Here is a 144179-nt window from a genome sequence, read left to right as displayed (position 1 = left end):
TACAAGTTGAGTTATGAATTTTTAAATGATAAAATGAGTTCTAGTGCTAGCAATGATCGCTAATCAAGGTCTTCTGGTCTCCCTTGACCAGGACAAAGTCAAAGGTTCCAGCTGCATGAAATGGAGCACAGGCCACTTACAGGACCCACACAGGCCCAGTGAACAAAGTACTTTAATCCGTGGTCACAACAGTGAGTTGCAGGGTCAGGAACGAGCGATGCATCGATGTCAAGCCCACAGACGAGTGATGTGTTGATTCCCTACATAAATGGGTGGCGATGCGTCGGTACCATAGACGAATTGCAGAGCGGAGAGGTGTTGGTTCCGATGTGTGATGTGCCAGGTTTCTCCACTCAGTCGAGGGGATGCTTTGTTCTCTCTAAGTTGCTGCAGCAGTGATGCATGGGTCTGATGCCTTGAGCTCTCATGGTGATACATTGGTTCAGAGAGCAATGCACCAATTCTACCAAACTAGAGATGTGTTGATTTCTCTGGTGCAAGCATCTGAGTCCACTTCCAGTGAACCAGGCACAGGAACAGGGGCAGAGACTTTGATATCCCTGAGTCTCAAGCAATAGGAGTCAAACCAACAAGCCCTTAGAGAACACTTGGGGTTGCAACATAGAGTCCAACTCTCCCTCAGCAGGGTCAGAGAGCAACATGCAGTAGGGCAGCACTGCAGAAAATCAAGCCTTACAGGTCAGAAATTCAGCAGAGTGTCAGTCCTTAATTCAGCATAGCAGTTCTTCTGACAAAGTCCAGTTGTAGATCCAGAAGGAAGTATCTGGTTTGTTGGGGTCAGAGACCCAGTATTTATAGCCAGTTGTGCCTTTGAAGTGTGGATGACTTCAAAGAAAGGTCTTTGAAGTGCACAGAATCAACTTCTACCCAGTCCTGGCCTCAGACCATGTGTACGGGGTAATCAGCCCTTTATGTGGAAAAGACCCTTCTTATTCAGGTGTAAGTGTCAGCCTCTCCCACCCGCCCTGCTCAGGAAGAACCATTAGATTTTAGATGATTGCTCAGACACACCTACCCTTCCTGTGTTTGTGGCTGTCTACAGGAATGCACAAAGTAAAGCTATCACCCACCACAAAAAAGTATTGGAGACAGGCTGCAGGCTGCAGGCACACAGAGCAGTAAGGGCAGAGAAATGTCCACTTTATAAAAGTGGCATTTCTAAAATAGTAATATTAAACGTAACATAACCAGTGAAGAGGATTGATCACTACCATTTCAAATATATAAAATGTGAGACAGCTACTCCTTTTTAATCAGGAATTACAGCTTAAAAGTGTATTAAGGAATTCGCAATGTTAACGTATGAGAGGCATAGGCCTCACAGTAGTAAAAAATTAATTGGGGGTGTTGTCACTACCAGGATATGCAAAACTTAAAAGTACACGTTCTACCTCTTACTTACACAGTACCCAGCCCTATGGGATACTTAGGGCCTGCCTTAGGAGTGATGTGTATTAAAAGGGGAGGTTAATGCTTGACAAATTGTTTTAAATGCAAAGTAAAGTGTCAGTCAAACGGTGCACAGAGGCTCTGTAGTGGCAGGCCTGAGACAGGTTTGAAAGGCAACTTGTGTGTGAGGCACAATCAGCTCTGCTGGCACACTAGTTGCATTTAATTTACAGGTGTTGAGTATTTGATATACCACTCTACAAGGGACTTACAAGTAAACTGAGTTGAGAAAAGGAGAGAGCTTTCCCAAACAAACCCAGAAAGGACTGGGAAATATAACAACAAAAAAGGGGTTTGTTCCTTTCTGTGGGTCCTAAATTAAAGTACGTAGTACTTAACAAGATTTGACACCCAACACTTCTATACCTCAATGACATGTACCTTAGTTTGTCCACGAAATTATTGCATAAACATATTATTCTTAAAATTCATATTTATTAAAACCTTGAAATAGCAGCATGATATGAGTAACAATTTTACATATAGACAATTAAAAACATAATCACATTGCATTTAAGTTTAACACACAAAAACAATAATTTAAAAATAGCAAGAATGTCGACGCGTTTCGGTGTTTACAGCAGATGGCACACCTTCCTCAGGACTACAGTAAATTCTTGAGTCTAAAAAGTATATGGGACAATCAATTAGTGTACATTCATAGAGGATTTTTTTAAATTTTACAAAGAAGTTCTCAAAAGTTTGCGGTGTCAAAAATCGGAACTTACAAGTAAACTACATATCCCAATTATGTATATACCAATGTTACCATGTTTAGGAGAGAAGCACATGCCCTTCAGCACTGGTCGGCAGTAGAAAAGTGCTCAGATTCCAAAGGCCAACATAAAGATTCAACAAAAAAGAGACGGTAAGTAAGCAAAACATTTGGGGGAAGACCACCCTAAGGCTAACAGGTCTAACAGGAAAGCAAAAAATAAGAATTTTTTTTATAATTCTGAAGTGTGCATGAAACAGGGGGCCTCATTTATGACAAATGACACATCGCTGCGTGAAAGCAGCGATGCGTCACTTCTCAGTGTGCACTCCTTGCGACATATTGGATGCATCATATTTAATGTATGACGCATCATGTCGCACGGAGTTACAGATACGTCAGTATTTCTGATGTATCTGTAAGCGCAAAAGTGACGCATTGCTGGAGTGTGTCACAAAAGTGACGCAACTCCAGCAATGTGTCCTTTCACATGGGGCAAGCCCCATGTGAAAGGGCCTGCGTCAGTCTTACGCCTGCTGTGAGGCAGGCGCAAGATATTGACGCAATGGCATCCTAGAAGTGACACTGTGAAACCTCACAGATTTCACTACGTCACTTCTACGAGGCTTTTTGCGGGGGAACGCCCCCCTTGCATACATTATACTTGACGCAGGTATAATGTAGCGCAGGGGTTTACAAAGCGCTGTATCTGCTTAGATGCGTCACTTTGTAAATAGTGCACAAGAGGAGGCATGTTTTACGCCGCCGATGCGTCACAAAAAGTGATGCATCGGAAGCGGAAAACTGACGCAAGGCCTTAAATGAGGCCCAGGGATTTCAGTAGGATCAAAACAACTAAAGACACTAGGAAATTTGCCTTTTCTGCGGGGTCACCCTAAATGTTTGCTTTTTTCTGGACCGTATTATTCCTGGCTTTACTTGATGCTGCACCCATGATAAAGATTCACAGAAACCCTATTTCTGCAGATTTGTATTTCTGTGCTATGTAGTTTTATCAGTATAACTGTGTCTGTGCAAATTTAGTAGCCACTTCAATGACAGATGTGATGTCTGTAAATGACAATGCGCTACCAAATGATTCTAAAGTTACATTCAAAAATCACCCGCCTCATGTCCACTAAAGGTAGGTGATTCATGAAAGTTTGTCATTCTAAAAGAGGATTGTGGTGTTGAAAGGTTTGGCAAACCCTACTGTAAAATATTTTCTAAAGATCACACCTATTTCTGAATCCAATTTTGTAAAAGTGCTTCCTGCAGGGTTTCTTATAGACTTGATAACATTCTTAATGAGACCATAACTCATTTTAACCGCAAGCTAATAAAGCTTCATTTCTCACACCATAATGTAGATTGTACCATGAGCACTACCCAAAACAAAGACAATTAGGCTTATCTTAATATCCTTTCTCACTGTTGGACTTGGCTGGAATACTAACTGTATTTTTAGATTTGCTGCTAAACTAGGGGATCGCAGATCGCAGAATTCATGAAATGCTAACCCTTTTTAACACCAGATGCATTTCATCAGCTATATATGGGGCCGGAGTTTGGGGGTACGATGCACAGAGTGCCAAAACCGTCCAGGAGAAGGAAAATGTGTTTTTAAAAAGATTAATCAGCGCCCCAGCTACGGCTTCAACGGAGCTAATACACAAGGAACTAGATTTGTATTATGTTAATGATCTAATTGCTCTCCGTCCCTTGTCCTTATGGCGTTCAATTTGGGCAAAGGAGGAGACAAAGTTTACACAGGACGTAATAACTGATTGCATTAAACTTGATCATCGATCGAATATTCCCTGGCTGAACCATATACATTATTGGTATAAAACATTGTATGGTCTGGACATTTTAAATGATTTTAAAATGGATCCTATATTATCAAAGCGGGAGTTGAAGGTCTCGTTTTTGAAATATACTGCAGAGACTAGAGTGAAAAAATATAATAAAAAAAGTACATTCAATCTCTATCAACAATATAACATCAATGTAGGTTTCCAATTTTACCTTGTAATAGTTCGTATTCCCTCCCATCGATTTGTGTTAACCCGTCTCCGCTTAGGAATTGTGCATCACCTTGTGGCTTTCCTTGTGTCTAAAAAACCTGGAACTTGTCTGTGCCCATGTGATGGCAAATCAAAACAGAGCACGTGCCACTTTATGTTATTTTGCACTTTTTATACCTCTTTTAGGAAATATTACTTGAAACCCATCTTTTTAAAATATAATACGCATCATTTACAAACAGCAATGAAATTAGTGTTTAATCTAGAGTTCCCAGATGTATGTTTTTATGTGGCACTTATATTTTAAAATGTATTTCTGCAGGAAAATCAATTATTATATGAATTTTCCCAGCTGCTAAATGTATTATGCACTTTAAAACAAGATGCTGATGACATCATGTATTAGTATGCTAATTTGCACATATATGTATGTTGGAGTAATTGCTGCTATTGTATAATATCCATGGTTGGAATGGCCTAGCACTTGCACTTTGTCATAGTTATTCCTTGTGAATAGCCAGACTAGGCGCTGCTATCTGCATATTGCACTTTAGGAAGGATGTTGCAGAATTCTTCTTTAGAATTGCCAATTTGCACATATATTAATATAGAGATGATACTTAGCACTTTAACTGCATATTTGCACACTATCAAATGTCGTATAAATGTTAATATTACAGCTAAAAGCATTTTTTCTTTAAATAGTCTAATGATTTTGTACTATTAATGCTGCCAAATGTCTATATTTTTAAGTGCCATCCTGTTACATGTTTTTCCTTTTTGCTTTGTAGCCTACTCCAGTATTGTGTAAATGTTTATGTCTGTTGCTATATGGTTGTATTTTCTTTACAAACCGAATAAAGCATCTTTGATATTGACTTGGCTCTCTCTGTCACCCCCAAATCTTTTGCCATCCCCCTCCTGTTTTTTAAAAATTGTTTTATTGGCGTTTAGAACTTGGTGCAATTTACCACTGTTGGCTAGTGTTAAAGTGCCGGGTCTCTCTCCCTAAAATATGGAAAAATAGGCTTGCACCAAATTGGCATATTTAATTTCATTGTAATTCCCCTGTACATGATAAAAAATGTAACCTGCGCCTGTCAATTAAATGCTAAAACTGGGCCTGTAGCATCATTCCACCAACCACTAAAGTAGCCTTTTCAAACATGTCTCAGGCGTGCCATTGCAGCCTGTAGTAAAGTTTTAAACTGCCATTGCGGTCCGGTAAAATATACCTTTTGCCATGCCTAAACCCTGCTTTTTAATACAAATAAGTTACCACTATGGTAGGCCCTAAACAGCCCATAGGACAAGGTGCAAAGTATTTAAGCAGTAGGACATGTGTTTTTATGTTTTACATTTCCGGGTAGTGAAAAACTCCAAAATTAGTATTTCACTACCATAAGGCCACCCTCTCCCAAAAAAATAATATCTGGTTACCTTACTATATTTAATAAGTGCTAACTTTTTACAGGGAATTAGTAGAAATCAATCTCATGTTTGGTCTTAAAAGAACTGTAATTTAAAATCCTTTTAATGGTAATGTTGATTTTTAAGACACAGTTCTGAAAATGTCTCTTTTAGAAGCTGCCATGTTCTTGTCTTAACTATTTGTTGCCTGCTGCCAGTGTACTGAGTTACACAACCCTGTTATTAGACTTTGTGTTTTCTTCCCAGACAATGGGACAAAAGGGCTTAGGTGTGGGGAGGATGGGTCATCCTGACAGGATGGGTGGAGGCGGAGCTGATCCCTGCCCATTTGAACTTTAAAGGGGCTTACATCCACTACACACACAGAAACTTAACACTAGTGTTTTTTCACCCCAGGCTACTTGAAGCCTTGTCATTGGAAAAAGGAACTTTCCTGAACTAGATGTGAGGGTAGGATAGAAGTCCCCCCCACACTTCAAAGTCTGGCACCAGGTATAAAAGTATAACTCCTGAGCTACTATTTGGTACACTCCTGGACTGGTGGACATTTCAGAAGAAGGATTGCTTTGTTCACCAGAGAACTGCCCTGCTGCTTGACGCATGCCTTGTTCCTCTGAGGACTGCCCTGCTACTACCAGAGGACTGTCCTGTGGTTTGCTCCCCCAGAGTACTGCACTGCTGCTCGAGGCGTGCCTTGCTCTGTGAGAAGCAAGACTGGGTCTGCTCCCTTCATCCTAAGCTAACCTGAGTGACCCTAAGGGTCCTTTGGCTGGCCTCCTATTCTGAGCTACTGGTACAGTGCAAGCTACAGAAGGCTCCGGTGAGCTGTCCAGTGGACCTGCTGCAACTGGCCCTGCCCGGATCGGCAACTGAGCCTGCAACTGGAACTGCCAGAGCCCTGCTGGCCCCCACTGTAGAGAGTTCCTGATCCCCAAGAGGTGTCTCAAAAAGGCCCTTGACCCTTGCCTGGCATCATTTGATCTCCTCCTATGAAATCCTGAAGTTTTGAACTTTTTGCCCCGGACTTTGTGAAAGTAACTTTTTGAGCGAGTCTAATAACCTGGTCCCTGCATCTGGCCCATGAAGTGAGGAGGTTCACCTGCCTCAAATCACTGGCTGTGGGGGAGGGGCAGTCTCACCCTTACGCCTTTCTCACTTGTCTAACCATGTAGGCCACAGGCTGACTTGTATGCAAAAGCTTTATGCAGAGAGGTGGACACAGATGTCCTCTGTACTCCAAATACAAATCTCTGCCACAGAGGTCTGTGAGGGGAGGTTCAGAGGGAATATCATCCCGGCAAGTGGCCTTGTAGGCCGAGTAGGGGAAGACAGCTAACAGCTGGGTTTACAGCTGTCACACTGGCTCCCCAACTTCCACTGTACTCGTGTATCTAAAAGCAGCCCACGTGCATGTCCTTTTACGATGGAAAGCGTGGTTAACCGGAGTGGGCAGGCAGTCCGCCTCCATGGTCGAATTTTGAAGGTCTGTACCTCACGGCTATTGATCAATTCCAACCATCCGTCAGTTGCGCCATAACCTTGGCACCTGGATGACATTCTAAAATGTTGAAAGGGGTTCCTTTTTCACTAGATCCCTATTCCAGGAGAGTTGAAAGCTCTGCACTTGCAACAGGCCTCGTGAGATGAGACTTCTAAGGGGTCAATTAAGATGTCATTCGGAATGGCTCCGAATCGGATTAGGGTTTGCCAAATCCGATTCAGAACCCTTGTTTCCAACCAAATCGTACACAGTTCCCAACGATCGATTGCAATGCCCGAAACAATTCAGCCGTCCAAATCGGTTCTGAGTCGAGTCTTTTGGAGCTGAGTCGTACAGCTCCATGGCCACGGTTTTAGAGCGAGTTATTATGTTGACCAATTCAGACAGCCGTTCTGATTTGGTTTGCCTGACACAAGTCGGCTGTCGGATTCTGTCTTTGGGGGCCCGTAGCAGGCCCCCTTCACCCAAGGCCTTCCGAATCGGGCCCGTCGGTTACCCAAAGGACCATCCTTTCCAACCATTAACAATGTGGCGGGCATCAAGGGGTGCCCCCCATAGGGTGCACGATTTTCCTCAACCATCGCTTTTTTCAATGGGAGCCTGTGTATTAGTTTGGAACACAGCCTCCCATTGAAGTCAATGGGAGTCCGACCTAATTGTATCTGGAAGCTTCCACATCGCTCGGTTGGACTCCCCAGATCCGAGTCGTTTGGAAAGCATTCCGGAACCAAATCGATCAAAATGCTTTCCGGATGAGATCGGAATCGCCCCTAAGAAGGAAAACCTACTGAGTCAGGAGCTGTGAAAGAAATCAGGAGCAGAGTCTATGTATTTCTGTGACAGAAGCTTTTAAACCTGCAATCTCCCCACCTTCTCACCCTGCCTTTTGGCTGTCTTTGTATGTGGTGATCATGACGTCATGCACTCTTGGTTGTAGTCACGGAAGAAAATATTCGTAATCCGTACTCATCCTTAAATAACTTACAAGCAGAGGGTGAGACAGGAAGTGCACCAGAAAGTGGTTAATTAAGAGACAATAAAACAGGACCTGAGAAGTTGAGAAATTATAGGAATGTCCCAATGAGCCGCTTGAAGACGAGGACAGCAGCGGGGGAGACTGGAAGGCGAAAGGATCCGGCATTTATTATCAAAAGTACCTAGAAGCATCTTAGGCGACTGATGAGCGCTAGCCATTGAGATACAGGTTCATTCCGTCCGACTCTTAAGGAAACGGCTTTGTGATGCTTTCTTTATTTTGCTCTGCAGGGGGCACTCTTGCATTGCAAACAGTTTTAAAATGTAAAATCATTAAACAGCTGCTTCTTGTCTGAATTCTGGATACTCCCGACATACGGACGGGGCGACGCATTTGAATCAAGGACTGCTAAAAAGTATCGGGGTACCTAGAGCATGAGTGACCCCGATACAGCAGAAAATACGAGATTCACTTCTGCCAAAAAGAGTTTGGCGTTGCTTCCTAGTTACGTCCCCTAATCAGTTTCTTACTATCGCTGCCGAGTTTCCAGACTGCTCGTGTGTGACACTTCCAAGGCTTCAGTGTGGGTATCACTGACATTCCGTTGCCATATGTGGGAAACGTCAGGGGGCGCCATAGCACAAGCAAACCAAACTGTAAAGTCTTTTAAAACAGGCAAACATCTAAATGACCCCCTTTGAGCAATCTGGAGCTCTGGAAGAGCCCTGGTTAGTGGTAAATGGAACAATGTGAAATCCTGAATTCCCAACTTTGCAAACTGTGTGATTCTAGGCAAATATTTTACTTCACTGTTCCTCTGCACTGTAGAAAAACATTCTAGTGTTTTATTTATTAACATATTATTTTGCTCCATCTGAATAAAAATCGAGGCCACTTACAGATTGTGCACGATAAGTCTCCTCTGCAAGCATTTGACTTCTGTGGCTGCTGGAGAAAGAGTTTGACAGAGGATCCTAGGATTGTAGCAGCAGCCAAGGGGCAGAGCACAGGGTCCTCGTGTGCACGAGGCCAAAGGAGAGGAAATATTTGTGACTTCCTACAGCCAGGAGGGAGGAGCTGTGCTAAGATCCCAGCCACCACCAAATGTGTCATAACAACGGGCCTCATTTATGAAAAGTGACGCATCGCTGCGTGAAAGCAGCGATGCGTCACTTTTCACTGCGCCCTCCTTGCGACACCAATGATGAGTCATATTTACAGTATGACGCATCATGGCGCAAGGAGTTGCAGATACGTCAGTATTTCTGACGTATCTGTAGGCGCAAAAGTGACGAATTGCTGGAGTGTGTCACAAAAATGACGCAACTCCTGCAATGTGTCCTTTCACATGGGACAGGCCCCATGTGAAAGGGCCTGCATCAATCATACGCCTGCTGTGAGGCAGGCATAAGAAATTTACACATTTGGGTCCTAGAAGTCTTATAGATTTCACTGCGTCACTTCTATGACCCTTTCTTGCGTCAATACGCCCTTCCTGCATATATTAGACTTGGCATGGAATAATGTAGAGCAGGGGTTTACAAAGTGATGCATCTATATAGATGCGTCACTTTGTAAATATGGTGCAACAAGGCATATTTTTTACGCTACTGGCCCGACGCACCGGCGGCGTAAACGTGAGGCACGCGCTCATAAATGAGGCCCAAAGTGTCTCCTTTTCTTGACCTGGGAGGCTCTGGCCGTGCCCAGCATCTGCAGACTCGTAGCTGACCCTGGGAACTCCACCGTAGCCTAAGAAACCCTCAAGCAATTCCGAGGGGCAGAGAGGAGCTGTACATGGTGACAATTCCTTTCAATGCAGTGATGCGGGATCCAGCATTGGAATGTGTTAGTATCACCTGTGATGCGTGGCACTCGCCCGGGATGCTTAATGAGGCCGCCGTGCCTCACAGACACACCCAGTTCCCTTTCTAAAAAGTTGAAAAGCCTCTTTCCCTCTCACGACCTCCTGTTTTAGTTGAGTTTTGCACACACAGAAGAGGTCGCGACATAGGGCCATATGTATCAAGGTAAGAATTTGCGATTCTGAATTAGCGATTTTTACCGAATCGCAGATTCAGATTTGCAAATCGGTATGTATGAAACAAATCGCAAATACATAACGATTCGTTAAAAATCGCTATTTATCTGCGAGAACCCAAAAAGCGATTCCCTAAACCCAGGAATTCGCAAATTTGCGATTCCTTAACGGAAAAAATTGCAAAATTGCAAATTTCGCAAATCAGCCAATCGGAAACTCTGGTGTAGCTTGAAGACATCACTACCAGGAAGTGTCTGCCTACCCATGCTGCACCAGAGTTGCTGAGTGAGAGTCACAGTGAGGGAGAGAGGGAGAGTGAACAGTGCTACTGCATCACCATGGCTGAAAGTGGAAACATGTCCATGCCTGAAACACAGCAGCAGCAGCAGGAGGGAGAATGTGCTAGAAAAAGAAAACAAAAATTCTCAGAGGCTGAACTAGAGACTTGATCCAGGAGATGGTGCCAAATCATGATTTACTGTTTGGCAAGAATTCCCTGAAGGTGCCAGAGACCCGGAAAAGGCGCATTTGGGCTGACATACAGGGAAAAGGGAACGCGCTGGGAGTGACACACCAGAGTGTGGATGTACTACGAAAGCGCTGGTACGACCTGCACCAGCGCTCCAAAGAGAAGCTAGCTGCCAGGCTGGAGCAGTCACGGCAAACCGGTGGAGGGACCTCAACTGTGCCGGACTCCACACCCCTGGAGGAACTTGTGGAGGGTACCCTGCTACCAGAAAGCGTGACGTGATGTGAAAAAGCACTTATATAGCGCGCTACCACTCCAAGGAGTATCTTGGCGCTTCAAAACCTTGTAACAGAATGCAGGGGAGAGTTCATGGTAAAGCTAACAGTCTGCAATGAGGAAATGAGATAAGTGCTTAGCATCCAGAGTCTGATTAGGAATATATCCATGTTTTTAATAGTTTTCTGAAGTTTTTCTCTGAAATAGATTGACGCAGGGGAAGAGGCTCTTTGTTCCATGCCTTGGCGCCAATAACTGCTATGGATTTTCCTCCTCTGGTCGCCATCCTAAACCTGGGAACATGAAGCAGATTTGCCGTGGATGACCTGAGTGCCCTTACAGGATGGTATGGTTTAAAGTACTTACGCAAATACAGTGGGCCTTGATGATGAAAGGCTCGGCATGTAATGGTGAGAACCTTAAACAAAATACGTTTATGAACTTGGAGCCAGTGTAAGGCATCTAAGGCTGCTGAGGCTGAGGACTTTCTGGGCAATCGAAGGACTAGCCTGGCAGCTGCATGCTGGACCACTTGTAGTCTGTGCAGGGCTGATTTATTCAGCCCTGCATAAAGACTGTTTCAGTAATCCAGCCTAGATGTTACTAATGCTACAGCAACCGTACGTCTGGCACTTAAAGGAAGAAGGTCAAAATACCTTCTGAGACTTCTAATGATATTGAAGCAGACACCTGCTACTTCTTTAGCTTGTTGGTTAAAGGACAGGGTGCTGTCAAATTTGATACCCAGGTTTCGCGCAGCCTTCATAGTATTAGGGGGGGCTTCTACTTTTTCAGGCCACCAGTCTTGTGGAGAAAAACAATTGTTGGGTCCAAAAGGTACAATCTCTGTTTTGGCAGAGTTACATTTTAAGTGGTTGTGTGACATCCACTTAAAGGTTGCTGCCAGGCATTCTCTTAATGTCATTTCTGCATTGGATTGAATTTTATCCAGTGTCAGGACCAACTGAGTGTCATCTGCATAGGCAATAGTGTCGATGTTAAATGAAGAAATTCATTTTAACAGGGGGACCATATATATGTTAAACAGAGTGGGGCTCAAACTTGAGTCCTGTGGGACCCCTGTTATCATAGTTTTTTCTTTTGAACAAAAATTGCCCAGCATGACAAACTGACGCCCGTGTGCCAGGTAATCCTTAAACTATTCGTACACGGTTCCTGCTATGCCTGCCGTAGCCAGGCGATGTAAAAGGATAGCATGGGAGACCATGTTGAATGCTGCGGAAAGATCTAATAGGATCAGGACAGCCATTTTTCCCTGATCCAGTGCAGCACGAATGGTTTCGGTGGATGACAAAAGTGCAGATTCGGTGGAATGGTTGGTTCTGAAACCGCTTGACATGGGTGCAGGGTGTCATTTTCATCCAAGAAAGTTGTCAGTTGTTTATTGACCAGTGTTTCGGTGATTTTACAGATGGCAGGAAGAAGAGAAATGGGCCGGAGGTTGGACAAGGTTGTAGGGTCTTGTAAAGCCTTTTTTTGCAGTGGTCTCACTGCTGCCACCTTCCATTGTGGAGGAATCTCCCCTGTTTAAAGAGACGAGTTAATGATGGAGTTTATACATGGATTAACCTCGTGCTTTATAGATTTGAGTAGTACAGGGGGGCGGGGGTCAAAAGGCTATCCCGATTTAAGGGCAGATATTCCCCGAAGGGATTCTTCTAAGCTGATATGGCAGAAACTTTCCCATCTGGGTTGGTGCAGATTCGGGAACATTTCTTCCTCAAGCTTTTCTTTTTCAAATTGGGGAAAACCTTTAGTGAGAGTGTCTATTTTTTGGGTAAAATAATTGGCTATATCATTACACAGGGTCTGGGAGGGCGGGATCTCTTTGGTTAGAATTTTGGGCTTAGTGAAGCTGTTAACAACCTTAAAAATGTCCTTTTGATTGTTGTTTGATGCCTCAATACGGGTGGTAAAGTATTTGATTTTAGCGGTTTTAACAGAGACATGATATAATCTCCTAGCGCTCCTATATATCTCTTTTTCATTATTCGCTCTAAGAGTCTAACTTCCCTCAGTTGTTCTTTGAGTATGCCTGAGTACCAGGGGGCAGATAATTTCCTTTTCCCTCTGGTGCCAGTTCTTTCTGGGTTTCTAATCTTATTCCCAATCTGTGTCATCGAACTCTCAAATCTTTGATAGTCCGTTGTGGTGTTCCTCGAGAGAGTTGGTTTACTTTCCTTAGCCCAATTCCCTAAATCGGGGTGCTCTACAATTTTCCCCCAACTAGGTAGGGTTCTTCCCTTATTACCTGCTTCTTTAGGGGTCGTCTCGTTCCCCTGTAGTGCTATGTTGAATTCAATATAGAAATGATCCTTCCAGATTTGTGGAACAGGGCTTTTAACCGTCATTTCATCTAGGTTGGAACCAATGCAGTCCAGGGTATGTCCAGCCTCATGAGTTGCTTCTACAGTTCTAAGCATCGGACCCAACACCTGTAATGTTTCATTGAAACTGGAGGCATATAGGTCATTCGACTCTTCTAAATGGAGATTCAGATCTCCTAGGAGAGTGAAATTTGCATACCTCAAAGTCAGATCACCTAGTACCTCCCCTATACTGTTAAGAAACTGCGTGGGATGGCCAGGAGGGCGGTATAACAATGCTCCCGAGAAAGTAAAGGAGTTGTGCACTTGTATGCAGAAATGCAGGCTCTCAGCTCCTCTAATGTCTGGAATCTCCCTAACTGAGCAATTCATAGTATCCCTATGTATGATGGCCAATCCACCCCCCCCCCGCTGTTCAATACGGTCTTGTCTACAGATAGCGAACCCTGGAGGAAGGGCGCATACTATATCTGGGGTAGACCACTCACGGAGCCAAGTTTCTGTAATGAATAGGCAGTCTAACTTATTTTCAGTGATCAGGTCAAAGATATGGAAGGAATTTTTACACATAGATAGTGCATTAATCAGACCACACTTCATAATTTTAGGTGTCTTAGTTTTAGTGATCAAGTAATGGGGTTCCAGAGTGTGCCTGCAGGCAGAACAACTGACAGGACCAATCCATGTATCTACATTAAGTGCCTGATCACAACCCCTGTGAGCACTCCTATTTAGTGCTAAAATATCCCCTCCTGATAGAGTCGTCACCTGAGCATGATGGTTGGCCCTAGGCCCGTCCTCGGCGTGGACGAGCGCAGACGGGCTAGACTCAGGCTCGACTCCGGCTCGACAATGGCACGCCCGCTGCTCACGTTCGCTGCACGAAGCAGTAGCCATCTGTATTTGTAGTCCCTTCTACAGCAAGGGCGCTGGGACTTGTAGTTCCCCACCGGAGTTGTCAGGGGTCTGGTCCCGCGATTACCGGCCACAGTACCTAATCGTCTGTGAGCTCGGAGGGACACGTGTAGGTAGTGCAATCTATGCTTTTAAGGCAGTGGGGTGATTTTTTAAAAATGACAAATGTCAAAATGCGCCGCAAATGATAAACAAAAACACAAAGTTTTAAAAATACAGACAGACTACCACCCGGCTTCCGCCTCAGGTGAAAGGGTTATTTACGTGCTAATGGCCAGAGCAGCCTAGTAGTGTTCACCAGGCTCCCGCCTCGAGTGTAACATGGAATCTCCCGTGCGTGGCTGACCTAGACAGCTCAGATCAACCAGCATCTAGACCAGGTAAGAAGCATTCCATCACACCCCTAACACCCCAGACACCCCTCAGCAGTGACCTATGGTCAGGGAAAACAGATTTCAGGCCAGAGCAGGTACACAGACAGACACAGCAATGCATCTTGGGAGATGTAGTCACATGAAATTCTAAGTTGTGTTTATCAGCCACGCTAGTCAAATATAGCATGTGCAGGTTTGGAAAGGGAAATAATAAAGTAATGTAATCCCAAACTGTGAAATATTTTATTTTCACATTGCAAATTAGTACAGTTAATAAATGTGTGCTGTTCTGTCCACAGCACCAACTACGACACAGCATACAGGCAGTGGTACAGTGACCGAATGTCCAGACCCTGGAGACGCAGGGCAGGAGCAAGAAACAGATGGGGAGGACAGCCCTGTCAATCCTCCCAAAAAACAGGGGAGAAACATAGTTAGACCACTACCACCAATGGAGGATGAGGCAGAGGACAGCAATGGAAATTTGCACTCTGAAGACACACAGCAACAGCAAGAGTCCCGTCCACAAGACAGCCAAGTCCCACAAGGCACAGCCAGGCGCAGACATCGCACGACCAGCAGTTTTGGAGATCAGGGTGATGGATCGGTGTTTGCCGGCCTGGAATTGAATGTGTTGCAGGTGCAGCCCCTGCAAGCGAAAAACATTAAGGCGTTACAACGAGAGGTGAGGGCAGGGCTCAGGGGAATACAAGGTGAACTGAGGGGTGCCATGCATACGCTTTGTGGTGAGCTGCGCGCAGAACGTTCTGCTAGTCGCCGAGAGCTGGAGCGCATGAACCGATATACACGGGCCATCAACCGCTTGGCCTCTGCCACTAACATCTAGACCAGGCGCAGCATTGTAATGCAGCGGGGGTTTGCCCATGGCATCCAGGACATCGCTACAGCAGTTGTGCAGGCAACATCTGCTCTTGATGAGCTGCGGGTAGTCCGTACTACAGGCCCTGGAGTACTAACTCCCAGTGAAGGGGACGCACAGTCAGTGCGGAGCAGCAACACCCCACCACCCATCATGGAGCGACGCCGTAGTGGCAGGAACAATAGGCCTGCTACGTACAATTAGGATTACGCGGTGCAACAACCAGCAGGGGCCTTAGCTAGGCTGCACAGCATATGGGGGTTCATTGTGATAGCATTGGGAGAGGTCAACTACAGACTTGACTTTGCAATCACTCCTGTTTAATTGTAGCACTGTGAGAAAAACATGTGCATGCTAATAGGCGTGTGACTACTTGGCATGAAGGACTTGTGGCATTGTTTCTCCTGCAATTAAGGAATTAAAACAGTCACACACATAAGATTGGTCATTGTGTCATTATTTCTTACCTAGAAGTAGTTGCGCGTAATCTCATCATGCCTCTGGCGCCCAGCTGCAGCACCAGCTACACCAGCCGCCATGCGTCCAGGTCCAGGCCCCTCCAAGTCAGAGGATTCAGATTCACTCAGCTCCACTGGTGTGCCTTTCCTGGTGGCGATGTTGTGCAGCATGGCACATGCTACCACTATCTTGCAACATGTTTCTGGGCTGTATTGGAGTGCACCTCCACTTTTATGTATGCATTGGAATCTGCTCTTCAGTATCCCAAATATGCGTTTAATGGTGCCTCTTATAGAAATGTTTGCTCGGTTATATCGCCACTCCCCGGCATTAGCAGGATTCAGGTAGGGTGTCATGATGAAATCCCAGACTGCATAAGCACTGTCACCAGTGGGTTGAAATGACAATGGTTAGTCACTGAACTGCACATGGTAGTCAGTACAAATGTGCCCTATGTTTAAATGCATTTACCTAGTAGGTACCCCTCGCCAAAATCACCTCTTGAGAGTCTACGGTATAGCCCACTGTGACGGAAGATGAAAGCGTCATGTGTGCTGCCTGGATACTTTGCTACTATGTCAGTGATGATGTTTTTGGCATCACACACCAGCTGTATGTTTAGTGAGTGGTAGCATTTCCGGTTCCTGAATACGTACTCATTGTTTGAGGGTGGTGATATTGCAACATGTGTCCCATCTATACATCCTATGACGTGGGGAATTGGGCAATTTGGTAAAAGTCCTGCTTGGTCTGGGCTAGTTCCTGTGGGGAACTGGGAAAGTAAATGTGGTGTTGCATCCTCTGTGCCATGGCATCGAGGAACGCATGGAAAAAGCGCGAAAGGGCACTTTGTGACACCCCTCCTACTGAGGCTATCACACCCTGAAAACTACCTGAGGCCAGCAGGTGTAGTGAACACAGGACCTGGATGTGAGTTGGGATGGCTTGTGTCCTGCGTGTGGGGTGTTCAAGATAGGGTCTGAGTTCTTCAATTAAATCTAGTATACTGTCTTCCTCCAGTCTGTAGTGGGTGTAGATGACCTCCTCAGTGCGCTGGTAGATGGTGATACGCGCACGGAATATCCTCTCCTGGCGTCTCCTCCTCTGCGTAGCAGCTCTGAGTCGCATCCTCCTGGCTATCAAGTAAAGCCACACCATTGTTGGAAAGGGCCTGTTGCATTCTGGTACTCCTTATATAGTTTGCACGTGGTTACCACCTGCTTCCACTTGGTGGTAATTGCGATTCTGTATTTTGCGAATTTCCGAAAATCACTAATTGAGATTGTTTCATACATTTAATTGCAATTTTTTTTTTAGATTTCCCGTTTGCGAATTTCGCACAATGCGAATTCGTAAAAATAAGCAATCGCAGGAAAGTCGCAAAATTTGTCAATCTCGCAATTTTAGAAATCGCATTTTTAGCGATTCCTTCTTTAGCACGATATTTTCCTACATACATGCCATTTTGCTAATTGGCATTCGCAAACGCCGAAATTCGCTGCGACTGCGATTTAGCTTGATACATATGGCCCATAGTTGCAGTTGCAGGTAGTTTTTCTTTTTTGACTTTTCTGGAATGTGGGAAGCCGGTGGAGCGGTTTTTGAGCTTAATTTCTCCAGTAGTACTCCGGGTTCATTTGTGGAGGAGGTATGCTGCTGAAAGGGAAATATGTGGGGACAAGCTCCCCTCGGGCTGAGGAGCACCTGATTCTGATGGGGTGGTGCGGGAGTCTCTCTGCGTTCCGGGTCAGCGCGCATGGAGAAAGTTTACCGCAGGGCTTTAAGTGGGCTAAAAAACTGGGAGTCTCTCAAAGGGGCATGGCCAATGTAATTAAGGGTGTGGCTTAAAACGCATAAACTAAAAATCTGTGCTTGGCATAGAGTGCCGCCAGACTTGTATTTTGCTGTTTCTGTCATTGCATGCAGATATATGATACGACAAGTAACATCATACCTAACCTACACCAAGCCAGGACTATTGGCTTTGTCAATGGTTGTTAGCTGCATAAGATAACTAGCAGCAACTATGGCTTGAATATATTTGCAAAAGCTTCCACTTAAAGCCCTGGCGACACCGCGACAATGTTGCTGCTCCTGAGTTTCACAAAGAGAAGGGAAATTCAGAGAGAAAATGACTCTCTTTGAAGGATTTCCTTCCCTACAATGCTCACCTGGCATGACGTCATGCCGTAACTTCTCCACTAGTGAGAAGTGTGCAGTGTGAGCAGTGCACATTGATGCACTAGTGAGAAGTGAGCAGTGTGAGCAGCGCACATCCATGTGCCTGATGTCACTGCAGTCCGCCTGTGCCAGGGCACAAAACAGAGCCCGATAGATACCCGTTTCAAGGCCCCTTTAAAAAACTGCCGGTGCTCAGCACCAGTGAGACCCGGCACACTTAAAGCCCTGTTTACCAGCAATGCTTGGCCCGGGGAATGATTTACAGTCAAGGTTAGAGGCATGCATCTAAGAGCCTCAAGATCTCAGGCTGGTTGGCGTTTAGACTCAGTGAAAGGCGCTTAGGAAGACAGAAAGGTATGGCCAGGTGTCTCCTGAGCTGCTGTAGCGCTGGGGGAGTAGCCTGAGAATACATTTTTTGCATGTGAAGGGTTGCGAGGTGGCTCATGGTTAATGTGTTTTCTTTACGGTGACCAACTGTCCGTACATTTTGCAGACTGCCCGTTATTTGGGCCTCTTGTCCGTAAGGAGTTCTTTCACAGACGACTTTTGTCCGTAATTTTGGGAATGACAGCAAGCTGTGCTGTTCACCTGCCACAATAACAGGCAGCTCGCACTTCTCTGTTGAACTCCAGAGGCTGCAGCAGCCCCTCCCTGACCTCACTCCGTCTGTGGACAGGCCCATGGTCACTCTGAATGTGGATGATTATCACATAAAAAATGGCAATGGGCACCCGCTATATCTTCTTGAGTGGGGCTCTCATGGGGTCAGATAAATGTGTGTCTTGGCCCTCTCTGACTTTGATCTGTGACCTGAATTTTGACCCTTTATCTTGAATCTTTCACACTCACTGTCCTGAACTTGCACCTATGCCAGGTGGTCGCCCTAGTTCTCTTGTTGTTGACACAGCTGAGCTCATTGGTGCTGCTGTTTGTAGGGCTGCAGTAGTGCCTTGTATATTGGATACGGCAGGGTGTGCATTTGCATGCTAATACTATAATAATTGCATTATGGTCGACAGAAGAGGGGGATTTAAGCAGCCCTAGTTTCTGTCATTTGTGGATTTTCTTCCAAGCTGCAAGGCGTGTTTGTGTGCTATGGAGAGCAAGAAGCGCGCACAGATGAAGCGGATGGTTTCCTCCTCTTCTGCCTCTCAGGGGGGCCTGCCTGGGGCTCAGAGTTCTAGGAAGCCCAGGGAACAGACCCCTGCCAGTCCTGTGGCTGATGCCAGGTCCAGTCCATGATTGAGGTGGTGGTGGCTGAGGCCGGGCTGCCAAGCCTAAGAAGAAGGGAAAGAAAGTGGCATCTTCCAGAATAAAGGGATAGATGCAGGATTCTTCCTCAGATTTAGAGCTGGAGGCTACTAACACTTTTTTTTTTTCATTTTACTTTTTTTATTCATCATCATCAAGAATAGCCATTCATTACACATTACAGAGTGAAATTAATGCACAAAATTTAAATAATAAATCATTATTTTCAATTAAGAAACCACAAGTAAAAAGAAAAAAGTCCCTCCGAGAAGTGCAGCCGGTATGCGAACATCCATGATACATGATACATAATAACTTAAGAATATATCATATCCTATGGGATTTCTTATTGAAACCTGACATAACTCCTCTCCCCCTCTACCTTTCTTCCAGCCTCTGTTCCATTCTGTAACTGGGGCCTAAATCCTTCTCCCTGCTTCCTTTCTCATCCTTCCCTTTCTTTCATATAGTGCTTTCTCTAAGGTGTATATAGCCAGCAATTGAGAAATCCACTGTTGCAGAGTTGGTGGATTTAGGTCTTTTCAGAGCGTAGCGATGCATAGCCGACTGAGTGTCATTGCTAAATATAAAAATTCATAATGGGTAACTTTGATGCCCTCCCTTGTTACCCCTAAGATCATGACTTCATCTGTTAAAGAGATAGAGATCCCCAATGCTTTCTCGAAAAATTGCTCCAATGATCGTTTATATACATCTAAAGCAGGGCATGACGCAAACATATGTACCGTGTCAGCTTGAGTAGATTGGCTTCTCGGGCAGGTTACCCTGCTCGTTCCACCCCATTGTGCTATTCTATATGGTGTGTGGTACAGCTCGAACATGGTTTTGTATTGCTGAGTTTGGAGATTTGCTACTCTTAGCACTGAATTTGACAGTTTAAGCGACTTTTCAGCCTCATTCCCTGATAAATTTAACTTAGTTTGCCATTTTTCATATATCCTCCCACAATCATCCTCTTTATGCTTACTAATTTCACCATACAATTGCGATAAAGAGCACCCTGCCTCATCTCTTAGATATTCCATGAGTTCATCTCTTTTAAAGTTGATATCGCCCCCCTGCTTTTTTAATAAGACTGACCTGTAAATATTGTAAAAAATCTCTATGCTCTAAATTATATAACCGTTGTGCCTGTTCAAAAGTTATTAAACCTGCTGAGCCTATGAGATCCCTGATGGTTTTAACCCCTAAGAGATCCCAGCCCTTCATTACTTGGTCATGAAATACCACGGGTAGCGATGTGTTTCTAAATAGAGGGGTATAGTAATTCATCCTCCCTAATTTTATTTTCTTCCTGATCCCTGACCAGTCTGACATTGCTGCCCCTAAGGTCTTAAACCTTACTTTCTTGTAGTAGCTTCTTTCAATAAATGAGAGCAGCCACTTGTTAGAGTCTTTAATATTTCATATACATCCGGGACCCCCTCTCCACCCCTCCATCTATCCTTGATGTTCCCGCCTAGCAGCCCTCTGATGTACTGTAAGACAGTGGCCCAATAATAGGCTTTAAAATCAGGCGACGCTAGACCACCCCGTTCTCTTGATAAAGACAAATTTTTTTTTGCCTTTTGCCCATATAAATCTGTTCATGACTCCCTCTAGCTCGCTGAACCAGTTGTTATTGAATTTTAGCGGGATAGCGGGATAGTCCGAAATAAATATAACACCTTTGGCAAAAACAACATCTTTATTATGTTGCACCGGCCTATTGTTGTTAGGTGTAAATTGTTTAACCTATCGAAGTCTTTTTTAGCCTTTTTTATTACTGGATTTAAATTCTTTGCTACTACCTTGGATAAATCAGATGTTATTTTTATCCCTAAATAAACTGCTGTCTCCGTTATTCTCTGGTCTACTATAGCGTTCTTTTGATTAATTACAATTTGCGTTTTATTTTAATTTAATTTATACCCCGAAAGATTTCCATAGACTGCTGCTTCCTTTTCTATTTCCACTAGAGCCGAGACAGGGTCTTTAGATGTAATGGCCAGGTCATCAGCATACCCTAGAATTTTAGTTTCATGTGCATTCAGAGTTACTGGCAGGATACTTCCATTTTGCTCTATCCTTCTTATGAATGAGTCTATATAAAAAGCGAAGAGTAACGGGGAGCAAGGGCACCCTTGTCTGGTTCCACGTCCGATGTTTATTATCCCGCTCATCTCTCCCATGATTCTTAATCTTATCCTCGGGTTGTAATATAATGCACTCAAGGCTCCAACACAACCATCCCCTAGGTTTATTTTCTTTAATGCTGCCTAAAGGAAGCCCCACGAGACCCTATCAAACGCTTTCTCAGCATCTAACAATATTAACGCCATAGGATCTCGTGAGGCTGCTGTTCCATCGAATAGTGTAAGCTCTCTTCTAATATGCTCTGCAGTGCCCCTACCAGGAATGAACATGTGTTGTCGGGGAGAGATAATCTTACCGATTACCGCGCTTAGCCTATTAGCCAACATCTTAGAGAACATTTTTGCATCGCTATTCATTAGATTTATTGGTCGATAAGACCCAGGGTCGGTTGGGAGCTTATCTTTTTTAAGAAACACCACCATAGTGGCCTCTCCCCAGGACTGAGGGGGTGCCACTCCACTTTGTGTATTAGTCATAAGTTTGTAAATGTCTTCTTCTAAGTAGGGGAGACATTTTTTATAAAATTCCAATGGGATGGAGTCTGGACCTACTGCTTTCCCCACAGGTAGATCCTTGATTGCTCTCTGCATTTCTTCTAGAGTGAAGCTGGTTTCCCGAGCCCTTTTATCCTCCATTGTTAACTTCTCTAGTGTAGCGCTCTCTAGCTAGCTCTCTATTTCGCTACTTTCCACCCTCTCATCAGGATTATATAATTTCTGATAAAAATCCTGGAAAATTGCACATATCTCCCCTGGTGTTGTTGCTATGACCCCTGTTTCTGACCTTATCTCTGATATATCCCTTTGGTAGCAGCCTGGCGTGTTCGGGTAGCTAATATGCGGCCAATCTGCTCACTGTACTCATATTGATCTTTCTTCCAGGCCAGATATTTCCCTGCTGCTTTAGACGCAAATACCTCACCTACAGCTGCCTTAGCTATAGCTAGGTTGTGTGTTTTAATCCCGTGACATCTTGCTTTGCCCTGATCGCACCGCTAAGTTCTCCTTCAATGATAGCAATTGTCCTTACCTTCCCCTCTACCTCCTCCTTCTCTGTCTTACTCCGTTTAATATAATAACTAATTGTCTCCCCTCTTATACCAGCCTTCATAGTGCCCCAAACTACCGCCCTCTGTTTATCTCAAAGAACACTTTGATCCACCCTTCCATCTGGGCAACATATTTAGCGTCCTGTAGCAAGGCTCTCTCAAATGTCCAGTTCGTAACCTTTTTTTGATAATTTGGGATAGATACGTCTAAGGTAAGTGGATTGTGATCTGACATCACCTGTGGCAGCTTATTAACTTTAGCGATGGATATTATCGAGGGTGATACCAAAAAGTAATCCAACCTTGCTAAGGCTTTATGTGGAGCAGAGTAATAAGTACTACCCCCCGATGGTTTTTTGCTGTTCCCATATGTCGACAAGCCCATTATCTTGCATCAGTTGTACCAGTGCCCTATGGTTTTTCCTCTTTCGTCCTGAGAATCTTGCTGGATGATTTTTCCACAAGCCATTTAGGCCATTAATATCAGATCCCCACAAACTATAATTGGCATGGGCCAATTGGTCATTTGTGTGTTGATGAGATCAATAACCTCCGGATCATCCACTGTGGGGGCATAGATCGAACAAAGAGTGAAATTGAATTCCTGCACCTGGCATTCCACCATGACCCACCGGCCATGGGCATCTGCCTTCTGCAACCACAAACCCTCCCCGCGCCAGTACTGCCACCCCCGCGTCCTTGTCCCTTGTGTTGTAAATGCTAATAATTGATAGCCCAGTTGTTCTAATAAGCCCTCGCGGCGGGATGCCTGGCTTTCACCTTGTGGATACCCTGCCGGGGTTATCTCACGGGGGAATACCAGGACGGGTTCCCTAAGCAAGCGCCGGGAAACTCTTTGTGGGTAGCTGTGCGCTATATAAGCTCAAACACACATTTACATTTTGGGATACCTCAATGTGAGTTTCCTGCATACATATAAGATCAGCATGCATTATCCTTAAATACTCCTTCAGATCTCTTCATTTTTTCGCATCATTCAGCCCACATATGTTCATTGAGACTATCCGCATTAGAGTTTTTTTCTTACATTCACTCCTCCTCTTCCTGCATTTGTCCCTCTAATCTTCCCTGTTTCTTGATGTGATGATGTTTTTTTCATCTTTTCTCCCTAAGTGTCCCCCTTATCCACCCTGTGCCCCCCTCCTCGATAAACCCTCCCCCTTGCCCCCTCTCCCACCCCGCCTATTAGAGCAAGCAGACCTAAGGTCTCTGAGATGGAGTCGGGCCGTCAGTCTCCCTTGCCAAGTGTTGTGTTTTGTGCCTGGTGCATTGTTGCCAAAGGGACCAGCCCTATAAATTCCGCGTACCCCCTGTCTTTTATACATTATATATATACCCCAGTGCTGTTTCTTGCTCTCACTCCTTCCACCCCGGTTTCTACCGTGATTAACCCCAATTGCCCCCATGGTCCTTGTTATCCCCTTTGTCCAAGTGTCCAAATGTCTGATATCTTTCATACAGTCATACCTATACAGCTATGCAATAGGACCATCATGGATTATCTCTAGCTGGTCCGCTGGGGCTTAGTGTATCTATATATGCTCTAGCTTTTATTTCAGACATGAAGACTCTAGTAGTGTTTTTGAATAATATTTTCAATCTCGCTGGATTCATTAAATACGCTTGTAAACCCATCTGATGACATGGATCCAGCAATTCCCTCAGTCTCCATCGCCTTTCAACTATGCTATGGCAATAATCTGGAGTTGTGAAGAAAGTTTGATTATCAAATGATCGTCTGGCATTGGGTCGGGCTTTAGCATATACCTCCTCTCTTAATAAGAAATTACCGAAGTATATCAATATGGCTCTCTGCCTCTGCTCTCCTTCCTGCGTCCTCGGATGGTTCTTCTTCTTCAAGGTCATTGGGCACCTATGCACTCTTTGGACCTCTTTTTCCCACTCCCAGTGACTCAGCTTTGGGAATGCCCCTTTCAGCATCTTTAAGACGTAAGCTCTAACATCCTCTCCTTCCACTCCTTCCTCGATGCCCAAGATCCTAAGATTATTTCGCTGCTGGCGATTCTCTAGCTCTTCCAACAACCATTGGACATCTACCATTTGTTTTTCATATCCACTTAGCTTAGCCAAGTCCTTCACTTGCTGATCTTCCAGGGTGCTAGTGCGGTCCTCCAAATGAGTCACCCTTACATTTGTATCTGTACAGATTTTAGCAACTTTTTTGATTGCACCTTGTAGATTCTTAGTAGCAAGTCGTTTTTTCTTCCCCTCGATCTTTGTTGCATCTTGCAATTTGTTTTTTTAATTTAAGATCAGCTGTAACGTAGGTGCTTCAGCAGCTGCTGCTCCCTGTACTGCTCCCTGTGCTATATTCTCCGTGTAGGTCATCCAGGTAGCTGAATAGTCCCATCTCAGAGCTGCTTCTGCCTCTGCACTAGCCGCACTTACTCGCCTTTGGCCGCTAGCTGCTTTCTCCTGTGATTGCGAATCTCTCTGCCGCCTTGACCGCCTTTACTTCTTTGGAGCTGGGTCCTTTTCTCTTGACGACACTCTGCTATTCCCTTCTGAACTGAGATCCAGGCTAGTGTCAGTGTGGACCCCTCCTCCGATCTCTTCGATGTCAGAGGAGGTGCCCTTGGAGCCATCGGACCCATCTGTCACTGAGAAAAAAATATCAACTATATCCTGATTGTCTTCCGCACCGCTCGGCCCGGTGCTTGCGGTGATCTCTTGTACCAGCCGCTCAGTCAACAGCACCGCCTCCATTTCAGTTGCCATGTCTGTGACACCTGGCTCAGCCATTCCAAGCTCGAGGGGAATACCTAGAGTGTCCTGGGCATCCATGATTTCCCCCCATTGAGCATCAGGTGGAGCCACATGTGTACCTGAGATCGGTCGTGGGCCCCCCTGCGTGTTTGCTTTCTTCTTTGAGAGTAACCACCTTCTTCTCAGCATTCTTTTTAGCTATATTAGGCTGATTGGCAGGGGAAAAGGAGCCTGTGATATTTTTGGAAGTCCCTGTGTTTACCACCGTGTTTGTCACCCCCTGCTTCTTTCCCCTGGTATTGCTCCATGCACCGGCGCCATCATCATTCATGTTCTTGGTACCTGCCCCTCCGCTCTCGCCCCCGCTCTCACCGGGGGTCTTGCCAATATCTTTGCCTTTAGTCAGCTCCTTATGGGATACAGGAGGCTTAGAGGGGGCAACTTCAGCATTCGGCAGCCTCCCCTTCCCTCCTCGAGTAATTTTGGGGGCCATTCTGGCAGCTTCTGTATAATAACTCAGTCTAACTTTGCCTTTATTCTTGCAGCTCCGGATCCCTCTGACCCGTCTAATCAGCCTGATCAGCCTGTCGCCTAATACACCACTACTAGACAGCCTAGCCTCGCGGGCACCAATGTCAATGCCGGTGGAGGTCTGTGCAGTGGTCCATGCAGTGGTACGATCGGCTCGCAGCCCTCTTGACACCGCGGAATTAAATAAACAACTTCCGTCCTCGCGGCCGCTCCGCCTGCCTACGTTCTTACTGCTTTTCCTGTTGTAACTGCTCCAGATCCCTCGACCCCCTCTATGTCTGCTGCCGTGTGCTTCTCTGCATCCGAGTCTCTGAGCTCCGCTAGCTCACCTGATTCCGCAGGCTCCACTCCGCACACCAACTCCGGCTCCTGCTCCGGCCCCGTCAGCTATACTGCCAACAGCCCATACTGAGGTCCGGCTGGCTCGGAGCTCCACAAACTCCACCACCGCAACCACTGCTGTTAAAAGCCCCAGAAGCAGTTTTTCACCGATCTTGAGGTAATTATCGTCACTCCAAGCCACTTCCATGGGGTAACGGATTCACAATGTACCGTTTTCTCTATTTCTTCATGCCGGCATCGGGAGCGTTCTCACCAGCCGTCAGCCAGACGCCATCTTGCTCCCAACGTCCTTTCCAGAGAGGATTTGGTTCAGATCATGTTAGAACTTTGGGGATCCTTCAGCCCAGCCAGGTGAAAAGGGTCTCCTCCCTCAGTATGCGAGCCTTCAGTTTCGTCTCTCCCTCTTCATAAGAGGACAAAGATCTTAGGGGTATATTTAGTAAGAAACTGTCAGAACATGGTGTTAGGCCAAGAAGGCTAACGCCACGCTCCAACAGTTTCCAAATGCAGGGATGCACCATATTCACAAGAATATATGCCCCCCCTGCCTTTCCCTTAGTGCTGGCGCTAAATATAGCTGCCTTGCGCCAACAAATGCACTCTTGCACCATTGTGCAAGGGTGCCTGCGTTGCAGGGAAAGATTGTTCATGTGCATGAAGGTGTCCCTTCCTACACATAAACAATCAAAAATAACAATTTGGAACTTCTATGTGTGCTGCAATACGATTTATTCTATTTGCAGTCCCTTTTCTATTTTACATGCCTTGTATGTCCTTTTAATACACGGTCATGTCAGCCAGGGTAACTTCTTCTTCCTTTTGGTATGAGGTGAGAGACATCAGGACATGACACGTGCAATAGAGGTGAGCGATATATCACAGGAACCCTGATTTTTACATCTGTCTTTATTCTAAAGGATACAATATTTTGGGACACTCACGCTAAGCGCCTTCAACATAGGACATTTCTAGAAACCAGTGGCGGCTCCTCCATTGGGGTATGGGGGCTCACATCACTGCTTTCCCGCAGTGCGAGAAGCAGAAACATAAAATGGTAAAACTACCATCTATGTTTCTGATTCTCTCACTGCGAGAAAGCTGAAGTGCCTGGTTGTGGGCGGCGGGTGGGCGGTCCTGCTTGAGGGCGGGGGGATGGCTTGCCCACTATTCTGGGCCCTGACTGCTTTGGTCAGCCCTGGAGCAGACCAAAGCAGACCTGCGCACTCTCCTGTTTCTCTATGTAGCCTGCATGCAGCCTACATAGAGAAATGTGACTGTAGTGAAGCAGTGACATATGGTGATTGGTGATAAAAATAGTTCACTATATACAGAAACAATTTGTGCAAAAAAAGGGGGGGGAATCCATAGATGTCCTTAATATTGGCACATTTGTTTAATGATCCAATGACAAATGGAACTGTATATTGCGCAAAAGTGGAAATGCGTCCAGGCGGGTCTTCCTCAGGGCAGGAGGGGGGAGATGGCAGCCCAAAAGTAGATTTCTAGGCACCCCTGTGAATAATAAGTTCTTGTTCTGGTAAGGGTTGGAGAATAAATCATAAGGGTCTCCACCAGCCGGTTTGGAGCCTCAAAGATATACTGTAATAGACATTCAACCCTCGGTTGGAGTCGTATTGTTGCCAGTCCGACGTGTTTTGTGATCTGGAAATGCAAGCCTCCGTCCGTTATTGATTTAGTTCGGAAATGCGACAGGTGGATGTCTATTACACCTTATATTTTACTATAACCGATGCTGTAATCTATTTTACATGTTTTAAGGTGTAATTCTCATTGCTACTTCTAATGACTTTATTCACACTTGACTTCATGTGTTAGGTCATTTAAATGTATTATTATTAATTTAATTTCTCAAATTTGCTTGAAAGTGCACCATTTGTCCACTCTTTTTTAAAACTTTTCTCGGGGGGAGAATCCTCCCGAACCCCCGGTAGGTTGTTCGGGCACGCTCACGATGCTCGCTAGCCACAGTGCCGAACGACAATTAGTTTACGCCGCACCACTTTCAAATCAAATTTCCTCAGCCGCCACTGCTGGAAACTTTAGGTAATATAAAGGACACAGGCTAGCCTTTATCTTGCAGGCTTCTCTCTGTCATTCATGCAGACAGGTTTTTGTTTATTTCACATGGGGGTATACGAATACAAATATTAATGTGATGTTTTAAATTTACTACTGCAAGACTAACCTTCGGGTTGTTTTATCTTCCAGGTGTTACCGAATCCCCAGATCGACACATGATTTATGATTTGTCTTACCACTCATTTACTCACATACATGTGTTTTTCTGTACTCTTCAATGTAGGGGGCTTTTCAAGGCTTTCCTTGATGAGACAACACAAATATATATATCAACTAGACATTTAATCAGCTATCTCAGGTGGGCAAACTCTAGTGTTATATATGACTAATCATAGTGATTACATCAGCGGATACTGCTTCTTTAACTCATTATTTTTTCATAGGGCCGAAATGGTCATTCTGTAGAACCGGTTATGACTGGCTCACTTACATTTGGATAATGTTGGACAAATTTGAGGAAGCTTATCTTGCGAATCGACTTGGACTACATTGGAATTACTTTCTATTTTTTTAATTGTAAGTTGTCAGCTAATTCGGACATGCTCACAATTGATGCAGACGTCTTTCTTGTACCTGATTATGAACTTTGACATTATCTATGTAATTTTTTTTCTTCAGGATAACATGTCCAGTTTACTGATCTTCTAAAATATATATTTATGTGTGGAACAGTGGGACACGTTTGGAAGACCCAGGATGTCATTTCTATTCTAGGCTCTGACTGTGAGTTCGACATCAGCATTATGGATCAATAAATTAAAGTTTTTTATTAACAATCGGGTGACTAATACTTTTGACCATTTTCGTCTGACCAGTTTAGGAATATAAATCTCTAACTAGGCCTATTGACCCATGGGACAGTGACAACAGTATTATTCCATTTAGGTCAGTTCCCCTCCATACTAAGTGCCCTTTATTTTGAGACTATCCTTTTTATGTCGAGACTACAGTCGCACTGCGTAAGCAGTGGGCGAAGCCGAAGATTTTATGTTTTGTAGTATGGGGGTTTGAACCCGCCCTCTTCTCCATTGGCTGGCCTCGTAAATGCTGGCCAGCCATTGGAGGAGAGGGGCGTCACTCGGTGCTGGCCCCGGCTTGAGCAGATTCGGGGGCGTGTTTTTTTGCATTTTTTAATCAGTGACATCATCCGTCACTCAGCAAAAAAACACGCCCCCCAGTCGAAAAATGGCGGCGCGTTTCTCCGAGGCATTTCTGCTTTACCTCGTAGAAACTTGGTGGTGTTCATGGCATGGTGCAGTGGAGCAGTGATTTGTGGACCTGATCGTTAAATTAAAAAAACTTTCGCGGAAGTGCGTGTGCTAGAATTAACTTGAATTGGTCTAAAGAAGGAATTATGCAAATTCCTTCTAAAACACTCGCTTGTAAAATCGCACAGATGTCTTCTCCGGATGTGCCTTTCGGAAGAGGGTGCATTCGGTGTACATCCTTACCTAATGTATCCAACATTTTGCCAACCTCCACAGAAACTCTGTCACAAGGAAACGGCGAGCGTCGTGGGTATGAATGAGCTAGTTGTCCTCAGATTTCCGTAATGGCTGGCCCTTTCTGGTGTGCTCTGCAAAGCAGGCTCAACTTACGGCCAGAACCACGAAGGGAGAAGGGGCAGGCTTTACAAGAGGGCTTCGGGGAACAGTCCGGGCGCTGTTCCCCTTTCCTAGCTTACCCAAGATAGAAGCCTCTCTCCAGGCAATAACCAACAAACCCACATTTTGGGGTACCAAGAAAGTGAAAGAGCAAACAGGCAGTCGATTTTAAAATAATAATGTCCCCTTTTCGCGTGGCTGTAATTGGGCTACTCAGCTCTTTGGCGCCCGCAGTCCATTCTGAAACTTTACCCCTCCAATTGTAAACATTGGAACTACGAGCCACATTTTACATTTTCCCTCTAAAAGAAGCCTTTAATAAACCGTAATGTGTGGGTTTCCTTAAGAAGGCATGAAAGAAGGGATTGTGCAAAACCATCTGTTCAATCTGAGTGTAATAACAAAGGCAAACCCAGCGACGTGTAGCCTCTCCAGAGTGTCCTCCTGGCGGACATGCATGTGGTTCAATGTGTAAAACTAATCATCTGCAACCGGAGCCAGTAGTAACCAATTGCAACTGGAATTTCCACCAGGCTTTAATCAACGTTTTCTGAGCTCGGCACTCCATTGTGTGATTAGCTATTTCATTCATGTCATTGTGCCTCATCACAAATCTTTGTTTATTTTTGCAGCTCAGCCTTCATGCATTCCTGTTATTCCCTCAGACATATGTTTTGTAACTATTGACTGCTCGCGTCAGTCACACGAGGCTACGGTTTAGATATGTAATGGTATAGTCACGTTTAAGAGTAAAAGATTCAGACATGTTGTTCACCGGCCTGACGCAATGGTATCACGCGTGCGTGCGGGCCCACTGCGTAACCACCCACTGCGGAATATTCTACCATTCATTTTTCTAGAATCGAAAAATTCCCTTCTCCTAACATCTGTTTTAAATCAATGTAAGCAAGTTTCTTTTTTTTCTTTACTGCCTTCCGACACCACCAGATGGCTTACAGAGTTGCCTGCAATAACGGGCGAAAGCGCACTTGTGGCCACCCCGCTACAATACTCTTAAAATGGTTAACCTGGTCCACCCGGGAGATAAGCATTGTTTTTTGAGTGTGTTTATTTTCACTTGAAAATCATAACTAGGTTCATCCCCCTTTCCCAGCTGCACAAGTGGAGATATTGATAATTCGAAAGAAAACTGTTCGGGTATAATAGCCGGTTTGATTTGCCATTCTTCTGAAGCAGGGTGAGAGCGAGTGTTTTGGGGGGTCATTTCATTGCAATCAATGGAGATGGAAATATCTGGCAGTGTGAAGAAGGCTTGTTTACAGGGTGGGCGAGCAAATGTCACAGCTCTGTTCTCGCCTCGGTCTCTGTTATCCACCCCAGTCTGGCAATTAATGCATGCTTTCCATGGCTTGCGTCTTCTCACTGGCTGCGTCCTCTGCCTTATATTCCATTATCTCCACGTTTGTTTTCTTTCTGTTTCCTTTATTCGTTTCTGGAAAGGACAATCTTTCATGACCAAAGCTTTGTGCTTAAAAAACTTTAGGAAAGAGAGAGAGAGTGTTTGTGTGTGTGTGTGTGTGATATGTGTGTGTGTGTGTGATGTGTGTGATATGTGTGTGTGTGTGTGTGTGTGTGTGTGGTTGTGTGTGTGTGTGTGTGTGTGTGTGTGTGATATGGGTGTGTGTGTGTGATATGGGTGTGTGTGTGTGTGATATGTGTGTGTGTGTGTGTGTGATATGTGTGTGTGTGTGATGGGTTTTCTATGTGATTCGTTTTGAAGCTGTTAATTTGTGTGGGTGCAAATGCAATAGTTAAGAAAAGGGGGTGGTGGTGAACAGAGTGTCTGAATTAAGCAGACCACTCTTACCCAGTCCAAAGATCAGGGCTTGATCCTTCACCGTTTTTTAGCTCACTGCACCATCCCAGCTCAGAACCTGGCTACATGCAAATTAGTCTGTTCCTGTCCCAGTGCATGATGGGAACAGGGCAAACCCAACTACCAAGCCAATTCTTATACTGAGAAGGAAACAAGCTTCCGGGGACCGGTTTCTGGCATTTCAGCCGTCGTCGGCCCGGCTTGCGTGAATCCTGATGGTGCAATGAGCAAGGGACTCACATCTGAGTATACCCTTCCACGCTTATGGTGGACAAAATGATTCAGAAAAGGGGGTGGTGATGAACAGAGTGTCTGAATTAAGCAGACCACTCTTACCCAGTCCAAAGATCAGGGCTTGATCCATCACCGTTTTTTAGCTCAATGCACCATCCCAGCTCAGAACCTGGCTACATGCAAATTAGTCTGTTCCTTTCCCCGTGTATGATGGGAACAGGGCAAACCAAACTACCAAGCCAATTCTTATACTGGGAAGGAAACAAGCTTCCGGGGACCGGTTTCTGGCATTTCAGCCGTCGTCGGCCCGGCTTGCTTGAATCCTGATGGTGCAATGAGCAAGGGACTCACATCTGAGTATACCCTTCCACGCCTATGGTGGACAAAATGATTCAGAAAAGAGGGTGGTGATGAACAGAGTGTCTGAATTAAGCAGACCACTCTTACCCAGTCCAAAGATCAGGGCTTGATCCATCACCGTTTTTTAGCTCACTGCACCATCCCAGCTCAGAACCTGGCTACATGTAAATTAGTCTGTTCCTGTCCCAGTGCATGATGGGAACAGGGCAAACCAAACTACCAAGCCAATTCTTATACTGGGAAGGAAACAAGCTTTCGGAGACCGGTTTCTGGCATTTCAGCCTTCGTCGGCCCGGCTTGCTTGAATCCTGATGGTGCAATGAGCAAGGGACTCACATCTGAGTATACCCTTCCACGCTTATGGTGGACAAAATGATTCAGAAAAGGGGGTGGTGATGAACAGAGTGTCTGAATTAAGCAGACCACTCTTACCCAGGCCAAAGATCAGGGCTTGATCCATCACCGTTTTTTAGCTCACTGCACCATCCCAGCTCAGAACCTGGCTACATGCAAATTAGTCTGTTCCTGTCCCCGTGCATGATGGGAACAGGGCAAACCAAACTACCAAGCCAATTCTTATACTGGGAAGGAAACAAGCTTCCGGGGACCGGTTTCTGGCATTTCAGCCGTCGTCGGCCCGGCTTGCTTGAATCCTGATGGTGCAATGAGCAAGGGACTCACATCTGAGTATACCCTTCCACGCTTATGGTGGACAAAATGATTCAGAAAAGGGGGTGGTGATGAACAGAGTGTCTGAATTAGGCAGACCACTCTTACCCAGTCCAAAGATCAGGGCTTGATCCATCACCGTTTTTTAGCTCACTGCACCATCCCAGCTCAGAACCTGGCTACATGCAAATTAGTCTGTTCCTGTCCCAGTGCATGATGGGAACAGGGCAAACCAAACTACCAAGCCAATTCTTATACTGGGAAGGAAACAAGCTTCCGGGGACCGGTTTCTGGCATTTCAGCCGTCGTCGGCCCGGCTTGCTTGAATCCTGATGGTGCAATGAGCAAGGGACTCACATCTGATTATACCCTTCCACGCTTATGGTGGACAAAATTATTCAGAAAAGGGGGTGGTGATGAACAGAGTGTCTGAATATAGCAGACCACTCTTACCCAGTCCAAAGATCAGGGCTTGATCCATCACCATTTTTTAGCTCACTGCACCATCCCAGCTCACAACAGCTTCGACAACCAACCCGAATACCAACCCACCCAATCCCCTGCAGGACCCCTACCCCCCCTGAACATCCTCAATGACTGGAAGCCAATCTCCACTGAGGACACCATCCGTCTGATGAACTCTATCCACTCAGGATCCCCCACAGACCCTTGCCCTCACCACATCTTTAACAAAGCAGACTCCATCATTGCACCGCACCTCCGAGACGTCATCAACTGCTCCCTCAACTCCGCAACCTTCCCGGAAAGCTGGAAACATGCCGAACTCAGCGCCCTCCTTAAGAAACCCACAGCTGACCCCACCGAACTCAAAAACTATCGCCCTATCTCACTCCTTCCATTTCCGGCCAACGTCATCGAGAAAGCTGTCAACAACCAGCTCGCCGCATTCCTCGAAACCAACAAATCCCTCGACTCCTCACAGTCCGGTTTCCGAGCCAAGCACAGCACCGAAACCACCGCCCTCATCGCAGCAACAGACGACATTCGAACTCTACTGGACAATGGAGACACAGTCGCCCTCATCCTCCTCGACTTCTCCGCAGCCTTCGACACAGTCTGCCATAGCACCCTTCTACAGCGCCTCAAAAACATCGGAATCCAAGGAAAAGCACTGGAATGGATCACCTCGTTCCTCTCCGGAAGAACCCAGAGAGTCCGCTTTCCACCATTCAAGTCAGAGGCCACTGAAGTCATCTGCGGCGTACCTCAAGGGTCCTCACTCAGTCCCACCCTCTTCAACGTTTACATGAGCCCCCTTGCGGCCATCGCACGCCAACATAACCTCAACATCATCTCCTACGCCGACGACACTCAACTGATCCTATCACTCACCAGAGACCCTAACACGGCCAAAACCAACCTACACGAAGGAATGAAAGAAGTAGCCAAATGGATGAAGCACAGCCGTCTGAAACTGAACTCAGACAAAACAGAAGTCCTCATCTTAGGTACCTCCCCCTCCGCCTGGGACGACTCTTGGTGGCCAGAGGCCCTTGGAAAAGCACCCATCCCGACGGACCACGCACGGAACCTGGGCGTCATCCTGGATTCCTCACTCTCGATGAACAGACAAGTCAACGCCGTTTCTTCATCTTGCTTCAACATTCTTCGCATGCTCAAAAAAACATTTCGCTGGATCCCTACCGAAACTAGAAAAACAGTCACCCATGCTCTGGTCACGAGCCGACTGGACTACGGAAACACCCTCTACGCCGGCACCACTGCAAAACTCCAGAAAAAACTACAACGCATCCAGAACGCCTCAGCCAGGCTCATATTAGACATCCCGCGTAAAGAACACATCTCTGATCACCTGAAAAACCTCCACTGGCTCCCCGTCAATAAGAGGATCACTTTCCGGCTCCTAACCCACGCACACAAAGCACTCTACGAAATCGGACCCGAATGCCTCAACACACGACTATCCTTCTACACCCCCTCCCGCCAGCTACGATCCTCCAACCAAGCCCTTGCCACTGTACCTCGCATCAACAAAACCACCATGGGAGGTAGATCCTTCTCCTACCTAGCAGCTAAAACTTGGAACTCACTTCCCACTCACCTTTGCCTTACTCAGAACCACCTAGCATTCAGAAAGCAACTCAAAACGTGGATATTCGACAAGTAAACTCCCCACCCTTCTACAGGCGCCTTGATACCCTCTGGGTATGTAGCGTGCTATATAAATCTTTTGACTTGACTTGACTTGACTTCCTGTCCCAGTGCATGATGGGAACAGGGCAAACCAAACTACCAAGCCAATTCTTATACTGGGAAGGAAACAAGCTTCCGGGGACTGGTTTCTGGCATTTCAGCCGTCGTCGGCCTGGCTTGCTTGAATCCTGATGGTGCAATGAGCAAGGGACTCACATCTGAGTATACCCTTCCACGCTTATGGTGGACAAAATGATTCAGAAAAGGCAAATGCAATAGGTCTCGCATTTGCCAGAGATTAAGCTATTGGCATTGTAAATGACAATGCCATTTACTTATATGTTTTAAAGACAAAAACATAAATAAAAAAAAGTCATGAGCAATGCCAATAGCTCTAACTTTAACAATGCCGAGACCACTGCATTGGAAATGCTTGTTACTCTTTCTTCTGGTGGTCAGCGATACATTTCATGTCTTCTTCATATTTTTAATCTTGATATCACTTCTTGCTAATCATTGGAGAAAAACCAAATTGCTCCCACAATTTTAAAATCTATCAAGACGACTGTACTATATGTCTTGAACACTTTCACCTGAAAAAAACTCTTCTAGCTCGGGTGTTCTTCTGGCACATGTTCACATTGGAAACACTGTATTTTTATGTGGTCGCTGTATTCATGGTTCCTAACAGCCACTTTTCTGGAGTGGACCTACACCCCAGTTTATGAAATGAACAATTACACGTAGAATATTACAAATATATAATTACATAATATATGTTTTACTTTTACATATACTAAGTTATATGCATATGTTATTACAGCACTGAAGAAGTCACGTATGTGACGAAACAAGTGTCAGCTGTATTTTGGACTACAATACAGGTTTCTACAAAAAAACATATGACTCCCATTCTCTGATTTTGGCGTTTGGGAATACTATATATGGTGACAACACCATTGGTTTATTTTATGTTGAGTGCCCTGGTACATTAGTCTTCCTTGTGAACGGAGGTGTCTCACCAATGTATATGATGCATATTGGGTAGTTTAAGGCATCTGTACCTCTTAGCACCACAATTAGATTACTCTTTGTGTAAACCCTTGATAAATACACTTGCACATGCCAAAAAGTGGTGTGACCGAAAAAAACAACAGATGGAAAGTAATCAGGGTGATTAGGGTGCACCATCGGAAGGCTTCACATATGGTGGCGTCCAGGTGTGGATTCCGACACTGGCGATGTCGTGATAGAGTAAAGGATTTGGGAGAAAGAAAATTTGGTCTCACTGTTAATTGAAATTTCTACGTCAAAAATATTAACCTATCTGTTGGTTTTATAAATTACTGGGATTCATGAGGCACAGTTGTTGTAATATTATTGTTCATATTGGATCTTGTATTTTTAATCTCTATATGGGATAGACATATGGTATAGGCCCTGAAGAAGTCTACAAAGATGAAACACGCATTGGCTGAGTTGACAAACTGGGCGGTTTCGGCGAAGACATAGGTCTTATCTTTCTGTGCATCTCATACTATGTATCTCATAATTTCCATCTCTGAACTTCTTAATGTATTTTATCCACCTGACTGACAAAACAATGTATTTTGTATGACGAAACTACCTTTTGTACAATTACATACTCTTTGTGGAGAAGTGTGGCTCACTGGTTAGAGGAGGCATACCCTGAAGCAGAGGTCAGACCCGGGACCAGGGTTCAATTCCCGTCGCGGCAGGGTCTTAGCCCAAGTGTCCACGGACTTGACAATTATCACTAAGGTGCCTACTCGAATCACGGGTTCACACGCTGCAACTCTGGGCAATAGCTTGCTTAATCTCCACTACGGCCCCCCGCGGCGGGATGCCTGGCTTTCACCTTGGGGATGCCCAGTACGGGTTATCTCACAGGGAAAAAGCCAGGACGGGTTCCCAATGCAAGCGCCAAGATGCCCAAGGGTAAGTCGAGCGCTATATAAGAACACACATACATACATACTTTGACATTGACTCATATTCTATATATTTTGTGAGAAATGGTAACAATTATTCCACTTTCATTGATGTGATCTCCATGCATTTGAGTGCTGCGGACTATTGTGGTGGATGAAGTTGGGCATTGGTTCTCTCTAGAATGTTGATATAGATTCTCTCTCTTGCTCCCTTGTGGTGCCGCGGCTAGGGCGACTGACTCCGGAATCTGGGGATCATGTTTCGATCCCCGGCACCAGCGGCAGATTAGCCCAGCACCATGTGACTCTGGGCAATAGCTTGCTTAATCTTCTCGACGGCCCCCATAGCCTAGAGACCGTTACGGGGATTGTGCGATTTACAAATGTGGATTATTATTATTATCCTTCTCCTCCAGGCTTTGGAAATGTTGTTCCCCAGCAGCAGGTCCAGCCAGGTAAGTCCTGAGATCACCTCTGACTTGTGAAGAATAATAGATCAGCTTTCAGTCTTCAGAATATCTAATTGAAGCTGAGTTCAGTCTCCACAATCCTTTCCCAGGGAGTCAGGAACTCATCGTAGGGTTTTTTATTCTTCTCTGTCCAAGAGCCTTCTGGCTTCCGGGTTGCAGCAACATGTTTTATTATGGTGACCTACTATTAATTGGTGACTTGTCATAAGTCTTTCACACAGAATTCCCACGGTTTTGTCATAAATTAATTCTCACAAAGAATTATTTTCTAGTTTTCCAAAGTGACAGAGGAGAGGATTAGCCAGGTTTTCCCACTTTGTCTTGTAGTTCTGCCCATAAAGTTAGTTGCCTGTGATAACTTTCTCCAGCTCTCTCCCTATCAATGAGACATGCACCCCTTTGGCCGCCTGTCATTCTTGCCATGGAATAACCAGACAAGATACCTTCAGTGGTCTCTGTTTTCCAACAGAATAGTTCACCTGTAGTCATTTTCCAGTTTGTTTGCTTCTTAATTGCGAAAGAAGCAAAGGTAGAATAAATCGCAATTCATTAATACACGTACAATGCATTATTCGACAATCACTATCAAATTGATAAATATGGTAATAAAAGTGCTCAGATCACAGTTCAAAACAAAACCCCGAGGGACATTATGGGCCCAATGACCCACAGCGCCTCTAGCTTCAGAGGCAGCAGTTTAGGAATTTTGATAATACATTGCTCGAAAACATTTTCATATTTAACCCCTTCGACGCTGATGACGAGCTGGGCTCGTCATGGCGTAGCCTCCTCGCACGCTGATGACGAGCCCAGCTCGTCACGTAAAGTGCGATTTACAGAAACTCAGCGCAGGAGCGGAATTCCGCTAGCGCGCATGGAGTTAATACAGACTTTCTGTCCAATATCACAACAGATTTGTATTCCTTCACTGGTCGTTTTCAGAAATATCTAGCTAATCAGCTTTGAAATTCTGTAATTATTTGAGTTTTTACTGATTGCTTGATAGCCATTCTCCCAAGCGTACAGCCTCCTATTCTATAGCAGTGAAGAACTGCCCCACTCCAGAGCAGTAAACGTCATCAGAATAAACGGAAAATAATTATACGCTTCTCTGCCAAATCTCCTCATACCTCATTTCCCTTCTTCAAACACACAGCTTCTATTTTAAGGTCCCTGGTTTCTCCTACCACTGTTACACGTGAATCTTTTTTAAACTCCCCCATTTGGTATAACTCATTGATACTTTTAAATAACAGACCCATTTTTTGGAAAGCTTGGAGACTAAAGGGCGTCATGTGGGTTATCCAACTTTTTGAAGGAGTTTTACCTTGTTCCTTTCCTCAATTCTAACTTTTATTTCATTGTCCATGATACTTTTTCCAAAAATTCACCACTCTCATGGCAATCATTCTTGACCTCTATTATTCTCTTCCATCCTCCTCATCACCTGTATCTAGTTCTTCTTTACTTAAAATCCTCACCACTCTTCCTAAAGCGTCTCTTGTTTATAAATCTTTCACCTCTCCTAATCCGGAGCATAATAAAACTAAGCTGGAACTTTCCTGGGAAATGGACTTTGGTTGTTCTTGGTCTGTTGCTCTTTGGGATAAGTTATGGTCCAGGTCCTTAAAAATGTATTGTTCTGCTTCCCTTACTCAATCTATCTTTATTCTACCTATATTATCGACTTTATTTCTCTCCTCTTCCTCTTTCGCGCTTTTCAGCCTCTCCTAACTCTAACTGTTGGACATGTGGTACCCGAATGCTGATCTTCTCCATCTCTTCTTTCTCTGTCCTACTGTTTCTAGATTAAGGCACAAAATTTGGTCATATCTTACATCTTTACGCTTTCCGTCCCTTTTTCTATGACTCTTCTTTTCTTGGGCAGTCTCTCTGGCTCTTTGGACCTTTCTCCACATTCACATGGCCTTTTTGACCTCATACTTGCCCTTGCATTTCAACATATTTAATCTAATTGGAAGTCCCTCACAAACATTTCCATACAAAGTTTGTGGAACACTCTATGTCATTTCCACAGATTAGATGTTGCCTTTGCCTCTTCCTGCAAACCAACCCGAAACACTGATCTGTTCTGGTTACCTTTTTCCTCCTATTTGGACCGTTTGTCCCTAAAGAAATCTCTGTGTATCAATTGAGAACATTTTAAACCTCCTTGAAAATTTGACTCCCTATCATTTTGTCATCCATTACAGGTTTCTTTTGTTATACTATATTAACGTTGAACGTAGGCATTGAATGTTTATTTCATTTATATGTATGCCGCTATCCATAGTTTTACTATTTAAGATTTACATATTGCTAGACTTATCTTTAATCCCCTCCCTCCTCTCTGTTCCTCCTTCTCTACCCCTCCCCCTTTCCCTTCTTCTTAAAAACTCCATAAAACACTGTCTGTTTTAATATTGATATCAGCATGGCTTGTATTTCATATTTTATTTCAACATATTTTCTGTTCCTATTGCTGATGCCTATACTTGTTAACAATTTTTCTCAAAAAAAGCTTCTCAAACATAAAAAAAAGAATAAACGGAAAGGCTGACCTTTAACCCATTGAGCACAGCAAGCTCTATATTTGAGTTAAATAGAATTATTTGTAAATATGGTTCCAAATATATGGAAAATACCACCTGGGAAAAGGAGCATTCCTTCAAGAAACTCTCTTTTCTAAAGAAAGTCAAACCATTGCTTCCAAAAGGTAACTTCAGAACTTCTGCTCAAGCCTTCGTACCTGCACATCTGGATGGCGGTAATGGCCTACTCCATGGCATCACAGGCGCCACTCTGGTAGCCAGTTGAGGCATCCCACCTGCCGCATCCTCTCTCATCCCGGGCCTGAAGAATTATTATCATACCCCACCCCATTCTGCTGGGAGTCTATTGGTTCTCTCTGATGCCTGTACCATCTCACCCAGCGGCATCATTTACAAAGCCACCATGACCAGCACCCTGTGCGGCATCTGGTAGGTGTCATGAGTGAAGCTCAGCAGTGCTACGATGGCCCAGGAAAGATGGAGTGGCGGACTGTCCAGACTGCCCAGCATCTGGTAGGACTCATCTGTCCGGCATCTGGTGGGACTCATCAGTCCAGCATCTGGTAGGACTCGTCTGTCCAGCATCTGGTAGGACTCATCTGTCCAGCATCTGGCAGGACTCATCTGTCTAGCATCTGGTGGGATTCATCTGTCCAGCATCTGGTGGGACTCATCTGTTCAACATCTGGTGGGACTCATCTGTCCAGCATTTAGTAGGACTCATCTGTCCAGGATCTGGTAGGACTCATCTGTCCAGCATCTGGTAGGACTCATCTGTCCAGCATCTGGTGGGACTCATCTGTCCAGCATCTGGTGGGACTCATCTGTCCAGCATCTGGTGGGACTCATCTGTCCAGCATCTGGTGGGACTCATCTGTCCAGCATCTGGTGGGACTCATCTGTCCAGCATCTGGTGGGACTCATCTGTCCAGCATCTGGTGGGACTCATCTGTCCAGCATCTGGTAGGCATCATCTGTCCAGCATCTGGTGGAACTCATCTGTCCAGCATCTGGTGGGACTCATCTGTCCAGCATCTGGTAGGCATCATCAGTGAAGCTCAGCGGTGCTGCGTGGGCTCATCCCAGGTAAAAAGGTAGCCAGCTGCTTCTCTATCCATCATCTGGTAGGCGTCATAAGTGAAGCTCAGCGGTAGTTTGTGGTCTCAGATTAGATGGAGAAGCGGCCGCACAGCTGTCCAGCATCTGGTAGGCGTCATCTGTCCAGAATTTCGGAGATGTCATCAGTGGAGTTCAGTGGTGCTGCATGGGCTTAGGCCACATGTATAGTTCTTTATTTTCAGTGACATGTTGAATATGTTTTTTGACTATATTTTATTCAAACATATTTCTCACAAAAGACAAGCCAAAGATGGAACACTCATTCACCTTACCCTCCTGTTGAATCTTGAGGTGTTTTGGAGGAGTCCTTCGCTTGCATGAATGCTGGTAGGCACAACCCCTGTTTTACATCCAGTGGCTCCGAGAGGACCACAAGACTAGAGGGGCGGGACATTCAGAGGGGATTGATTGGCGGGATGCCCAACCAGAGGCAGCCTCTGACCTTCTGGGCATTTTCCACAAACGGAGACCACCAAGCTCAACCAGTGGTCTTAAGATATTTATATCGAGTCACTGGTCCAGTAGTGCATACCATTGGCCATGTCACCTTCTGTCTAAGATAACAACTTATATGTACTTAAAAGGTACAACTGGATACTTACACGTTATCATCAAGGTGGTACAGTGGAGTAAAGCTCGGGAACATTTCTCCAACAAAAACCATAAGTAATATTCATGGGTGCTTTTAAAATTGTTGCAACAACTACATACAGTCTAGCATGTCTCTAGCAAGGTAGACATTTCACCTCAGTTGGATGAGTGGTGGCATGTCAACAGACAACTCAAACACGCTCTGTGTTGCTCTCCTCTCCCCTCTGACAATCAGGGACAGCTTAAGGATTTTTGGGGCCCGGGGCCAAACGTATTTTGGGGGCCCCTGTTGAGAGCAGTTTTGAATGTATGACCCAGTTTCATCTCTTTCATGCCCTCTCTGGCCAGGTGACTGGCAGTGCACAGGGACATTTTTTTTTTTTTTTTTTTTGGTGTAAGACGTTTATTAAGTACTGTCAGGTGTACACAGCGTCACGCCTACAACCCGGAGGCCGGCCGCTATCCACATATAATCAGGTAGTCACAAGGCATCATTTATAGCTATATACATTCAAACTTGCAGTTACACTGCTAACATCATGACAGTACGCTTATTCAGTAATCAAATCCATGCGTCTCACTTTTTTCATTTTATTTTTTGTGTGTTAACTTGCAACTCGTGCGGTATCTTAACTCGTCAATGGGGTGTCCGTCCACTCGGCAGAGCCTAGTCCATATCAAGCGTGGCGCGACCTACACACCACACAGCTGGGTTGCTTGGTTGCTTTGGAACAATCTACAATGTCCTGAAGTGGAGCCAGACTGGCCCAACATTTGCCTAGCCCCCATTAACCTCCCCTGAACAAACAGAGTCTCACGTTAGTGGCCGCTGATGCCCATACAGGGACACTAGGGGGACATCAATACCAGCAAGTGAGGTCACAGTTATCTCACCCCTCTCCTCAACCCGTGAGCACAATGCCTTGTAGTAGTACTACTGTAATGGGTAGTGCCCCACGTCAATTACATGGCTCTTCCCCAGGTACTTCTAGCAGATAACATTGCAGTGGGGCCCATACATCAGTAGGCCTGGAGGAACTGTTCCTGACAATATACCAGATCACTCATCCAATCCTTAAATTTGGGGGCTCTCCCTCTTCCCCATCTGCACGCCACTCTTCGCTTAGCCAACAACATAGCTAGTGCTACATATTTGCGATGGGCCGCCTGAAGCGGTTCCACATACCCCAGCAGTGCCATCACCGGGGATAGCTCCACCTGTGCGTGTATCATTTTGGAGATGGCCGTAAACACCTGTACCCAATAGTGTTGGACCTGGTCACATTCCCATGCAAGGTGCAAGAAATCAGCCTCCGGGGCCCCACATCTATCACAATTTGCAGTATCTCTCAAGTGAAATCTGTGTAGTCGTGCAGGTGTGTGGTAAAGTCTGTGTAGAAATTTGTAATGAATGATTCTATATCGACTACTGGATGATATGCGTTCTGTCTGCTGCAAGCAGAAAGTCCATTGTCTATCCGTTAGGGCCGTGGCCAATTCCTGATCCCACTTTTCCCGGGCAGGTACTTCTGTATACTCCACCTGGGCACGGACCGACTTGTAGAGTGTGGACACTAGTTTGCTGGGGTTGTCGTTCAGGAGAAGATGTTGTAGCGGGACAAGGACAGGTGGTTCGTGTGGAAAGTCGGGTGTCACAACTTGCAAGCCACCTCGGAGTCTGATATAATAAAAAACCTCCAGTGGTGTGGGCTGGATTCCACTGTAGAGCTGTTCCCTTGAGCGGAATACGCCATTCTGGTACAGATCTCCCCATGTACTCACATTTATTTTTTTGAGTAGTTTCTGAAAGCCTGGCTCCTGTAACAGTGGCATCCTCGGGTGATACACCAACGGCAACAGTGGGGCATATAGCATCTCCAGGTCTAATTTCGAGCAGATATATCGCCATGCCGTCACCGTGCTTAACACAGTATTGGGGGTTTTATCTCTGCCCTCCACAGCGGAGTAGAGTGCACCTTCAATAGGCGTAGGATGCGCCAGCCAGTGTTCAGCAGCTAATTGGGGCATATATCTGGGCTGCCTAATCCAAAAATAAGCAAAATGGGCCTGGGCTGTACGGTAATAAAGTTAAAAATCTGGGATTCTGAACCCCCCCTGTGAGTAGGGCCGAATAAGGACTTCCCATTTGAGCCGTGGCGACTTTCCGCCCCACACTAGACGTAGCAGTTCAGTGCGCAACAGTCGAAAAAAAAGGTCCCTGGGTGGAACGGAATGTTCATAAAGAGGTATAGTAATTGAGGGAGTATCACCATCTTAATCAGCGACGCCCTGCCAGCCATGGATAGCGGAAGGGTAATCCATCTGGAGACGTTGTCGCTAATCTTATCCATAACAGTGCCATAATTGGCCCGGATAAGTGCGTCCCTGTCTTTCTCAACTCGTATCCCCAGGTATTTGAAATCTCCCTCACACCAGGCAAGCGGGTAGTCCATGGCGAATTTATGCGTTGACGCCGTTAGCGGGAATATACAGGATTTGCTCCAGTTAATCTGGACCCCGGAGAGGACTCCAAATCGCACAAACTCTCTAAGGATAGGGTTTAAGTTGTCACCAGGGTGACGAATGTAGAGCGTGATGTCGTCGGCATACATCGAAATTAATATCTGCCTTTGAAAGCACCGCAGTGCACTATCTCGGTGATGTTGGCGCAATTTAGCTGCTAGGGGCTCGGTGGCTATGGCAAATAGTAGTGGGGAGAGGGGACAGCCCTGCCTCGTGCCTCTGGATATAGTAAATTCCGAGGACAGTTTGCCGTTAATGAGGACCTTGGCCACTGGTTCCGTATACAACAATCTAATCCAGGATATGAAAACTGGCGGAAACCCCATACGTCCCAGCACCTGGAAGACATAATCCCACTCTAGCGAATCAAACGCCTTTGTGGCGTCTAGAAAAACGGCCGCCATCGGTAGGTCTTCATGAACCGAACCACAAATTGAAAAAAAAGTGCGGAGGTTATGTGATGTTGCCCTACCCGGCACAAATCCAGCCTGATCCGGGAGTATCAAACCAGGCAACAGGAGGCCAATGCGCGTAGCTATCAGTTTGGCGAGTATTTTCACATCACAATTTAATAGTGACAGGGGTCTGTACGAATCACAGCGGGTAGCAGGCTTCCCGGGCTTAAGAAGGGACGTTATTAGGGCGATTCTCATGGATGCAGGCAGGTGGCCTACCTCCAGTGCGTCCTCAAATACCTCGCGCAAGACCGGTGCCATGAATTCTATATATGTCTTGTAGAATTCGATAGGAATGCCATCTAGTCCCGTCGCCTTTCCAGAGCTCAGGTGCATGATGGCAGTGCACAGGGACATTGGTTCAAATTCCATATGTGTTTACATCGGATATGACGTGTGTTTCAATATTGTAACACTGCAGCAGCAGCTCACTATTATTACTAGAAATCATTTCTGTGACCCCTCTCATTTCTCTTTTGTGAGGTCCCGTTTTGATCTAAAAGATTTTTTTATGGATGTTGCATAAAACAAACACATTTTTTTGCAAAATGTATGTAAATAGATTCTCACACCTCTCCCACATTACTAATAAAATAAAGGGAAACAGCATTTAAACAACCTATTCAAGAATTCTATCAGGGGTCACCTGAGAGGCTGGAGCCCTGGGCCAGTGCCCACTCTGCCCATGCCTTTAATCGTCTCTGCTGACAATAAATCCTGGACAGGGCATTGCAAACAAGCGAACCAAAGCCATTTTCTGGACATGTACATAATCCACTAAGAAAAGTACATTTTCAAAGCAATCTTTATTTTCCCATATTTTGCAGCCATGGCACCTTTTTCATTTTTAAACATATTTTGACAAGCACAATGACTATGCTCTTTGGTTTTCAGATACATGTGAGGTACTTTGCAGTAGGTGCAGTCAGTCTCAGTCCGCCTCCTTGACAGAGCCTCAGGCCCTCCCAAGCCCCCAGAAGTCCCTTCATGAACCTCCGGTTGAAGAGCACTGAAGTAGTTATCGCCCCATCTACCCCCTAAAGTCACCCTTTTGCTCCTGGGATACACACATGATCATTCCCTTAGGAATCCTAACTTTACTACTCCTAAATGCCCTTTGTGAATACCGAAAGTCGTAAAGATAGGATTTTGTCTCAGATTACTTTTGTGAATCGGTTCCCCAGTCTCTGCACCAGTAGGTAAAGTGTTGGACTTAACATTCAACACCAGCCCAACAACGCTTTCCTGTTGTAAAGGAACGCGTGGTAATGACATGTTCGTTCTACTTCCAGCGTTGGAAAGGCGCCATGTGGTTCCAGCTGCCTAATCATGGCTGCTTCCCTCGCAAAGGGGATGACGGGTTGGTTACTACACCTATGGGATGAGGGAGGAGCGTATACACGGGGGAAGGGAGGGACTTCTGCTTTGATAGGAGGGAGTGTGTTAACTTCTGCGTACGGGCGTCTTCTGTGTCCCGACAGCTCTGATGGTCCTACAAGGCACTCAACAAGGTAGACTGGGGGAGAGATGGTTTCAAGAACCAGGGATCGAATCCAGGATCTTGTGGCCACAACTTTCACTGATCAAGCTATTAGCTAACTCTGTATATGGTGACGCTACTGTGGACTGATAGGTCCCTTCAGCGCAAGTCTAATATTGTGAGCTTCTGAGTGTGCACCAGTACCATGAGGTCCGCTAGCACCATTAAAGGAGTTTTGGATACATTAAGTGCATGTGCACAAGCTACGATATTCAAAAGTTTATTTTCCATTTACATTCATAGAAATATCCATCAAAATAAAATTTTTGTAAACAAATCAACTGAGGGAGTGGTCATGAGGTCATAAAATAAAAAATAAAAAAAACAACCTTAGCAGAACTTTCCATGATGGAGAAATGGTAAATGCTAAGCTGCAGTTTGAAGTTCTTTAAGGGAGCTTTACAGATGAAGGGGTCATGGGCGGAGTTATCCCAGACCTGGAGTCACATACAAGGAAGACACTGAACCAATGGAATTCAGCTGGACGGAGGGTGGTGGCTGGTCTTCAGCTCTTCCTGCTCTCAGCTTCCTGCCAGGTGGTGCCTTTACTTCTTTTTCACCTGGGCGTACACCGTCTCATTGGCGTTAGGGTAATCAGGCTGTGGTATTTGTACGTTGGTGTTGTTGAATTTGAGAACAGCATAATTAACTTCATCCTGAAAATAAAGAAACATCGTTTTGAGGATGGGTTTTGCAGGCGAACTATGCCCCCTGGAGGTGAGAGATACAATTTTTTACTTTAGAAGCATTTAAGCAAACATTTTTTCACTGCAGTCCAAATGATCATGGCAGCTGTTAGAAATGGAGTTTCTGGCTGACTATGGTATGCACCTAAGCTAGGTAGAACCCCCCAGTCTAGTCGGGGCAAGTAAGTTACACACCAAAGATAACCTGTGCTCACCCCCGGTAGCTTGGCACAGAGGAGTCAGGCTTATCCCCAGAGGCAATGTGTAAAGCGTTTCCGCAACACAATCATACAGTAACACAATGAATACAGCACAGAAGAGACTCCACACAGGACAACATAAAAATATATAGTGTACATTGTGCATACAACAGACCATAAAAATGCATCAATCATGAATAGGGTGCATAAAATGCAATTACTGAAACAGCATTCGTTATCCTGGTACTGCAAGGATCAAAAACGACCTGATTTGAATTATTGGGCATATTACGTAGCTTGTTATATCACAGCGCATGTACTTCCATATGTACCACTTGTCAACATTAAAAGCAATGCACCCTCAATGCTAGCGGTGCTAGCACGTGTTTTCCCAGGGAATGCGTAACACGTTGTCAGACTTAAAAGCACTGGGTTCCCTTTTGGCTGGGATAGCGGTTGTCCCAATAAATCCAAAGAAGAGATCTGACCGCCTTCAAGAAAGGAGAGCGCTCTTGGCAGGGACAATGTGGGGCTGTTGCAAGGTGGGATATTATGTGGTATGTCCGGGAGGCTTTGCCATGCAATGTTCCCACAATACACAGAGATAATCCTTGGATTCAAAGAGCAGTCAGGCATTACTCGAGGAACAAGTGTGAAGCATTTTACAGTACCATTATGGTGCATGAGTAATTCAGACTACTCTAAAGAAATCCAACACCAATTTATTAAATAGGGTGTATTTTAATCAAAAATATAGACACCAATAACCAAAGCTGTGGGTTTTTGAAGCATTTAAAAATAAATGTAATACAGCTGTCAAACTGGTCCCATTTAAAAGAATGGGGTAAAACACAGGTAACACTTGGACGCTTTCAGTGTGAGTTCAAACGAAACCTCTTGTGGATAAGGTCTTGTGCGTCCCTACACCAAGTCTCAACAGCCAGTAATTTGTGCCCATGGAGTCTGGGTGAAGAGGTGTTCTGGCTGTCCATGGTACTGAATGGATCCGCAGGAGCTGTCAAACGTGCAGCACTTGACAAATCCACACTTGGATGGAGTAGAGGCCTTTGGGGTTTTTGGACCCGGGTTCAACAGGCGGGTTTCTTCTACATTGCTTTGCGGCTCCGGGTGCAGAGGTAGCTGGCAGCTGTCTGTCACCAGGGCAGGTCTCGCCAAAGATGCTTTACCTCACACTCGACGTCTCCAACTTCAGGATGCAGGAACACAGTGGGGGGGGGGGGGGGGTCATTGACAGTGTCGGTCGCGTTTGTAGTGAGTTGCTCTCGGGCTGGAGATGTCGCTCAAGGGGCCAGTCACCTGACTGGTCATAACCTAGTCTTGGCTGTAGCAAATGTAGTACATGGTTACTTTGGCGGCTGGAGGGCGACAGGAGTGGAGTAGCAACTTGAAACTAGGAGGAAACTTGGCTACCACCCCAGACTTGCAAGACACCACTTATCTTTGGACTCACTCTCGACAGGCCCAGCAGGTTGCAATTCTTGTCATGCAGCATGTCGATTCTTCTTCAGGTTGCAGTCAACTGGTTCTACCAGTCAGGGGAGCTTGCTTTGGATTTCTGGTATCCACTGGAGTTCCCCTTGCTGGGAGAAGTGAGCTTTTGTCATGGACACTCGTTGAACACACAGTTCCAGAAAGTGGTTTCTTCAGGGCACTTAAGTGTCCTCAGTTTGCCCTGAGGCAGAGTCCAAAGTCTTGTTTTCAGTGACGGCATCTTCTTTGTGCCTCTTCCCAGATTCAAAGTCAGAACTGAGGCGATGGGGTCAGGGGAGCCCCTTAAATCTAGTTTAGGGGGCCTTAAGGGTGTAAGGTACAGTGGCCAATGGGCTACTGGCTCTATGGCTACCCCACCCCTGCAGCGGCCACATCCTGTGGTTGTATGACACTGTGCAACCCAGAATACTCTATTTCAGGGTCTTCCAAAATGGCAGAACCCTTCCTTGGCTACAGAGACCCCCTAGCCACTCTAAAGCATGGGTAACCTATGGGACGTATACACCTCCTTAATAACTAATTTTCCTACCGGTCATGCCGGACAGTGCAGGAAGGGATTTGTCCTCGAATGGGGGACAAGTACATCGGCGCATCAAATGTGTTGAAGCCTTTGAGGTTCCATGCCTTGATTGCTGTAAAGACTAGTCCTCCTGGGAGGGAGGAGGTGTGGCCAGTCCTTAATCTCCATCCTAGTGAAGTGCTAGCACATCCCACCAGGAGGGCAGGATATTGTCTTGGTGGCAAACAGTTCAAGATCTCCTCAAGACAATGGAGCACTAAACCTTAGGAATCCTAGGTGGGAACCCACTCAGGGGGCCACCTAAGTGCATGCTAGTTCACCCTCGACATGTGAATTGTGTTGGGAGTGAAAAAGCATGGGGTTTGACACCAAACATGACACAATTCTGTTGTTCTATAATGAAGCTGGCTATCTCGAGTGTGCCTGGTAGCCAGCTCATATTACCTTATGGAGGGCCTGTTACTACCAGTAAAACTTGCTTTACAGGGTTACTGTAAAGATGCATATCACCCAAAGATGCTTATCTTCACCATTAATATAAAGCACCCTGCCTCCTGGGCTATAGGAGGCCTACCTCAGTGGTAGCTTGCTTAAGCAGTAACAGGGACACTGCAGCACCTGGTATGTGTGGGTCTTTCTTTAGCAAACAGGTTGCTCTTGCAGGCTGACCTGGCGGACCTGCAGACACACTTTTATTTGGGTCACACAGGGTGGCACAAACAGTGCTGCAGCCCTAGTGACCCATTTACTACCCTAGCCAAGGGTTCCACTGGTAACATATACTAAAGACATATAAGGGAGCAAATTGCTGTACCAATTGGGTGTACCAAACTCACATTACTTTTAGGGGAAAGGGCAATGGGGCCTGGTTAGGAGGTCCCAGTGCCCTATCATAGTCCAAATTCATCATCCAGCATTTCTAATGGGGGCAAAAAGTGGGGAGGCATCTGCAAAGAATTCCAGTTTCCAACCTGAAGTCAGGCATTGTCGGCAGGCTCGTCACGGTCCAGAGATGCAGCCAGCTTCGACGGGGGCTTCATGGCCATTGTGGTAGCCTGGGACACCCGTGCCGGGTTGATGGCGGTGTCTTCTTCTCTGTCGGCCTGGCTCGGTAGGAATACAGGACGCAGACATCGGGCCAGTGCAGGGTCACATGACAGAGAAGTCTCACTCCGTCCTGATGGATGCCACCCAGGATCTCCTAGGCAACACGGGGGAGGAGAATCCCTGCTCGCCGACTTCCCTTGAGAATGCGGTGCCATTACACAGACAAAGTGGGAGTTTTTGGGCAGTGGCGAGTGCTGCTCTTAACTGGGAGGTTTCAGGGCCCACACAGCAGGCGATGCACTGTGGGCAGCATGTCCTGTGGCCAAAAGAAGGCTGGCCACAACACAGTGGCAAGTTGGGTTGCAGGGAGCGCCTTTTGTGAGCTGGCGACACTGGAGTTGTGAATGTAGCCTCTACGGGCATGTAGAGAATTTGGCTTCTGGGGGCACTGAGGCAAGGAGTGCCTCACTCCGCTACAGGTTGGGGAGGGCAAGCATGGTCGGAACACAGGCAGTGCAAAGGCAGAGTGGAGTACCTCCGGGCAGGCAAGCTCCTCTTAGTGACAAAGTCTCTCCCAAAGTGAACTAAAAACATGGGGTCCGAGCCCCTGTACTTATACTCCAAAATGTCTTTGTTCAAGAGGTCACTTCAAAAGAACCCTTTTATGTGTGCAAACACCCCCTTTCAGCCCCAGCCCTAGTTCCGGACATCAGTAAGAGGTAAATCAGACCTTTATGTGAGGGCAGTAAACAGCCTCACTCTCTCCTAGCACTGTAAGTCTCCTAGCACTGTAAGTCTTTCACCATGCAGATGCATCAAGCCCCTCCTGTGTGATGGCTGTTGGAAAGTTTGCACATAGTGTAGCTGTCACTCTGCCCTAGACGTGATTGGAACCATACTGAAAAGCACATAGTGTTGCATGCACAGAGAAATGCCCTCTTTTTAAAGGTGGCATTTCTTAAATAGTAATGTAAAATCCACCTACAACAGTAAGCAGGATTTATCACTACCATTTGCAAAATACCACACATGGCAATGTTACTTCTTTCAGACCAGGAATTACAACTTAAACATATATAAGGGAATGCCCAATGCTCGCCTTTCAGATGAGTAGGCCTCACAGTAGTGAGAAACAAAATAGGCTGTTTGTCACTATCAAGACATGCCACACAGTAAAGGAATATATCCTACCCTTTATCCACACAGCACCCTGTCCATAGTGCTACCTAGGGCCTACCTCAGAAGTGACATATATGTAGAAAATCAGGAGTCTAAGGCTTGGTAGGTAGTTGTAAATGGCAAGTCAATGTAGCAGTAAACTCTGCATGCAGGCTCTGTGGGGCAGGCCTGAGACAGTGTTGAAAAGCTACTTCTGTGGGTGGTACAGTCAGTGCTGCAGGCTCACTAGCTGCATTTAATTAACATGCATTGGGTATATAGGATATCACGGTACAAGGGACTTGCATGTAAATCAAATATGCCAAACAGGTGTAAACCAATCATACCATGTTTTAGGGTGAGAGTTTATGCACTTTACCACTGGTTAGCAGTACAGTCAACAAAAAGAGTGTCAGAAAAATAGGAGGAAGTAGGCAAATGGTTTGGGTATAAGCCAGCAAAAAGAGCCAGGTCAAGCAGCAGCCATAAGATGAGTCCCCTATGTCCAGGGCCCGATGGTGCCATCCAGGCATGGGACACACTAAAAATAAGATAAAAAAAAATAAACAGTGCTCTACCTCTCAACCAGCAGAGGCCTGTTCCTCAAGCACCCGAACCATGGGCAAGCTGGATGAGGGCTCTGTAACTTATCGAGGCTTATACAGCGACATCCAGCCATCAAGGAGAGACCCTAAAACTGTCCCGCCACCTCATAGGCTGACCCGTCATTGGAGTAATGTATTACTGAATTAGTTCATTGAAGACGGGACCTTCCACACCAATACTGAAACTCTTTAACTAGGGGGAGCAGATACAGTCTTCTGGCTGTGTGCATTACATTTGCCTCCTCTGCAAACCCAAGATATGACTGTTTGCATTTATTTGATAATATCTCTTCTGCAGAAGGTAGTATCTGGCTTGGGCTGGTCTTTCTTCTACGAGGTTGGAAAGTGAAAATCTCCCAAACCTCGACGCAAAATCACCACCAGCCACACATGGACAGACATCAGTGCTGGAGGAGTGGAGGAACAGAGGGAAGAAGACAGGTGGGAGGGAACTCTTCCAGCCCACCTCAATGGCGACCTTCCACCCTCTTCCCAACACAGTGTTTGATGGATGAAAGACAATCCTTCCTCAAACTATGGTACCAGTTTGCCCCGAAAGCATGAGATGGGCTGGACGGGTGAGTATTTTAAGAGTGCTACGGTCCAAAGAGGATCAAGAAGGATTCTGAACGTGGGGCTGGAGATACCCCATGTAGAAGGCATATTTATTGCGGTGATATTCTGTTTGGTAACAATTACTGATATAAACCTCTCATGGCTTCATTCTCTGGCTCAAACATTTGAGGCCGTATTCTCTGGTACAACAATGTGATGGGTGGCTTCTAACCTGGTTCATTTCTGTAGTGTCAATACTGTTGCGTTCATATTCTCTACACACCGGTGCCTTCATCGTATTACTTTGAACAATAATGTCAAAACCATATTTTGATGGCTTTGTTATCTAGCACAACAGTGTGCTGTCTTACACTTTGTATGTATATATTCATTCATAATTACTTTATTGCGACTATTACAGTCATAAAAGCACATGTGAATTAATAGCGAGCAACAGTGCATTTCCCATAGCAGTGTACAATAAACTCTCGTGGTGACATAGGCAGAGGTAAAGATGCATAAACTTCACTAGTTATTTAAAAGCAAAGACCATTTTAGATAAGAACTAGTTATAAAAATATAATGTAAAATAAAAACTTTATGAAGATTATTAGACATATCATATAATTCTTTAAAATGCTCCAGAGTACGTGCAACTGATTTGGACGGTCGCAGTGCCTTCGTTTCAGCCACATAGCTTGGAGAAATTTAGAGATTACAACCACATACACTGGATCTATATCAGATTTTAAGATCCTATAGAATACAAAGTAATCACTAATACCCAAGTTTCTGCACAAGTGAATAACTCATTTAGACCTAGCCTGTTTATATACCGGGCAGAAGAACAGTACGTGGATTTCTGTTTCCTCCGCCACTCGGCATCCAGGGCAAAGATAACAGGCCTGGTCTGACCACTTATTAGTTGTTGCAAAAAGTGGAAGGGGAGAAACAACCTCCTTGTTAATGCGGGCTGTATTAAATCTAGGACCTGTTCAAATTGATAATGTGACTTAAAGTCCAAAACCCATGCGTCAGGCTCGCAGCTCTAGTCGCCTGGATTAAACTAGTCAGATTAAAATCTCTTAATTCTTTAGCTAAGGTTTTTTTTGAGGTAGCTAAACAGGACTCCTCCGACCCATAGGTGCTCCCTACTAATAGCACAGAGCGAATCCCTCACAAATTGACGGCCACAGTATGCTGCCCACGGCCCCCGGTGACAATAGTAGTGCCTTGAGTTCCTCCCTATAGTGTCTCAGCTCGAGTGTACTCAGTAGCCGTCGCCAATAGACCAACGGTCTGCTCGAGATTAAGTCCACCATTGGGAGGATACCGAGATCCATCTTAAGGGGTACCAAGGGAGAATTTGTTGGCAAGGCCATAATGCGTCTAAAAACTTATTTTCAGTGAGGGACAGTGCTTTTGTTGAGCTGTGGTCCCAAAGGTCAGCCCCATTGAGAGAGGCCAAGCGTGCTTGTACTTTATAAATTTCTAGGAGTGGGCTTATCGCCTTCGAAGAACAACCCTTCTGGACTTTCAATAATCCCCCTATTGACTGGGTGAGCTTCTAGTTAGCCTTATCAATTTGAGGCCCCCAGCCCATTTTGTCATTCAGGGTTAGGCCCAAATATTCAAAGATATGGACTCGCTCAAGCGCGATATGGTCAGTTATTGGGTGTGGGTAGGTAGTCGGTTTGGCATTGAAGACCATGGGCCTCATTTATGAAAAGTGATGCATCGCTGCGTGAAAACAGCGATGCATCACTTTTCATTGCGCACTCCTTGCGACATTCCTGATGCGTCATATTTAATGTATGACGCATTATGGTGCAAGGAGTTACAGATACGTCAGTATTTCTGACGTATCTGTAAGCGTGAAAGTGACGCATTGCTGGAGTGTGTCACAAAAGTGACGCAACTCCAGCAATGTGTCCTTTCACATGGGGCAAGCCCCATGTGAAAGGGCCTGCGTCAGTCTTAAGCCTGCTGTGAGGCAGGCGTAAGAAATTGACGCATTTGTGTCCTAGAAGTGGCGCAGTGAAATCTCATAGATTTCACTGCGTCACTTCTACAACCCTTTCTTGCGTCAATGCGCCCCTCTTGCATACATTATACCTGGTGCAGGTATAATGTGGCGCAGGGGTTTACAAAGTGACGCATCTTCTTAGATGCGTCACTTTGTAAATATGGCACAACCAGGCGCATTTTTCATCACAAAAAGTGACGCACCGGCGGCGTAAAAGTGACGCATGGGCTTATAAATGTGGCCCCATGTATTTTGTTTTGTTAATGTTGACTAAAAGTTTCCTCCTTTTACAAATCTGGGTGAATTCCCTTAAGAGGAGCAGGGTATCATACGCAAACATCAATGCAGGAAATTTGTGAGATGATATTTTCGGGGAATCCAAATCCTTCACGGCGAGTAGATCTCCAATTAAGCTGTTTAGGAAAAGTGAAAAGAGGGTTGGCGCGAGCAAACAGCCCTGCCTCACCCCCTTGTCAACAGGGAAGGGGGCTGTCAATCAAGCACCTTTGCCATATCTAACTCTGGCATACGTACCCTCGTGGAGGCATTTGATTTGAAAACAGAGATAGGGTGGTACCCCCATGGCCAGAAGAATACTCCATAACTGGTCACGGTCAACCATGTCAAACGCAGGTTTCAAATCCACGAAGGTAAGATAAAGACTCCCACCTTCCAAAATCACGTGCTTCCAGTGAATCAACTGCAACCTAAACAGATGATCGACAGTTAAGACCTTTGCTCTAAAGCCAGCTTGTAGCAGGGTTAATATGTCACGGACTTCCATCCACTCCTGTAATCTCCCTAGTAATACCCTACCATAATGTTTTTGGGAAACGTCAATAAGGCTATAATTAGAAGGTTCAATCGGAGATCCGTTTTAATAAATTGGAACAATTTTAGCGCCAGCCCACGTACGCGGTGCTGGAAGGCCATACAAGATTGCATTGAACAATAATGATAGATATGGAGCCCAGACTACCTGTTCACTTTTAAACAAATCACCCGGGGTTCTATCCAATCCTGGGGCTTTGTTGAATTGCAGCTTAGCTAAAGCAGATGTCACCTCTCCCAAAGTACATGGGGTGCTTTACATAAAATTTCAAAATTAAAATTGCACTCTGGGATTTTATTAGAACTTATGTCAGCGTGAGAACTGGAATACAATTCCTTGAAATATGAATGCCAGGCATTCTCATCGATGTTTGGATCTAGATTGGTTCTACCTTCCGCTTTCCCGGAGTGAACCAAATTCCAAAAGCTTATACTATCTTTTTGATCCAAAGCCTTCTTGATCTCCTGCCATCTGTCTAATTCCCACTCAGGCTTCGCATTCACAATTATTTTCTTGTAGGCCGCCCTAGCTTCCCTAATACGAAAGCTACCGGCCCCTTTTAGTGCAGTCAACAAGACTAGTTTCGCTTCCATACAAGCTTTCGAATACCAAGATATATTATATTTGATAGGACCACTAATAAAAAAAAGTCAGCCACAACCAGAGCCATTTCTTGGTGTATTTTACCCAGATCACTATCAAAACCAGGGTTGGTTGCATTTGCCGCAGCAAGACTAGCTCTCTCTAGCAGAGGTATGATGCCAGCATACAATTTTGGGATTGTTTCCACCGATTGATTTATCTTGGACCATCTAATCCATCTACCTCCCTCTACAACAACCAAGTTGTTTTGGTACGGCTCCTCAGGGTCTCTACCTGAGCCCCCCCCACTGAAAATCCAATCCCATAATGTATGTATATATAGAAAACAAGGGTACCCCAGTAGTACAACCAGGGGTGCTATACGTAGTTGAGAAGAACAATGGTCTAGGTGAGGCCAAACAGGTCCTCGTGTAGCAAGGCTACTATTAATTAAAGTATAGCTTTCATCTAGGTTAGTGGTTGAACAAGAGAACCAGCAACATTGGAAAAACAATGTAAGAGACACAAGGTAGCAAGGGTGACATCACATTTATTAATATCATAAGCAGAGTGTCATCCGACGTTAAGGAGCTAGTCCTGGTGCTCACACAAAATGTGAAGGTGCCTGAAGTGATAAGCGATGGTGACCTAAAATTTACATCGCAATGACAATATATTACAAAACTCAGCAAGTATTAAGTTGTGTTAATGGCGCCGTAGATTCTGGCTCCGTAAGTGCCCCACTATTGGTTCCCGAGTCCTCGCCTCTACTTTTTAATCATGACGAAGTAGAGAGAGCAATTTTGGAGACCTCAACAAATAAGGCCCCAGGACCGGATGGAGTACCTGCGGACCTTTATAGACACTCTCCTAAACTTTGGGCCAAGGTCTTAACAAACGTTTTTAATGCTTCCAATGCCAATATTTTTCCTGCCACATGGGCCACCTCTATTATTTTACCGCTTTTCAAAAAGGGGCAGCGAGGGCACCCTGCTTGTTATAGACCCATTTCCCTGTTAGACTCCGCAGTCAAAATATTGGGCAGAGTCTTACTGTTTAAACTAAGGGAAAATATAGAGAGCTGTGGGGTCTTGTCAAACCTACAATATGGGTTTTAGTGAAGAGAGAGGTACTTTGGACCAGTGTTCGAACCTTCACCTTTTAATCTCTAAATATACGGTAGCGAAAGAGGGGTCCTTATTTCTGGCCTTTATGGACCTCTCCTCAGCCTTCGACCTGGTGAATAGGGCCAAATTGTGGCCAATTCTTCTGGAGATTGGTATTGACCCCTCACTTGTTAGCTTCTTGGCGTCCCTTCACCAGGAGTTGTTTGTAATGGTCAGGGTTACTAAAGAGGGTAGGTGTACGAGCTATTTTAAAGCAGAGCGGAGAGTGAGGCAGGGCTGTATTGTGGCCCCCCTCATTTTTACCATCTATATTAACGGATTGGGAAATCACTTAGATGCACCAGGGGTGGACGTACCGCATGTAGGAGATGCAATAATACCGGCTCTCCTATACGCGGACGACGCAGTTTTATTGGCTCGCACCGGGGTGGGCAACAAAAATTGTTGGATCTATTTGGTGTTTTTATGGATCCGTTGGATCTGAAGATTAATGCAAAAAAAAAACACTCAATGGTGATCGGTCAATACCGAAACAAGCACAAATCTAAAACCTTTTTGTGCAAGGGTGAGGTGGTTTCTAGGGTTCCTGTATTTTCCTATTTATGGGTTCTCTTCGACGAGAAGGGCACGTGGGGCCCTCAAATCAAGCTCAAGAAAACCTCTATGGAAAGATCTACATCAGCTCTTATGGGCTTCTCAAAACGGTTGGGGATCAGGCCTATGGAGGCCCTTTTAAAAGTATATAACACAAAATGCATCCCAATTGCTACATATGGCTCATCTTTATGGGGCTAAGTATCTCAGGAAAAGATTCAATTAGTAGAAAATAGGTTCCTGAGATACCTTTTGGCAGTTCCACAGTCTACCCCTACCTTTTCAACTCACTCAGGGGTAGGTTTGGAATATGTCACAGATAAGTTGAAAATAGCCCCATTAATATTCAGGGTAAAAACATGGCTCAAGCAAGAAATAACTCTGAACCATGCTATTTTGAGTGATGTCGCAGCATTGGATTACGCTAAAACGGAACCCTGGTTGGAATACCAGAGAAAAACATTTGAATGGTTAGGACGCCCGGAGATTTATTTAACCCCATCTTGTATTAGAAAGGGGGATGTTAACTGGATTAAGTTGCATTTTCCAGAAAGGACTAGATTGGCTCGTGAGGAGCAGGAATTATTGAAACCGACAGTAAGATTGCATTACACGTTATTAATTTCTCCGTCACTTGAGCCATACCTAAAAATTGTGACCAAACCCTTTCATAGCGTTTTATTGACGAAATTCAGATTTAACCTGATAAATTATTCCCTGGGTACTTATCAATCATGGGGTAAACCAGAATGTTGCCCACCCTGTAACTGCGACAAAAAATTTAGGCACAAGACGCAATGCATTTTATTATGTTTTGTGGGTTTTATTCAGAAATAAGGAAAAAAATACCTGCAACCAATTCTGAGAGAAGCTGGCTTTATCCAAGTCAGACCTGCTCTCACTCACCTCCAGATGTTGAGCAGCACCGCAACATTTTTTATGTGGCTAGTTTTTTAGTGGCAGCAATTAGAATCAAAACGAAGAATTTGCCGTTAAATGTATCGACCTGACTGATTTTTATAAACTACTCAGATTTTACCTGATTAACTGCATTTTACTTGTTTTAAAGGGGTTTGCACTGAGTTTGTAAATATATGAATCGCTCAATTACCTGTATGTATGTAATTTTTTATGTCTTTTATGATTTTAATTAATCGAATAAAGTGTATTTGACTGACTGACTGACTGTGTTAATGGAGTTTTGGTTGCAAGAGGTCCACGGCGTTTTGATATCCTTAGTTGGAGATCATCATCAGGACAAGAATGTATGAGCCGATGGGATCTGGCTGAGTAAAACTTAAAGCGCCGATCGTCGATGATTCAGTATGCAGGAAGGAGCGATGGAATTTCGTGGAGGTAGACAACAGCGTTGGCGATGTGTGGGCTGAAGGCCAGTGAGGGCGCAAATTAGCCGTGGGGTAGAAGGTAAATTGTGTGAAGCTGATGGAGCTAGTGGTATGCGTGGGTGAGTCAGCGCAGCAGGAACTAATCTGGGGAGTGTGATGCAAAAAGCAAACATTTAATGTGGAGAGCGTCGGCCTACGTCGATGAATCCTGATAACTTTATGCTCCCGCAGTTTTGTAATATGTTGTCATTGCGATGTAAATTGTAAATCACCATCACTTATCACAGTGACATGTGTCCCTGATCCAATCCAGCTGAAGAGGTTCAGCCATTCTAGGGGTTAATTGTGGGTTTGAGTTATTGGATAAGTCAGGAGAGGACATCCTGGTGGGACTAGAGTGTCAATGGCTCACCGTTCGATCGCGGGCGGCAGGTTAGCCCAGCACCTTGTGACTCTCGGCAATAGCTCGATTAATCTTACTGATGGCCCGAGCACCCAGACACCTCTCCGGAGGTAGCTGTGCTCTTTACAATTGCTGGTATTTCATTTCACTTCATTTCAATGTGGTGTTTTGTGGATGTTACATTGGTGTTCCCGTACAACCAGCCATGGGTTTGTTGTTGCAACACTTTATCCACAAACATTCGTACACAGAAATTTGTCCCAAAATCTCACTACTGGATAAATGAGGAGAAATATTTTAATTTCTCCAGGTTTTTCCTACTTTGAATGTGGGTTGCTTCTCCAGGACTAAAACTATTTCTTACAAAATGCTCACATCTTTGCTCTGTTGTGCAAGGGAGTGTGTGTTGGTGCATGACAGCTGAAAGTGTGTCAGTGCAGGGAGAGAGGAAACTAGCATCATATCCTGGTAGATAAACACTCTTCTCCCATTCATATAACTATAGTTGTGTCAATGAGTTGTGAAACATTTTGTAACTTGGCCCTGATACCTTGAAACCTATCCTGAGAGCCCACATGAGTGACCAGGAGTGTTTTTTACAGCACCAAGAACTGATTAGGAATTAGGGTGCCATTTAGAGTTTGACAGGTGGGTTACTCCATCACAATGTTATGGATATCCTGTCTGCCTTATTACATGGATATGATAGATTGGATAGAATATCATTCACTTACAACAAAGAGGGCAGGATATTAATCATCTTGTGATGCGTTAACCCATCCGCAATCTTAAAATAAGCCTTAGTCGTATTTCTGCCTCCAGGTGACCGGGCCGAGGTTCTGAGGGTTCTTGTAGAAGGGTGCTCCCTCATTGTACAAGATATCCAGGTTTGTCTCACTCAGAGCTTTTTTGCTACAAAGAAGACAGCTTCATTGGGACCCGCTCTAGTGAATGCATCTGGTCTAGCGAAGCCCGGGCCAGGTTCGGCTTCCAGCCTTGCACTTCTGGGTGATTTCAAGACCCATAAAACTGACAGGGTCTGAACGCAAAGCCTTTCCTTGGGATGGAGTGGAGACGGAATCCTGCTTTACCCCTTTATGAGGCTTTGACTCAAGCAGCAAACTCAAGACTTCAGAGGGAGTTCAAGGAGGATGCTTCTGACTTGGAGGAACCCTCATCCCTTTCAACTTGGAGCTCATGAAAACTAGGCTAAAAGGAAAAACTTTAACCTGTGTTACCCACTGTCCTACCTCATGTAATTTCTGCATCATGTGTGAACTAAAATTGTACCTATAACCCAGTCAACCGCAAATTGTGACTTTTAATTACTGGTTTTTGTTTTCTTGCTGTTTCTCGCATCAAAAAAGGAACACAAATCATATTTATATCGAATTGAAATAGTTTTGGTGTTTTTTTGCTTTTTAAAGTCATCTTGATTTTTCTATTTGGGCTGGGGAATGCTATTGTGTTGGATTCCAGCATTTAAAATTGTTTAATGCTGCTTGAGCTAAACATGCAGGCTGGGCGGGACTGGCAGTAGCGGGCACCGGGCAATCCCCCTGGTGTGCCGCATGGGTGGGGGGCGGTTTTGGGCCCCTAGGGGCCGTTTTTGTTACAGGGCCGTTTTTGCAGCAATTGGCCATGTAACAAAATTGGCCAAAAACCGGCCCTGGCAAAGAGCTCGGCCGCACCCACAAACCCCGGGGGTGGGAGTGGGGGGCCGGCCGAGCAGTTTGTCAGGGCCGGTTTTGGTTCCCAGTCCGGCCCTGCATGCAGGGACAGATTTACTTACATTTCATGCAACACGCGACAGCAAGCAAAGTTGCTGCACTGCATTACGTGAAAGGGAAACAGCCAGATATGTCCAATTTCTACTACAATTGGGACATTTCTGCTCTCTCCTAGCACAGGATCTCTGTGTGCAACTTAGTGACATAGTCCAAGAGTGTCCGTGGTACAGGTAGGATTGTTTTTGTGTGTTAGTGCACCTTTCTGCACAAAAGCAATCCTTTAGAAGCATATTCCTCTGTTTATGTGTGCAGCACACATAGGAAGAGGAAGTAATAAGGAAAAATAAAGATATTTCTCCTCGTTATGCTTGCTTTAGGGAAATGTAGATTGCAGACTCATTACCAGGTTTACTAGTTTCAGTAAATCTTGGAATGCATCAAAATCCATGGGTGGATGCACGGGAACGCCCAGACTCCACCCAGGGAACGCATCCCTGATACAGAGTAACACAAGCGAGAGCCACACACTGCCTTGCATGGCTTTGAACATAAAGTGGCCGTGGCGTAAGTGACGCAAATCCAATGCAAAACCTTAGTAAATCTGCCCACATTTCTTTGTGGAACTACCGGCTGTTTGTAACATTATTACCGGTGGTGGGTCAGAGATCCTCATATACTTGTGTTGTGAACTAACCGGATTGTGTTTCCTTGATTAGTAGGAGGAACTCCTTCCTACATGCAATGTCTGACAATCCCCCTGTAACATCAGGCATGTGCATACCTTTCTACATACCATCACTGCACCATTCACCTACCTGCTTGGGAGTGTCCTTCATCTGCAGTACATTCGGGTCTCCTGCATTAGGCAAAAGGAAAACAGAGTGAGAAATTGTACAAGGGATATTGTGATTTATAAAGCTGAAGAGCACATTCACCTCTGAAGAGTACATGAGAGAACTGGGGACATTAGCATCATAATTAGTGTGAGTGATGTTAACCTGAATCATGTAGGGACACACAGACATCTCAGGGTGAACAACAGCTGTTGTTGCAAAGCCATGACCCTAGAAGAGTAATACAGACAGCCATGACCCTGGCAGAGTGATGAAGACAGCCATGGCCCTGGCAGAGTGATGCAGGCAGCCATGACCCTGGCAGAGTGATGCAGGCAGCCATGACCCTGGCAGAGTGATGCATACAGCCATGACCCTGGCAGAGTGATACAGACAGCCATGACCCCGGCAGAGTGATGCAGGCAGCCATGACCCTGGCAGAGTGATGCAGGCAGCCATGGCCCTGGCAGAGTGACGCAGGCAGCCATGACCCTGGCAGAGTGATGCAGGCAGCCATGACCCTGGCAGAGTGACGCAGGCAGCCATGACCCTGGCAGAGTGATGCAGGCAGCCATGACCCTGGCAGAGTGACGCAGACAGCCATGACCCTTGCAGAGTGATGCAGGCAGCCATGACCCTGACAGACACCACAAGGAGTCTAAAGACAAGGACACAGAGCACCCAGAAGCCCTTCGTGGGACTGAGTCCTCTTTGCAGGGTCAACCCCAGACGAGTTGCCTTCTCCCCTCCTATTTTTCAGAATCCATTTTTGTTGGCCTTACACAAAAGCTACATTTTGCCTAATCGAATTGACAGTGTAAAACTGCACACAGGCTGTAATGGCAGACCTGAGACAGGTTTTAGAGGGCTTCTTAAGTACGTGGCACATTAAGTGCTACGGGCTCAGCAGTCGCATTTAATTGAAAGGACTCGGGTACATGTAGTACCACTTTACTGCGGTCTATCAGGTAAATTAAATGTGACAATTGGATGTAAGCTAATTTGACCATGTTAAAGGAGTGAGCACAAGACTGTAGCGCTGGTTAGCAGGGGTCAAGCTCAGAGAGTCAGTCCTAAGGCCAACAAAAAGGAATTTCATCAAACAGAATGGGAGAAGCAAAAGCCTAACACTGATGAATGTGGTAAATTAAAAAATCATGCATTTGTAAAAAAAAACAGCAATGCAGATTATTAAAGGAAAAAAGTATATATCACAAGAAAACACAGGTTTCAGCAAAAATATTCTACCTAAAAATATTTTTGGTTGGACGTTTTACCCACAAGAGAGGTTGCTTAAAGTCCACACATTTTGCAGCCTCACAAAGGTATACATTTCACACAACTTTCTTACTAGGTGTGGACCCAGAACAACAGTACGTGGCCTGTTCTTCTACAATGCCATTGAAAGTAACGCTCTGCTCTAGTCCTCACCAGAACGAACAGCACCCCTCGCTCAGCTGACTTGAAGCAGCTTGAGCTCACGACCCCAACCCTGAAGAACTGCAGCGACCCCTCCATTGAAGCCCCATCTCTTGAAAGAGCTCTCTCTCACCCCCATCATAGGACCTTCCCTGGGTCCTGGCTCCCTGTAGATGACGCTTCATTCTACTGTTGGGTGAGCTCTGGCGACCCCGCGGGGATTGCACTATACAGATACCACTGCATGGATATATACACACGCGCCCAGCCTCATCTCTGGATTTACATTCCCACAGTCATATAATTTACCCTCCATCATCTCAGAGAAGGAGGACTCCTAAATGGAGATGATAGCATGATCTATTCACACAAATGTGCCTCACGTGGCCAGGTAATTAGTTTGATGTTTGTAAGGTTCATAAGTCAAAAGGGGCTTTCTAAGGCTAAGCACTTTTGTGTATGTTTTGTTTCAAGTTTACATTTGCTCTAAAATCGAGTTTATGAATATAGAATCGGGGTGAGTGAATATTTACGTTCCACCCGCAGAGTTTTGTGTGGAGTTCTGATAAACTCCGTGGTGCAGAGCAGTGTTTTTTCTCTCACTCAGTTTGCCAACATTAAGTTGGTGAGCAAGAGAAATCGAGTGCGAGACCACCTCCCGGCGAGATTTCTGAACGTCTGTGGTTACAGCAGGTCACTTCCGCTTGCGTTTAGAAAGCTGCCGCTCGCGTTGAAGAAGCTGCCGCTCAAGTAGAAAATCGACTCGAGTGGCAGACAGAAGCAGCGCCCTCTGGCACTCTGCGTGATGTCGTTTGTGCCAAATGTTAGGCATATGAGAAACTCCTGGTGCGAAAAATCTGCACAAACAGCACAACATATCAAACTCCGCTGCTCGCGCAACTCTGCGCAGTGCGGTGGAGTTTTTTAGACACTTTGCTAAGCTCCGTGTAGCGCGACTCCATGAACTCTGGCCTAATTTATAAATGCATCTTTACTGGGTGCCCGGGTGTCATTGGGAGTGCTAATCTTCAGAGACGCCCCATGGGAGAGCTCCATAGGACGGGATCCCACCTATAGAAGGGCTGCCTGTGGTACAAATCAGCATGAACAGCACAACATATAGAACTCCGCTGCTTGCGGAGCTCCAACTGCGTGGCAGAGTTTTTTTGTCACTTCTCTGAGTTCCGTGTAGCACAACTCCGTGAACTCCGCCCAGGCCCAATATAAATGCATCTTTACTGGGTGCCTGGATGTCATTGGGAGCGCTGATCTTCAGAGACGCCCCATGGGAGCGCTCCATAGGACGGGATCCCACCTATAGAAAGGGGCTTGTGGGACATGGCCACAAGGAGGGCATTTGTTCGGCGAAAGGTAAAAGGTGGTTCGTCCTCTGCTGGGAGGTTTAGAAGTTCTGGGCTCTGCAGTCCTTACATGGATTGAAGGGCCTCTGTGGGAGGTCTTGTAATTCAGATATTCTGGGGTCCAACTATGACGTCACGCCAAGGCCATGTACATATCTGCAAGCAAGTTTAACACTGACAGAAACCTGCAAAGAACAGTTAGACATTCGTGTTTGTCCACTTATTAATGGGGGCTTTGCATGTTGGCGGAGGACTGGTGCAGGGGAACAGCACACACCCTGGACTTACTTTCAAAACTTTACAGACAGGAAGTATTTGAGCTTTGTAAAATATGTTCAAACAACTGTTAGAACTGAACAATACAGACAAATTACAATTGCTTTGTCACCCACTCACAGACAGACACATCAATGACCATCTTTTAGGGTCATTGATTCTCTGCACCCTTTCAGTCATTGGCCTCTCTCCAGAGGATTCACCTCCAGATGTGAGGGGGGCTTATTCTGCATCTCAATCAATTTCACACTCTCGTCTCATGACAACAACATGGAATACAAGAGGAACGTACCTGACTCATTCCTGAGAGGTCCGAGTTGGAAGGAAAAACAAACAGATTATTAGCTGCGAGGAGGAGCGTCTGGTTTAACTGTAAACACGTTTCTCTATATATGAATGAATCTGAAAAATTCAGCCCCCACCCCTCCATTTCTCCCTCCCGGGCCAGAGAACAGGTGACAGCAAGAAGAGAACTATAGGTGACACCCGGAGAGGCAGAGGAGGGAAGCAGTGAGTGAGCAGAGGAGGGGACCACAGCAAAGAGTGATAGAGGAGTGAAAAGAGAAGGCAGGAGGGATCGAAAACCAGGAGAGAGGAAGACAAAGAGCAGAGGATGGGAGTGAGAAAAAGAATGAAGAAATGGAAGACGGGACAGCGAGCAGAAGGTTGGCTGGGATCGGGGAAGCAGGGACTAAAATTCATGGGGTTTAGAGAGGTATGGGAGACAAACATGCAAAATGCGATGCAGCGTGCGCCTACGAAATTCGTTTTATTAATTAAATTGTTTACTTACCTCCAATTATCCATATACCGGCTTTTGTCACCCCCCACCCTACCCCTCCCCTGCCCCGCCTCTCTGCCCCACCACAACTCCCTCCATTGGCCGAGGCTGAGCAGTGAGCATTATTTGTGAAAAACTGAAGATTCTAGAAGAAAGGGTCACGTTGATCACTATTCCCAAAAAGCCTCGCTATCGTATGGCTTTCCAAAAAAAGAAACATGAACAAGATCCTTCCTCGCCCCTTTTTTACCAGGCAAGCAGTATCAGGTGGGGAACCCTCAAACAGACCAACATCCCTCCAGGCCTTGTTCAATGGACTACTCTAACAAATCTGCATAATTAACCATTTCCACAAATAATAAGGCCGGGAGGTTCTGAAAAATCATTGTGCCCCTAGACGGAAAGCCCCACAAGGACTGGGACTGGCTCGCTTCAACCTCTTCCAGTTCAAAACCAAATCGACTTACTTCATCGAATCATAATAAGACTATGCCAAGAAACAAGAATCAGCCATCAACAAAGTCCCTGGTATCTTGGAATGTGGCAGGATTACAACACCTGCTCACAGACTCAGAAGCAATGTCCTTCCTAGCCTTGCATGACATTGCATGCATTCAAGAGGTTGGCGTGAGACAGTTACACCAATAGAAGGCAACATTGAGTTTTTCTCCCCTGCCACAAGAACCCACAGAATGGGCCACACAATGCGAGACATTATAATCTTCCTATTAGCTCAATAGGACTTCTGAGTTATAGAGCACCCCACCAGACACAAGAAGCTACTATGCATTGTAATAAAAAATTGGCAAACAAAGTGTCATCTCTTCTTTCTGATTGTATATCTACATCTAACATCATCTGAGAAGCTTCAGAAGGCAAACAAACTAGGGCAGTTAATCACCGACATCAGTCTCAATCATGATAAAGCACATCTCCTCTTGACCAGGGATATCAACCTAAATTTGCTGCAGAACGCTCTAACCAGCATTGCAGAAAAACTGTTGTCTCCCAGTGGCTGATCCCATCACAGACTCCCAGGACTCAAAGAACTAACCCAATTTCACACTCTCTTGCAGCAAACCTGGAGGCACTGTCTCAATGGGCGCTATCAAGAAGATCACCGCCTCACGCCACCCTCTACTGCTCAAACAGCTCAGCAGCCCTAGACTATACTTTCTGCTCAGCCTCTCTGTTCAACATAATCCTGTCATATTCCATCCATCTGCACTGTGAAAGTGACCATATGCCCCAGGTCCTGTTGATCAGAAATGCCATCACGCTCACGCAACCCTAAGCCTTATAGGGACAGAACAATCATCCTAGAACTGGAGAAGGGTCAAATGGAATTCAGAAGCCACCACAAAATATAACAACCGGAAAGCATTGCTACCTAATCCGGAAAGTCATCAACACCTCCTTCGAGACGGCATCCTTCCCGGAGAGCTGGAAGCACGCCGAGTTCAACACCTTACTCAAGAAACCCAAGGCAGACCCCAAGGACCTCAAGAACCTCCGGCCCATCTCCCTGCTCCCGTACCCGGCAAAGGTCATCGAGAAGACCGTCAACGAACAACTGACCCACTACCTCGAGGAGAACAACATCCTGGACCCTTCCCAGTCTGAGTTCCGCAGCAACCACAGCACCAAGACAGCCCTCATCGCCGCTACTTATGACATCAAGTCCCTGCTGGACAACGGAGAAACGGTGGCCCTCATCCTCCTGGACCTGTCAGCCGCCTTCGACATGGTCTGTCACCACACACTACGAACACGCCTTCAAAGCACAGGGATCCAAGAAAAGGCCCTGGACTGGACCACCTCCTTCCTCTCTCCGGCAGAACACAGAGTGTCCGCCTTCCCCCCTTCCGCTCCGAAGCCACCGAGATCATCTGTGGTGGACCCCAGGGCTCATCCCTCCGCCCAACTCTGTTTAACATCTACATGGCACCGCTCGCCCACGCCGATGACACCCTCTCCATGACTATAAACAGGTCAACGCCGTCTCCTCCTCCTGCTTCAACACCCTCTGCATGCTCCGCAAGATCCACAAGTGGATCCCCACTGAAACGAGAAGAACAGTCACCCAGGCCCTTGTCAGCAGCAGGTTGGACTATGGAAACGCGCTCTACGCGGGAGCCTCGGCCAAACTCCTGAGACGGCTCCAACGCATCCAGAACGCCTCTGCACGCCTGATCCTCGACAACCCTCGCCGCAGCCACATCATACCCCACCTGAGAGACCTGCACTGGCTCCCGGTCAACAAGAGGATAACCTTCAAGCTCCTCACCCACGCACACAAGGCACTCCACAACACCGGACCAACGTACCTCAACAGATGTGTCAGCTTCTACATCCTCACCCGCCAGCTCCACTGACCTCGCCCTCGCTACAGTCCTCCGCTTCCGAAGAGCGACCTCAGGCGGCAGATCATTCTCCCACCTCGCCACCAACATCTGGAACACCCTCCCCATCCACCTACGGCAGACCCAAGACCTGCTGACCTTCAGAAAACTCCTCAAGACCTGGCTTTTCGAGCAGTAGCAGCATTCCCCACCCCAGCACCTTGAGACCCTCACGGGTGAGAATTGCGCTTTCCAAATTATATGATTGATTGATTGATGTACAGCCCCCACCCATACAATCAATGGTTTCTGCCGACGCCAGCAGCCAAAACTCAATCGCTCTGAGAAACCATTTGACCACAAAACCACGGTTCACAAAAATCTAAGAATGCAGAATAGAACATAAGGGAAGAAGTTGCAAATACTCAAAGCATGCCCAAATTCCGCCATGCTAGCCGAAGCCAACATCCTCAGTAGCCATTACAAAAAACAAATTTGTCAAGCCAAACTAAAATATGAGGAAGCATTGCAGACAGAACCTTTTCTGGCATGTTGAAGCAAAAACTTGAAATATTTCTGGACAATAATAAACCAATTAAACAAGGAAGCACAACTCCCCAGCACATACGGGAGCTACATCAACTCAGAAAATTTGACTAAACAGGTCGCAATGCTCTACAAAGTAACAATGGAAATGGCTGACCATCAACCATCTGCAGGCCTAGATGGCACTACATGGTCCAAAGACGATCTTCAGCTGATTCATCCGAACTCCTCCTCTCGCCACTTTAGGAGGACGCTACATGCATTGTTCAGCGATGCACACATGGTGGCTGATGACGGCTTGAGCAGAGAGACAGGTAAGGGTTGAGGAACTCGGACGCGGCGCCTGCACTCCAGAAATACGACAACACTTTAATTAACTTAGACCACGGTATGCACGGGCCGTAAATACGAAGGTGCAGCACGCCTGATTTTCAAAGCCCGATGAGGGGTTTACTTTCAGCAAAGGGATCATGGGACATGTTTTGAAATCATGCCTGCACCCAGACTATGGGGGGTAAGAGCAAGGTGTGCTATCCCTCAATGTAGTCCGGATTCAGAGAGACAGGCAGCACAGAGGTCATTTACCCAGGCCCCTATAAAATGTGTCTTGGCATAACTAACTCTTATGATCTGCGGTGGACAGGCTGAGCAGAACAATGGTGTCTCTCCACAGAGGTCTGCACAGTTGAGGCCACCAGGTTTCACACTGGGGGGTAAGTGGACGAGCGCTGCTTGAGGCTATCGCAGTGTTGTGGTTCTACCTATTAGGTGATTAATGGGGGGAGGGGGAGTACACAGTGTTTCCCATCTTTCACTGGCATTTCAAGGTGAGAAGATTGTGCATTATCTGGAGTCAGTCAAAGTCCTTAATAAAAGGAAAAAGAAGGGGAAAAAGGGAAAAAAGAAAGATCAATGAGATTCAAGACTAGAGGGCACTAAAACTCCAGTGAGTGCAACAGTAGGAGATGTGTTGGATAGTGTAGGTGTAAAAATTACTATTCCCATGTCCCTCCAAACTCATATCCACCCTAAAACTAAAAAAATCTCCATTACTTACCTTACAATGCGTTGCAATGCCATGTGATGTAATGGTATGCAATGTAATGATATGCGTTGTAATGGCATGCATTGTAATGGTATGCGTTGTAATGCATGCGTTGAATCTATGACATAATATCGAATACACAAATATCGAGGTACAAAATTATCGCAACAAAAATATCGATGGCAAAAATATCGGAATCCTATCCCTAACAAGGTAAGTACAAATATATCGAAAAAATATTATAGAATGTCAAAAATATCGTTTTTTGTAAAATATCGTTTTATTTTAATAAAATAAAAATGTAATATTAACAAAATAATACTTATAAATGTGATAAACATATTTAAAAATATATTATAACATTTAAAAATAATACATAATGTAATAAAAATTAATAATAATAAAGATATAATACATAATATATTTTTCTTTAATAATAACTCTAAATTTATTATTTTCATAACTTATAAATAAATAAAAATATAATAAATTACAAATAAATTTATATACATAAAATAATAATATAAATAACAATTAATAACAACATAAAACTAATAAAAAAGCTAATTACATTTTAAATAGAGTATGAGTAAAAATTACTATTCCCACTCCAGAGAGTGCAACAGTAGGGAAAGTGTTGGATAGCGTAGGGGTAAAAATTACTATTCCAACTCCAGAGAGTGCAACAGTAGGGAAAGTGTTGGATAGCGTAGGGGTAACAATTACTATTCCAACTCCAGAGAGTGCAACAGTAGGGAAAGTGTTGGATAGCGTAGGGGTAACAATTACTATTCCAACTCCAGAGAGTGCAACAGTAGGGAAAGTGTTGGATAGCGTAGGGGTAAAAATTACTATTCCCACTCCAGAGAGTGCAACAGTAGGGAAAGTGTTGGATAGCGTAGGGGTAAAAATTACTATTCCCACTCCAGAGAGTGCAACAGTAGGGAAAGTGTTGGATAGCGTAGGGGTAAAAATTACTATTCCAACTCCAGAGAGTGCAACAGTAGGGAAAGTGTTGGATAGCGTAGGGGTAAAAATTACTATTCCAACTCCAGAGAGTGCAACAGTAGGGAAAGTGTTGGATAGCGTAGGGGTAAAAATTACTATTCCCACTCCAGAGAGTGCAACAGTAGGGAAAGTGTTGGATAGCATAGGGGTAACAATTACTATTCCCACTCCAGAGAGTGCAACAGTAGGGAAAGTGTTGGATAGCTTAGGGGTAAAAATTACTATTTCCACTCCAGAGAGTGCAACAGTAGGGAAAGTGTTGGATAGCATAGTGGTAAAAATTACTATTCCAACTCCAGTGAGAGCAACAGTAGGAAAAGTGTTAGATAGCGTAGGGGTAACAATTACTATTCCAACTACAGAGAGTGCAACAGTAGGGAAAGTGTTGGATAGCGTAGGGGTAAAAATTACTATTCCAACTCCAGAGAGTGCAACAGTAGGGAAAGTGTTGGATCGCGTAGGGGTAAAAATTACTATTCCCACTCCAGTGAGTGCAACAGTAGGGAAAGTGTTGGATAGTGTAGGGGTAAAAATTACTATTCCCACTCCAGAGAGTGCAACAGTAGGGAAAGTGTTGGATAGCGTAGGGGTAAAAATTACTATTCCAACTCCAGAGAGTGCAACAGTAGGGAAAGTGTTGGATAGCGTAGGGGTAAAAATTACTATTCCAACTCCAGAGAGTGCAACAGTAGGGAAAGTGTTGGATAGCGTAGGGGTAAAAATTACTATTCCCACTCCAGAGAGTGCAACAGTAGGGAAAGTGTTGGATAGCATAGGGGTAACAATTACTATTCCCACTCCAGAGAGTGCAACAGTAGGGAAAGTGTTGGATAGCTTAGGGGTAAAAATTACTATTTCCACTCCAGAGAGTGCAACAGTAGGGAAAGTGTTGGATAGCATAGTGGTAAAAATTACTATTCCAACTCCAGTGAGAGCAACAGTAGGAAAAGTGTTAGATAGCGTAGGGGTAACAATTACTATTCCAACTACAGAGAGTGCAACAGTAGGGAAAGTGTTGGATAGCGTAGGGGTAAAAATTACTATTCCAACTCCAGAGAGTGCAACAGTAGGGAAAGTGTTGGATCGCGTAGGGGTAAAAATTACTATTCCCACTCCAGTGAGTGCAACAGTAGGGAAAGTGTTGGATAGTGTAGGGGTAAAAATTACTATTCCCACTCCAGAGAGTGCAACAGTAGGGAACGTGTTAGATAGCGTAGGGGTTAAAATGATATTCTTATAAAAAAAGCTTTTTTTTAATAATAAAAATATAAACTATTAAATAAATATAAATCATTTACAATACATACACATAATTATTAAAAACATGATTAGCAAAATATATGTAACCAAAAAGAATTATTAAAAAATACCATTTTATAATATTTAATTACCAATTATTAAATAATTAACAATTATATAATTAACTTAACAATGAATTTAAAATCATTATTACTTAATTACATTTAAATTACTTCCCACCATATTCCCCTATAAACACACAACCCACAACAGAACACATTTATCAATTAATTAATTAATTAATTAAAATTAATTACCAATTAATTACAATTAATTACCAATTAATTACAATTAATTTATGATTCCTACTAATTATTAATTAATCCAACATAATTAAATTACTTCCCACCCTATTCCCCTATAAACCCATAACCCGCTACAGAACATATTTATCAATTAATCAATTAATTAAAATTAATTACCAAATTAATTATATTTAATTACCAATTATTTAAAATTAATTTATAACTACTAATTAATAATTAATTTAATATAATTAAATTACTTCCCACCCTATTCCCCTATAAACCCATAACCCGCTACAGAACATATTTTTCAATTAATCAATTAATTAAAATTAATTATAAATAATTACCAATTATTTTAATTAATTAATAATTTCTACTAATTATTAATTAATTTAATATAATTAAATTACTTCCCACCCTATTCCCCTATAAACCCATAAACCGCTACAGAACATATTTTTCAATTAATCAATTAATTAAAATTAATTATAAATAATGACCAATTATTTTAATTAATTAATAATTCCTACTAATTAATAATTAATTTAACATAATTAAATTATTTCCCACCCTATTCTTCTATAAACCCACAACACGCTACAGTACTAAAATACATTTAATTAAATTACATTAAAAAAAATAAAAAAACATAATAAATACTATATAATATACACAAACTGTATTAAAAAATCGATATTAGTATCATCGAAATTATTTACATCGATATTACTGACATCGATATTTAAAAAAAGCGTGTCGATATCACTTACCTTCTATATTATGTCCCTTCGATATTTAAACTTCGATATAATTGTATATCGAAATTTAAATCTCGATATTTTGTCTGTACACCGCATGCGTTGTAGTGACATGCATTGTAATGTCTGAGTTGTAATGGCATGCAATGTAAATGCAGTTGTGTTGTAACAGTCACGTTGTAAAGGTAGTGTCATCACTATGTTGTAATGGTTGTGTCCCGATTCGGTATTTCACCCCAGATCACGGGGTTGTTACAAAGGATGTATCGTATTGCAGAAGCCAGTATTATTGTTAATGCAGCCGAGGTGGGGAAAATATAGGTTTTGTGCGGCACCATGCTGGGTTGTCCTTTATTCCCTATTTTATTTGCCTTTTTATTGAGCCATTGGCAATAGCGATTAGAGAAAATGTCGAAATCTGTCCCCCTCTGTCACAGATGGGGAAGTTAAAGCTAAACGCTGATGACATTATGTTAATTCTGGATAGTAGTAAGGGCGCCCAGGAAAAGGTCTTCGAGATCTTTGCACAGTTTGAGAGATTTGGAGGCTATAAAATTAACAAGAAGAAAACTAAAACAATATTATGTGGGTGTAACCAAAATGTCTTGCACACAGATATAGCCGTGTGTGTGAATTCACACCCAAAAGGTATTTGGGTATCCAATACTCATCTTGGATTTAGGATCTATATGATCTTAATTTTCCCCCGCTCCTTTTCTGATCTCATGTTGGAATTCTCTCCCTTACACCATTCTCGGGAGGATCTGCCTTATTAAAATGACTATTCTCCCCTTGTTTAATTTTCTGTTTACAGCTATCCCATGTGTTTTACCCACATCCTTTTTTAAAAAGGGGGAGTCTATGTTCACGTCTTTTATCTGGCAAAAGAAATAGCCAGAGAAGAACTAAGCACTTTATATGAAGGGGTGGAAAAAGATGGGTTGCTGCTTCCCATTCCTAAGGATTAGTATTTTGCTTATTTTGCACAGTATATGTATGGTTTAAAATAAACTCCACACAAGAATATTTATTAAATATTTTATGATGCTGATCTTTAAAGAAGAATATATAGGCAATGTGCTCAAACGTGTAAAGTCCCCAATAAAAGTCTTAAGTGGTTTCTTTGGAAATTTAGAGATTTTTATAGGAGATATGACATTCCATATTAATGTCGCTAAACCCCTGTCAGAAATTGTCAACGTCAATTTGGCACCAGAAATTGTCCCCAAATGGGCAAAAGCCGGGTTTAGGAAGCTATAGGACTTTCTCCTGGTGGAGAGATGGCTGACTATATTGGTAATTCATGACTTAAATCTAAATGATTTTCTGCTCCTTGGCTCTAGAATGCTGTATAAAGTATTCGGCAACTTGGACTTTGGCCAAATAAATTGTAGCAAAAATATGTTATTCGCATTACTCAAAGCTGGCGAATATAAAAGTGCTGGGGAATGAAAAAGATCACCCGCCTCTATAAAGAGTCCAGATCTCACCCAAAAAAGCAATCAAAAAGTGGGTAAAGCATGAAGGTTTGGAATTAACATCTATGATGTGGGATGAAGTCAATATACTACATGTGAGTGTGTTAAGTGGAGCCAATTGTTGTCTAATGTTATTTTTAGGTAAATGATTGCTGTATAGACCCTTGCAATTTATTGCACAAGTTAACTCTAACCTGCTGAGTCACTGTTTTTATTGTTCACATGGGTCTGTTGCAATCTGGGTGCACATAATCGATCAGTGTCCTCTTATCCGGGGATTTTGGAATTAAATATTTCAGTATTTGGAGAATGAATGGCAGGTCAGGCTGGCCTTTAGTTCCTGGCTGAAAGTTCTGGGATATGATCCTACCGTCGGTCTGATTAATAAATTGATAAAGTTAGTATATGTTGCAATGGCTGTGGGCAGATCCCTCTTGCTTCAAAAATGGTGGACACAGCAAGTCACCACAATGGGTGATTGGCTACGAAAAATAAAGCAAGTTAGAAACAATCAATGGTTATATGCAATGCGAAATTAGGGGGATTAAGAAATTTGAAAAACTTTGGGGCAGTTTTTTTAATGAAAATAGGGGTCTGATCAGATGGCTGTATCATGTCTCATTGCTATTTTGCACATCTAGCGCTGGATGCACCTTATGTACTTGTAATCGCTCATTTTAAGTGGTATTTATGATAGGAGCATGAATAATATTTATGAATATTTATGAATTGACGTATTGGTAAGCAATATTGTGGATCTCAATTATATAAACATCTTCAGACCTAAAAATAATAGAGCAGGAGAATTCAGCAGCAAGTGAAGTGCAACTTGACCAATACCCGACCATATTGTTTGTCTGTTAACCTTTTCTTTTTTGTTTAGGGAATATTGTCCTGTGCGATTGACGATAGTGTGGATGTGTGTGTGTATGTTGAATATATTCAGGTTGTCTGAAGGCTGTAATGTATATATATCGCAATGTAAATAGACTGTATATATGTCCATGATTCTACCGTTTTTGTGATCCTTTTTGATGATTAAAAAATAATAAATAGATATATACTTTTGAAATAAACCGTTCTGTGTGGTACAATGCTGATATTTGAAATGAATTAGAGTTAATACCCATTTGTATATTGCTTTCTATGGGAGGTTCTCTGTTTTTTTAATAGTTTTTTCCTGCCTCCTTCCCCTAGCATTTTGTATTTAGGGACCCTCTTGTGTTTTTTTGACCAATACCCGACCATCTTTAATGTAAGGAGAATAGCAAATCTGATCTTGAAAAGCAGAGCTGACAGCGCCCCAGACCTAATGGTACTCCAGCTGCTGTTTACAAACAAGATAGGGAGTTTTGGTCTGGCGCGCTGGAAAAGCTGTTCAAATACTGTATTATCACGGAATTCCCCCCCCCCCCGTTGTCTTGGCATAGATTGATCTTACACCGGATCTTCAAAAAGGGACCAATGTTGCTCACCCACAGCTGCCAATATATTGCACTGCTGGACATTGAGACCAAGGGGCAGATTTATACTTCTGGCGCATCTCTGCTAATCAGAAGGGATGCGCCAGAAGAGTTGCGACGCATCTGCCCACCCATGCGCCACCTCTGATGCGACGCATTTACAATGCGGCGCACCATGGAGCACGGATGGGCAGATGCGTGTCGCATTCCCGCCGGCAGAAAGGCGGGGCATTGCTGGAGCCACGTCGCAAGTGCGACGCAGCTCCAGCAAGGTTTGGGGAGCCCCTATACCTAACATGCTGCGTCAATCCTTACACCTACTTCAAGCAGGCGCAGGGTTTTGAAGCAGCGTGGCCGTAAAAGTGACTGAGTGAAATCTTGTTGATTTCACTCAGCCACTTTTCGGAGGCGTTCTTGCGCCGGAAGCCCCCCCCCCCTCTGCTTGAACACCCACATGTGGCGTAGGGCTTTACAACGTGACGCATCTTCCTAGAACATGGGTCTTCAACTGTGGGGCGTGCTCCACCCCACCACTTAACCACCATTGTTCCTTCCAGGCCCATTAAATAGGCTTCGTGTGTCAAGCCTGGGCTGCTGCAGCTCAAGCTGCTGGAGGCTCGTCTGGGCAGTGCCTGGAATCTTATCTCCGGCACGCCCGAGTTTTTCACAGGTCTTTAAAGACCATGTGCAACAGATGTATATCGTGGGCCTCCCCTGGGGCATAATTCCAGTCTCCCTGGTTATAGCTCTCAAATTAACATGTTCATGTTAAACGAAAGACAGCAGCGTTTAATAACAAGACAATTGTAACTCTGCCTATTTCTTCCATTTGGATTTTACTTTTTACTACCTTAGTGTGAGAATGTATTTCATTAAAAGAAATATATACAGTAGGATTACAAAACGAAAAATGCCAGCCACGTGTTGTTTAAAGAGCCTGCAAAGGCCTTGTCTTGACACTAAATAGGGTTATAAATAAAATTGCATGTATACATTTGCAGTGTGACTTTTCAATCTTTTTTTTCTTTAATTATCAGTCATAGATCATTTAGGCAGCCCTAGAACACAATTAAAAATGTTTTCTGTTCAAAGCATGCACAGATAAGGGCTGAAAATAGACTTTAGGGGACTGCTTATTTTTGTACCGACTGGGACATCAATATAATGTGCTGTCAACCCTAATCACAAGACTGGAAGTTTGTTTCAGGATGAGCACAATATTTATTTCCTTCACCCTTATTCCTTGGACACTGAATAATGCCATAAAAGCAATAGTGTAACTTGTATCTGAAACCCTATGCCATCCCTCAATAACATGTTGATTAACTTCAGCTGTGTCTGGGAATGCAGCCTGCATTCAGACAACTCACTCCTCATTCTCACCCTTCACTTTCACACTCACCCTGCACTGACAGGGATCACAGTGTACTCACACTGATCACCATGCACTCACATCACCCACTCACCCTGCACTCAGTGATCTCACTGCACTTATGCCACTGACCATGAACTCACATCGTTCTCCCTCCTCTTACCCTGCAGTCACATGAACACACCACCGCTCACTCTGCACTCACACTGATCACCCTGCACTCGCAGCGATCACTCAGCACTCACAATGCTCTTGCGCTGTTCACCCTGTACCTCACCCTGCAGTCACATGAGCACATACTCACTCTGCTCATGTGATACTTCACTCACCTGTTCCCCTCACTGCTCAATCTGCAATCTCATTCAAACAAGCCCATCACTAACCATACATTCATTTGTCCCACTCTGCACTTACATCTGTACCCAAATTCATTTGGTCACCTCACACACCCTGCAGTCACTCCTCTCACCCTACTCTCACACTGTTGCATCATTCCCCCTGCACTCACATGGCCACTCCTGTCACCCACACAGCGCAGAGGGCTAATGTGTCTGCTACAAAGAACGTGTACCATGCAGATCACAGAACTGAGTGTTAGTGAACTACGGTATCCCTATAAAAAAGTGAAATGTTGGTCAGAAAGGGGCTGTAGAGAGATGAGGTGCATTGTTGTCGAGTGGTAGTGAGGGAATTCACGGAGAAGGAGGAAATGGGAAAGGGGAGCTCAAAAAGACTGTTGCACTGTGGGCGACCAGTGTTAGGGTCAGCCTGGCTGGGAGTCCTAGCCCACCACCCACCCCGAAGTTCGAGTCTAGTTGCACCCCTGGTTCCTTCCCTCATCAGAAGTACTTTTGTTGCCTGTTTTTCAACCCCCCCTCTCAAGTTAGGGCTCTCTGATTGGAGTAGTCATTCAGAATCGCCAATCAGAATGTAGTTCCTGCAGCACAAAAAATTCATGTGTGCTTTAGTAATGTAAAAGATGCTCCTGTAAGGTGCTCCAATACCTTTGGGTCATGTTCGCACTATATAAAACAGCAAAAAATATATTACAAACTTTTGTGAGCACTCCCGTTTCCGGGTACTGCTCAAGTGGAGCACAACCTAAGGATGGCAGAAGCAAGAATCCATCCACACATTGACTGTCTCTGTGGAGAAAAACAGGCACACCCCTTACCTGTGTTTTGGGAATGTTTTTACTAATCTATCCTAAATGTTGTTTCTTATGTGAAAAGTAAAGCACCAATGTAATTTTTTGAGCTCTGCAGGAGGGAGTGGCCATCAATAATGCAAAGTACCAGCTTCCAGAACTTTTTAGTCAGGTAGTGGTGGTGAGGGGGCTCGACGTGTACAAAGGTTTAGATGGGGGGCTCAGCCGACAAATGTTTGAAGACCTCTGCCCTAGATGCATCACGTTGTAATACCCCGCAGCATGGCGCTGGCTTTACGCCACCGTTGCGCCACAAAAGTGACGCAAAGGTGGTGCAAATGTGCCATACAGGGCTTGTAAATCTGCCCCCCAATATTTTGCGTCATTTATACTGGAGAATCTGGAAGCATGGGTAGTTAAAAACAACATGCTGTTGTTCAATCAAACTGGCTTTACACCATTTTCTGGCAACACCGACAACCTCATAGTCTTAAGGATGCTTGCAGCAAAGCAAATAATGAGGAATAGACAGCTTTATTGCTGTTTCATTGATTAAAGCAAGGCATTCAAACATGTCAATCGCCGACTCTTATGGCAAGGCGAAAAATCTGGAAAATACCAGACCCCCTTCTTCGTTTCAAACTGCTGCTCTACTCTTAGACTTCAGCAAGGGTTAAACTGGGCTACAACTCCGCAGTCTCAGAGAAAACAAACATCAAAATAGGTGTCAAGCAGGGATGCTTATTAGCTCCAAGTTTATTCAATCTATTCATGCTCAACCTAGTACCAGCATAAAATGCAGTAATCAATAATGCACTAAAATTAGAGAACCAGCATATCAGCTCGCTTCTTTATGCAGTAGATGGTGTCCTCATAAGCCAAACCCCAATTGGGATTTTAAGATTATTTAAATGCTGTTCAAAGGTTATGACAATCAACTATGAAACAAGCATTAGCATAGCCAATAGGTCTCGCTTTTGGGACCTTATAAGTGTTTAGCCATGCAACAGTTGATGTTGTTGCACCAAGGATATTGTGCTGCATAACAGCGAGCTTTGAACCTGATGATAAGTGTTAGGACAGAGGGGGGGCAGCGGGGTAAGCACGGCGAGCTTCGAACCTGATGATAAGTGTTAGGACAGAGGGGGGGCAGCGGGGTAAGCACGGCGAGCTTCGAACCTGATGATAAGTGTTAGGACAGAGGGGGGGCAGCGGGGTAAGCACGGCGAGCTTCGAACCTGATGATAAGTGTTAGGACAGAGGGGGGGCAGCGGGGTAAGCACGGCGAGCTTCGAACCTGATGATAAGTGTTAGGACAGAGCGGGGGCAGAGGGGGTAAGCACGGTGAGCTTTGAACCTGATGATAAGTGTTAGGACAGAGCGGGGGCAGAGGGGGTAAGCACGGTGAGCTTTGAACCTGATGATAAGTGTTAGGACAGAGCGGGGGCAGAGGGGGTAAGCACGGTGAGCTTTGAACCTGATGATAAGTGTTAGAACAGAGCGGGTGCAGGTTGGTAAGCACGGCGAGCTTTGAACCTGATGATAAGTGTTAGGACAGAGCGGGAGGCAGAGGGATAAGCACACCGAGCTTTGAACCTGATGATAAGTGTTAGGACAGAGCGGGGCAGCGGGGTAAGCACGGCCAGCTTTGAACCTGATGATAAGTGTTAGGACAGAGCGTAGGGCAGGTGGGTAAGCACGGCGAGCTTTGAACCTGATGATAAGTGTTAGGGCAGAGCGGGGCAGGGGGGTAAGCACGGCGAGCTTTGAACCTGATGATAAGTGTTAGGACAGAGCGGGGGCAGAGGGGGTAAGCACGGTGAGCTTTGAACCTGATGATAAGTGTTAGGACAGAGCGGGGGCAGAGGGGGTAAGCACGGTGAGCTTTGAACCTGATGATAAGTGTTAGAACAGAGCGGGTGCAGGTTGGTAAGCACGGCGAGCTTTGAACCTGATGATATGTGTTAGGACAGAGCGGGAGGCAGAGGGATAAGCACAGCGAGCTTTGAACCTGACGATAAGTGTTAGGACAGAGCGGGGCAGAGGGGGTAAGCACGGTGAGCTTTGAACCTGATGATAAGTGTTAGGACAGAGCGGGGGCAGAGGGGGTAAGCACGGTGAGCTTTGAACCTGATGATAAGTGTTAGAACAGAGCGGGTGCAGGTTGGTAAGCACGGCGAGCTTTGAACCTGATGATAAGTGTTAGGACAGAGCGGGAGGCAGAGGGATAAGCACAGCGAGCTTTGAACCTGATGATAAGTGTTAGGACAGAGCGGGGCAGCGGGGTAAGCACGGCCAGCTTTGAACCTGATGATAAGTGTTAGGACAGAGCGTAGGGCAGGTGGGTAAGCACGGGGAGCTTTGAACCTGATGATAAGTGTTAGGGCAGAGCGGGGGCAGGGGGGTAAGCACGGCGAGCTTTGAACCTGATGATAAGTGTTAGGACAAGGCGGGGGCAGCGGGGTAAGCATGTCGAGCTTTGAACCTGATGATAAGTGTTAGGACTGAGCGGGGGCAGGGGGGTAGGCATGGCGAGCTTTGAACCTGATGATAAGTGTTAGGACAGAGCGGGGGGCAGCGGGGTAAGCACGGCGAGCTTTGAACCTGATGATAAGTGTTAGGACAGAGCGGGGGTAGCGGGGGCAGCGTGGTAAGCATGGCAAGGACTGCTGTTCTGCCGGTTCTTTTCCTGTCTCCTTTGCCTGTGCCCCTGATCGTGTATTTTGCTGTGTTTTCTCCATTGTTTGCTGTGTTTAACTTCTGTGCCCCTGATTGTGTTTTTGCTGTGCCTTCTGTGCCCCTGTATTCGCTGTCCTAGTGTCCTTCCCGCCACTTCTCCCCCTCCCCGCTCCCTGCCGCTGCTCCCCTGCGGACCCGCCCCTTTTCACTTCTGTTACCCGCCCATTGGCCACCCGCTCCCGCCTCCCAGCTGCTCCTCCCTCCCACGGACCATTTAGGGAGGTCGCCGCGCAGTGGTGAGCTGTGACCCTTGCCCCTGCCTGCAGGGCGGGTCGCTCCACACACCGCCGGGACCCCTGACCCCTCCGCTGCTGCCTCACACAGCTGTGTGCCTGGACTGCTGTTCTGCCGGTTCTTTTCCTGTCTCCTTTGCCTGTGCCCCTGATCGTGTATTTTGCTGTGTTTTCTCCATTGTTTGCTGTGTTTAACTTCTGTGCCCCTGATTGTGTTTTTGCTGTGCCTTCTGTGCCCCTGTATTCGCCGTCCTAGTGTCCTTCCCACTGCTTCTCCCCCTCCCCGCTCCCCGCCGCCGCTCCCCTGCGGCCCCGCCCCTTTTCGCTTCTGTTACCCGCCCATTGGCCAGCCGGCTCCCGCCTCCCAGCTGCTCCTCCCTCGCTCCGCCCCACCCCCACTCTCCATTTATGGCAGAGTCCACACGTCCATTTATGGCAGAGTTCACGCGCAGTGGGCGCGCACTATGCGCGCCGAAGGCGCACCAAAGACAAGCCCGTCTGCGCCCGTCCGCGCCTGGACCGCGCCCAGCGCCAGAACCCCTGGCTCCCGCGGAGGCCAGCCCTCCCGCCAGACTTACGACGCCGCCACCCTCAACGCACTCAACACCGGCCGAATCCCCAGCTGCTACCGAGCCACCCCAAGACGCACCCACGGACCCTTCACCTGCCGATCCTGCAAATTCTCCTGCATCTGGACCTATACTGCACCCGCCAAGCCGAGCAACAGCAGCAATCACCTGAAGTGCATCCTGCTCAACACCCGCTCCGTCCACAGACACGCCGTGGAACTCTGGAACCTACTCGACACCACATCTCCAGACGTCGCCTTCCTCACGGAAACATGGATGAACGCCTCCTCAGCGCCCGACATCGCCATCGCCATCCCAGACGGATACAAGATCACCCGGAGGGACCGCGTCAACCAGACAGGAGGAGGCATCGCCATCGTCCACAAGAACACCATCCGCATCACGACCAACTCCGACGACACCCTCACAGCCGCCGAACATCTTCACTTCCAAATACACACCGACCCCAAGACCACACTCAGAGGCACCCTCATCTACAGACCCCCAGGACCTCGCACACAATTCAGCGAAGACATCGCAGACTTCATCAGCCCGCACGCCCTCGCCTCCGCTGACTACATCCTCCTAGGGGACCTCAACTTCCACCTGGAGAACAAGAGCGACAACAACACCACCGCCCTGCTGGACAACCTCGCCAACCTAGGACTCAAGCAACTAGTGAACACCCCCACCCACTACGCCGGACACACGCTGGACCCAGTCTTCTCCTCCAGCAAGCACATCTCTTTCAGCCACTCCACCAGACTCCACTGGACAGACCACAGCTGCGTCCACTTCAGCTTCAGAAGAAACACGACCCACCGCCACCCGCATCAGGCTCCCCGCAGGAGCTGGAACAAGATCCCCACCGACCAGCTCACCAGTCACCACATCCCTGAGCCAGAACCCTCCCGCCAGCTCAACGGACCCCAACCAAGCAGCCAACATTCTGACACAGTGGATCACCAACTGCACCGACGACCTCGCACCTCTGAAAAACCATCCCAGCAGGCTCGGCAGCAAGAAAGCCTCCTGGTTCAACGCCGACCTCTAGACCTCCAAGAAGAACTGCCGCATCCTCGAGAAAGCCTGCGCAAAGACCCGACTACAGACAACTTGACCACCCTCAAGCACGCCTCCCGCAAACACCACCAGCTGATCCGCACCACCAAGAAGACAGCATTCAAGGAACGACTAGACAACAACGCACACAACAGCAAGGAACTCTTCAGCATTGTCAAAGAGCTCTCCAATCCCAGCGCCGGAAACAACGACATCACCCCATCACAAGACCTCTGCGACTCACTCGCCTCGTTCTTCCACGGTAAGATCGCCTACATACACAACAGCTTCGGCGCACAGACCACGCACCCAACCACCGAACCGACCCCCCCCACCACCACCCTCCGCGCCTGGACCCAGATCAGCACCGAAGACACCATCCACACGATGAACACCATCCACTCCGGATCTCCAACCGACACATGCCCCCACCACGTCTTCCACAAGGCCGACTCCGTCATCGCACCCCAACTCCGGGACATCATCAACTGCTCCTTCGACACCGCCACCTTCCCGGAGAGCTGGAAGCATGCCGAACTCAGCGCCCTCCTGAAGAAACCATCAGCGGACTCCACCGACCTCAAAAACTACCGCCCCATCGTGCTCCTCCCTTTTCCTGACAAAGTCATTGAGAAGACCGTAAACAGACAGCTTGCCGCCTTCCTCGAGACAAACGGATCACTCGACCACTCGAAGTCCGGCTTCCGGGCCACCCACAGCACCGAGACCGCCCTCATCACAGCCACTGACGACATTCGTGCCCTACTCGACAACGGGGAAACAGCGGCCCTCATCCTTCTGGACCTCTCCGCAGCGTTCGACACTGTCTGCCACCGCACCCTAGTACAGGGCCTAAAGAACATCGGAATCCAAGAGAAGGCACTAGAGTGGATCATCTCGTTCCTCGCCGGAAGAACCCAGAGAGCCCACCTCCCCCCGTTCCGATCCGAGGCCACCGAGGTCATCTGCGGCGTACCACAAGGATCATCACTCAGCCCCACCCTCTTCAACGTTTACATGAGCCCCCTCGCAGCCATCGCACGCCAACACAACCTCAACATCATCTCCTAGGCCGACGACACCCAGCTGATCCTCTCCCTCACCAACGACCCAACCACCGCCAGAACCAACCTTCACGAAGGGATGAAAGACGTAGCCGAGTGGATGATGAACAGCCGCCTGAAACTCAACTCAGACATAACGGAAGTCCTCATCCTGGGATCTTCACCCTCTGCCTGGGACGCCTCCTGGTGGCCCCCCGCCCTGGGCAGCGCACCCTAACCAACGGACCACGCACGCAACTTGGGCTTCATCCTGGACTCCTCCCTCTCGATGACCAGACAAGTCAACGCTGTCTCATCATCATGCTTTAACATCCTACGCATGCTCCGAAAGGTCTTCCGATAGATCCCCACCATAACCAGAAAGACGGTCACCCAGGCACTCGTCACCAGCCGACTGGACTACAGGAACACCCTCTACACCGGAACCACAGCCAAACTTCAGAAAAGACTCCAACGAATCCAGAACGCCTCCGCACGACTCATCCTGGACCTCCCGCGACACAGCCACATCTCCGGACACCTGAGAGACCTGCACTGGCTCCCCGTTAGCAAGAGAATCACGTTCCGACTCCTCACCCACGCACACAAGGCCCTCCGCGACCTGGGCCCCAGGTACCTCAACAACCGCCTGACCTTCTACATTCCCACCCGCCAGCTACGATCATCCAGCCACGCACTAGCCGCCGTTCCACGCATCCGAAGAGCCACCATGGGAGGAAGATCATTCTCCTACCTGGCGGCCAAGACTTGGAACTCCCTCCCCATCCACCTCCGCCTGACCCAGAACCACCTCTCCTTCAGGAAGCAACTCAAGACCTAGCTGTTCGAGCAGTAGCGGACCCCCTTCCCCCAAGCGCCTTGAGACCCTCCGGGTGAGTAGCGCGCTATTCAAATTTCGTGATGATTGATTGATTGAAGACGGAGCGGGAGGCAGAGGGATAAGCACAGGAAGCTTTGAACCTGATGATAAGTGTGAGGACAGAGCGGGAGGCAGAGGGATAAGCACGGCGAGCTATGAACCTGATGATAAGTGTTAGGACAGAGCGGGGGCAGCGGGGGAAGCACAGCGAGCTTTGAACCTGATGATAAGTGTTAGGACAGAACGGGGGCAGCGGGGTAAGCATGGCGAGCTTTGAACCTGATGATAAGTGTTAGGTGTTAGGACAGAGCGGGAGTCAGAGGGATAAGCACAGCAAGCTATGAACCTGATGATAAGTGTTAGGACAGAGCGGGGGCAGAGGGGTAACACTGCGAGCTATGAACCTGATGATAAGTGTTAGGACAGAGCGGGGGCAGGGGGGTAAGCACGGCGAGCTATGAACCTGATGATAAGTGTTAGGACATAGTGGGGGGCAGGAAGGTAAGGACGGCAAGCTTTGAACCTGATGATAAGTGTTAGGGCAGAGCGGGGCAGGAGGGTAAGCACGGCGAGATTTGAACCTGATGATAAGTGTTAGGACAGAGCGGGGCAGGGGGATAAGCACAGCAAGCTTTGAACCTGCTGTTAAGTGTTAGGACAGAGCGGGGGCAGAGGGGGTAAACAAAGCGAGCTCTGAACCTGATGATAAGTGTTAGGACAGAGCGGGGGCAGAGGGGGTAAGCAAGGCGAGCTTTAACCTGATAATAAGTGCTCGGACAGAGCAGGGGGTAGGAGGTAAGCATGACGAGATTTTAACCTGATGAAAAGTGTTAGGACAGAGCGGAGGGCAGGGGGGTAAGCTCGGCGAGCTTTGAACCTGATGATCAGTGTTAGGACAGAGCGGGGGCAGGGAGGGTAAGTATGGCGAGCGTTGAACCTGCTGATAAGTTTTAGGACAGAGCGGGGACAGAGGGGGTAAGCACTACGTATTAAGGGTAAAGTGGCCGCTTCTATGACATACCTAAAGCTGCTGGTTGAGAAGCTTGCAATGGACCCAGCCTCCCTTCCCCTCCCCACTGAAAAGGGGGGAGAAGGAGGAGAGAAGAGCTGCAGAGGGAAGCTGCTGGCAGACTCTGACCTTGAAGCCGAGAGGTGGGGGCCAGAAGAGTGAGCAGCCCAGAGTAGACAGGGAGACAGGGACACTTGTTTTCAAGAAATGAAATACACTGTTCATGCCCTATTGACAAACTTCCATGGCATGAATAGTGGTGAGGCTTGCAAACAGGAGCAGTTTCCCTCCTCCCTGTCCAAAGGGAGGGGTCGAGAGGAAGGTCCGTGCTGGGTTGTTTTCGACTTTGGAGATAAGGAGAATGGAATGCAGAGGGAGGAGTGACCCATGACGAGAGAGGAAAGCCGTATAGCGCCTCTGCTCGTAAGCGCGTGCCGCTGCACATGCACGCAAGCCTTAGGCCCAGTGGTAGCATTTTCTAAAGCCCTTACTAAAAGTCTCGCCAGAGCACAGCGCATGCGCTTCTCTAGGCTCGACCTAAAAACAAACATCGTGATCTTTGGTAGAAAAGGATAAAACAGTGCCATTGGCAACTTAACAACCACTGTCTGACCATTATGAATGAATATAAATATCTGGGGTGCTGGCTCGATGACAAGGGAGGACAATTATTACACCTAAATTCCTCAAACCGCAATTGGCCTCATTACAATTTGCCTTCCGAAGGATCATCAAAAGCACAAAACACTATACACCCGAGCCAATACTGAAAATAGTTGCTGCTAAACTCACTCCCACTTTGGCATATGGAACAGAAGCCGTCCCAGGGAAATTGGGCGCTTTCTTGAAAATCGGTCAAAGCGCAGTATTTCGATCACTGTTCAACCTCTTTCATAACATCTCCCCAGTGGAGTTCTCCTTGAGTGACCAACTTTTGACACAGAGAGCTTGCCTCCTAAATTACATGCATTCAGCATGCTCAGCATAACAAGGATCTTTCATTCACAAAGCAGCCACTGAGAGGTGAAGAGGGTAACTACTTCACCACAGTACGGAGGCTTTGGGCTGCTGGTGGGGTGTGCAACATTTCAGAACATATGTTTGGGGCACGCTCTTTGAGGTTCTGAGGAACAACAAACCACTTGTGAATCTGTTTTCAACCTCTAGTGCGGGTAAAGCAACGGCTTACATTGCCAAACTGTTATATCATCTACAGGAATCTTCATTTGAGATTAGAGGTCCTCCTGGTACACCAATTATGCATGCTGATTGTCTGTCTAGGCTTCCATTGGAGGCCAGAGGCCTCAATCAGGATGATGACTGGATGCCAGTACACGCAAATCAGTCTTGCAGAGGTCTGATTTCTGAGGATGAATGGAAGGAGGAAATGCTGGGTGAAGTAATTTTGCTACATTTAATTGAATGAATTTCCAGGGACGTGGTTTAGAATGTTGGTGGATTAGTGCACATGGATTTTCCAAGCCTGCATAGTCTGAACTGTCGGAGTAGGATGGATTAATGAGTATAGGAGACAGGGTGTTGGTTTCTGATGTGTTGCTGGGATGATTGATGGTGGAATGCCCAACATGAAAAGATGACTGATATCTGGTGGATGGGCATAAATCGTGCGATAGAAAGGTTTGGTTGTGGGTCTATGACATGCACGTGGAGCGACAAGTCACACATCATCAAAGAGTCACCCGTTACTACAGCAGAATTTGCCTAATGAGATTTAGAGAAAACAGGGCTGGAAATGTGTTTTTCTTTTGATAGTCTGGGTTTAGAAGGAAAGCAGATTTCAGTACTAGTTGGCTATTTGTCCAAGTAGCCTTAGCTATGGGTTTTGAAGGAAATTCAGACTTCCAACCTACTGTTTGAAGCCTTAATTAAGTTCAGTGGGAGGGTGGCCAAGGCGAGGTGATAATAGACAATAGCATTTTCGAGCAATTCAGGCATCTCTAATGTGGAAGGTACAGGCATTACAAGACAGCATTGTAACATGCATGTGAGAACGAACAGGTGTAACAGTTCAATAGAGTGTTATGTGAATACGTACATTTAGCCGTACAATGGGCCCGATTCACAGAACTAACTTAAGACAAAATCCTAAACCTACTGCCATTTTGGTATTCACAGAAGGCACTTACTCATTTTGGTATTCACAGAAGCTAGGAGTCTTAACTTTACACGCCCCCTTCCTCCCTGCTCCCGCCTCCCAGCTGCTCCGCCCTCCCTGCACTTGGCCATAAATGGCGACCGTGCGACGCAGGTGAGTGTGACCTATTCATAGGACACCCCCGCACCGCACGGCCACCAGCTGTCGCGTGTGCCCCCGCCTGCCGCTTCTCTCAGCCTCGCTGAGCCTGCCGCCTTCGGGCCACGCCCCCCCGCCGCCGATCATCGTCCCCGCATCTCTGCATTGCGCTCCTTCGTTTAGATCGTGTTGTACTTTGTATTGTGCATTTAATTTGCTTTGTATTTTCATTCCTTGTCTCCCTGTGTTTGCTTCTCTGTCCCCCCCCCTGTGCTGCTGTCCCCTGCGCGCCCGCTCCCCGCCTCCCGCTTCCAGCCGCCGGAAGTGCTGACATGCCCCCTTCCTCCCCGCTCCCGCCTCCCAGCTGCTCCGCCCTCCCTGCACTTCGCCATAAATGGCGACCGTGCGAACGCGCAGCGTTGACGCGCAGCGGGTGAGCCGATTGTGCGCCGAAGGCACGCCAAAGGCAAGCCCGTCTGCGCCCGTCCGCGCCTGGACCGTGCCCAGTGCCAGGACCACTGGCCCCTGCAGCCGCCAGCCCACCCGCCGGACCTACAGCTCCACCAAACTCAACGCACTCAACGCCGGCCGATTCCCGGGTTGCTACCGAGCCACCCCGAGACACACCCACGGACCCTTCTGCTGCAACTCCTGCAAGTTCACCTGCTTCCGATCCTGCACCACTCCAGCAGTGCCCAAGACCTCAACGAGCAACAGCAGCAGCTACCTGAAGTGCATCCTATTGAACACCCGCTCCGTCGACAGACACGCCGTCGAGCTCTGGAACCTGCTCGACAACATAGCCCCAGACGTCGCCTTCATCACGGAAACCTGGAGGAACGCCTCCTCAGCGCCCGACATCGCCATCGCCATCCCGGACGGCTACAAGATCGTCTGAAGGGACCGCATCAACCAGACAGGAGGAGGCATCGCCATCATCCATAGGAACTCCATCCGCATCACGACCAACACCGACGACACCTTCGCACCCGCCGAGCACCTGCACTTCCGGATCCACATCAACCCCAAGACCACCCTCAGAGGCACCCTCATCTACAGACCCCCGGGACCACGCACACAATTCAGCGAGGACATCGCCGACTTCGTCAGCCCGCATGCCCTCCCCTCCGCTGACTACATCCTCCTCGGGGACCTCAACTTCCACCTGGAAAACAACAACGACCGCAACACCACCACCCTGCTGGACAACCTCGCTAACCTCGGACTCAAGCAACTGGTGACCACCCCCACCCACTACGCCAGCCACACGCTTGACCCCGTCTTCTCATCCAGCAAGGACATCGCCTTCAGCCATGCCACAGGACTCCACTGGACGGATCACAGCTGCGTCCACTTCAGCTTCAAAAGGACCACGATCCACCACCAACAGCAACAGGTTCCACGCAGGAGCTGGAACAAGATCACAGCCAACCAGCTCGCAATTTCCCTAAGCAAGAACCCACCCACCAGCGCAACAATCCCCAGCCAAGCGGCCACCAACCTCACAAAGTGGATCAGCGACTGCACAGACGACCTCGCCCCTCTGAGGACCCCGCCTAGCAGAGACCCGGCAGCAAGAAAGCCCCATGGTTCACCGACGAACTCAAGAGCTCCAAGAAGGACTGCAGAGCCCTGGAGAAAGCCTGGCGCAGAGACCCAACACCGGACAACATGACTGCCCTCAAGTTCGCCACCCGAAAACACCACCAACTGATCCGCACCGCCAAGAAAACTGCATTTAAGGAACGACTGGACAACAACGCACACAACAGCAAGGAACTCTTCAACATCGTTAAAGAGCTCTCCAACCCCAACGCCGGAAACAACGACATCACCCCTTCGCAAGACCTCTGCAACTCCCTCGCCTCCTACTTCCACAACAAGATCGTGGACATACACAACAGCTTCAGCACTCAACTGACGCACGCCACGACGGAACCACCGCCCCCCACCACCACCCTCCGCGCCTGGACCCCGATCAGCACCGAAGACACCATCCGGACGATGAACTCCATCCACTCTGGATCTCCGACCGACCCTTGCCCTCACCACATCTTCAACAAGGCCGACGCTGTCATCGCACCCCACCTGCGGGACATCATCAACACCTCCTTCAACACCACTACCTTCCCAGAGAGCTGGAAGCACGCCGAACCCAGCGCCCTACTAAAGAAGCCATCAGCCGACCCCACCGACCTCAAGAACTACCGACCCATCTCGCTGCTCCCGTTCCCAGCAAAAGTCATCGAGAAGACCGTCAACAAGCAGCTGGCCGCCTTCCTCGAGACGAACGGATCCCTCAACCTCTCGCAATCTGGCTTCCGGGCCAACCATAGCACCAAGACCGCCCTGATCGCAGCAACCGATGACATCTGAGCCCTGCTCGACAACGGAGAAACAGCGGCCCTCATCCTCCTAGACCTCTCCGCGGCCTTCGACACTGTCTGCCACCGTACCCTAGTACAGCGCCTCAGCAACGTCGGAATCCAGGAGAAGGCACTGGAGTGGATCACCTCCTTCCTCGACGGAAGGACACAGAGAGCCTCCCCCCGTTCACATCAGAAGCCACCGAAGTCATCTGCGGCGTTCCTCAAGGCTCCTCGCTCAGCCCAACCCTCTTCAACGTTTACATGAGTCCCCTCGCAGCCATCGCACGCCAGCACAACCTCAACATCATCTCCTATGCCGACGACACCCAGCTGATCCTCTCCCTCACCAACGACCCCGTCACCGCCAGAGCCAACCTACACGAAGGGATGAAAGAGGTAGCCAAATGGATGAAGAACAGCCGCCTGAAACTGAACTCGGACAAGACGGAAGTACTCATCCTGGGATCCTCACCCGCCACCTGGGACGACTCCTGGTGGCCCCCCGCCCTAGGCAGCGCACCCAAACCTACAGACCACGCACGCAACCTGGGCTTCATCCTGGACTCCTCCCTCTCCATGACCAGACAAGTCAACGCCGTCTCCTCGTCATGCTTCAACATCCTACGCATGCTACGCAAGATCTTCCGGTTGATCCCCACCGAGACCAGGAAGACGGTCACCCAGGCCCTCGTCACCAGCCGACTGGACTACGGCAACTCTCTCTACGACGGAATCACCGCCAAACTCCAGAAGAGACTCCAGCGGATCCAGAATGCCTCAGCACGACTCATCCCTGACATCCCCGTCGCAACCACATCTCCGGACACCTGAGAGACCTGCTCTGGCTCCCGGTCAACAAGAGAATCACCTTCCGTCTCCTCACCCATGCACACTAAGCCCTGCACAACCAAGGCCCAGGATACCTCAACAGCCGCCTCAACTTCTACGCTCCCAAACGCCAGCTTCGATCGACCGGCCACGCCCTCGCCGCCGTCCCCCGCATCCGAAGAGTCACCACAGGGGGAAGGTCCTTCTCCTACCTCGCCGTCAAGACTTGGAACTCCCTCCCGACCCACCTCCGCCTGACCCAGGACCACCTCGCCTTCAAGAAGCAGCTCAAGACCTGGCTGTTCGAGCAGTAGCGGACCCCCCCTCCCCTAAGCGCCTTGAGACCCTCCGGGTGAGTAGTGCGCTATACAAATGCTGCAATTGATTGATTGATTGACTCCTACATGCCATCTGTGAATACCGAAAGTCTTGAAGTTAGGATTTTTCTCAGTTTAGGAGTCCTAAAGTTAGGACTCCTAACTTTACTACTCTGAGAAAAATCCTAACTTTAAGACTTTCAGTATTCACAGAAGTCATTTAGGAGTCCTAAAGTTAGGGGTTTTAACTTTACTACTCCTAAACTGAGAAAAATCCTAACTTTAAGACTTTCAGTATTCACAGAAGGCCTTTAGGAGTCCTAACTTCTGTGAATACAGAAATGAGTAAGTGCCTTCTGTGAATACCAAAATGGTAGTAAGTTAGGATTTTGTCTTAAGTTAGTTCTGTGAATCGGGCCCAATGTGAATTGGACTGGAGACAGAGGATAAAATAAATGAGTGGAGTTACAGAGAGATACCACACTCTATGAACCAAGATACCCCATGTTTTCTTTTAAAGGGCAGAGTACTGTGACCTGTTTCCCACCATCTTGAATGAGTAGAACAAAGTATAAAGGAGTTTATGGACTGGAATTGACTGAGAGGGTGGAACGCACATAGGATAGGAACACCCAAAGGCACAATGACAATCAGAAGGAGACTTTGTGCTGATGTGTTTGAGTGCTGAGCGAAAGGAGGGAATGTCCCAGTGCTCAGATCTGAAGAGGGTGATCAGATTGAAGGGTAATTGTGTGGCGCTGGAAGGCAGCAAGCGGTGGAATGTAAGAAAAGTTACAAGATGCAGTGTCTTAGGGTGACAGTGTGTGTGGGTTGAGCGTTTAGATCCATATTTAAGTGAAGTTCTGGCAGGCCCATTGAAAGGCCCCATGAAGACCAGTGTATGGAAGAAAATGAGACCCAAAAGTCTGGATTCTTGAGTGTGTGTTTATTCTCCAGGTGTGTGTAGGTTTGTGTAAAGTTTTCCTCTTATGTTTTTCAACTCTTGCGTATATTTTTTAATCTTGTGTTCCTTTCTCCTTCAACCATTTCCTCTACACTCATTGATAATCTGCACGACTTATTCCCTACGTTCGTACTGTCATATTCTAATTGGACAGGGAAAGGGAATGTGTTGTATTCTGTACCTTTAAGTTTATATTGAGCTCATAGTGAGGGTTGTAGGATGTAGTGCCTGCTAGTGGTTAAACGGTGGGCGAATTTCCCTTAATAAATATTAATAATCCTCAATTGCCGGTGGTCCTAGTTTGTAAAAAGAAGAAAACAAATATAACAATTTGCCCAGCCTTACTGCCTCTATTCCACTGAGTTCCAGAAGAAAGAAGTCTTACCTGTTGGATGCTCCCAGCTTTTTATCTGTGGAGAAGGAAAACAAGCTGTCAGCACTCCAACTCCCTCACAGGTCCTCAGTGGAAGGAGCCCCTCCTTGACCCTCACTCACCTTTCTTTTTCTTTAGAACACAGTACACTGTGACTCCAACGATCACCACCACGGCCAGCACCCCCACGACAATTCCTGCGATCGCCCCGGCCGACAGCCCTCCAGATGTTGCAGGTGGGACTGTCAAAGAAAAACAAGAGAATTTGAATGGGAAGTCTGAATACAGCTACTGTTAGAGCCACACCCACGAAAGACCGAAACCAAAAAGGACATCCCCAGGAGGTAGATGTTAAGAAACAACTCATGTAAAAAGGACTTTAATGAGAGCTGTTTACCTACATCAGAAAATAACTGTCTGGGGAAGTGAGACTACTCAAGACCTGGCAGTAGCAGCACCCCCCTCCCTCCACCCCCCCAGCGCCTTGAGACCCTCACGGGTATGTAGTGTGCTTTACAAATTTAATTGTTGATTAATTGATTGATTGATAGTAGCCTCCTTTCTAAACTACAATTACCTGTGTCGCAGTGCATTTTGGTCAATGGAGTTATTCATCAAATCAACAGTTCCTCTAATTTTTCTTCTTTGCAACGACCAGCACATATTTTGTTTCATTTTAGCTACTCAAAAAAGTGTACGAAATGAAGAAAAGTTCACCCTGAGAAAACCAACAATGACCGTAATGCAATGGGGTAGGATTCATGCAATACCCCAATAGAGACTTAGGGCCAGATGTACGTCCCTTTTGTGCATGAAAAAACCTCATGGACAATGTACAAAGCCTATTTATTGAGTCGCAATTTATTTGCGAATCACTAAATAGGTTTTGCGTCTCGCCATTAGGAAGGGGTGTTGCCTTCCTAATAGCTTTTTTTTATTTATTTTTTTTTATTAAGAAAACAGCGGTCCTTAGGATAACCGAAATGAACCATACAATGACAAATATAGACTGGAATCAGTACTATATTAAGTAATTTCAGTACCCAGCCGGGCCAGAAAAACTTTATTCAAATATATACATGAGTAAGCAAGACCACCAGAGGGGTCCAATTCACTGTCTGATAGGGTACAAGCCTGTACCTATCCAAAGAAATTCAAGAGTGAGGGATAGAGAAGTAGAGCAAGCAAAAGAAAAATAATTATCAGGCAAGAAGAACGTGGGAGCCAACTGTCCCTTGCATTTAAATCAATCTTAAGCAAGTTCGGACAAACAATTACTGTAACAAAAATAAACACAATGGCAAATATTACAGAATTGCTAAAAGTGTCGACGGCGTTTCGATCCCTGGCTCCTAGTGAACTGGGATCATCATTAGGACTTTGTGTTAAGTTGCCTGTTTTGTTATTGAGGCACCTGTTCAGAGTAAGAAATAGAAGAGGACAAGAAGAGAAAATTACTTGATTAAAAACGACACATCTGTCAGACAGTGTACACAGATTTCCACATGTTTTTCTATTACCGCATATCATGGTGCCCACATGCTAATTATGCACAACTGTTTTCACTGTCATTCCTTAATATACTGTCCCAATTTTGTGGACGAGTGCCTTCCTAATAGCGACCGCAAATCTATGTACCAATGTTTTCCAACCGCAATTGCAGTCACAAAACACTCGGCAATTACCACTGGAGTCCCAAATGGGAAGGGTTCCCTAGGGGAACCCTTCCCCTTTTTGACAGGCTCTGTAAATATTTTTTAAGGGCAGTCAGGGGTCCTAGGGAACCATGGACTCTGCTGTCACCAGGAGAAGACAAGAAGGAACCCAATCATCACAGTCATTACGGATTGCACTCCTAGAGATTCACCTCCATCCAGGATTTCAGATGGTTTTTCAAAGTGGAATTGCAGAGAAAACACACTTGCTTTGCCTTCGTCAAGCAAGGAGTTGGATCTTTGTCCTCTACAGAATTACAGCTTCAACTGGGACACCTGCTTTGATTATATTTGTAAATGCTTCCTGTTGAGGTCTCATTTTTGTGAAATGAGCATCAGGCCAGAATGGAACTGCACCTGCATATTTATCTAAGAAGACTCCACAGTATTACACAATATGTCTACCCAACTGGAGTATTTTCTACTTGATAATTAGTAAGTGCTACCTCATTCGTTAAATTTCCAGGAAACTGATATCAAGTTCTGAAAAGTCTTAAGCGGTGAGAGTCTACTGGTCGTAGTCTCTGAAACAATTTGAAAACGACCGGTCTGGACGCGAAGACGCCAACGGTACCATTATCAGCGAGATTCACATTATCGAGCTACGACCAGTAGACTCACGGCTTAAGACTTCCCTTCTGAATCAGCTGTATAACAGGAGAATAATACGCCAAGGAACAGAAAATATATTTACAGAACTTGATATCAGTTTCACGGAACTTATCAACATAAACCATTGGTTGAAAGTATAAAAGAATAATGTAACAGACATCTGGGAGTTCAAACATTGGACACCAGATAAAGATGCTGGAATATCCATGAAAGAAAAGTTATATCTGCATATCGCTGCATGAGATATTAAGTCATCATCTGGCTTTTCCTGACGAAGACGCAGTTTGCGTCGAAACGAGCGTCAAAGACATTTATTTTCTCTGCCACAAAGAACATTGTTGTTATATATGTAATTGTATTTTTTTTAAATTTATGCAGAATTGTGATGTATGTATAATTGTGTACAAGATATACGAAATAACAAATGAATATGTGCCACAAACTGTATTTTAATATTTTAATAAATATATGTTTTTAAATTCAGGTAATTTATTTGCTGGTTTGACAGTTACACTCATTTTGTTAAAATATTTTGTTTTTTAAAATAATTTGGACTAGTAAGGCATATATATTTAGAGATCTATGACGTTTATAAACTTACAAATTGCCTAAGGATTTATTTTTCACAGCCCCCTCCTATGTCAGGGCACTGCTGGGAGTCATATCCACACCCCCCTCCTATGTCTGGGCACTGCTGGGAGTCATATCCACACCCCCCTCCTTTGTCTGGGCACTGCTGGGAGTCATATCCATCCACCCATGTCATGTCTGGGCACTGCGGGGAGTCATATCCACCCACCCCTGTCATGTCTGGGCACTTCTGGGAGTCATATCCACACAGCCCTCCTATGCCTGGGCACTGCTGGGAGTCATATCCACCCACCCCTGTCATGTCTGGTCACTGCGGGGAGTCATATCCACCCACCCCTGTCATGTCTGGGCACTGCTGGAAGTCATATCAACCCACCCCTGTCATGTCTGGGCACTGCTGGGAGTCCTATCCACCCACCCCTCATATGTGTGGCCTATGCTGTGAGTCCACCCATGTAACATGAGTTGTTTCTATACTCACCAGGCTCCACGACTCCTTCAATTCCATGTACTCCCACCGGTGGTAGCAGGGGAGCTTTGTTTTTTATTAGATTGTGCGGCTCGCTCATATGCGATGTTTTCCGTACAAATCGCTGTTTATACGCGACGGCGTTTTCCCGTACGAATAGCCTTCGAGGTCCCGGGTTCCGATCGTACTTGGCGGGTCGTACGGCATGTTTACAAATCGTACGGTTCACTAGCCGAGTCCGTGTCATACGTCCGGACCACCCTACACCTTCTTCTAAACTCTCAACAGGGGAGGAACCCCCCCTCCTAAAAAGAAGTGTTCTGAGGGGTGGAAAAGGATGTGTTTGTGTGACTTAAGACTGCCTTTCTAGCAAAGTAACACTCACTTCACCAGCCCCTCTTCCGGTAGCTGGACCCCAGGGGACTCTTTTTCCGGCTTCTGCAGAGCCTGATGAGGACTCCCAAGGGGATTCGGATGATGAGTCTCGTCCCTCAAGCACGTGGTGCCTGTGCTGTTCTTCCTCCATCAGCTCCAGGGGAGGATTTGGGCTACTGGACCCAGACAAAATTATTCATCCTCAGTCCGCTGCTTGGGCTCCCGGCAACAATGGAGCCAAGTTTGTCGCAAGACCACTCTGCAAACCCCTAGAGAAGGAGGTTTGGGGTTGCCATAAAGCTGAGTGCCGAAGGCCCACTCTGGAGGGGAAAGTAGCCTCCACCCCGGAGCTGGACTCCAAGATGGCTACCTTTCTTTCTAAATATATGAAGGATCCGTGCAAGGGCATAGACAAATTCTAGCGTTCATGCCAGGATAAGCTTCTCAATGCCATTTATCCTATGACCAAGATTTGGACATGGTGGAGGAGGCTTAGGTTTCAGGATTCATTACCTCACCTGAGTTGTTATCTAACTGAGGTCAGCGTGCCATCATTTTTGTGGGCAACGCAAACTGCGCCCTGTCAATGGAGCTTCGCCGCTCGTTGTTGATCAAGCAGGACCCCAAGCTCGGGGACTTAGCCTCTTCAGAGGCGGACGCAGTTGCACAGGGAGGCCTTTTCCGGGGCTATTTTGTAAAAGAATTAGGAACATTTGTGGTGACCTTTACCTTTTTGGATAAGGCGCAATCCAATATTAAGAGGTCTTCAACCAGTCGGTTTTCCATGGGGCCGGCTGAGGCAGGGGCTAGCCGGGGCAGAGGCTGCTTGGTCGGCTGTGGCTTCCTGCAGAATCCTCCCAAGGACAAGGCTCCGGTCGGAGTCAATACAATTCCAGCGTGAATTATAACAACTTCTACCCCACAAGGGGCCAGCGCTTCCAAGGCCAAGGAGGCTTCAAGAACAATGCTGTAAACAGCAATTCCAGCGGTGATTGTTTTACCGGCGGCCCAGGTCCGCATTGGGGGTCGGTTGACTGCTTTCTGGGACGCTTGGGCAGCTATCACATCAGACGCATGGGTCTCACAAACCGTACAAGGTTTTCATATAGAATTCTACGATCATCCTTGGAAAGAGACTCACCCTAGTCCCATCTGCTTAATGACTCGCAATGCACAGCTTATCGACGAGGAAGTTTCTGCGCTCCGGCGCAAAGGAGCCCTCTGTCGATCAGTTCTGCATTCCGATGGTTTCCTAAGATACATATTTCTAGTGGACAAATACGATGGAGGACGTCACCCAGTTATCAACCTCAGGGAGATCAACGGATGGTTGGTATATCACCATTTCAAGATGGAAGGGACACATCTCCTTGGGGATGTTCTACTTCGATCCGATTGGATGAAGTGACTGGATTTAAAGGATGCTTATCTGGTAGTACCGATTCACCCCCCTCATTGGTAGATCCTACAATTTTGCTGGAGGGATATGGTTTACAAATTCACCACTCTTCCGTTTGGTCTTTCCACTGCACCATGGTGTTTCCCCAAGGTGCTTCATCCGGCAGTGGAATTTCTCAGGGCCAGGATTTCCGCATGATCGTGTAACTGGACGATATTCTTCTCATAGCACAGTGCCCCAGAAACTTATCCAAGCAGCTCCAACAAACAGTGTCCCTTCTGCATGTGTTTGGGGTTCGTCATCAATGAGAAAAATTGGTCCTCAGCCTTTCTTAGAATGTGATTTTCAATGGTTGTTGGACCTGTGGGGTCCGTTCTCGGTAGCACCGTAAAGGTAAGTTTCAATTCTATTAAGGCCACGGAGGCGGGGATGATCCCACCTGGTGCACATTTCTTGTGTGAACCCATCCGTATGATGATAAGTAACAGATTCATGGTCTATAAGAGTTGCAATACCTGTTAAGAAATGTAATGGATGAGCTTTAGTTTGTACGCAATGTTGAAATCTTTGTACTCTGATTGTTTTCAGATGAGCCCTAACGCTGTCTCTGTTCTTCTAGGGATGGACTATTCAAAACAGGACCAGTGATTGGTTGATTAGCGTAACTTGCGCAAAGAAAGAGGAGGAATTAACACTGAGAATGGACTATGTACAGTTGATGAACACTACGAAAGGACTATTGTGTTGGAGACCTACCTTGGTGTCATGGGAGTTGATGTTTTTATTCCTGTTTTTTACTCATGTTTCATGCAAGATTTATTTAAAGTGTGTCTTTCTAGCTGCTATGAAAATTGTAATAAAAATAAAGCAGAGAAAGACTTAGCATAATCCTCGCCTCCGTGTCCTTAATAGAATTGAAATTTACCTTTACGGTGCTAGGCATATTCTCATTCTCTTTTAATGTTCATGATTTGTTACATTCCCTAATTCTATAAATAGAGAATCAAATCATCATCAAATCAAACATGTTACGGATTTTGATTAATAAATAAACAATACTGCATAAAAGTGGCAGTCTGTGGCATATTGTGGGCATCCATGATTGAGTGGTGCCCATCCCTGATATAATGGTGCCCACTGCTCCTGGTATTTTGATGCCACAATGGTGCATGCCTTGCCATAGAATAACTTTCATAATTCTTGACATATTGTAGGGTTCTATGGCATGTGTTACAATGGTGCGCTCCCCTGCGGGATGCTACTCCTGGTGCAATGATGGGACATAATAGTGAAAATTATTGGCGTCCTGTAGGCTTCTATGGTATGAGAAATGACTACCCCGGCATAATGGTGATGATACTATTTCCCATGAAATAGACATTATGGGACCTATTAGGATGGTGGGCGGACTTACACTCGCCCGCCACCCTTGCGGTCCTGGGACCGGCTGCCAGTGGTGCGGCGGTCCCGCACTGGCAATTAGGATGCCACCGCCACGGTGGCAGTGGCATCTCCCATCCACATCATTGTGGTGGGCGGTACACACAGCACCACCCGCCACAATGTTGTGACTGCACACTGTGCATTTGCATGCACAACGTGGCAGGCACCGCTGGTGCCTGCCACGTTGTGCATGCAAATGCAGTGGGCTACTATAGGGACCCCCATGTGCCCCCCACACCCTCCCAACATCCTGGGGGCCCGCAACAGGCCCCCAACTGTGAAATCTGCATGCCTTTCTCTGCCACGGAAAGGATCATTCCAGCATGTATAGTAATATGGATGGCAGTGTCTAACAGACACCGCCACCATATTCAAACCTTTTCCGCCCAGTCGACTCATCAACCGAGCGGAAAATTGCCTGTCAGTCTTCCTGTCCACCATGGTACCCCCCACCAACATAATCAGGCGGGCAGTAAATTGCATGCGGACGGTGGATAAAGGCGGGCGGATCGACACCGCCATTATAATAGACCCCTATGTTTGTATGATGGTGATATTTGAATGCAAGGCAGAATCTATTCATGTGGGACACACAGAGATTTACATATTAAATATGCATTTAAAAAAATAGTGAATATTGCTATTGAAATATTGCTTTTCATAAAAATGCATTTATATTTTTGGGATATTTGAGGGTATTTATCCAAATAGAAAACTTGTGTATGATAGCATAGTACGCATATTTTGAAACATGGGTAAGTTGATGTTTGAAGAAGAAATGAATGCAAATCATTTTGAATTTGGCAGACTTATTATGCTTTCTCCTTTATACCAGGGGGTGCTTCACGTTGAGGCCTGAGCCTGTAAGAACTATAGTTGTATCTCTGCTGTTTGAGCTGTTAAGGTCTGTCTATCTGTGCTATCCATCGCCTGAGAAGTGAGTTCTGTCAAACTTTTATTGTTTCCACCATGCTACTGCCAAACAGCTTGTCCTTCTTAATGATGGACAATCTACTTAGCCCCACCATCTTCAATGCATACACAATCCTTCTGCCCACAGTCATCCGTGCACACAACATCAATATCCTCTCCTACGCAAGAGACATGCAACTCATACTCTCCCTTTCGGATAAAACCCTCAACACAACAAGCTAGCTGGGGGAAAGCCAACTGTCTCAAGCTCAAAGCCAACAAGTCAGAAGTAATTATCTACAACAGGAACACGGCATCATGGAACTCCAACTAGTTTCTGTCCGAACTCAGACCCACACCCAGCACCCACAACAGAGACCGCAGAATAACCAACAAAAGAAAACTGGACACCGAAGAATATATTGCTAAAATTACGAGTGGACCTTCCTTATTTTCCAACCTACCCAGTAACTCTACAAGTCCTAGACAGCAACTTTTTGAAAAACTAGAAAAAGCAAAAAAGAAACACGTTAGAGCAGAACTGCATGCACGGATGCTTACAGACTTCCTAAGGGCAGGCATTATACCACAAGGCCTTCAGGTCAGAAACGTTCCAGGGATCTTCAGGGAAGATCTTAAATTCAAAGGCAGCTTTTGTGGCATCTCTATTACATGTTCACGCCACTGGATGGTGCTGGGGGTAGAGACAGCAATAGAACACTCAAAAGCAGAACTGAAAGAAATTGAGGAATTAGAGAAAGAACTCCTTGGGGGTGACGGGGTAGCCGAGGCAGAACTACTACTACTAGACAAACTTAACAAATCAATTGACGAATTTAATTCTTTTGAGCTTAACAAAAAAGCAGACAAGGTATCTCAGGATATAACAAACTTTTAACAAGGAACAGGCTTATCCCTATCTGAAGGAGAACTACTACACTAACTTTCTCAACCAAAATAGGCAGAATATCTGGGGTCGCTTCAAAAGAAATCAGCCAGTGACCTTTTCTGAATCCTCAGGAGGCTCCAGCGATTCTGACAACCAAGCAGGCCCTAGTCACTCGGATATTCAACCCGGCCAACCTTTTTTAGAGAGGGGAGGCAAACCCAAAAGGTGAATCTGGCACCAGTACTCGGGGGAACGACAGACCAGTAACAAGCATTATCAATGGGGCCCCCTGCCATACTAAATTCCAACACTGAAACCATGGAGACAATCCCCATATTTAATCTATCCAAACATACACTATCCTCCTCAGAAATCTCACTACTCAGTAAAGGTCTTTCCTTTGTGATCCCAGAGAAAACCAACTTTTTCAAACTCAAAGTAGAATTATTCCAATTCTTTTAGGAAGATTTGCCTCAAACTATTCTTCAAAGACCGAGAATACAGCACACATGATTCTGTCACAGGACTCAGACCACCATCCACCTTCTACCCCAACAATGGGATGATGACCCCTGAAGAGATCACATTTGAAAAAATCATCCTTAACAGTGTAGATGTCCTAAAAAACTCCAAACAATTCACACCCTAAAACATCACACTGCAAGAACGAAAAGCCCTTAATACCCTCAAAAAAGATACTTCCATCATGCTCAAACCAGCAGACAAGAGTGGGGGTATTGTAATACAAGAACGATCAGATTTCAACAATGAGATTACTAAACAGATCTCTGACCCTAAACACTACAAGAAATTGAACCAAAATCCCATATATGAGATTCGCAACACTATAATGCACATCACTACTGAAGGCCTAGAACAAGGTTTCCTTACCAAAAAAAGAGTTTGAGTTTCTTAATGCGGAAAACCCCAGGACCCCGGTCCGATACACATTACCCAAGATACACAAAGATCTCACGAACCCACCAAGGAGACCTATTCTCTCTGGATGTGGTTCCATCTTGGAACCTATTGGGAGATACACTGATTTTTTATTAAAGAGTTTGTACCAGGTCAAGACAGCTATGTACTAGACACCATGCACATGATCAACCTGGTAGAAGGACTAATATTCAATGCCACCACAGATTGGCTGGCTACCCTGGACATATCATCTCTTTATACCAATATTTCCCAGAATGAAAGTATCACTATCATTGAACAACTTTTGGATACAAGACCGAGGCTGGTCGCTGTCCCGACCCCCTTTATAATCTCACTACTACGTGTAGCACTTCGGACCAACTATTTCGTTTCCAGCATCCAGTACTATCAGCAATGCTCTGGAACCAGTATGGGGGCAGTTTTTGCTCCAAACGTAGCAAATATTTACGTGAATCATGTGGAACAGACCTATGCACTGAGTAACATAAACCCCCAACTGGCACACATTAAATGTTGGCACAGGTACATAGACAATATTTTTCTTGTTTGGAGCAGCAGCAAAGACAATTTCTATGTATTTGTCACCTACCTTAACCAAATCCAAACACATTTGACATTCACTGCCACTCTACACAAATCATCAATAGCCTTTCTAGACCTTAACATCCAACACACAGAAGGCAAATTATACACACCACTTCACAGAAAACCCACTGAGAGAAACACTCTATTATCTTACAAAAGCCACCATCCGAGAGCCCTTAGAGACGGACTACCATTTGGGCAATTCTTGAGAGTAAGCAGAAATTGTGCTCTCAAGGAAGACTATCTCAGAGAAGCAGAAACACTCAAGACCAAGTTAATTTCTAGAGGCTACCCTAACAAGATTGTCAGAAGATCTCTAAAACGAGCATGGTATTGTCCAAGAGACGAATTGCTTGTCACTAGACCTAAGAAACAAGTCAACAAAATTGTCTGTGTGACAACTTTTGGCGTACACACCAACAAAATCCGCAACCTTATTACCAAACATTGGAACTTAATCAGAAATATAGACACATCCATTGAAGTACCTATGTTTGCATATAAAAGGGCAAAAAACCTGAAGGACCACCTGGTCAGATCCTCCACTGAGACAGCTAAAAAGAAAGGAGGTACCCTTGAAGCTACGTGGGGTCTCCCACCTGTGTTAGGCCACCACAAATGTGGTAACTGTGTTGCGTGTCCTTACACGGAAAACACTGCCACATTCATACACAAAAACTACAACCATGTTCTAGATTTTTTCTCTAATTGTAACACACACAACGTTGTGTACTGTATCTGATGTCCTTGTGGACTTCCATACATCGGACAGACACAGCAACCTGTGAAAGCGAGAATAGGCCAACACCGCAGTCGCATAAGACATCAAGTGACAACAGCACCCTTGGTCTCACATTTCATTGAGAAACATCACACAGCGGAGGAGATCAAGTGGCAGGTAATTGACATTGCCAAAATCCCAGAAAGAGGTGGTGACATTGCTCAAATCCTCTAACGACGTGAATGTCATTGGATAGACAAACTGACTCTATCAATCAAGGCCTGAATTCTGCAGAGGAATGGCGCGGCTTCATCGCCACTCTCACCCATTAAGATATACACAGGTCATGTGACACCAGGCCTACCTTGTGACCCCTTGCCAGGCTGTCACTACACAACCACTCATTCTCGGTCTAAGATACCAGAACCTTGCTACCAGACACCACTTGTCTACACACACAGTACAATACCTTCCATTGCCCTTTTGGTACCAATGGATTTACATGCCAATATATGTGAGACAGACATACTCATTCATGTAAGCCTTAACGGTTGCCAACATAATACCACATGTTACCTGTAAACCATCGTCATGCCGCTGTACCTACACAGCATTGTTACATACAGCAATTAGCTGCCGCCAACTTAACGTAATAGTGTTAAAAATTGTGATTTATTATGTTGTCACATGCTCTCACATGCAATTGTTCACTGTATCTATGCCCATGCCTTACACAAAGCATCGTCGCCACGTGAGACTGCTATACTCATCTATGTAAGCCCTATCTGTTGTCAACAGGATACTAATTGAGTTCTGCTAACTATAATCATGACCTCACATACACAGTTTGGCTGCTACATATACAGTATTTAGCTGCCTCTGAAATATCATACCCATCTAATATTGTCGGTAATTGTGATGTGTAATGTTGTTACATGTTCTCACATGAAAATGTAAACTGTAACTATGCCTCGTCATACTGTACATTGCCGTTATGCCTGTATGTGTCACCTATCTGCAGCCAAAGGCCACAAGTGGTAGCTATCCCCCTATATACGCGGTCCATGCACATCGTCATACACACTGTTATGACCCACAGCAGATCCACTCCATCTGTAACCGCACCCTGCCCCTGCATTCACATCGATCTCTCGTAGATCGTTTTTTACCCTGCGCACGCTCTACCGTTTATACGGTTCCTCCACGAGGATGCCGACTAACGCGGTTATCCTGGCCGGAGCAGACAGATTCATTCGGACTGCTCGTTTGCCATCCAAACGATTACGTGAGGTAAGCCCCACATCTAGAGACCTCCTCTCGGTTCTTCACTGGAGCTAGCACTCTCTAACTTGCTGTCCCCTCTACACAGGTATTACCCTCGGTAATGATCGCCCCATTTTGGGCCAAATCAAGCCTTCTGGATTCATTCTCACAGTTGAGACAGCATCGCGCCCCATCCTAACTACGACCCATCCTCTACCACATCATTTGGCGAGTCACCAGTACCAGTGGTAAGTTACCCAGACAATGACTACCGACACTACTTGGCTGTACTGTTATGAACCGTCCTCAATTTGGAATATTATTTTCAATTTGATTGTTCCTTTTGTTCCCCAATTATTCACTGTCCAGAACCCGGCTGGGTTCACTGTGAGTACTTTTACTTCACCTTCACGCACAGGGTTGACACGGTACACCACACGTGACCTCCATTGTATATAGCAGGTACATATCGCCCCGCTTTTCTGAGCTGTCCACTTTAGTTACTTGGGCTTTCACATAGGTCCAGTCCTCACCACATCTGTATCTTATCCTTCAGATGTCCCCCTACTCTTGGTCCTGACGAGACCCTCAATTCACCACAGGGTCGGAACGCCGTTGACGATAAAAAGGGAAACGAACCTTGCAAACAGCACTTATGATTGTGTAAAGTGTCTGTGTATCTCTCTTGTATATATTCAGAACGGTCGCTTTCCTTGAAATAATAATTGCACAGAAACCTTGTAAATACAGTCCCCAGTAATCACTCAATTGTTTTTTTTGGTTCTTCATATATACACTGGGGGACACTTTTTGCACTGAAATATTCTTGTAATTGTATATATCTTGATTTATTTAAGTAAATATAATTGCATTATCAAAATTCTTCGGTGTGAGCTTCCTTTTTTCTCTCTTTGACATCCCACATAACCCTTTTTTATTATTGCGATTATGCTCTAATGTTACCATACAAAGTAATTATATTTCTCCACTGGAACCGTTGTTTCCTATATAAAGTATACACCCTGGTTCCATAGTGAGTAGGGTTCCCTTGTTCTTCCATTTCGACATGATGCACAAGTCAGCGCATCGCCGAATCCTGCTTCCTCACTCTGAAGGAAGATCTTCAAATGGCTCCAAATAAACACCAGAAAAAACTATAATTCACACCGAGTCACCAGCAAGTTGTACTATGGAAACACACTCTACTCCGGTACTCTAGCAACTCACTAGAAGACTACAAGCCACCCAGAGCTCGACAGCCAGATTCATCCTCAAGCTCAACCTCCCACGCAAAGCTTACATCACGCCTCAAGGAACTCTACAGGCTCCGGATACATAAGTACACTCATTTCTAACTCCTCACACACACATTCAAGGCACTACGTAACATAGGCCCCACCTACCTGGACAGCTACATCTCCTTCCACTGACCACTCAGACACCTCTGCTCTGCAGGACTCTTACTCACACACATCTTACACATGCACTGAACCAGATCAGGAGGACGGTCTCTCTCCTTGAAATGCGCAAGCTGAAGACCTAGCTTTTCAATTGACCAACCTAAAACAGACAGGGCTAGTCACACACACATGCTCAGTGCCAGGATACCCTGGCAGATCATAGTGTGCTGCTCGCAGCAGTTAGGTAATTGCTGAGAACACTGTGGGACTTTGGCTGCTTCAGATCGGGACTGCGATGACCAGAAGCCCCTCAACGCCACACATCTGGGTCCTCTTCCCGCCCTCCTCACGCCTACTACATATAACCACGCCTATACTGCGAAGCCTGGGCCCTTTAAGCCCGTTGTAACCCGAAGGGGACCAGACCGGGCCACCCCTCTTTCATCTCGCTTTTTCTACTCCGAGGTGGAGCAGGCTCTCTGTAAGTCCTCATTTGTCATTGTATTTTTTGTTGGGGAAATGTCTGGGCGGGAAAGTAGGAGCAAGGCATTGAATACGGGTGGCTATGTAGCGGGGACTCTGGACAATTTCATCATCAGAGCCAACTCATTGCTGGAACATGAAATAATTTTAATGGAGCGTCGGCTCTCTCAAGACATTGCTACAGCAAAAAGATCCTCGCTGGGTCACATAGCGAATGTGCGCACGCCAGAGCAAAGATTGAAATAGCTGGCCACCGAAGCCCTTGAAGCCGTGGTGAACTTGCAAAACATTGAGACTATACAGGTTTAGGGTACTTTAGTACCAACAGGCGAAACAACGCTATCACCTATAGCAGAGACCAATATAGCACCAACTCCGGCTAATATCTTGGTAGTTGATAGTCCGGAAAGGCCCAATACCCTTTAGGGAATAGGGAGGGGGCGGTACCCAAGAGGAAGCGTGGCGCTCAAACATTTGACTGGAGGAAGTCAAAGCTTGCCAAACACTCTAACAATTTGAAACCGAAGCTAGACGCTGTAGGTGTGGGCAAGGCCATAGAGGTTCCTATAGTACCCATAGTACCAGATAATACTCCATTACTAACCTCACCCATATCAATCCTACGAGAGGTGAACACCAGTATTATAACTCCTACAAGGGAGGATTTATCCACTCAAAAAATGGTCGCTCTCCTTAGGTCTTTGCTTCACCCACTGGAAACTAGACTCTCCCAGATAGAGCTAAGGCTAACAGAAATTGAAAAAGCATCCTTAGCTACTGTTGATTGCTTAAAAACCAACAAAGTTATGTTGGATGGCGGGCAGACCAAAAAGGTTCAGGGGGGGCATTGCCACAAAAGCCTACTATATTACCATCCTTGGCCTCTGTTTTGGTGACGACCCCTAAACCGGACCTACCTTATTGTTCTTCCTGATAATGCACCAATAATGGCCAAAAAGGTCAAGCCCAATGACCCACACGAATCCCAACTGGGTAGTGCACCAACAAAGAAATTAGAATCGATCTTCTCCCCGACTCAAGTCCCTACGTAGTGGTCCTATCTGGGGTCCCGAGTTAATTGACCCGGCTAGGGAATCCTTTATGTCACTTAAAAATAAAGTTGCTGATTGGCTGAACAGACCGCTCCCAGGCCACATCAGCAGCGAGATTCTGATGGTACGCAGGGTGTCCTGCGTGGGTCATAGGCCAAAAAATATCAACGGCGACTGTATTCTGGTTAATTTTAGGGAGACAAAGACTGTAGCTCACATATGCGACTGGTTGTATTGTGACTCCGGGACAGCTATACAGTCTCTCCCACTATCTTATTTTTATCCGCCTGGACCCCTGTGCTATAACCTGGGGACGGAAACAGATTGGGTGAGAGTGGAAGCTAGAGGGGCGGGTAGGACAAATAGGGATAGGCTAGAACAACTCCAGACATCTACCCATTTTCCGACTTATAATCGGTATAGCTGCTTGGAAATGGTTGATTGACTGCAGCATAAGCAAGAGGACTCTCTGAGACCCCTGCAAGTAGCTGGAGCCAGCAACTTAGTGACGGTACCTAGAGGGGGTACCATAAATAATCAAGGAGATAGGTCTGAGGGTAGCAACTTGGAAATTGTAAAGTCACTAGTCCCGCAGGTCTGCCTACCTTTTGCCACCATAGGCTTGATCAATCCGGATCTAGGCCCGAATACGTCAGTCAATTCACTAGGTCCTCCAACTGGCGCAAGTTTGAATGAAAGAGGCCTTAGGGGTGTGGAGGGCAGCACCCCTAGCAATGGTAATCCAGGCATACTAACGATATTGTCCTGGAATGTAGCAGGTCTGCCCAATAAAATGGTTTGCCTGGAGTGGGGATCTTTTATAGATAAAAATGATGTATGCCTCGTCCAAGAGACTTGGGCACGAGAGGAACAACTACACGGGGGTTTTGCATCATTTAATGTGCCGACACGCTGGGGAGGGAAGGGACGTCTGTCCGGGGGTCTTCCTATCTGGGTGGGCTCTCACCTGGGTTGTAGGGCTAAGATACTAAACACTCACTCTGACGATGTTCAATGTGTAGTTCTAGAATGGCCTAACACTTTTAAGCTTGCTCTGGTCAATGTATATTCTCGACCAGTTAGCATAACTAGTGAATCGAGAACTATTGAGGAGTTGTCCCTTTTCTTAAATACAATCTCCAGTGACATCCACCTTTTGGTAGGGGGTGATCTGAATTGCCATTTTGAGCCTCTAGCAGGCATAAGGGATGGGGCATCCTTGGAAGAGGATGATTACTGGTCTATACCACCGACTCAGGCGCCTTCGCCAAGGTCATGGTCTCCCCTAGCTATCCAAATCACGGCACTAACTCTCAACCATTCAATAAGGGCCTGCAACGGTCGCACGCCATCGGACATGCCACCGAAGTGTACGTTTAATAAGCCTGGACAAGAGTCGCGGCTGGATTACATATTAGTGGAAACAAGGTTATGGCCCAGGGTCAATGATCTAAGGGTTACCGTTAGAGCTGAAAGCGATCACAACGCTCTAATCCTGGAAATCACCCCCCCCCCCCCCCCCCGGAGTTACCAAAGACAACAAAATGGGATCTGAGGACCCTGACACCAGGATCATTCTATCCAACGATAGACGTAGAGTCAGGTGGGATAAATTGGTAGCACACCCAGAAGAAGTTTGTAAATTATACTCTCGGATAGTGCCCTTACTTGAAGAGGTTTGTGTTTTAACCACACAACCTCCTCCCCCAGATTTCCACACTAAGCTGCAGGTACTCCATACTGATCTAGTAAACACTTTAGCTGAGGTATTTAACCCCGGGTGATCAAACGGAACAAAAGGGCCCACACAAGTTCCTGTTATAATGCAGCATGTAGAAAGGCTAAAGCAGACCTAGTCCAGGCCTTGAAGCAGAACAATGATAAAGCTCAAATTCAAGCCAGAAGAGCTGACTATAAACATCTGATCAAGTGTGCAAAGGCAGAGTGGGACCATGATAAGTGGACAAACCTAACTGCTGCCCTTGCAGTTAGAGACTCTCGGAAATTTTGGTCTATAGTTAATACAGGTTCTGGAGAGCAAGCATCGGCTATTGAACCCAATATAGCGGCCGAAGTTTGGGAAGACCACTTCCGCGTGTTGTACTCAGGGGAGGACGACATAGCAGCCGGGGGAACAGAATTGGCGCTGTTGGCTTGTACCCCGCAGCTTGAGGTGGTTGACTTTACGACTGAGGAGGTTTGCAATGCAATTGCTAAACTTACGGCTGGAAAAGCCCCGGGCTTGGATAATCTCCCGGGAGACCTCTTCAAACACGAACCAAAGATATGGGCCCCATATTTACAGACCATGTTTAATGCAGTCCTAAGAGGAATGGCGGTGCCCTGTACTTGGCTGGGTGCAGAGATAGTCCCTATATTTAAGAAGGGTTCGCCTCTGCTCCGAGCCAATTACAGGCCCATCAGCCTCATTGATGTACCGCAGAAGATCTTTGGGAGGTTAATTCTAGATCGCCTACAGGACTGGATAGAGGACTATTCATTTCTCAGCCCACATCAGGCAGGGTTCAGGAAAAATACATCCACCATGGACCAAATTTTCCGTTTGACCTTATTAATTTGGAAAACGGTCAGGATAGAGGGTGGCAGCCTCTATATGGTGTTCGTGGACCTACGTGCTGCCTTTGATTTGGTCTCACGGGGGAAACTATGGTCTGTGCTTCTTGAGTTGGGCATACCCCCTCAACTTCTGAACATATTGATGAGGCTTCACAAGGCGAACTTTGCCCGGGTCAGATGTGGGAAGAATGGAGCATTGTCATCCAGTTTCCCCGTTGACAGGGGGTAAGGCAGGGAAGCATCTTGGCACCCACTCTGTTCTGCCTCTTTGTCAATGGGGTAATTGCCCATTTGAACGGTGTGATGAACACCAATGCCCCAAAGTTGGCAGGTAGCGGGTGTCCTGCGATTATGTTAGCAGATGACACCCTCTTGCTGTCTAAGTCTCCAATTGGGATACAGTGTGTATTGGATGGATTTGAGGCAATTTGTGGTGAACGGGGTTGGGAGATAAACGCTCTCAAAACTAAATTCATGATCATCCACCCCCCAGCCACCACTCGTCCAAACCCCAGCATAGGTCCAACTAGATTGGAAAGGGTCCAGATCTTTGAATATCTGGGGGTAACCATAAGTGAGAGCATGACGTGGGGCCCCCAGCAAATTAAGTCTCAATTGAAACTGGCCCAAATTGCAGGGGGCATCCTCAAGCTCTCCGACACGTCGACTATTAAACCTATCGGCCCACCCCTGGATATCTACAAAATGCAAGCAAGAGGGGCGGTCTTGTATGGTGGTGAACTTTGGGGCTACTCATGTAGGACTAACATCAGCAAGACAGAAAATAAATTCTTAAGACAATTGCTGGCCTTACCACTTAGTACTCCACTTCTACCCCTGAGGTTTGACTTGGGTCTGAGACCGATAGATGAGGAATTAGGTCTCAACCCCTTAAGGTTCTGGCGCAGGCTCTGGACAACACCTGAGCTGTTCAATTATAGGCTGGAACTTAAAGAAATACTAAGTTTACCCAATGCAGGGAAAATTCCCTGGCTCATGTATATTAAGAATGAATTTGGGAGGTTGGGAGTACCAGCGCTGCGGTTTGATCCTGAGTCCGGCTCTAACGCGGTCTCACGCGTACACTTTCAAGACTGTTTTGTGACACTAAACTCACTGCTGTCCTTTATAATTCCCAAGCCGGCACCTTAACTGACTCTTTTCTAAGTGTCAAAGATTCGTATCATTTTGAGTGTTTCATGGATGACATTTATCCTATTCTAGCTAGGAATTTGTATTTACCATGGAGATATGGTTCTCTACCCATAAGAGCTTTTACTAGTAGATGGTTTTCCTCCTTTCCAAAAAACTGCCCTGGTTGTAACTGTGACCTAGAAAATGATCTACACGTTCTCTTCTTCTGTCCAGCATACTGTAAGCCCAGGAGGTATTGACTCGCACCCCTGTGCAAAAACGTGGGCTTTGTACATTGTACGCAAGTTTATAGAATACTTAAAACAGAGATAACAAGACCCATTGTATTTGCCGTATCAAAATTTTTGTCAGCCATGTGGCATAAGCGTAGGCGCTTAATTGCCACTGCATGAATTGTGTTTAGTAGCTAAAGCAAGAAACAGCTCTAAATGAACTAAGGGACATATTGCAAGTTTTATGTTTTATGCTATAGTATTTATTGTTTATTTTATACACTTATCTGTCCCAGCAATGCTATTAACTTATTATGTATGTAAAATGAATTGATCTCTCATCCATGTATACTGTATTTTAAACCTGTCTCGATTCTTTTATGGCTAAATTGCCGAAATAAAGATTTATGAATGGAATGGCTTTTCAAATACATATAAGATACCATGACATATCATGGTGTAGCATGTATAACATAATATGACTAAACATAACACGACAGGATGGAAAATGGAAAGAAGTGAAATATAGAAGTGGGAAAATGATACATGCATTTTAATCAGTAATAGGCATCGTGAAATTGCATTTCCAATTTTTTAACACTTTCTAATTCCCAGGGCTACATTTTATCAAATGTGTGATTAAAATGCAGCTTTGGACAAGTTCTTCGAAGTTTTCTTGACAAAGAATGACAATAATAGACTTTTATATGAGTGCCCCCTTTAGGACTGATGGGTTTGTATCCAAATAGGTAAAAATGCTGCTTGTTCTATCTTGGAATCAAAAACCCTTCCACCCCTAAATTTGCTGGGTGAAATCTGTGCTAATAGTGCACTCCTGATAAGCCACCACATAACTTCAGCAGCGCCCACTGTCACTCACAGTTTTAGCTGTTCCACAGCCTTAATTGAGAATAGACCCAAACACGGGTAGAAGAAATGTCTGCTTCTAGCTATGTCAGGATGTGTGTTTAGTGTCCTCTCCAAGACAGTGTGATTGTCGAATAATGAGGGGATCAAATGAGGGTACAAATGTGCTACCTTGTGTCTAGGGTGTTGTATTCTTTTAAGGTGACCGCCTACAAATGAGCTGTGAGTGAGTAAAGGAGCCCTCTTCCATATCACACCTTCAGTGCATCCTGCTCTGCCTGGGGGCCATTGATAATTTTAGTATTTTTTTCTGGAGCACTCTTATTTCAGAGATTGAACAAGTCAGGATCCCATTTTAATCACTGAAACGTGGGGCAAGAACCCCTAGGAACAGGCGCATGTACCACCTATGAGTCTAGTGGAGTGATTTAGGTAAACAATGCCAATGTCTTCCCACCCTTTCTGAAATCATATGGTCTATGTGCTTTAAGCCACTGTACACAGACCCACTTTCATGATTACCTGGTGCTGGAGAGACATGGACACGGAATGTAAAGCTAGTTGCGCCCAGGAGATTCTCAGCCCGGCAGACGTAGTCACCGCTGTCGCTCTCCATCGCAGTGGGAATCCTCATCTGGGAGAAGGAGGCATTGGAGGTGATTTCCACTCTCTCACTGGATGCAATGGTGGATGTGCCATTAAACCAAGTGAAGGTGGCTGGGAGAACCCCTGGCGAAGACACCCGGCTGCTGCTGCGCCTTAGCAAGTTCACCTCCAGAACCACCGGCTGTCCTCCGGTCACGGACGATGTGGTGTTGTCAAATCCTGGATCCTCCGGTAATCCTGTGAAGTTTAATGTTAGAGTTAATGAGGGGCCTGTGAGAGTGGCAGTGAAAGAGAATGTGTTTATGAGAGGGATTGGGTACTTTTCACAGGATGCAAGCATGACTAAGAGGAGCTCACAGATACACCGAGAGGGAGACAATCCAAGCTACAAATGCCATAGTGCAAAGAAAAATAAGCTTTACCATAAAAATTAATTACACCTGATGTATGTTAACATTAGTGTTCTACCACGCCCTTCCACCACTTCAATATTCAGCACTTCCTTCTGTATCCTCCGAGTCTTCTTAAGATTCTGTTTTGGTGCTTTTCTCTTTTGTCACTTTGTGTTTCATCAACCCAATTGTCTATTCCACCGCTTCCTACTGATTCTCTTCCCACAGAGATCCCCCAGGTAAGCAGTTTCTGGCTTTTTGTCTTGCATTTGTAGCTCTGCATTCAGATCAGAAAATGCAAAACTACAAATACCAGAATGCAAAGGGAAACAAGGACATGATCATGTACTTACATGTCAATTTAGACACCTGCAGGCCTCTGAATCTAAACTCTCTGTCTCTGACCTGGTTGTTCCTGCAGCTCTCTTCTCACTTGCTCTCAACTCCTGTCTGCCCCTCTCTTTCTGTTATTAAGTCCTCCTAATGCCCTCTGTCCCTCTATCCCAACCTCATTCTGACTCCACTACTTCTCAGTTTTGGGGGTGTCCCAGAACAGGAGAATGGGAAGTATTAAGTCAGACTTTCATTTTGGACAGTTCAGTTGCAGGAGAAGTGCTATTTGACCATCACAACTTGTGGCTTTGTAACTTGAACCTTAAAGGCATGTGCAGTTTTTGTGTGAAAATGTAGAAATATTTGCTGACTTATGAAAGAACTGTGTATAATACAGTCACTAACACAAAGGAACATAAAAACACAACTAAGCCATAACTGGGCACAACACAACAAAATGGAACACAACTCAATAACAGTAGCACAAAAAACATCAGAATCTTAATTTCATAATATGGTGGTAATAGGTATTTGAAGCAACCACTGGTTTAATTCACCACCAAGAAGTATAAATAGCACCAGTCAGACATGTTTTGTGATCTGTCCCCAGATCTCTGCCCCCTTCATCTATAATGTGATGAAGTCATGTCTTCCCAGAGCATGCCACAAGCTACAGCGGAGAAGTGTTTGTGAGTAAGGCACTCCACAGGTCCCTCGAAGACGAACATCTGGGAGACGGCTCCCTTGGCCAGTACTCAGCTCACGGACTGAGTCCAGAATACAGATTCACATTAGGGGGTGACCTACCAGGCGCGGGGGGTTTTCCTGCTCCCACATCTCATTCTCGGTATTCAACAGGGATCCGTTGTATACCTGCTAGGGCTGTGAAGTGACAGGAAAATCCTTGAGCCTAAAGAACCCTTGGATAGTTATCATTAAAACAGTATCTAAAGTGGACTCAATGTTTAAAATTAAATATATGACGGCATGCATAGATTCATACCCTTGGGCCTATCACAGCACCTGAAGCATTAAGGTCGGGTCATTTCCCCACATGAACCCACAGCACCAGCGCACAGTGTGAGCAAGACACGCCCAGAGACACTCTTGTGAGCTTCTATTAGCTGAGTACATACAAGTAACCGTCCCCGATTGGCTACTTGACTGTATATTATCCTCAAATGGCCTTGTTTCAGTCTGAAAAGGCAAGGTTATAATTAGGTCTCACCTAGGCAGCACATGCAATGTCTCTTCGAGATATGTTGTATCTATTTTGCGGGCTTCGGGCGCGCCCATTGTTTTTCATTCATTATTTTGTGTGCGGTTCTGAAATTCTGGCTTTTCAGTACTGCATTGGTTGTATTTGTTGCTCCTTTTGGTGTTTGGTTCCCTCCCATGGCGGCTCGCTCTATTACATGTACTTATTCCCTCCTGTCTACATATGTTAGTTTTGGTGCACTATGTTTTTTTTCTTCTCGGCTTGTGTGTTCGAAATGTGTTGTTTCTGTGCTTTTCGATACAAAGGCGCTCAGCTGGCGGCACCTGCATTTTCCAAACAGAAGATACCATGTATATATGCGTGTAAACAAACTTTGCTTAATGATATGCATTTGGAACTCACGCAGCTTTTATTTGATCAGCATGACGCCTGCTTCACAAAAATGTGCTTCATGTTATATATATATATGTCTGCTAAAACCTGGCGTTGCTAGCATAGCCATGGCAACAGGGCAACTAATTTGTAAAACAAGCTGGAACACACCGTGAAAAAAGAGTCAAACATGCATGATGTAATGCAATGTCATAGGGGTATAAATTAAGTCACAGAATGCAGAGATGTAGTGAACAAGGCGGGAGCTAACCGCCGAAACGCGTCAAAGCAGTCACTTTATTTGGAAATCGGAATTTCACGGAGTCAGTGCCTTTCTTGTATGGTGAAGTTTGGAGTGTTCCTGATATATATATATATATATATATATATATATATATATATATATATATATATATATATATATATATATATATATATATATATATATATATATATATATATATATATATATATATATTTTATTTTATTGGAGGAGGAGGTGGCATCATGTCTGCTTCTGTAGTCAAACCAGATTTTATTACTTTAAAAAAAGAATTGTGGGCCTGTGTCCTACATCAGCATCCTCGCCTTGATTCCACACCCCTCACCACCATCTTTGTTTGTTATTTGCAGTAATGTTGCACTCCAGCACAATACTAGCATAATTTAGGATGAAAATGAAAGCTGTATTGTCTTGAATATGAAAGTAGGCTGGTGCAGGACGGTAGTTTCAGCTCTAACCACACCCAGGCATATTTTAGAATGACAATGAAAGTACAGCTTTTGCAGATGGAATATTCTTTACTTGAATTTTATTGGTAATATAGTATAACATGTATAGGTTTGGCTGTGTTTTTTTTTTGTTCTTTGCAATTGTGTATGCTTCCCATCGCCGATGCTTCCCCAGTCTTTAGCTTGCTCCGTTGATGTTTTCTTTCTTTAAGCTTCCCTAATGTAAATATCTCCTGTGCTGCTCTCTAAAGTCTGAGCCCCTTCCTGTTGTGCTCACCCTTGTGCTTCACTACACTGCCGACACCCACCCTCCCCCATGTTGCTTTCACTTTAATCCCCAAACCTTCCTGCATGTTACACCCTTTACTTCCCTCCACCATCACCAGCCTCCATCCCCATTGCTTCAGGAACACTGTATTGCTGTTGGAAACAAATGTTGTAAATAATAAAACAAAATGTTGGTCTTAAGCAGCAGTACTCAAAGTACGGCCCGCGGGCCAGTTACGGCCCGCCAGGTTTTTCCATGCGACCCTCGTGTAAAACAACAGACAGTTCGGAATCAACTGCAATTCCACCTGTTGTGATTCCACGAGGGCCGTATTCATAGGGAAAAGGCTAAAGAAGCATGCGCAAAATCAGTGTCTCGCAAGCTCACCCGCAAAAGGTCATCCTACTGCAGCTTCCAATTAGAAACAGACTTGATCTACATCTGTTGGTAGGTATATCTTATATCTTCTTTTAGGGCAGGAGCATGAGAAGGAGAAACTTTCTAACTGCCACACTGAAAAGCCCCCTTGATTTGTCTGATGCGGTGGTTTAATGATATTCCTCCTTGCCACATCTCCAGGCAATGATGTGAATAAACATTATTAATATTATTATTATTATTGCATTTATTGAGCGCACAGCTACCCGGAGGTTTCCCGGCGCTTGCCTTAGGAACCCGTCCTGGCTTTTCCCTGTGAGATAGCCCCTACAGGGCATCCCTAAGGTGAAAGCCAGGCATCCCGCCGCAGGGGTGGCCGTTGTGGAGATTAAGCAAGCTTAATGCCCAGAGTTGCAGAGTGAGAACCCATGATTAGAGCAGGCACCGAAGCGAGAATTATCGAGTCCGTGGACATTTGAGCTCAAGACCCTGCCGCGTCGGGAATTGAACCCTGGTCCCGGGTCTGACCTCAGCTTCTGGGTCTGCCTGCTCTACACCGTGAGCCACATTTCTCCACAGAGAAATGAAGCATAATTTAATTGTACTCTGATGTTGCTGGACTGTCCTTGTTCTCCATTTAAAAAAAAATGACAGAAAAACATTTTTAAAGTACATTTGGATCATATGCATGGGGCTTTGTTATTTGTGGGCTGGCAACTGCCAAAGATCACTGATGACGCCAAAAAGTCAGCACGCAGAATCTAATGTTCAACCAGTTACCACTGACAGGTCAGCATGGTCTGTTGCAGGTTTAATTTTCGTCACAGGGACAATGAGTTCTCAGACAAAGACAGAGAGACGGAGAGGGGGACAGAGGGAGAGAGAGGCAGAGAGAAGGAGGGAGACGGGGAGAGAGAGAGAGAGAGAGAGAGAGGGAGACAGAGAGAGAGGGGGAGGCAGAGAGAAAGGGAGGGAGACAGAGAGAGAGAGGGAGACAGAGAGAGAGATGGAGGAAGAGAGATGGAGAGAGACAGAGACAAAGATGGAGGGAGACAGAGGGAGAGAGAGAGGAGGGAGGGAGACAGATGGAGACAGACAGGGAGATAGAGGGAGAGACAGAGGGAGGGAGATAGAGGGCGACAGAGAGAGAGAGGGAGGAAGACAGAGGGTAACAGAGAGAGAGAGGGAGGGAGCCAGAGAGAGGGAGACAGAGAGAGACAGAGAGAAAGGGAGGGAGACAGAGAGAGGGGGAGACAGAGAGAGAGAGAGGGGGGAGACAGAGAGAGGGAGAGAGAGAGAGGGAGACAGAGGGTGAGAGAGTGGCAGACAGAAGGAGACAGAGAGGGAGAAAGAGAGGGGGACAGAAGGAGGGAGACTGAGAGACACAGAGGAAGACAGAGACAGAGAGAGGGAGACAAAGAGGGAGAGAGAGAGGGAGGGAGACAGAGGAAGGGACACAGTTGGAGGAAGACATCGGGAGAGAGACAGACAGAGGCAGACAGAGGGAAGGAGACAGAGGGAGAAAGAGGGAGTGAGACAGAGGGAGAAAGAGGGAGACAGAGAGAGAGAGGAAGGGAGAGAGAGGAAGGGAGAGAGAGGGAGAGAGAGATAGGTTGCACGTTTAATTTTCGTCACAAGGACAATGAGCTCTCAGACAGAGAGACAGAGAGGCATAGAGACAGAGACGGAGAGGGAGACGGAGGGAGAGAGAGGCAGAGATACGGAGAGGGAGATGGAGGGAGACAGAGAGGGGTAGTGAGATGGAGGGAGACAGAGGGAGACGGAGGGATGCAGAGGGAGACAGAGGGAGAGAGACAGAGGGAGGGAGGCAGATGGAGACAGACAGAGGGAGACAGACAGAGGGAGGGAGGCAGAGGGAAGTAGACAGAGGGAGGGAGACAGAGAGAGTGAGAGGGAGACATAGGGAGACATAGGGAGACAGAGAGAGAGAGGGAGGGACAGGGCCAGACTGGGAACCAGAACCGGCCCTGGCAAAGTGCCCGGCCGGCCCCCTCCCCCCTCCGGGAGGAGGAGGAGGTGCGACCGCGCTCTGTGCCAGGCCGGTTTTCGGACATTTTTGTTACAGGGCCGTTTTTGCAGCATAACGGCCCTGTAACAAAAACGGCCCCCAGGGGGCCAAAACCGGCCCCCAACCATGCGGCCCACCGGGGGATTGCCCGGTGCCCGCAACGGCCAGTCCGGGCCTGGGGAGGGAGACAGAGAGAGGGGGAGGGTAACAAAGAGGGAGACAGAGTGAGTGAGACAGGGAGATAGAGGGAGACAGGGAGAGAGGGAGGAATAGAGAGAGAGTGTGAGAGAGAGAGAGGGAGGGACGGTGACAAAGAGAGAGGGAGGGAGACAGAGAGCGAGAGGGAGAGAGATAGAGGGAGGATGACAAAGAGAGGGAGGGAGAGAGAGAGAGAGAGAGAGAGAGAGAGAGAGAGAGAGAGAGAGAGAGAGAGAGAGAGAGAGAGAGAGAGAGAGAGAGATATGTGTGTATGCCGGGTCTGGTAGCTCAGAGGATGAATGCGTCCGCTGCAGGGGTTTGTGTTCAACCTCATGGTCACAGTTTTTTTTTTGCTCTAGCCCCACTCACCCCAATTCCGGACGGTGTGGCCCTCGGCCGCAAACCACACTGTAAATTTGGCCCCGATAGAAAGTTTGTGAGTACCCATGGTCAAAAGTAAACTTTGCAGGCACAGCATTACTTTATTTAATCCTTTAAAGTAAATTACACTTACATTTTCATTTTTGTTCCTCAAAACCATGCGTGTCCTCCAACAAGAATCACTTAGCATGTATATTTTAACTTTATTTCTTGCATGCTCTGAGATAATCGGCTCCTGTGGTTGTGTGAACCAAAACGTAATACCAGCGTTGTTACGTTCTGGCCAGCTTGTTTCTCTGTCCATGTCTACAATTCCCTACTGCTCGTGGCTCCAGGACGTGCACCCCAGGAAAAAGTGAATGAAACGCTGCACATGTGCCCTGCTTCTTACAATAAACATCAAAATAAGAACAAAATCAAATATTAAAAAAAGTTGTGCTGATAACTAAAAGATAACATACTTTGGCGCATATTCTCAAGGACTTATTGCCAAGTTATTGGCACTTGATTGCAGCCAAAGTGGCGATAAATAGATCACCTCTTTCACAAGCTGGTGCTAACAGCCCATATTACCAGTTAACCCGCGATAGCAGCCGCAAAAAACATCGCCACAGATGACCCCTGCAACTATCGATAATGATTTGCAGAGTAGGCGTTCACATGCAAAAAGCCACTACTGCGCAACATTCTCAACGACCAGCCAGGTCAGCGATACGACTACAAAACATGCGATTAGGCACGTTAGCAGCAGGAAACTAACACCTGCTCTGACCTGGTGCAAAGTAGGACCACAACCTGCACCACAAAAGGGAGCGCAGCCCACAGCCACACTTGAAGGGTAACAGATGCCATGGAGCCACTGATCATTCAGCTCGGAGCCCCAACAGAACCACAACACCCCCCGCCACCACCCCTGGAACAACACTGAGGCAGCAAAGACAAACACAGCGACCCCAGAAAATGCACCAACCTCAGAGCCCCAACATCATAGAATGTCATTGCCCACTACAGGCCCAAAGAGACAACCCACCTCCGCATCCTGACCACCATTGGCCACCGACTGACGGTACCAACACAGCAGACAACCCACATCCCATCTCAGAAATGATGCACCTGTTGGCCTCTGGTTCCCTCCAACCAAAAACCGCATGAGTCGGTGGAGTCACACACCCAGCCCAATCCAAGTCCCTCACATCGGTCATGAATGACAGCATCAGCTTGATACCCCAGTATCAATACTTCCCCCACACTGCGCAAAAACAGCCGGAGACCAAGCAAGGCGTCTACGCCACAGCTGGCATCCCACACGTGTCAGTGGGGAATTGACTGCACACATGTCCTACTTGTGCCCCCTGGCAAAACTGCACTCAATAACCACAACAGAAAGAGCACATATTCCATCAATGTGCAGGCAATAGTGGACCATCGGGGAATCTCTACCAACGTCGACGCCAACCACCCAGGCAGTGTGTATGATGCATACACCTTCGACAGTCCATCATGAACCTGCAGTACCAGGATGGCACCCAACGAAATGCACTGCTCATTGGCCAATACCAAATGCACACACCACACACCCCTACAATCATGCAACTCACAACACAGGAAATGCACACGTCACAAGCTCACATACAACTTGCACATCCACCAGACATGACTGCACAACTCACTGTGGTAACGTGGCCCAGCCATGTACATTAGCCATCAACGGCATGCACCTCAGCCACCCAATAGCAGAATGTCGGAAGAGGTGGGGAGCAGGCTTGTGCAAAGGAGGCAAGTGACCCATGAATGAGAATATACATAATGGCAAGTGTGGCATGGATGTGAGTGCCAGATTGCGCTATGAAGACCACACACACATATCCATGTCGACACACACCAATTGCGCCGGGACACTCAGTAGAGTAGCTGCGCGCTTTATAAAAAACCTCGGTAACATAACATAACAATGGCGTTCGGAGTATTGTGGACAGTGGACGCAACCATGTCACCCCAGCCAGTGGGGAAGATTGCGGGAATGTAGTCTGTTACGTTCCCCGCTGTAAGCGTGAGCAGAGTGGGCTGGCTCGGCGTATGCCAGGCCAGCGTAGGGGTGTGAATAAAAGGCACGTAACTCTGGGCGTGGTCCTCTTCGGCAATGCCCAACGTCTCTGCCAGGACGGCGCCTCTCACCCGTCAATGAGGCCATCGCCGTGAGCGGGGTTGCCTCTGATCCTGTGTGCCTGGTGCACCCCGGGACGCTGGTCCCTGAACCAGTTCTGCCTGCCCCTTCGCACCCAGGCCTCAATGCCCTCCCGCCAACACTGGTGCGTGTCAAAGAGGGCCTACCTCATGCCGGTGCAAGCTTCAAGCCTGAGGGCCGCGACCCTGGCAGCCTCCTCAGACCATCACGGCTTCTGCAACACAGGCCCGCAGTACTCCGTTCTCGATTACGTACTTCACCGGCAGACACAGTGGACAAGTAGGTCACACATTTGCAACTGAGTCTTAATTACACCATGGCAGAGAACATTATTTAAGGCAGAGGTTAAATCACTATACTCCCTTCGATGTGGTGCCACCAAGTCGGTGTATAGCATTCCAACCACACATGTCTGTGGGCCCACGCAGAGTACTGCCCACGGCCTACGCTGTGCTTGAGTAGGTCACAAAATTGGAACTGGACATTGAATATTCAAAGGCAGTGTACATATTATTTCACGCAAGGAGAGGCATAAGATGGTGATGTGCTGCATGTGGGAGAAAAAAGGATCATCGTAACGGAGGTGATCCAACACTACCGACAACTGCCCTGGTGTCACTAACTCTGTGCATCGCGAGCCCACGACATGTAGCTGTGGGCCACTGCTGACCGCTGCCTTCGGCCTACACTGCAGTCCAGTAGGTCACAGAGTCTTGATTTAGCAATTGCGGAGTTCATAACAGTGTACCGGCATCATCGCAGACTGCATCCCCCCCAGCCCCGGTGCCACTAAGTCTGTTCCCCGACATTCATGAACACTCTCTGGTCGTACATTGGTGGCGTCTGAGTCTATGGACTAGGGGGTAGTTTTCATCCTCATGTAGCTGATATCGAATTGGTGGTGGCATCGAGGCTGTCGCTTTCCACTGCCCCATTTGCTGTTTCTGGATAAGTTCAGACCTTTGCATCATGCCCTGAAGGACACCTTCCACTATCCCAAGCAACCCTTCCGCTACATTCACTTTGGACCTCAACGAGGACTCGCTCAGTCTGCGTGGCCCCACCTCAGTGGACCGCAAGTCACCATCCCATGGCGGGGTGCCTGTGCCGGCCACTGTGCATCCAGGGCCAATAATGAAATTAATTTGTACTTGTATAGCGCACTGCTACCCCAGCTGGGGTGTCCTGGTACTGTACTCATACCGCTGTGGAACCCTTCCTCGCTTTTCCCTGTGAAATGTCCACTCCTGGGCACCCCCAAGGTGAAGGTGAAGTGAAGTAGTGTGGCTCACTGGTTAGAGGCGGCAGACCCGAGAGCAGAGGACGGCCCGGGACCAGGGTTCGATTCCCGGCGTGGCAGGTTTCTGGACCAGGGTCAGCGGACTCGATAATTCTCTCGCCTCGGTGCCCACTCTGATCAGCGTTCACACTCGGCAACTCTGGACATTAGCTTGCCTCATCTTCACTAACGGCCCCACCAGACCACCGGGGATGCCTGGTCTCACCCTGGAGATACCCATTAAGGGACCATCTCTCAGGGAAGCCAGGAAGGGTTTCGCAGCGGTCGAAGCGCCTTGGGACCCTCCGGGTAAGTAGTGCGCTATATAAATGCCTATACATACATACATACATACAAGCCAGGCATCCCAGCGCTGTTTGGGCCGTTGTTGAGATTAAGCAAGCTATTGCCCAGAGTTGCAGAGTGGGACCCATGATTAGAATAGGCACCGAGGTGAGAATTATCAGATCTGAGGAAATTGAGCCCAAGACCTGCCGAGGCGGGAATTGAACCCTGGTCCCGGGCCAGACCTCTGCATCAGGGTCTGCCGCTCTAACCATTGAGCAGCACTTCTCCACAAACTCGGTGCTGGTCAGGTCTGGGACCCCTTCTTCTGAGACATTGAATGGCCTCCGAGGCGATGGTCTTGGGGTCATCAACGCCATGTGTCTGTGGCCCAGCGCTGTCCGCTGCCTCTGGCCACAAATGCGGCCCACCAGGGCTCACACATCAAATCGATTCCAGACCAGCCTGGGCATGGCATCACCGCAGGAGGCACACGCCACCATCGCCAGGACCACCTCCAACCGCCATCAGCCAGAGTTGAAACAGTGGTCCTGGCAGACTGACGGAGTTGCTCAAACCTGTTGTGAATGCCATCATCTGCCTGATCCCCTGCTCAGCACTCCAGGTGCCACTAACTCAGTACACCACAAATCATCGCTCATTACTGTTTTGGTTATGTGCTGTGGAGAGCTCATGCAGCAATGTCACCTCAGGCAGTGTGGGAGACCTGGGACGACAATGGTGAAGAGGATGCAGGTGTGACCCCCCCCTGCAGCTGCATCAGGAATGTCCAGGAGGGACACTATCCTAGACATTTTCTTCACATGTGCGCTCTCAGCTCTAGTGCCCCAAACTCAACGCATTGAAAGTCCTTGACACTTCTGTTTGTATGTTGGGTGACCTCTGTACTTGCTCCGGCTCTTTCCATGTTGCTCAGCAGTTGACTCTGTTATGCAGGTGTTTTCTGTTTCTATTGCACTGGTGTCCACTGTTCAAGTTGTTGCTGGCACCAAGCACTCCGTGCGGCTGGCTCTTACTCACCCCACACACATCCAGCACAGGCGTCACTGTACATGTGGCCCTGCCAATAAAGGGTCCAGGCGCATGTGCCCGTAGTCAGTTCAACATAATTTCTGCATGTGTCCCTGTGGTCTTGTTGTATGCATGAGGGCCCTGGGCACTATGACAATAAATTGTACTGTGTACAGCGGAAGCAGACATGTCACCACAGGCAGCGAGTTAGTGCTTGGACATGTAGCTTTGTCATCACCCACTCAATTCATAAGAAGAGTGGACTGGGCCGTCACACGCAGAGCCAACGTGGGTGTGTGACTGATATATGCGTGCCCCAGGGCGTCGTTCTGTACTGGAAATGTGCATCTGCATGTGTCTCTATGGCAGTGTGGGTCTCCTTTGTGGGGTGTAGGTGGTCCCTAAAGGGTAATGGACAACCACGTATGTGATCTAGTTCGGCTTCTGTGGGTTCAGACCACACCCGCACCTGTTCGTCCACCTCCTTTTGGCATTTTGACACCTGGCATTGGGGTGCCATGTGTGGGTCGGTGAAGTGTTGTGGGCCTGCCTTGCTTGCGGGTGCTTCATGCTGTGTGGTCTGTTGCAGGGGATGGGTTCTCCCCTAAGTAGCTTGGCTGCCCTGGTCCTGGTGGTGGGTTGCGTGGAATGGCCATGGGCTGTTGTGGGCGGCAGTGTTGAAAGTGTGGTGGTCCTCTCGGGCATCACTGATGAGTTGTCTAGTCTTTCTCTGCAGGAGGAGTTGTGTGTCCCTCTGCAATGTGAAGGGGAGATGCATGCCGGCATGTATGTTGCTGCATTGTTCTTGTTTACATGCAGACTGTAGGACAATGTACATTGTGACTGTTTTGGAGGTGCAGGATTTAGATGCGGGACAGTGGACATTTGGATGTGAGGTTGTACGCGTACATTTCCATTTCACAGTTTCAATCTCTGTCAGATGTAGTATTCCTGTTTCTGCTGGTGTGCGGAGCCAGTTGGTATCCTCTATTCTGCAGCGACAGGGTTGCACATTGTACCACATTGTTGTCAATGTGGATTGGCTGTTCTTGCTATGTGTGTGTGCTACAGTGTGCTATGGGGATGTGGGACATGTTCCAGGGTCACTGTGCAGTGTGCAGTGTGGTACACTTCGTTGGGCATGTGTGCCATGTGCCCATGTCCCCCCAGGCCCTGTTTGTTACTCACCCTGTTATTGTTGTGTCAGGTCCTATCGAGCTGTGTCCGGACTCCCAACTCCTTGCACCGTCTCCACACTGTTGAGAGTGGCCTCCGTTTCATCCAGCTCCTCCTCTGGGGCTGGACTCCCACCCTCTGTCGCCGTTGCTGTCTTCCTGTTGGCAGCGCCTTTGTGCCTGGGTTAGATTTTCACATCATGCCAGCGCCTCTTGGCCTCCTCCATTGGCCGCCTCGACACTCCGACTGCATTCCCAGTAGTGTAATTGTGGGTCAATTGATGGTTGTATTTTGTCACCTCGTGACGCTGATCTTGTTTTGCTGCGGACTGCACCCCGCCTTTCTTTCCCTCTTCTCCTTGGCCTTCCTCGACCCGTTGTTCCTTGCTGGTGGTCTGTGGGGCTTGTGGGGTTCGCGTCAGCCTCTGCACTCGGTCAGGGTGCATCCATGTCGCTTTGCACTTTGGATTGTTTCTGGTGTGTTGTTTTTATAGCTGTGATAGTGCATTTTCCCGCCAGAGGCGTGGCATTTGCAGGCCTGTCACTGGTTTTCGCTGATATTTGTACGACGATTGGCCTCATCGCAGGATTTTTTTAGTTTTGCTTTTTTGCGGTGTGGCGTTGGTGTTAACGCGGACATTTGATGCGTTATCTGGTGACTATTGCATGGTACAGCCGTGTAGAAAATGCTTTGTGAACACGGCATCATTTTCCCACAGTAGACTGCGATGTTGGGAGTTGCGTTAATTACTTTTGCAATGGTTATCAAACGTTCTTGATAATATGCCCCTTAGTTCCATGCCATGACTTGAAAATTTAGCAGATACTCAAGCTATTTGAATTCGTATTCATTTGATATATAACAGTTGCTCCTTGTTTTCAATAATTACAGACGCCTTAAACATCTGCCTGTGGCTATAATAGTCCTAAGGTAAGGCAAGGTCTGGGATGTTCTTGTTGTTTTTTATTTAAAGTAGCCATCAATATTAATGGGGACTTAATTGTATAGGGCATCACAATTCCTCTTGCATCATCATCATCATCTCACAGATAACAGTCTAGTAATACACTGGGTACTAGTCACTCTTGATACCTTTTCTCCCCAATTCTACACTTCTTAGTGTTGGCCTACAGAAGTGTGTGTCACTATGCGAGTGACCAAGCGATGTATGCAGAGCTGCATAGCTAAACACGTAGAAAGTCCTGAAGGCGAGACATATTGCCTATGCCAATGCTTGCTTTTCTCTGCACATAAGTCTGAAGGTGCACAGTTAAAGTATTGAGTTTGAAATCTCGACCTATAAAAATATTGTGTTTGAAATGTCCAAGGTACATAATATCGAGGTCAAGAATATCGTTGGACAGAATATCGACCCTAAAGTAAGTAATATCGTTTTTTTTATATCAATGTAAGTAATATCGAAGTTACTAATATAGATAATTGTATTATTGTTATGTATTTTATTATGTATGTGTAATATTTCTTTTGTTAAGTATTTTACTTGTTTTAAATTATATGTGTTTTATTTTTATATATTAATAATGTTATTTTTAAGTAAATATTATGTTTCAGTACTGGAGGCGGTTGTGGGTTTATAGGGGAATAGGGTGGGTAGTAATTTAAATATACTACATTTATTATTAATTTTTAGTCATTATAAATTAATTTTAATTAATGTTTGTGTTTATTTTTGTAGTGGGATGTGGGTTTACAGGGGAATAGGGTGGGAAGGAATCTAATTATAATTATTTATATTTATTGGAATGGGTGAATATTTTATTTTTAGTTAATTAATAATTGGTAATTAATTATCTCATATGATAATACATTTTTTTAATTGGTGATTAATGTTTTTAATTGGTAAATAATTGCTTTAATTGGTAATTAATTTTTTTAAATTGGTAATTCATTTTTTTTATTGATAATTAATGTTTTTAATTTGCAAATAATTATTTTAATTGGTAATTAATGTTTTATTTGGTAATTCAGTTTGTTAATTGGTAAATAATGTTTTTAATTGGTAATTATTTTTTTATTTATTGGAAATTATTTTTAATAAATTGGTAATCAATGTTTCATAAAAAGTATTAATTGGTATGAAAAATAATGTTATTGTTTAATATTGTTTAGTTGTGAATTAATTTTAAATAATGTAATTGTTTTGTAAAGAAAAATATTTTATTGTTCAAAAATTATTTGTTGATTAATATTGATTAAATATTATTTATTGGTATTTATTGTAAAATTATTGTTAATTTATTGTTAATTAATTATTTAATTGTAACTATGTTTTTAATAAGTATTATTAGGTATTCATAAATGATGTAGAGTGGTAAATTTTTTAAATTATTTATTATTTTAAATAAAAAAAAAAAATTATAAGTATGTTATATTTAAATTCTACGCTATCCAATGTTTTCCTACTGTTTCACTCTGTGGAGTTAGAATATTCATTTTTACCCCTACACTATCCAACGCTTTCCCTACTGTTGCACCCTCTGGAGTTGGAATAGTAATTTTTACCCCTACGCTATCCAACTCTGTCCCTACTGTTGCACCCTCTGGAGTTGGAATAGTAATTTTTACCCCTACGCTATCCAACGCTTTCCCTACTGTTGCACCCTCTGAAGTTGGAATAGTAATTTTTACCCCTACGCTATCCGTTTTCCCTACCATAGTGCACTCTGGAGTTGGAATAATAATTTTTACCCCCTGGAGTTGGAATAGTGATTTTTACCCCTATGCTATCCAACGCTTTTCCTACTGTTGCCCTCTCTGGAGTTGGAATAGTAATTATTACCCCTACGCTATCCAACGTTTTCTCTACTGTTGCACCCTCTGGAGTTGGAATAATAATGTTTACCCCTACGATATAAAATGCTTTCCCTACTGTAGCGCCCTCTGGAGTTGGAATAGTAATTTTTATCCCTACGCTAGCCAACGCTTTCCCTACTGTAGCACCCTTTTGAGTTGGAATAGTAATTTTTACCCCTATGCTATTCAACGCTTTCCCTACTGTAGATTATGTGGCTTTCGGTGTCCAGGATACTAAAGAAGAAGGATGGTGCTTACGGGTGAGACACAGTGTTCTGAAAGTATGTGTGTGAGACAAAGACGTCAATACCTCTAAGATGAAGAACTGGAGCTGGGTCGCTGCAAATCACAGGGTTGTTTTCCACTTGAAGTGAAATAGATATTGAGAGAGAAGCTCAGGTTGTCTCTAAGGTCCCCTGAGTCCAAAGGAGGAAAGCAAAAATGTCCAAAAATAAACATCTACAATTCTCTGTTTTGAATGGCTGCCCTAAAACATGTTCTATGGCTCAGATCAGCAGCCAGCACATGTGTACCTCAGACATGAGGGAGTCCTGCACAACATGTCCTCCTCACCCTCAAACGGCCTCAAAAGTGCCTAAAGTGCAGCAAACACCCACCCCACCACCCTCTGCACAAAAAACAAACACCTGACATGCTCCCTCACCACCCTCTATACCTTCCCTCCTCTTCCTACCTGATTGTCTGCTCTATATACCTCACTGTGAGAGGGAGAGCCACACTGTGGTGATACCGCCTCTGTGGCAGCTGCTCTGCGATAGTGGCTCTGCTTTACGATAGTGGCTCTGTGACAGCGGCTCTGCAGCAGCAGTTCTATTGCAGCGGCTCTGTGGCAGCGGCTATGTGACAGCGGCTCTGCAGCAGCGACTCTATTGCACTGGCTCTGTGGTATCTGTTCTGAGACAGCGGCTTTGTGATAGCAGCTCTACAACGGCGGCTCTGCTGCAGCGGCTCTGTGACAGCGGCTCTGCAGCAGAGGTTTTATGACAGCGGCTCTGTGGCAGCGGCTCTGTGACAGCGGCTCTGAGACAGCAGCTCTGAGACAGCAGCTCTGTGGCAGCGGCTCTATTGCAGCGGCTCTATTGCAGCAGCTCTGTGACAGCGGCTCTGTGACAGCGGCTCTGCAGCAGCAGCTCTGACAGCGGCTCTGCAGCAGCGGCTCTGTGACAGTGGCTCTGTGGCAGCAGCTCTGTGACAGTGGCTCTGTGGCAGCGGCTCTATTGCAGCAGCTCTGCGGCAGCGGCTCTGTGGCAGCGGCTCTGTGACAGCAGCTCTGTGACAACGGCTCTGTGAAATCGGCTCTGTGGCAGCAACTCTGCGGCAGCAGCTCTGTGACAGCGGCTCTGTGAAAGCGGCTCTGCGGCAGCAGCTCTGTGGCAGCAGCTCCGTGACAGCGGCTCTGACTGCGGCTCTGCGGCAGCGGCTCTGTGACAGCAGCTCTGTGGCAGCGGCTCTGACAACGGCTCTGCAGCAGCGGCTCTGTGACAGCGGCTCTGCGGCAGCAGCTTTGTGACAGTGGCTCTGTGGCAGCGGCTCTATTGCAGCGACTCTGCGGCAGTGGCTCTGTGGCAGCAGCTCTGTGACAGCAGGTCTGTGACAGCGGCTCTGTGAAAGCGGCTCTGCAGCAGCAGCTCTGTGACAGTGGCTCTGTGACAACTGCTCCTCAGGGAGGCGATTTCCTTGCAGTTGCTGGTCTCCTCAGACACCTTCGTCAGTTTCTGGAGGCTTAGGTGAAGGTCACAGAAGACCACCTGCTAGAGCAATGCCTTAAGTCCTTGGAGTGTGCTGCCCTGATGTCAGAGCAGTGAAAAAATGGGGTTTAAAGCCTGCATAATGACAATCCCTCTTAATGGGAGTCATACACAAAAAGGCACTGAGAAACAACATATAGAGTGAGTTAAATTATGGAAACCACTATAAACTTACCAAATGCCAAAGAACAGGTGTCGGTGTAGCCTTCCTGCTCCCCACTGCATGCCAGGGTCATGCTAGGAGTGATATCGCTCCACGGCACGTTACGCTTTACCTCGTTGTTTGCACTGTCATTAATGCTGGGGGACAGATACAGTCGTACCTGGGCAGGTGGGGACCCCTCAGGCCAGGAGCACGAGAGCTCCACTTGACTGTCATCGATTCTCTGAGCTCCACACTGGATCCCTCCACTGGGTCTCCCTGAAAAGGGAACAAGGAGATGGAATGAGGAGCGGCTCCGACCTGAGCACTGGCCCAGGGCTCACAGCACATTCACAGGACTACATGCAGACTGCTACAGTTGTTATATATTTTCAAAACATACTGTGTAGTGTTCAATGTTAATTATTAATAAGTTGGTTGCTCCCTCCCTCTTTTCCCTCTGAACACCCCACCCTGCCATCCTGTGAAATGGTCTGTCCCATGGACCTTGTTGAATGAAGTGACACAGCAAAGAACAGTACCGACACAATTTTAAATATGGATGTGCTCTCAGAATGTACCTAGTAAAAGCTTTATTCAACCTATTGCCTTGACACAAATTGGCGACAAGAAACGGAATGCAAATCCACACCGTAATTTCTCCATGCTCGTGCGTCAGCAGTCAGCGGTGCCGCCATGCCTACTGAGAGCAGTTGCGCATTGCTTAATCAACGCCCAAATCGGGTAAGTGAGGTCAGAGAAAGTGGTATTTTTCCATCACATTGACTGATATGACCATTCCTGTGTAAACTGCACCCACTCTGTAGAAACACTCTGCCTCCTTCTCTGTGACTAACCTGCTGGTCGCTGTTTGCTGGGTGGGGCACAGCATAGCGGACCAGCAGCACCCACACCCACGTTTGCCTGCTGAAAGTAGCTTCTGAGGATAAAACTCCCACTGCAAAGTCTACGCCTGCCATTCCTTCAAAGTCCTGTCCGGCATTTCCATTCTGCATTTAGGGCAAGGTGTCATCGAATTTACAGAACCTTCCAAGCTTCAGTGCATTCACACTTCTTTCACATGTAACCCTTGGGGAATTTTCTTTGATTGCCCACGCATCATTGCTGTAAAACTGCGACTGGGTTTCATAATAATTTACGGCTGTCTTTTCACCGTTTTTTATACATTATAAAGCATACCCACCCTGTTGACATCCCTCCCACCTCTTCTAATCAGTGTCTCAACCTGCCTCACCATCATCCAGTGGGCAACTTGATCCTTCACACAAATTCTTGCAAAATAAAGGGATCCCCTAATTCTATGGAAACAATGTGTGGAGGAGTTCCAAACTTATTTGGTGGCCATCCATGCCTACAAGATGAGTGCTAAGTGGAAGATGGGGATTTAGTTGCATAGTTTGGGATTTGAATGCTAAGACGCGTTCCGCATTTTATCCAAAATTGCAGCACTAGATGATGAAGGGCGTATGCTGGTTTTGAAGAGGTACTGGTGAAGCTGGAGAAAAGGTTCAAGCCCACCATAAGCCTCACAATTGAAAGCTACCTTTTTTACACCAGGAAGCAAAAGGAGGGAGAGTTATTGGATGAATTCATCATAGGGTTGAGAGAATTATGGTCAGCATATGACTTTAGTGAGTCCACAGATGACACCAAGACACCAACCACAAATGTATTCAGGAGAAATTGTATGTTATAGGCAAACTAACTCTAGATGAACTTATCAAATCTGCTAACGCCATCGAACTGTCTGTATCTTGGGTCCCAGACGTAAATGAGTAAAAACACAGAAATACGAAGGATGGGATTAGCAGCATGATGAGCAAACCTGGAAAATCTAAAGGAAGAAAGTCAAAAAAAGTGATGGGAAACTGTTATGTTTGAGATGCATTAGATCATCACATCTACCTTGTTCAGGAAGTGTCCCACCCTGGTAAAGGAGTGCAATGTTTGCAGGCATGCAGGGCACTTTGGCAAGGTATGCAGAGAGGGCAATGGATGATTGAGGCCCAGAGTGCCCAAACGTACAGAGGATTCACATTGTAAGGATAATGCATCGATGGAATCTGAAATGAAACCCGCTCGCAGGGTGATTCTAATGGACAGAGGTGTCAACACTATCACTTGAGAAGAGATGGGTAGATTGCCATGGTTCACAATACGCGTCCTAAACAATGTGTTGGATATTAGATCCGATTCAGGTTTGCCATCACTACAAACAACACAATGATGTTTTCCAAAATGTTTGCACCATTAGAAGGCCCTTTTTCCAATCCTAGCTTCAAAGCAATTACGTTTGACTCCAGGTCAATTGACTTCATTGGTTATTTTTCCACTGTTGGAGTGTTCAAAGAAAGAAGAGTGTGTTTCAAAAGCTGTGTACAAATGAGAGAGATATGTGCTCCGAGTCAGAAGGATCAGAAACCTTTGCAGATTATGTTGAATCCTAACGCACCACACCCAGTTTTGATGATACTTGATGATGAGCTAAGTAACAAATTGATAGAAAAATTTGCAGTAACCTTCAGGGAAGGCTTTGGAAAGCTGGTAGACTTTGCTCATAGAATCAAGATGAAAATATAATTTGTGCAAGTCAAGTAGAAGTTAAGATGTGTACCCTTGACCTTGAGAAAGGATTTACAGACTCTTAACAAGATCTACCTTCACATGATATCATTGAAGAACCTAAATTGTCATAGTGGGTTTCACCAATTGTTTTAGAAAAACAAAGGTAATCTTTGTTGACGTGTCGAGTTCAGGCCACTTAATGCGAACATCGTTATTGATGGACATCCCTTACCAAAGGAGAATAAACTTATATCTATTTTGGGTGAAGCTGCTGTGTTCTAAACATTGGATACCATCAATTAGAATTGACAGAAGACTTAGACCACTGACTACTTTCATGACTCCATTTGGTCTCTTCCAATAAAAATGGATGCCATTTGGTGTTGTGTAAGTGTCTTCTGTTTACCAAAAAGCCATGTACGAAATTATTTAAGGGCATGGAAGATCAGGTGAAATTTACAAGATGACATCCTGGTCTTTTCAAAGTACGTTCAAGAACATTTCGAGGTTCTACATCAGGTCTGCCTCAGGTTACAAGCCAATGGGTTGACTCTTCCTCCTGAAAGTGTCAAATGTTCAAGGAGCAACTGGACTAACTATGTCACAGTTTGACAGCAGAAGGTGTGATTCACAAGGAGTCTTGAATTAATGCAGTTAGGCAATCAACCAATCAATAGAGATCAATCACTATTCTTTTGTGGCTTATGTGAGTGCTATTCCATGTTTCATATAAAACTTTGCATCAGTCGTGGGACCTCTAAGACTGCTCCTTCATTAAAACCAACAAATTGAGTGGGGTGACAAACAAGTGGAAGCGTTTAAGTTGATAAAACAGAGCACACCTAATGCTCCCACATTGAGACCAGTTGCGATTGGCAAAGAGTGAACCATCACTGTTGATGCCAGTGCATACGAGCTTGGAGCTGTAGCTTTACAAAAACAGGGCCACAATGAGTGAGTGGTGGGTTATGCTTCCAAAACACTCAGTCAGTCCAGCCAGTGTCTTAGGGTGCCTCCAGGTGTCTCCTTCTAAGACTTGCCTGTATCCATGTGAACTGGTTGATCATGGTACAGAAGAACCAGTGCTGATGGGGCTCAGCAGGAAGAAGGTCCCCTACCTGGCTCAGATCTCCATCATATTTTAAATAATTTTCATCAAGTTTAACCTTCCCTGGATTAGCTGATTCATCATAAAATAGAGTTTCATTTTCAACCAAACTATTAAAAAAAAAACATAAAACCCTCATTTTTAGTGTTTTGCAAAAGTATTACCCTGGCATCACCCCTGTTTGCACAGGGCTCGATTTATACATTATGAAAAGTTTATTGCATCCAGTAAAGGTAACAAAGTTTGAGTAGAATGCTAAATATAAGAAATCAAACCTGCCAAAATTTAATAAATGAAAAATGGCCATTGATTTACCAGAACATACACCAAAATCCTCATGTCATTTCCAAACATTTGCAATAGCAGTTTTTTATTGCACCTTCCTCGTGGCTACTCGTGATGAAGGCCTAAGTATGATTTTTGAAGACCAGGGCGACCTGATTACAAGTTAGGAATTAGATGTGTTGTGCTCGCATCTAGTGAAATAATAAAAAATATGCTGGAAGCAAAATAAAGAATGGCAAATATTGAAAGCAAAATAAAAAACTGAAAATATATGCCTACAAAAATGAATAATAAACAAAAGACACTGCAACAAAATAACAATTCAAAAAAGTTGACTTTTCTTTTTTTTTGTCCTCATAACCACCATGTAGACATAATGCCAAAACGGATTAACAGAGATCAGCTGTCTCAGTTTATCAAAAAAACTGGAAGGGACACAAGCATAGTGGGGACCATCCATCCCTCAGCTATCGTCTGCATTCTGGAGAGGCACGGAATCCACATTTACCCAGCTACTGTAAACCTTGGTGTAAGTGACAGCCAAATCGGGCCGGACTAAGACCGGGTAACGGCTGTAGCAATGGTGCAAACAGCAGAGGCACCAAAGGAGATCAATCATTGGACCCGGGGAAAAAAAAAACCCTGGTTAAGTCAATGACCCATGATAATAAATGCCAAAAAGCCCTTTTGCTGTGGTTGCCCGACCTGGCCAAATCAGTGCGTGAGGTCTGCAGGACTGAAACTTGCCAGTCTCTGAATGTAGAGTCCTTCCATTTCCTGCAGATCTCCCTTCTTGATAACAGCATTGCATAAAACACTTGACTTTTGGCTGAACTCTGTACACCCTCTAGGACACCAAATATCACAAGAGATAAATCCATGGTGACTGAGGCTCCCAAAGATGCTGTGATGGAATTGCTAATCTCCTCCCAATATGTGACTAAGTGAGGGCATTCGAAAAACATATGTGCATCTGATTCAGCAACAAGCCCGCATTTAGCACAAGACACTGAATCGCCTTTGGAAAATTTAGACAGCCTAAGAGGGGAATAGTATGCCCTATGCAGGGTAAAGATTTGATTCCTGGGTAGCCAAGAAGGCTTGACTATGTTCCACAAGAGTCCAAATGAAGCCGACCAAAGATCCTGCAAATTGTGGTCCATCAGTAAAGAGCCCCACAGCGACTCCGGCAGAACGAAGTCGCCATCCGACTCATCCAGTATAAAATTATACCACTTGGATACTTCTTTTTTAGCTGGACCGAGGTTTACCAAGTTAGATACCTATGGACTGTATCCTCCAAGTCTGGACTTGCTCCTGTTGGCGGAAAAAATTTTGAAAGCTTGAGTCCAGCTAGCCATTTGCAAATATTTGAACTGTGAAAGGTTGGGGCCGATCTTGGCCTGCAGATGTTCCCACGAGAGAGGATCCCCCCTCATAAAAAAGGTCTCCCCAAACTTCCAGGCCTGCCTCTCTCAAAGGAATAGCTAGACTGTCTTCAAGCTAAGCGGGGCTTTCAGGTAACCCCCACAACAGTGTTTTTTCACAAAGGTAACCTTGTTTTGTAGATTTCATAACTTCGGCCCATGTTCTTGCAAGACCTTGTAGAATCTTTAGTTTGATTTTTTTTTTTAAACTTGGGATTGCCGAATTTAAAAAGAAAGCCCAAACGATTAACTCTTTCCCCGTCCAACATAGCTGCAAACATCGGGCCCACCCCAGAAGCTGAGGGCACTTTCAGCAACATTCGGGAATGGGATAATTGGAAGGCCCATGCATACATCTTCAGGTCTGGAGCAGCCAGGGCCCCCTTATCCCTTCGCCGTCGTAGTTTTTTCCATGCAATTCTTGGAAGATGGTTATTCCAGATAAAAGATGAAATATTAGACTGAAACTTGGTTAAAATAACTTGATCAAAATATAAGGGAATTTTAATAAAAAAGAAATTTGGGGTCGGATCGACATTTTAATAAGGTTGGCTCTTCCTAATAATGAAAGAGGCAGGTGCGACCATGATTGGAGAAGCTTACGGCATTCTTTGACAACTGCTGATAAGTTAACCTGGGCAAGTTTATTTATGTCCTTCACAATCGTCAAGCCTAAGTACCGCATTGAGGTGCCTGCCTGAAACTCTGTTACAGAATCATCATCATTCCAGATCAACATTTCAGTCTTGGCTGCATTGATCTCATATCCTGATATTTGTCAGAATATATGAGCCAATCTCAGGATAGCTGGGAGTGCGGTGGTAACCTCTGATGTCAAAATAAGCACATCATCGGCATATAATGCTACCTTTCTCATCCATCCCTGATAGAAAAATGGTTTGATGGTCACCTCCTCCCTTAGTTGTTGCGCAAAGGGTTCGATATAAAAATCGAAAAGCAAGGGGGAAAACGGGCATCCCTGCCGGGTCCCCCTAGAGATAAAGAAAGGGTCCTACAGGTCTCCATTAACTGGTAAGCGCGCAGATGGATTATTATACAGCAGGCTTATCGCCCTACGAAACCCCTCGCCCACGCCGAATTTGGCCAAGCCCTCCGACAGGTACACCAAGTTAACTCTGTCGAAGGCCTTGGTTGCATCCATCGTGAGGGTGGCCAACGGAAGATTGCTAGTTATTGCCATATCCATTGCGCCAATTAGATCATAAGTCAGTTCATAGAGTTGTCTTCCTTTCAGGAAGCCCTTCTGATCAGAATGAAGAACTGAAGAGGCAATCGAGGCCAGCCTAGTTGATAAAACTGTGGTGAAGATTTTATAATCCACATTTAATATAGAAATAGGCCTATAAGATCCACAAGCCTCCTTAGGTTTACCAGGTTTTATAATAAGGGTAAAATAGGCATTTGTCCCACGACACAGGAGGTGGCAGTCCTTCAAGAAGAATTTGATTGAAAAGGATAGTGAGGAAGGGAACAATTTCTAACTCCAAGGCTCTGTATAACTCAGCCAGCAATCCGTCGGGTCCGGACGCCTTCCCCCTCTTACCCTTCCTGATGGCTGATCTCACCTCATCCTCCGTAATAGTGCTGTCCAGATATTGAGACTGCTCAGGGGAGAAAGAGGGAAGATCAATGTTACTCAACCAGCCTACAATAGACTCGGGTAGAATTACCTTATCCTCTTCATATATAACTTGGAAGAACTCCCTAAAAACCCTCCTGATTTCCTCATCCGATGAAAAGGTGTTATTATCTACTGTTATCGCTGCTATATTATTACGGACCTGACCTATTTTGATCTTCCATGCCAGTAGTTTCCCAGCACCCTCACTATATTCGAAATGTGCCAATTTGCTGGCCTCCCATCTTTGTTGGACTCTAAGATTTAAGGCCGAGGCTAGGCTACCTTTTAAGACCAACAATTGATTATGAAGAGGATCTAAAATAGACCCTGAAGCTGTGCCGTTAGTATCTATATCCTGTTGAATTCGGGCAATATCTGCTTCAATGGAAGAAATCTCCTCCCTGTATTGCTTCCTATGATAGGCGACTTTACCCGTAATGAGCCCCCTTGAGGTAGCATTAAATGAGTACCAAATAATTCTATTTGTGGTGGAGCCGTTATTAGATATAAAAAAATTATGGGTCTCCGACTTTAGATATAGAATGTCCTCAGGATGGGAAAGAAGAGAACGATTAAAGGACCACGTACCGGGGGGCTTCTTAGTATGGAGGACCAATTCCATTTCAACCGAAGAATGATCTGAAAGATGAGACGGTAGATAGTCAATGGTCTTAACAGAGTCTACCAGTCTCTGACTAATTAAAATGAAGTCAATCCTTGACTGGTGATGATATTTAAAATTACGGAAAGAGACCCCTTTTTGTTGCCCAGACCTCTGCCGCCAAACATCCAAATAACCATATTTCCTCATAGCATCCAGTAGGAAGGATCTAGTTTTAGATAAAAGAAGGGATCGACTATTAGCAGATCTGTCCAAGACAGGATCCAGCACAACATTAAAATCGCCGGCCAATATTGTGGGGCCTGAGAAGGAAAGCAACTGCGAGAAAACAGACTCCAGAACTGAAGGGTCGTCCTGGTTCGGGCCGTAATTGCCCAAAACTGTAATTTGAGACCCAGCTATAATAACTGACGCAATGGCCCATCTGCCACAAGGATCCACAGCCTGTGACACAAACCTAGTTTTGGCACCTTTCTTAAAGATAACCTTTTTTTAAAGATAACCGATACACCCCAGGTATGCGATGTTTGGGTGGTAGAAACCGCAAAGTCGATCCACCGGTTCTTCCTGGTGAGGGCGAGCATTTCACTATGAATCAAGTGAGTCTCCTGCAACACCACGACCTGCACATCCAAGTCACGCAGGTATTGCAAAATTCTGTTAGCTCGGGGCTTGGTGCGGAGGCCATTGACATTCCAGGAGATAAACTTCACGCTACTCATCCCTCAACCAGGAAGAACAAGAATACCGTACTAAGTGCGGCAGTTGTACGTTATCATCCATCACTTCTTTGCTCAAAATATGCCTGTTACCTATATCGCTATTTAGGTTATTGAGGACTTTTTTATATTTTTGCCACCCCCTCCACCTACCCCCCCCCCCCAAGTGCCCATCCCCCCCTCACTCCCGCCCCCATGAAAACCCTTGCAATATCTAACCGGAACAATGTCCAGTAGATAGTGCCCCTCCGTGAACTCCCAGCAAGAAGACACCCCAATATATTTAAAAGAGGATATAAGAGACAAAACAACAAAAAAAATACAAAAAGACAAAAGAGAGCTTATACTATGAGCATATTAAACTCCTCAAGTTAGCAAGAGAGGCAAGTGAAGGACCTGATTCAACATTTAGTAAGTAGGAGATATCATTAAGGAGATATGATATATGTATGCCTTAAATGCCCCCTTTGCCCAACTCCATTATTAATTCATCGGCAGCTTGTACAGACCTAATGTTGAACATCTTGTTGTTGTACATAACTTTAAGAGCCGCCGGGAACATGAGCTGATCTGTTGCACCTAACCTTCTAAAGGCATCAAGGCGCCTCCCAAATTCCCACTGTTTTTCGAGTGTGACTCTGGAGAGGTCTGATCTTATGAGAAAAGTAAACCCCTTCCCAGCCAATGCCTTTTGTTTCAAGGCCATGTTAAGGATCTGCTCTTTCAATACATAGGTATGAAAATTGACTAAAATTTTGCGAGGTTTGGATCTCTGGGGGTTTCATCTAAAGGGATCCCTATGAATTCTTTGAATGTCAGCAGACAATTCTTCAAATGAATGCTCTAAACATAGGGAATCTTTAAGTAGAGTGGTGATATACTGCTTGATGTCTGACCCCTCGGACCTTTCCAGGACGTTGAGAATACGAATGTTCCCCCGTCTTGCATTATTTTCGAGGGTTTCCATCCTCTCGCTAAGGGCAAGATCTTCCTTTGTAAGCTTCTGTATATCAACTTTCCCCTGATCCAAATGGATTGAATGTGATGCTACTGTCTCTTCAAGAACACCAGTTCTTATAGTAAGCCCATCAATTTTATTGTCCAATGATTCGCAATATTTCCAAATCTCTGCTTGATTAGCAGAAGATTCGGTAAAGCCCTTCCTTATCTCCAAAGTAAGGGCAGAGAACATCCCCAGTAGAGACACTGCTGTTATTGAAGAGGCCGCTAATAAGTCCGTATCGACTAGAACAGGGGAGATTTCCATGTCGGCCCCCCCAGATGCCCCTGATGATCCCGCTAGAATAGATTCTTCATCCAAGCCTGTAGTTACGGTCGGGGAGACGCACTGTGCTAACGTGGATGAAGATTGGTCAGTTGTACTTTGCAGGGGCTGTAGTTCTTTCCCTATATCCTGGACTCCCTGACAGTCCCCAAGGAGCCCAGGAGGTACTGACTGTTTAGGACTATGGGTAGAAGGTGACCCCTCCTCAACTGCATCACTCTCTTCAGGCGAAGGTGTAGATATTATCTCCAGGGTTGAAATAGGAGGGGGGAGAGGGGCGTCTGAAATGGTTGCCATATCAATATCGTCCAAAAGATGCAGTATCTGAGGGACCACCTTAAAATAGGATCGGAGTGATGGGGTAATTTTTTAGCCTATGGAAAGCACCGTTTTGGGGTTCTTAGCCTTAGATTTGCCACTAGAACTGGTGTGCTTAGACTTGACCTCTGTACTCAAAAAAGATGAAGACTTTATCTTAGCTGGGGTATCGAGAGAAGGCCCGACAGCCTCTCTAATCTCCCCAGTCTCCCCAGAATCACCCGATTTGTTGACTCCAACTTTCTTTTTGCGACCCGACCACGTTTGCCACACCCTTTGCTGGAGATTCTGGGATTATTAGATGTAAGGGGAATCTGCTGGATAACCTCAGAAGAAGTATGGTCAATTATAATACCCGACTCAACAACCGCAAGTGTAAAAAATGCTGGGTCTCCCTTACCAGCTTCAGGAGCCACTAAGCCCTCCACTGTAACAGTTGAACAAGAAAGCTGTAGCTGACCTTGTGGCTCTACTTCTCTGCAGGGCACCTTCTCTCGTGTACGCCGTGAATTCGCCGCATTTGCTGAACCTTGAAAAGGGAGGACCAGGCTTCGCAGCTTTCTACCCCTCCTCAGCTCCAGCGCGGCAGACCAAATCCTTAACCTGGGCTCCAAACAGACCCTCCGCTGCTGAGCTGGAGGGGCGAGAGGGAGTTTCTCACAGCACAGTGGAAAAAAAACTTCAACAAGCGCTTTAACTTTTTTGAAGTCGGAGTGAAAATCATGTAGAATCTGGCCTTTGGTAGACAGCTTACAGAGCTCACTTCCTTCGTGCTCTCCTCGGCGTCCTCCGTCCGTGGCTGAGATCCATGGAAAGGGAAAGAGGGCTACGCGGCAATGCTCATCCACCAGGGTAATGCGCCACATCTCCTTGCCAGGAAGAGAGAAAGAAATACTGCGAGCTCGAAAACGTGCCACGGTAAGTTTTACATTTAGAATATCGATTGTCTCAACAGTCCATAGTTTCCAGCGACATATCCTCGAAACTGTGCATTCCTTGCTACGGGGGATGCAGTTTTACCAGGAGTTCGGTCCGGAGCACTACGGCCAGCTAACTAGCTGCCGCCATGTTTTTCTGTTAAAAGTTGACTGTTCGATATGAAACTGGTTTCACCATCCAGGATTTTAATCCAAAGAGTTTATAACTGCAGGGATCTAACCTAATATGCAATAGGTGTAATTTGCTTCTTGCATCATTTGAAAGATTTTTAAAGAAAAAAATGATGTAGGGAAAATATTTTCCTCTCTATTTCTGAGGTAAATATTTTTCTCTTTACGACTTTTGGTATTCACAAAAGGCACTTTAGTAGTAGTAAAGTTAGGATTCCTAACTTTACTACTACTAAACTGAGAAAAATCCTAACTTTACGACTTTTGGTGTTCACTAAAGGCATTTAGTAGTAGTAAAGTTAGGATTAACTTTACTACTACTTAATGCCTTTTGTGAATACTGAAAGCCGTAAAGTTAGGATTTTGTCCCAGATTACTTTTGTGAATCGGGCCCTTTATTTATTGTTTTTTTTTCTTTTTTCTTTCCTTTCTGTACCCCCAAACCTCTTACCCCAAGTTCTTTACAGGATAGCTCTATCCATCATTAAACATAGCTGATCTAACACCACTAAAACCTTATAAATATTCTTCTTCCTCGAGTCCCCTAATATTTCCAAGAGTCTTAAACCCTAGGAAACACATGATGAATACCCTGTTAACTGCTAGGATCTGGTCTGGTAAAAGTCAAACCTCTCAGTTATAATCTTGAATAACAAAAACACAAACGTTTTTGTCAGTTCCTGTCATAAGATGCAGATAAAAAGTGTAGTACAGTTTTTTTTCTTTTACAATAACATATTTCCAAAAATTGCATGATAGGACAAAAAGTTAGGACCTGATTTTGAACTTAGCGTGCGGTCTACTCTGTCATAATGGTGACGGAAATCCAACCTGCAGAAATATAAATCCCATTATATCCTACGGGATTCATATTTCAGTGACGGGATATCTATCACGTTTGTGACTAACTCATCCGCCAAGATCTAAATCAGGCCCTAAATATTACAAAAAAAAGGTAAAATGTATGCTTTATGTTACTAAAATCGTTTCTCTTGAGTTTATTATCCGGTGGAGTTGAAAAAGATGTTATTTTCCCTAATTTTATTATACCTTTATAATACATCATGCATTTCTCTTTGTATGTTGCTTTGCCAAGTTTGTGCTTAATTAGTAAAAGGAACAAGAGGAGGAACTATGGGGCATATTATCAAGACAGGCGATAAAATTATCGACGCTTTAGCGGCAGAAAGCTGCAGCTAAAGCAGCGATAATGGGCTTGATAATATGCTCTATGGAATTCCAATTGAAGCTCACGTTAGGGGTCCTTCACATCTAACATGGGATTCAATTGGAATTCCATAGAGCATATTATCAAGCCCATTATAGCCGCTTTAGCTGCAGTTTCCTACTGCTAAAGCGGCGATAATTATATCGCCTGTCTTGATAATATGCCCCTATATCTTTTTTCTTTTTTTTCAATTTAAAATGTTGTTTTTTAGTTTCAGCCTAAAAGACAGCATAGCTTTCCAGTTGCAAAGGACACGTTGTGGGTTTACCAAGAGCACAGAGGGTCTTAAAGCCCGCACACTGCTTACCATTGGTTGGTGTTATTGTCATTCTCATTCGCCTTCTTCTTATTGGATGGTTTGCCTTGTCCATCAGGTGTCTGTCTTTCCCCAGGAGCATTGTCAATTTACTTTGCCCTTCCACTGCTCACATTTAGGGAACTACGTTTTAGGCCATGTGTTAGCCAAGACTTTGATTTTAGGAAAATTACATACATACTTTTTGGATCTTTCAGGCAGCTCTCTTCATCAAATGTCGGTTGTTGTTTCATTTACATTTTGCTGCCATCCACTACAGCATACTACATGGGGCGGTGAGTCGGCCACCATTCAATAATTGGTTTATTTCCATGTGAGCGATGGCATTCTGCTCTTTCAAGGGGTCTCATGTGCCTAAAAAGAAAGTCAATTCTATGGCAGGACCGGAGGCTTCTCAGATTGCAAACCTTTCTTCACTGCTTATTCTCAGCAGCCATATAACGATGACATAAAACACATTGTAGGGAAGAGTTAAACTTCAATCACGGTGAATAATAAAGAACTACAAGTCCCATTACACCAATAAATAATGGCAAATCAGTTGTTAGATATCATATAAACAGTGGTGATAGCCTTCTTTGCTGCTCAGCATCCCTGGTAAAAAAGTGCAATATGTTTCTGTTGTAATTTTTTATTAAATATTAAACACAGTCCTTGTCAGAGTGAACCACAAAGTTACGAAATAAAACTGTGCTTAACCCTCTAATAACTTGGCACAAAGCAGTCAGGCTTACCTTAGAGGCAAAGTGTAAAGTATTTGCGCAGCACACAAACAGTAATAATGAGAAAACATAACAGAAGAAAAATTCCAAACCAATTTGGAAAAGAAGAGTAAATTTTTATAAATAACTGAGTTACAAGCCTTTTGCGTTCTAGAACAAGATATCATCAAAAAGCACAAGGTGCCAAATGAGGTTATCAACACAGTTTAGGGTCCACTATAGGTCTGATTAATTATTTCCATGCTCAACCCTGGGTAGCTTGACTGTGAGTAGGCAGGCTTAATTTAGGAGACCTGTATG

General features: G+C 45.8%; 1 protein-coding gene and 1 long non-coding RNA gene across 2 annotated transcripts; both read right to left on the bottom strand.

Annotated features, from left to right (window-relative positions):
* Positions 1 to 45568: 45568 nt before the first annotated feature.
* On the bottom strand, positions 45569 to 62144 carry LOC147669143 (uncharacterized). Its single transcript, XR_015303735.1, has 2 exons — positions 62060 to 62144; positions 45569 to 46977 (listed from the first exon to the last, which is right to left on the bottom strand). It is a non-coding gene; the product is annotated as an uncharacterized LOC147669143 (long non-coding RNA).
* Positions 62145 to 92928: 30784 nt separating this feature from the next.
* LOC147669142 (uncharacterized) lies at positions 92929 to 138199 on the bottom strand (the record flags this gene model as incomplete). The annotated part of the gene is made up of 7 exons (XM_086948196.1): positions 92929 to 93297; positions 93383 to 93502; positions 113445 to 113765; positions 130546 to 130791; positions 136522 to 136686; positions 136996 to 137235; positions 138149 to 138199. Coding segments are annotated over 7 exons (1172 nt in total), but the record flags the coding sequence as incomplete, so codon positions are not given.
* Between the last annotated feature and the right edge of the window lie 5980 nt (positions 138200 to 144179).

This window comes from Lissotriton vulgaris, unplaced genomic scaffold, assembly GCF_964263255.1.
Source record: "Lissotriton vulgaris unplaced genomic scaffold, aLisVul1.2 SCAFFOLD_3085, whole genome shotgun sequence".
Classification (NCBI taxonomy): Eukaryota; Metazoa; Chordata; class Amphibia; order Caudata; family Salamandridae; genus Lissotriton; species Lissotriton vulgaris.
This window is presented reverse-complemented; position numbering and strand designations above follow the sequence as displayed.